This window comes from Trichomycterus rosablanca, chromosome 26 (genome assembly GCF_030014385.1).
Source record: "Trichomycterus rosablanca isolate fTriRos1 chromosome 26, fTriRos1.hap1, whole genome shotgun sequence".
Lineage (NCBI taxonomy): Eukaryota > Metazoa > Chordata > Actinopteri > Siluriformes > Trichomycteridae > Trichomycterus > Trichomycterus rosablanca.
The window spans coordinates 16819805-16963983 of NC_086013.1; the positions used below are offsets into that span (position 1 = coordinate 16819805).

The 144179-nt window shown below is 41.3% G+C and overlaps 4 protein-coding genes across 7 annotated transcripts; 1 reads left to right on the forward strand and 3 right to left on the reverse strand.

The window, feature by feature from the left end:
• Positions 1-829: 829 nt before the first annotated feature.
• Positions 830-51839, reverse strand: eng (endoglin). 2 transcript variants are annotated; one of them, XR_010007652.1, is made up of 15 exons: positions 51793-51839; positions 49123-49385; positions 33230-33378; positions 20849-20965; positions 18001-18163; positions 17243-17399; positions 17044-17143; positions 16285-16471; positions 15876-16009; positions 14438-14671; positions 12854-12920; positions 6403-6510; positions 6228-6311; positions 6013-6060; positions 4567-4609 (listed from the first exon to the last, which is right to left on the reverse strand). XR_010007652.1 is itself a non-coding variant. In XM_062988898.1 (14 exons), exons 2-14 carry the CDS (start codon positions 49181-49183, stop codon positions 4488-4490), a joined length of 1647 nt encoding a protein of 548 aa, XP_062844968.1. In that variant the 5' UTR covers positions 49184-49385; positions 51793-51839; the 3' UTR covers positions 830-4487. The 2 variants fall into 2 exon arrangements, 1 of the variants encoding a protein (XP_062844968.1); XM_062988898.1 differs by lacking the exon at positions 6228-6311 and having other exon boundaries at positions 830-4609.
• A 5893-nt stretch (positions 51840-57732) lies between these two features.
• On the reverse strand, positions 57733-69000 carry ak1 (adenylate kinase 1). Of its 2 annotated transcripts, XM_062988208.1 has the most exons (7): positions 68908-69000; positions 60870-60902; positions 59478-59513; positions 58723-58886; positions 58510-58626; positions 57929-58120; positions 57733-57818 (listed from the first exon to the last, which is right to left on the reverse strand). In XM_062988208.1, exons 2-7 carry the CDS (start codon positions 60874-60876, stop codon positions 57750-57752), a joined length of 585 nt encoding a protein of 194 aa, XP_062844278.1. In that variant the 5' UTR covers positions 60877-60902; positions 68908-69000; the 3' UTR covers positions 57733-57749. The 2 variants fall into 2 exon arrangements, with proteins under 2 accessions (XP_062844278.1, XP_062844277.1); XM_062988207.1 differs by lacking the exons at positions 60870-60902; positions 68908-69000 and adding an exon at positions 59675-59744.
• A 1112-nt stretch (positions 69001-70112) lies between these two features.
• Positions 70113-97266, reverse strand: gpsm1b (G protein signaling modulator 1b). Of its 2 annotated transcripts, none has more exons than XM_062988206.1 (14): positions 97057-97266; positions 88514-88735; positions 87822-87957; positions 87559-87701; positions 86980-87103; positions 86761-86876; positions 85586-85741; positions 85023-85131; positions 84112-84226; positions 82027-82097; positions 81397-81555; positions 72782-72944; positions 72160-72365; positions 70113-72053 (listed from the first exon to the last, which is right to left on the reverse strand). In XM_062988206.1, the coding sequence occupies exons 1-14, from the start codon at positions 97092-97094 to the stop codon at positions 71868-71870; spliced, it is 1944 nt and encodes a 647-aa protein (XP_062844276.1). In that variant the 5' UTR covers positions 97095-97266; the 3' UTR covers positions 70113-71867. The 2 variants fall into 2 exon arrangements, with proteins under 2 accessions (XP_062844276.1, XP_062844275.1); XM_062988205.1 differs by lacking the exon at positions 97057-97266 and adding an exon at positions 89498-90070.
• Positions 97267-115673: 18407 nt separating this feature from the next.
• Positions 115674-131886, forward strand: lhx3 (LIM homeobox 3). The gene is made up of 6 exons (XM_062988766.1): positions 115674-115743; positions 123468-123639; positions 125558-125760; positions 127705-127856; positions 130157-130328; positions 130728-131886. Exons 1-6 carry the CDS (start codon positions 115674-115676, stop codon positions 131126-131128), a joined length of 1170 nt encoding a protein of 389 aa, XP_062844836.1. The 3' UTR covers positions 131129-131886.
• The last annotated feature ends 12293 nt before the right edge of the window (positions 131887-144179 follow it).

The window sequence follows — 144179 nt, forward strand, 5'->3', positions numbered from 1 at the left end:
TCCTTCCCTTTTTATTATCTATCTAGTGATTAGTGGACGTAAGAGTGGCGGCCCGGTCGTGTTTTCTGTTGAGATTTGGGGTGCGACCCCACACCCCTCCAGATATCTTTGCGTGTGAACGGAGCGAGGCGTCCTTTCAGTTCGGGTTCGGATCTCTGCTTTCTGTCCGACTGTCTCTGGAGGAAACGCTAATCTGGAGCTAACGCAGGTTCACATCAGTAATACCAGATTAACGGACGGACGCTTAACTTTAGGTTCTTGATGATTCGCTTGTTTAGCTAACGCCCTCCTGTAGCGCTTGATTAGCACGTCCAGGGTCCAAGTTCACACTCCTGAAATAACAACAACAGATCAATTCACTGTGAACCCCAAATATTAAACGATGATCAAATAAACTGACCTCTGCGTGATCCGCTGTTTTGAGGTGTGGGAATTTGTGCCAGTTTGGTCAAAATAGCATTTGTACTGCTGTGTGTGCACTGATATTGGCCAAGAAAGCCTCAGTTGGGGTTCCAATTCATTCTAAAGCTGTTCAGTAGGGCTGAGGTCAGGGCTCTATACAGGCACTGGAGGAGGGGTGCAGTCATGCTGGGACACGAAGGGCCTTCCCTAAACTGCTGATGCAGAGTTGGGTGTTTAGAAGCATATCATTCGCCTTTATATAAGTGATTTATTACACCTGCTAGCATTTGCTGTAGTTCAGTAATTCAGTAATGAAGTATGAGTGTCCCAACACTTTAGTGTATGATATGTACTCCAAGTTTCGCTGAACTGTATGAGGGTTTTAACATTTAATAAATATTAAATAAATATTAAAAAGACACCAGACCAGTTTTTTGGCTTTTTTATTCGTAATCAGAAGCTCTAAGAGTAGAATCCAAAATCACTGGAGAGATACAGAGTAATTACAGATGTGCATTAACATTCCAAGCATTTGATCACCTACGGCAGAAAATAATTGGACACTTATGATTTGATTTGGCTCTATAGAGGCGAGAATATTCAATATAAAATCGATATTTTATACAAAACAAATAACAAAGACACTTTCAGATAAATGTATATATTCCTTCAGTATTGCACCAAGGCTCAGGTGGCATTTTTCCTTCCTTCACTGTTTAATGGTTGAGCAATAAATCAAATGTTAAACCAAACGTACATCATTCTTCTTTCATCCAAAAAAAAAATCCGTCAGCTTGCGTCCAGTGTTTTCTTGCTTCGATCTGGAGCTACGAGGCTAAACCTGCACAGGGCTCACTGTTTTCCACCCATTGTTTTTTGCACTGTCCCAATTTGGACATACCCAATTTCCCCACACACTCTGGGTGAGGAGGGCCACAGATTACATTTACATTTTACATTTACAATGTTGTCATTTAGCAGACGCTTTTATCCAAAGCGACTTACAGTACTGTGACAGTATACAGTCTAAGCAATTGAGTGTTAAGGGCCTTGCTCAAGGGCCCAACAGTGGCAACCTGGCAGTGGTGGGGCTTGATCCAGCAACCTTTGGAGTACTAGTCCAGTACCTTAACCACTAGGCCACAACTGTGCCCCTGGCGTGTATGGAGGACCATGCTTCTGCGTATTCTTCTGATGTTCGTGTCGACACCTCGACCAGCAAACCGACTCCTACATTCTAAAACCTCAGACACGACTTAAAAGGTGTCTGTTGAGCACTGTGCCAGGATGGTAGCACCTTATGAGCTAAAACTCAAGAACTAAACCCGGCTCCTTAAGATTCTTGAGCTCTGCAGCACCCAGACAGTGTTATTGAGTTTTATATTTCTACAAACTACATAGTTCATTTGTTAACAGCGTTAGCTTTGTAGCTCCAGAGTCAGACGCTGCATTTGGATTAAAATCCTCACATAAATTAGATTTTTTTGCCCAACCATTTTTTAAAGTCTCAATAAGGATGATCATTTTCTTAATCCGACCTCTTTGGGGTGGTTTTCTGAACGTGGATTAAGCCTAGTCCTGGACCAGATCAAATGATTAGTGCTCAGTTTAGTACAGGATTAGAACTAGTCCTGGTTTGAGAAACCTGCAGTCTAAGCTCCATACACAAACACAAACACAAACAAGACAAAATGTTCTTCAACCACAAACCCCAATTCAAAAAAAATATATTAATAATAATAATAATAATAATAATGAACTGGGACTTTAGATAACATGATGATGCCAAGCCGAATACCGCAAGGCTGTGTAATCAGAGAGGGGTATCAAGTGCTAGACTGGCCTGCCTGCAGTGCTGCAACATAGCCTACAGTATACATGCCTTTCTGAAATGTATTGCAGACCTGAATATAAGTTTTTTTTATTTATAAACGTTTCTGGAATTGAGGTTCATACTTGAGCAAGTTCACATAAAAAACACGATTCATTTAAAAGGCTACACAGAATGAGGATACATGGTTCGAGTTATTAGGTTTCATCGACACATTTGATTCACAAAAGAATCGATTCGAGCAAGATGATTCAGTATAAAGAGTCGCTCAGATGTCCAGAACATGAATTTGAACACTTTCAGGCACCGATATAAAAGAAGTATTACTGTTATATTTTGAAAAAGGCACGATGTGGAATTATAAATTCTACACATAAATATAAAAAGTTAAAGGGACTGATGCGGTCTGACCACTGACACACACGTTTCCGTCTCACTGAGACACGACCGGGCCGACAGCATCGCTGGGGATCCAAACCTGGATCCCAGCAGTAGTGGGCTGGCGTAACTGGCTGCTGTGCCGCTTGAGCGCCCCCTTTTCTAATTACATTATTAATGATATAGTGCTATTATATACACATATAAAATAAAGCTTGAAACTTGAAACATACAGAAGGTTTTTTGTTATTCACACTTGTTCACACAGACACAGTCCATCCAAACCCTGACTCTTTAAATTCATGTATAATGTGCAGGAAATCTTTAGAAATGAGAGATTAAAGTAAAGAAATATATATTATCAGATGCTTTTATCCAAAGCGACTTACTTACAGTACTGTGTATTATATTGTCTATGAGGTTGAGATTTAAGGGCCTTGCTCAAGGGACCAACGGTGGCAACCTGGCAGTGGTGGGGCTTAACCCAGCGACCTTTTAACTACTAGTTCAGGTCCTTAACCGCTAGGCTTTAAGCAGACGCCTTTATTCAAAGCGACTTTCAGTTTTAGTCAATTACAGTGCAAGTAATCAAGGGTTAAGGACTTATCGGCGATGTGGCTTGAACCAGCAACCTTTCGATTACTAGTTCAGTACTTTATTGGCTGAACTACCACTGCTTTTGTTTTCTGTCATTCAAGCAGAGTAGTAACATAAAATTTAGTCATTTTATTATTTATATTTGTGTTTAATTCATTACATTTAATAACGAACAAACCGACCATGTTTCTGAAACATCGCTGGATCCACATCACGCTGCCGTGTTCTTAATTATTTCTTTCTAACCCTTTCTAACACTGTTGGCTATTAAATTTTACTAACCGATCAAGCTAATGATTGAAAATGCGAATTAATATTAATTAAAGGAACAATTATATCATTTAATTATATCCTAATAAATATTAAGGTTCTTTTTCGTCTTCTCCTGTATTAAAAGCTCACAGTGGATTACTCTCTCCAGATATCTGATCTGGCACAGTTGAATTAACCAGTGAACCTCCTAGTGGCTGGGCCTAATATGCCTGTCTGTGTGGGCTTCCGGCTGGCTGATAGGTTGTGGGCTGGGGTATTTTACTGCTGCACCACCAGGGCGCCCTGATAATAAATATTAACGATTGATCATGTCAAATTAATCAAAATTTGCATCTCTTTTTATCTCTTTTAGAGAAATGATTTAATAGCGACTTTATTTCTCTTTGGTATAAAAAAAAATCTGATTTTATTTACAATAATTGACGTTTCGGATAAATGGCAGCATGGTAACAGAATTCTGATAACACAGGTATAAAATCATACAGATTACAGTCAAAGAAAAGAACGATCGATAGATGCTACTGTATTTAGTTCTGTACTCTATATATTTGAGAGGTAGCCTTTTCCCAAAAGAGTCCAAAGAGGCAGGAGAGGCGGCCTTGGTTTCAGTCCTGCGATGTTTCGTGATGCAGTGGAATAACGTAGGTGGCGCTGTGCCTGCGCTGATGTTATTTTTTACGTTTATCAGACGTGATTGAGGTCAGACGGGTTTTGATCTGTGTTTTTCTCCTCGGATCTCATTGTGCCTCGGTGGAAGAGGCGCGATCTGTCGAGAGGAATGCGACGAATTTCCTGTTAGTTCTTGGGAGATTATGCTGTGTTTTTCCTGTCTCGGACCGAAGCAAGGTTTTTCCGTTTTGCTTTTTTGTCCCGCGGACTTCCTGTCTCTGGGTGGCTGGAGGGGTGGGGTTAAAGGTTCCTGGCTCAGACGGACCGAGCCCTGCCCTGTTCGTCTGTGTGTGTGTGTGCGTTTGTGTGTGTGTGTGTGTCACCCTCTCGGATGGGATCATGCCATGCTGCTGGTGGGTGTGCTCTGGGTGCTGCCCATGCTGCCATTTGCACTGCTGTTCTCGGAGGGAGACGGGTTGGTGGGCACCGGGTGGCGCTTGATCAGAGTGCATGGACATCCTGATGGGAAAAAAGTTTTTTTTAGGGGGTTAGTGTGCAAACAACAAATAACAGCATCAGTAAACACATCTAACATGATTTAATCTCTTAACATTGTCATTTCATGAGTGTAGAGTTGAGCAAACTACACCACTAGTGACCGATACGAAGTCTTATGCTACACTATTCAACAACAAACACACAAACTCACCAATCCAGGCTGTTTTCTCAAATAAAATGTCAGAATATTGCAGGGTGGGAAAATTTATGCAAAGCTGGATCAGAAATGTGCTTGGTGGTACCAGCTAACTGTTAAACACAGGGCATGATGAGGGCTGCAACATCAAGACATTACACTAATGACCTAACCCAATTTTTTTTTGTGTCAGACAAAAATAATACTAATTAAATAAATGAATTTTTATAAATTGTATTTATTTTTTAGCATATAAAAAACTTGTACATGAATGCCGTTACGTTACACCTTGTAAACCACAGTGGGACCAGATTGCCACGTTTTTATTGATTAAGTACAGCGGTACCTTGTAACTCGACGTCTCCTAAACTCAAAATCTTTCAAACTCGACGCCCTTCGTCGAGAAATTTGTATCGTTAAACTCAACGTTTCCTTTAAACTCGATGTGTGTGCTGCTCACTGTTTCACTTTTAAACTTGTGTTACAGATCGAGGTTCTGAGAAATTGTGAGAATCAGAATCAGCTTCTCCCAGAGTCTAAAACGCTTCTGGTTCAAAAAATGTAACTTAATGTATTAAAAGAACGACATATGAACACTAAACTTCTCTTAATTATTACTGCTTATTTGTTCTCTTCACCAATTAAGAAACATAAGAAAACAATAAAGAAGTAAAGCTAAAGTGCAGCTTTTATTGTATTTCAGTGTGTTTATATTATATTTGTGTTATTTTCAGTGTATAAGTATCAAAAACAACCTCATTATTTTACATGAGACTAAAATATCTGCAGCTCCACGGGACCATGGACGCATTAACAGGTTTCCCAAACATCCTTATATGGAAAAATACCTCGAAACTCAACGTCTTTAAAACTCCACTCCACTCCCAGAACCGACTGACGTCCAGTTTCAAGGTACAGCTGAATTTTTTGTATATTTAGTAAACATTTCATGTTTTGATAAAGTTCAAAATTCTGTGATTTTTGAAAATCGAGGTCCGTGAAATTAAGTAGATTTTCCAGTGAATTTAGTAGAGCACTAGTTATAACTAATTAATAAGAATTTTAAACATACTGGAAAACACTGGACACTGTGCATGATGACCATCATTTATGGACAAAATATCAAAAACTCCTTTCCAAAACAAGTCGGCGAATGAGAGAGAACCAAAACAGTTGTATAGTGCTCACTAGGTATCACACTGATGTGTGTAAATGTGTTGGTGTTTACCTGAGAAAAAAGTCCTGGTGGAGCCAAAACCCAGAGCGACGGGGTAACCTGAAACAAACCAAAGAGGAAACGTGATGCACGGCATTTGTGTAGGTCCGGTGTTACTGCAAACGGAATGAGCGCTTCACACACAGCCGCTCAGACAGAGCAAGAAAAACTGCTCAGCACTAAACACATTAGAATCTTTCTCAACAAAGGTGTTGCTTTTACTTAACTGTTTCATCTTATTTCTAGCTGCAAATCATCCCGAGGCTTGTTAAGGTCGCCCTCGCCGCCCTTTAGGCTTCGTCCCTCATAAGCTAAAGGAGCAGAGATGGTGCCTGCTCAGACACTCTGCCAATACTCAGCTCTCATCACATTTCCTTTACTGTTAGTGTACCGTACGCGTACCTGTGCGGATTTTGATGAACCACAGGGCGCCGATGAGCAGGACGCCGATGAGGAAACCTCCGAAAGCGATGCCCAGCACGGACGGAAGGCAGAACTCGAAACACGTACCTGGAACACAAAACGAGGGCAATAAGTGCACGAGCTCAGAGGTTACATCACAGACCTAGTAATCTGAAGGCTGCTGGTTCAAGCTCCACCGCCACCAAGTTATCACTGTTGGGCTCCTGAGCAATTTCCAGTTTTTGGATGTTATTTATTTATTATTTAATTTCATTGCATTGCTGTTTCCAGATGATACACTATATGGACGAAAGTATCTGGGACACCCCTTATAATAATGCTAATCAATCATATAAGGAAATTTATATGCTTCCAACTTTGTAGCAACAGTTAAGGGAAGGCCCTGTCCTGTTACAGCATGACTGTACCCCTATAAAGACATGAAGAAAGGCTTGGTGTAAAGAAACTCCAGTGTCCTGCACAGAGCCCTGACCTCAGCCCCACTCAACCGCTCTGGGATGAACCGGAACATCAACTGAGTCTTTCTCAGTTTGTCAATGCTCTTTAGACTAAATGGGCACAAATTCCCACAGACATACAGACTTTCAAAGTCCTGTTAGAATAGCTGCTGTTCTAACGGATAAGATCACACACAGGTCGCTCTATTTTTATAGCACTTGTTGATTGATAATCAGGTGTCCAAATAGATTTGGCCACAAACAAGTATAAACAGTAAAACCCATGATGAGTGATATGAAATGCACCTCAGTTCCAGTGTGTGCAGCAGACAAAAGTAAATGTGGAAGGAATGAACGTCAGGGTTTGTGGTACTGATTTGCCGAGCTGTCAGAAACCATCTGCCGGCTTCAGTTCGGCGCCTGATGCAACCGAGCTGAGCGGCAGAAAATCGCCGAGCTGAATGTGGTTTGTTGGAACCTGGCACGTAATAAACTTCTCAACCTGACCCACGATTTCAGCTGAGAAATAAATAAATCTGTGGCTGCGGGCCGGAGTTTGCTGAGAGTGTGTGTTTAACACCTGCGGTGAGGGGACGGTCAGCACGTTGTGTTCCCGGAGGACCCGCACTGACTGATTACTCTTCCTTTCTCCTGCACAGGAGAGAGTACACAGGAGAGTCAAATCACAGAGTACGCCCGTGTACTTCCTTAAAACACATCCGTTTGAGTGCTGATGTTTCGGAGTAGGACGCGGCGTGCTGGTCGATATTTATAGGTGTGAAAATATCAGCAGAACATGAAATGGCTTTTCAAATCATTCTGAGTGCTCTGTCTGTCTGTCTGTCTGAGAAATGTAAAAAATGTTGTTGTTTTTCTCACCACGGATGTTAAAGCGTAATTATTTGAGTTACTGTCGCCTTCCTGGCTTCACAAACCAGCCTGACTGTTCTCCCCTGAGCTCTCTTTTTATAACAAACCTTTTCAGTTCGAACTGCCGCTCACTGGACGGTTTTCCCAGCATAACTTTCTGTTATAAGGGCTGTGGTGCTTTCGAATGCCAGGAGTTCAGCAGTTTCTGATATAGTCAAACCAGCCCATGACAACCATGCTTCAATTACATGCTAGATACCTTTGCTTAGTGTCCAGTGTCATGGGGTTAACAAAGCGTCACAGGGCTCTGAATTCTACCTACCGCACCTTTAACAAGATGGAATATTTTGTATGTGGGCGATACCAACCTAAAATTCCCATCAGAATGCACCAGCTGACTTCCAGAGCGGAAACTCGTAGAGACATCTCTAATATATTCATGCAAGGGCTGATTCAGAGTAGGGCCAGCTAGTGACTCAAGAACAACTTGTTATACTTGGAATTCTCTCTAACAGTCCTGAGCAGTCGGTGGTGGACACATAATGGAATGGTCTTCACTGTAGACTCATGGAAAGTTGCTGGATTCCATCCTGCTTTTCAGCAAAAAGTATGAGGGGAATTGATATTCCATAATATGGAAACGTCACTGTCACCATAGGGTGCACGTGGTTCTGTAAACCTGCCTCTATATTCTATGTCTAAATATATTTGAGCATTATTGATCCACACAGCAAACATACTAAGGGTTGGAAATAAACTTTGGCTTTCTCAATAATATAGAAATAATAATATAGAAATCGGTCCTGATGTCATTAATATAATAATTATGCAATGATATACAGTATATTACAACATATAATAATAATATGTTAATTTATAGATTACTATGTCTTTGTTTGTGTGCATTTCTAAATAAAGACAGTACACTCAGGAATCGCTGGGTATGAGGCATAAAAAAACCAAGGACAGGGTGTCCGGCTAGCTGATAGCACCACTTAGATTTAAACTAGGGTATTAGTGGAGTATGGGCTAGCTTAACCCTTTGATGCACAAGCTAAGCAAACCCCTTCTAATGCACAACATGGGTGGAAAATGACCCATATTCATACATTCAAGAATATTTTCATATGCACATTATTCAGTTATTCATGTATTTACTGTCTTAGCTAATAAAAGCTATCTATACTAGAATATGTAAACAGCTTGCAAGCAAATAGTATTGGACATATTCAAGATTCAAGAGCCTAATCTTTGGTTGTCTTTCAAAAGATCAGTAAATATGTTTTTGACTACAAAGACTTACAAATGTCAGTAGTTCCTGTCAAATTCCATAGTAAATACATAAGGGTCATTTTTGACCCATGTTGTGCATTAGAAGGGTAGTGATACAAAAATGATTTTTATTAAAAAAGTAAAAAATATAAAACTGAAATAAGGATTTGTGATGATCAAAAACAAGTTGATTGAGGAATTCATGGAAGCTTGAATGACAAAATTAATTTATTGCAAAGATATAGAAAATAAAAACTCAGTTGGGTCACTTTTGACCCAGGTTGTGCATCAAAGGGTTAATAGGCTGCTGAGCCACCTGAGCTCCGCTGTGGAACAGTAAACATGTTCATTTTAACAAGGGTTTCCGTGGTCATGTCCTGAAAGTGTTTATTTACTAAAGCCTTGAGTGGAACACAGGTCGTACTGTTTATTACAAAAATCCAAAAATGAAAGAGGAATGTAGACGACTGGTGTGCTTTAGATCGGGTCTGTTTTACAAATCCAGCTCCCAGAAAAGCCTCTTTTATTTCTTGTTTTTCTGCTCTGAAGCGCCAGAACGGTCTTTGCGAATCAGCAGTGTTGTTTGAAACTTTAAAGCTGAGCAAACACGAACAGGAAGAGCTGAAGCAGGTGGTCGGGGCAGGTTCGACCGCGAATCCCTGCAGCCCATCCAAACAGGAAGGACGGCCTGGAAGACTCACGTCCTGTCTGACACCCCTTAAATGGACATATCATAATAAATAGAGGTGGTCGTCTGGTGTTTGTAAATTAGTGCTGGCATACGGTTGGGGAATTTGTTGGTATTTGTAGCGTACGCCAAACAGAGACAGATTGCGCAATCAAAACCGGGACCCGAGGAACCGTGTTTTGAATGTCGATGCGGAGAACTGCTGAAGCCACGTCGTACCGAACCGAGAACGCGGCGGGAGAAAATAGCCGGCGCGAGTCGTGCTGTTTTCTAGCACACGAAGCGAAAAACACTGACCTGTGTCAGCGCCCCTTCCCTTGTTCTAAGGTGCAAAGTGAAATATAATAGGCTTTCCTTCTGGCTGGAGGTGAGGAATGCACGGCTCGCTCCTGACTCATCTGCCTGGAGGCTTTCTTCCCCTTTGAAGAGCAACACCTTCCAGCCTTTGTGCATTTTTAGACAATGGCGAGTGTTTGGACAGCCACGCGCGCCAGGCCCGGGACACAATAAATCCCCCACTGACTCGTTATTTTCTGGTAACAGGCACAAGGTCAGCAAACAGGCCTTCCTATGAACCCGGCCACTTCCTGACCCCAGCTCCATGACGACTGTTTACGTCAGTGGCTCAAATGTTTTATTTTAGAAGAGCCGGCAGATTAATGCTTCGGCTCTGTTCTTCTAAAAACAACCCGTTTGTGTCCCAAGTTTGTTTGTTTTTTTAACTTTCTTACTAAAATGTAAGGGTTAATGTAGCTAACAGATAAAAATGTCCTCGAATGCACCTTATTTACCTGAAATAATCTTCATATCACTATTTCTTTACTTGAAGTTTGTCAGTGTACTAAACACTTTGTCTGATGCTGTACTGTCTATGTCACTGTTGTATTGTTTATTCTATGTTTATATAGTGTTCCTCTTTCTACTATTTAATTAGATGTATATATCTAATTGTACCAGCATTGTACTGTAACACTTACTTAATATTTCTAACATAACTTGAGCCTTACTTAATTCATAATTTTTTACTTACTTAATTTTTTTTTCTCATGTACCTTGAGCCTTAACTAGTTTTTCTGATGTACCTTGAGCTGTTGTAATACTTGACTTTCCCTTTGGGATTAATAAAGTGATCTACGTATCTATCTATCTGTCTGTCTGTCTGTCTATCTACCTATCTGTCTGTCTGTCTGTCTGTCTGTCTGTCTATCTACCTATCTGTCTGTCTGTCTGTCTATCTATCTATCCATCCATCCATCTATCCATCCATCCATCCGTTTGTCCATCCGTTTGTCCATCCATCCATCCATCTAAATGTTGACACCGGCACCAAGAGAAATTCTTGCACATCTGGTACCTGGCGAATAATAAAGATTCTGATTCTAATACTGAGAGGAAATGTATCTGGATGAGCTGCTGTGTCATAAAAAACATGAATTGCTTGTCCATGGTCAAGTGAGTTTAATATAACAATGCTCTTTGTCTTTTTTTCATGTGATTAATAAAAACTTGGGTCGAGATTTAGAGTTTTTATTTGGAGCAGAGGCTCTATTCTTTCTTGCATGACAGCCTCTAAGCCCGGGGCAATTCACAGCAGCAGATCTGTTTTTGGGACAAACTCTGACGCATTTCTGTTTAGCATAAGGAGACAGTTTAGTTTTTTTTTTCTTATTTTAACAAAAGACCACTGTTCCATGTAAGCAGTGCATAAAAAACAGGTCTAGTTGTATAGACACCGGCTATGGTGAACCATAATCATGAATGCAGCCACGTAGCACCTAACTGTCATAACAGGGAACATAACAGCCAAATAAATCAATGAAGCATTTTTGTTAACTAACTATACAATCCAACCAAAGGCAAAACAAATAGTTTTGCTCAGTAAAAATGTTTTGTTCAGCTATTAATAAATAACTCTGTTTGATAAAGCAATTGCTGCACTGTATGGCATCCATAAGTGCCACCATCTTGAGAAGGATAAACAATGCAGTTGAAGAGAGTCTGGGTAATGTAGTCAGTACCACAAACAGTCATGTCTTTTTTTATATATATTTTAGTAAATGCATAATTCGCTACTTGTCCTTAAAAGTTAAATCACAACATGGACAGGAAAGCAATGTATTGCTCACATAAGGAACAGTGGTGTCCTAGTGGGTAGAGCTTTGAGCTATCAATCTGAACTGAAGGTTGAGAATTCGAATCCTGGCTCTACCATGCTGCCACTGTTGGGCCCTTGAGCAAGGCCCTTAACCCTGTCTGCTTCAGGGGCGCTGTACAATGGCTGACCCAGGGCTCTGACCCCAGCTTCCAAACATGCTGAGACATGCAGAGAAAGAATTTTATTGTACTGTACACGAGTATCTGTATATATGACTAATACAGGCATTCTATACTATAACTCACTCACTTACACTCAGGGTCAATTAAGAACAGACAATGCACCTTTTGTGTATTTTGGGAGGTAGGAGGAACCCAGAGTACCTAGACGAAACCCATCAGACACTGGGAGAACTGCTGGATTAACTCCATTTTCCCAGTATGCACCCACTCCTTTCTGCCAAAGCAGTGTGTGTATCATACACAGCTTTATTTCTGTAAGAGGGGGCGGCACGGTTGTTCGGTGAGTAGCACTGTCGCCTCACGGCAAGTACGTTCTGGGTTTCATTCCCAGATTGAGCGGGCTGGGTCCTATCTGTGTGGAGTTTGCATGTTCTCCCTGTGTCTGCACGGGTTTCCTCACACAGCCCAAAAACATGCAAGACACAAAATGACTGTTTGACATTAAAAACTACGTGTCCTGTCATATGTGTAACCAAAGTGTGTAAAACATGACGAGTAAATCCTAATAAATAAATACACACATTTCTGTATTTCTGTAAGATGTGAGGAAGTATTCTCAGGCTTTATAAAAAGCACTGCTCAGTACATTTGGCTTTCAAGGAAAAATCAAGACCCTATTCTTGTTTTTTCTTATAAAAACAACAACAGCACAGAAATAGATTTTGTCCCCACAAATGGAACGACTGTGATGGAATGCAAACTTGGCTTGATGGTTATCAGGGCAAATGGTACCAAGAAAATCACATCTAATCAAGGCCTAATGAAGCCTGAACAGCACTGTGGAGATGTGAAGTGCAGTTAAATAAGTTTAGATCTGATTACTCACTCGGTGGTGGAACATATGCTGGGACCACCAGCACGTTCTCCCTCGCCAGCTCTGGTTTTGAACAAATCTGAAAGAAAGAAATAAAAACATGAATAAATGAAGGTCGTTTGTTGAGAAAGATGCACGTTGTGAATGAGGACAAATGAATGTTTTCTAATTCAGCTTCATCAGGCTGAACGGTGAAGACAATTAGTCTTAATGTCTCATAATTTCGCCAGCGCAATAACAAATGATGGATTCTGATTGGTCAGTGGGTGGCCGTAATTTTTTCTATAATGGCTGGTGATTACAGACTGCAGGCTGGGTAATGATGTGTGCATTAGTGAATTCACCAGGGGTTCCGTTCTGAAATTCACAGCGCTGTTTGGAATAGTTTTTGCTCGGATTGCTCTCGTTGTGATAGACTTTTTGGAAGCCGCAGTGGCCAAAGCAAAGAATGACTTTCCTAAATGATTCAGGCCAAAAATAAATGGTCACCATGCAAACAAAAGAACAGAAAACTGGGAGCACTTTACTTCTGTTTGGGTCCTTTTTAACACAAAAAAACCCTATTTACTTCAGCTGTTTGTAAGTTGAGAATATTACAAAGATTTCTGATTTTAAAAACGTGTATAATGCAATAGGCAAACTTAAAAGGTTAAAATTATAGTTAAACCTTGGATATATATGAGAATATATGAGATTTTTTTGGTTGGATGAATAGGTAGGTCAGCACACAGTATGAACAAATCATGCATTCTATTTGTTCCCAACCCTAGAACTTTATATATTCTTATATATCTACATTTTTAATAAATACAAAGTCTACTTTTTCCTATTCCAGTTGCTCACATATTTGTTTATCGGTTGAATACTTGTTTTCTCTGGATGTAGTTTAATCATATATTCAATTTTTATAACCCTATAGTACCTTATAGTACACGTATAGCATTCAATTACGTGTTTGCATGACCGAAAATGAGTAATGAACCCATTTGCTAGGTGACTACTGTGAAGCATGTTAACCTGAGAGACTGTAAACTAATGCTTTACTTATAGAATCTTATCAGCTATCAGTCTGATTTTTACATCTGCTTATAAGGTACTACACTACCGACAATTCCAAACTGACAGGTGAGCTTAATCTGTAGCATATAAATGTGTGCACACAAACTACATTCAATATACATTACAGGAAAACGACAATATCATGTGTGTGATAAGTGCACAGCCTCGTACCGTTGGTATTTTCACAACGTTTCCAGCTTTGGTAAATCAAATTAAAATGGTTCGCTTGCTCTTGTGCAATTTTACAGGCCACGAAGGAAAACACTCTTTTTGTATTTGCTTTTTTACTGGCGTCTTTATCAGGAACACATACCCTGTTGGAGACTGGAGCTATTTTCTATTTTTATGCACAGTGTGTGTTAATCTTCCTCTAGTCTTTTACAAGTGGACACGTCCTGACCGCAGGAAGCTGGGGGCTTCGTATTTTTAAAGGGCTAAAGTTAAGCTTCATCATTCTTCTACAGGTTCCTTTACCCTCTTTAGTGGACTCCCACCCTCTGCACTGGTTCTAAACTCTAGAGCATTAAAGGAACTCACATTGAGTTTATAGCACAGGCTGACGTAACACTCCAGCTCCCAGCTGTTGGATGGCTGATCCTGCAGCACGTCCAGGGAGAAGCTAAATCTGGCGTTATTGTTGCAGGGAGTAGATGAACACGGCTCCGGTTTAAAGCTGATCCTCCTCTCCACCGGCTGCAGACCTTTGGAGCGTATTGAACATGACATGACTTTGAAAATAACTGTCAGACTTCCATGGAATTCACTTGAAACCTGCAGGATGGAGAAGCAAAAAAAACAGACGCTGTTATTGCAGGTGGATGAAATTAAAGACTTATTAATATTTTAAACTGATTGCACGGTGGCACAGTGGGTAGCAATGTCGCCTCTCAGCAAAAAAGTTCAAATTCGAATCTCTGGTGGTCCGGGTCCTTTCTGTCTGGACTTTGCATGTTCTCCCTGTGTCTGTGAAGGTTTCCTTCGGGCGCTCCAGCTTCCTCCCACAAGTCAAGGACTACTACTATTACTATTTATTTTCCCTTTATTTTAAATTGATTGTTGTTTGTTATTTTTATTTAATTAAGTGAATTAATTTCCATGCTGTTTTAGGCCTGTAGTTGTACAGTGTCCCTGAGTTTCCTGAAAGGTGCCTATAAAACATGCTAATTATTATTAGAACGAACCTCTGTCCCAACTTTTTTTGGAGTGTGTTGCAGGTACACAATTCTGAATTTGTTTATGTGTACAAAATACAATGACGTTGATCAGTGAAAACATTGGAAAATTTTTATTTGTAGATTTATCAGTGAAATAAGGATTCAGGTAAATGAACAAATCACAGATTTTACTTTTTATTGCGTTAAAAAAAGTCCCAACTTTTTTATAAATAGGGTTTTTTAATCGGACTTGTTTTGCTTCATAATTATAACCTGCTGACTTTAGAATAAAGGACGGTTCGATGGCTCAGTAAGTAAGCAAGAAGGTCCTGGGTTCGATCCCCAGGTGGGGCGGTCCGGGTCCTTTCTGTGTGGAGTTTGCATGTTCTCCCCGTGTCTGTGTGGGTTTCCTCCGGGAGCTCCGGTTTCCTCCCGCAGTCCAATAACATGCAAGTGAGGTGAATTGGAGACAAAATTGTCCATGACTGTGTTCGATAATAAAACTTGTGAACTGATGAATCTTGTGTAACGAGTAACGACCGTTTCTGTCATGAATGTAACCAAAGTGTAAAACATGACGTTACAATCCTAATAAATAAATAAACTTCAGAATAACAGCCAGTTTAAATACAGTGGTGGAACGGTGGCATTATGAGCTTCCATAATGAGCATGCAGAAGGTGGAGTGAGTGAATGATTGCGTGTATTCCTGCCTTGTGTGTTTCAGAGTGCTAAAAGACCTGATGTGACCCTGATGAGAAATATTACAGTTATATTGGTATAAACCAGATCCAGGTAAGTAAATGTTTAGGTTTTTGTTACCTCGGCGTAGATCCTCTTGTTGGTCTGGATTTTGGTGCTGGGGTCGAGTGGTACTCTGTAATTAGAGGAAGTGAAGAGCTGCATGTGGATGGATGAAGGAGACGCTGTGCTCTTCACCTCGGCTCTCTCTGTAACTACGGGCGCAGACGAGAACAAATGAGCGTCTGGTAGGAACGATACTGATGCATCTGCCTCCAGAATAAACCACGGCGAGTAAGTCGTCTCTTATATCAGTAATTGCTTTCAAAACGCCACATTATTGCACAGACTTCAGCTGAGGAATCCGAATTTAAATACAACACAATCCTTCCACCCGTTTATTTTGATCAGTGGCTGGATGGTGTTGCATCCTTCAAGCTCTCAGCATCATTCTGGTGCGCCTGGAAGAAAATGGAATCAATGAGGGTACCTGTGATGTGCTTTCTTTCCCCGATCTTCACTTTGATTGTCGGGATGTTGAGATGAATCTCGGTGTAGCTGCTGATGGATTTACCGGTGTAAAACGTCCTCACCAGGTTATGCAGCGTGGCGTCGTCGTCCGAGATGTTCATGATCGGATTCAGGGTGAAATCGTTTAATTGGACGGCGTTGTTGGACTGGAAGGAAAAAGAAGAACTATGCTTGACTTTGAAGTGACTTCATTATATTTACAAACGGTGCAAAGTTTTTAATAGCATGTATGAGCCATTAAAGAGCTCTGACATTAAACAGGCCAAACCTGTTCCTGACAACAAATCATCAAGGTCATCTTCTTGTTTGCAAAGAGAAATTCAGTCTAGTGTACTTAAATGATCTATAGGAAAGATCTAATTGTCTGTGTTTCATCTTATATCAATTTCCTATTTGTCATCCTTATAAAAGATGTTCTTGCATGAGAAATGAGTCCAAATTTACCTACAATGCTGCAGAAATGTCATTATTTCAAACTGCAGATGTCTGAAATCTGTAACTGCCAACAGCTGCTTTGCTGAGTACATTATTTATATGCTTATGTAAATGAAAATAGAAAACGAGGACGCTAAAAATATCTAAACAATAAAATGACACAAAATAATGAAGTAATTTAGTCACTACATTCCTTCTGCTCACAAATGCAAACATGTTGGTCTGTCTTGGTAAACATTTAGCATTTTAAGATACTGTTGTAGCACAGACACAGACCACTCACCAGAAAACTGACATTTTCAGCTTTGACTTTCCATAAAGTTCCAACAGGACCCCTTAACACCAGCCTTAAACTCGACAGAGCCGCTTCCACCGTGACGTTCCTGCAGTACATGAAATTAAATATTTATTTTGATATACTGTAGTTAACCTACAGTGAGTGAAGATGAAATCTTTATTTTTTTTACGTTTGAACGACTCACTTGACGCCGAAGTCATCGGGAATGTTGATGACGTGCAGCTCGTCTTTAGAATCAGTGGAGCAGGATTTCACCGCCGTCTTATCTGACTGGACCAGTAATAAACCCTTCTGCAGTGAGTTTTCCATCTTTAACTGGCAGACTGGGGGCAATAAAGTGCCTGTGGAAGGACGGGGTGTTCTTTAGAAAATCAATAGTAACTGTGCACTCAATTTGACAGAAAATGCACCTTATTTTTACTTAAAAAAAATCAACAAGACACGTCATATGACCAGGGGTGTCAAAACTTTTGCATAAGACTATATTTAAACCTTTTTGTTCTATTTACTACTTAGCCTTAGTGTCCCACTGTCCCAGATCATATCTGTACAATTTATAACAACTGTGACAATTTCCAATATTAGTATTTATCTCTAGCAACCACTTAATCCTGATCAGGGTCACAGTTGATCCAGAGCTACCTGGAAACAGTGGCACCAGTGCATCCTGGGCAGGGTGCAAATCCATTACAGTGCACCACACATCCGACCTCTCTGGGTCTCTCATAGTCTCTTAAAACAATTTATAGAGCTCAATCTATCTACTGCATGATTACGGGAAGTGGAAGGAAACCTACATATACATGAGGAAAACATACCAAAGCCCAGGGATTAAAACCCAGGTTACCAGCAACTGCTGTGCCACTATGTCTCCTAATTCCCAATATATACTGGGACTGGGACTAAAATAGATCAAATTATGATCAGAATTTCTTGCAGTACCGTCTATTCTGCTGAAGGTGATGTTGCGTGGATCCCGAACTGTGGTGTAGGACGTGACCCCTCCGAACTGTTTTGTCGCCCATGATATTAACTCGTTGCCCTCCACAGCTGGAGCTTCATGAACTTTACACGTTTGGCAGCTCATGGAGGTCCCATTGGTCACCTGCAGACGAGAGCAAAGAATACGATTGTATTGTACAGGTCTGCTGTGGAATTAAAATGGTAATGTGTTGTTTTCTGACGTCCAACTACCCTGACAAGTAAATCAGAAAACATGAACTGTCCGTAGATGCTGTTAATGTACGATTGAAATGTCTAGAAGCAACAACAGCTCAGCAACAAATCCTCACAAGCACACAGAACAGAAAAAAAACGTATAATATTGTCTGTCCTATCTGGTTCCTCTCACAACTAAATTCCAACATACAACATCCACACACAAATTGTTCATCAAGACATTTATAGATCAGGACTTTATGGTCCAGCAGCTGCATTTGAGCTTTAGATTGTCCTGTTCAATGGCCAGCATCAGTAATCGTTGAGTAAAGCACTATGATCGGGCTCTGGAGGAGTAAAAATGTACAAATCTGTAAAAAGAGCCTGAATAAACCAGCCTGCATGCATCTATGAAAATAATACACAAAAAATAATAGATAAATAAAATTTGGCAAATCAAGTGCCCTGACCACAACTTCTGGACACCTTTGAGATGACTGTCCTCAGTGAGGGTCAGGCCATATCTCCAACATTACTGGCTAAATTGAATGCACTTGTGCCTAGTGCCCAGGGTATCTGGGTGGCACTGGACCTAAAACAACCCTAACTAGCATAAAATGGTAGCAGAAATCCTTTCTAAAAAAAAATAGTGGCTGTTAGAGCAGTAAAAAAGGACCAATTTCTCGTCATAGACTATAAATTAGGATGTGATGTTCTACAAGTTTGAATCCACATGCTTCAAAATGGATTAAAAAGGACTAAATATCTTTAAAATGACAAATCTCTGAGAGTCATGTGACTCACCAGTTTAGAAAATGACTATAAAAGAAGAAGTGATTCAGATCAGTAAATTCATGATTCGATTCATTCAGGAATTAAGGTTCAGACAAATGAGTAAACTTCCTGTACGCCTCTTGTTTTTTACAAAACTTATAATTCCTGAACTCTGTTAATGATTCACCTCGTATACTTGCTCTTGTTTTTGCTCGGTCCTAAAAATACAGCGTTAATATTGCCTAGCGTCCATGTTCTGAGTTGCACAACCCCTCTGGTACCGTGTTCCTTCCATTATTTCCTGGCTACGGAAAGGAAATGAGACTGTGTGTCAGTCCAGCCGTCTGGACTCTGACGGTATGGGGATAAATATGGACACACTCACGGTGACATGAGCTTGTGTCGACAGACTTTTTTAATGGCTTTTTTCCTCTATTTCACCCGATCTCATTATTGCTAATTCCCCTGTTGGAATTGGTTTTGAGCTTATAACACCTCCGCATTGGCCCAGGACGGCTGAGGCATCTCATTTTTCCACTCCGACACTCATACAGTCGCCAGCCGCCCAGTGGCAGAGCCTCAAAAAGGACCGTACATACAGACAGCCATGCTACGATCTTACACAAATACCCCAGCACTAGTGCAGGTGCCTCGACCAGACAGCAGAGGTCATAATTGCACGTTGGCGATGAAAACAAGCCACAACCGTTTGTGGCACCGCCTGGGATTCAAACTTACGAGCACAAAGCAGTGATGGGCTGGCACATTAGACCCCTAAAATACTTGTTCAGGTCTTTCAGTCCATGCAGGGTCTGGCCCCACATATCTGTCCTGTCAATCATGTCTGTATGCAGACAATCAACCTGGCAACAGCACCGCTGGGGATTCAAATCCTGGGTCCCAATGGATGTTGGCTAGTGCAATTTACCGCTGCCGAACTCTCTACCCTAATAATGATAAAAATAATAATAATAATTATGAAATCACGAGTCAGTTCAGACTTGAGGGCTGCAATCAGCAAAATGCTGGACACACTTAAAGAGGAAAATTTACTTTAAATGAGAAATGGGTGGAAGAAAAATGTACTAAAGCACATTCCCCTAGAGACTTAAATACAGTCCATGCTATTAAGGTTTAAGGGCCTTATTCAGGGGCCTAACAGTGGAAACTTGGCAGTGTTGTGGCTCAAACCAGTGACTTTATCATCACTGGTCCAGAACTTTAACCATTAACCCACCACAGCCCTAAAAAAGAGAAGGACACTCAGATCCACATTTATAAAGATAACTGGAAACACAATGGCTCCATCCCAAATTTTCCCAGATAAGACGTCCTTCCTGCTGAATGATTCACTGTGACCCCGACCAAGACTCCGCATCCTAACTGTTGCCCAGTTTTTGTCAAAAAATGCCTTAGACGATGAAACCAAGACATTATCATCGTCCCACAATGGGAGGAGAAGTAAAATGTGACTAAGTGAAGGGTCGAGAATGGGAATGTCCTGCACTTTGGCGTGAGTTCTGTGATTGTGGTTTCCTGGGACGAATCCTACACAGTCCAGAGTCTGATATGAAGAGTTCGGAAAAATAAACAGCGGGGCTGATTGTTAGCAACAACTAGCTGCTATTAATGTGCTATCGTTTCAGCCCTTCAGCCCTGTGTCATCCTTATAATGATTTATCTGTAGATCAAGTGTCACTAAACAGCAGGGCAAGTCTAATGCCTGTCTAATAAAGCCAAAATCAGCCAATCAGCAACTGCTCACACATGCATCATTAGCTCTCAATAAACTGTTCATCTATTTACAGCAGGAACACGTGTGTGATAATAGACAGGAATTATTTAAAATGGTACTTACATAGAGCTGTATGTTGTTGTTTTTGATGAAAACGTAGAAAGTTTTGTGCTTCATCATGCTGGTGAGAATCACGATGGACGGAGCTGCTTCAGTCAGTGACATGATCAAAAAATCCGTCTAAAAAAAAATATACAGTATGATATGAAGGTAAGTGTATAGTAGAGTGGATTGGTACCATAAGCACTGACCCCCAAACAAACACAAACAAAACAGTACACAAACAAGAAAGGAAAAAAACAATTCTAAAATATATGTAAAGTGCAAATTTCCACTTTTATTTTTAATATCTTGGTGACTGTAATTATTCTTTAGTCATAAAAATATTAAAAAGAAAAAATGATGCTTTGTTGGCGCAGCAGTCTAATGCATCAGGGTTAAGGCTCAGCTATGCTACTGCCTGGCTGGGTGTCCACACAGACACAGACGGCTGAGACTGAGGGGCAGTGGAAACCAGCACTCGAAAATACTTGCAGAATGACTAGAAAGCAGCAAGAACGGCTGTTACACTGTGACCGATGAGCAAAGAAGGCAAAACGTCTCTAAAATAAGATGCTTAAAAACGGAAAGCATCATGATATGGGGCTGCTCCTGTGTGGTAGCATTACACGTGTATACAGCAAAGTTACTGGTGCATTTAATTCTTTTAACAAGACAACTTGACCAAACAAAGCTAAAATAATTCTTAAGGTGCTTGCTTCATTAATGAGTTTAATGAGAGTTTGAGCCACACCCAAAGCTTTAGCATGTTTTAGCATGAATGTGTACCAGTTGTATCATTAATCTTATACACTCAGCACTGAGTGTGACAAAAGAAAAAAACTCTAAACTGAATAATTATGTGTCCACATCTGTTGGCCACATAGCATCAATTAAAACAATTAAGTCTAATGATTTGCTTCTGCAGAGTCTGTTACCCACAGAGCTGCTGATTGGTCCTGAGTTACCAGGAGGCTAATCATCATAAGTGCACGGCGTTAACACAGATGCGACACCGTGCTCATCTCGCGGTAAACAAGCGGCTCGGGACACACAGAAGATCTAACGCAGCATGTCCGCGATCCAATCTAACCACTCAATTTCTGTAAGGAAGCACCGGCAAGCCAGAGAAAACCAGACTGTGATTCACTCTCCTGCAGAGAAGCTACTGACCAGAGCTGAGAGCAATATATTCTGCTCCAGAACAGGGGATGAGCTCGACGGGAGAGCTGGAGCTATGGATCATTCATGGACTGATAAGCACAGCATCAGTTCCCAGAGTGCACAGCACCGCCACAGAATAATCAGATAAAAAAAGAGCGCTGGACTGAAATAGTGTCGTTCTGCCGATATGGAATCTGTAGAGTGTTCATCTTCTAAACCAGAGCTTTACAGCTGTTGGTTTGTGGGCCACATTATGGACATTTTGGCCACTGTGTGTGTGTGTGTGTGTGTGTGTAAGTGTGGATTCAGTAAGTATTCAGGCCTCTTGTCTAGCAGGGTGCTAAAAAGATGCTAAAGAGTCACCAGATGGAGCCTCGAACCTGCGTGATATCGAGGATGAACCCGATTGCAGGATGGTTAACCACGGCAGAATCAAAAAATAAAAATAAAAAATGGCCAAAGTAATAAAATTATCATAGAAATACAGATAAAAAATCTGCATCCAGAAGCACATGAGATGATAAAAGGGAAAAAAAAAAGGAAAAGAGGAGAAAGGTATTTAAATCCATTCACCATTAAATCCCCAACAGGCTGAAGTGTGCAAAGTCAAGGGGTCTGAATACTTTCTGAATCTATAGTACATTAACCAAAAACAGCAATACCCTGGACCTTTACTTCCTGGGGAATAATGCTCCAATAAACAAACCTCATTAAAGAGTATAGAGGCAAACGCTAACACTTTCCAGTTTTTATAATAACCCTATGATATGCTATTGAAAATAAAAACCTGTGTACGAAGATTCTAGTATTTTAATACAACCCCCATAATTTGCTTTATATGTCTTAAACCAATTAAAAGATGTTCCTATTCATATAGTTATTAAAAACTACAGACCTACAGATGCTTAACAGCTTTTGAACTGTTGTCTACTTAAACTAGAGTAAGGTAATGTTTACTATGGAAGCTCTTCTGTAAGTCGCTCTGGATAAGAGCGTCTGTAAAACCAGCTGTGTTTGACTGACACTGTATAGGGGGCGCTGCTGAACTCTTCACCCTGCTTCTATCATTAAGACATGAGCTAGTGTCGGTGTGTAAACGTGAACCGGATCCTGTCGAGGCCTCGTGTTCTCGTCTGCCAGCTCTGGAGAAGAAGCAGAGCCTGGAACTTCATCCTGCCAAATCCTGTCCTAATCTTCACTAACCAAAGTGTAAACACTCCCGTCTGGAGGCTCCTGTAATCTTTCGGAGCCGGAGCGGGGCAGGATTTGAGCGGATCTTTACCCAATGTTTGCGCGCCGCAGGTGGGGAACAAATCGCTATCATGGGGGGGATTAATAATGGATGAAATATGCATTAGGTGTAATATAATGATGTGACATGTAGAGTGTGAATCGGAATGCCTCAGGTGTGACAGCTGCCGCTTCCTGATAGTGAAGGATTTTTGCTGATTCAGAATATGTGCATGTAGCATCTGAATCATGAATATGTAAACAGATCACACACAAATGGAGTAAATAATGAAAAAGATCTGCATCTTCTTATGTGATTAATTAAATGAGTTTTTTTATGACGACCTGCCGCTCTTTTTTATTGAGCTTTAAACATTAATAGAGGAATTGGACTGATTTAAGGCTCTAATTAAAGCCTGAAACCGTCGTAGTAAGGGAACTTTCCAGCATGAAATCCCTGAGTCTGCTCTCGGCTTTCTTGCTTCGGTGCTGATCTGAAATGAAAGCGTTAGAGCAGGAATATCATCTTCCTCTGAGCTTTTTATTAAACTGATGCATGTTCAGACCTACAGGTGCTTAACAGCTAAATACTCAGTGCCAGATTTTCACATTAAAATTAGCTGCCCATCTTTATACCACAGTCTACCATAATCACAGGACATTATTTTCACATGTGTACTTTCTGTACCAGTATTTTAACACGCTTTTTAATCAAAACTATGAAGAAATGAATGAAATATATGAAGGTATAAGATAAGCTGTCTGAGACGAAAGCTGAAAATGTAACCTCAGGTCACAGCAAAAGATTTTAATATAATTAAGCTGATACTGTTACTGTTACTGACATCTAATGACGGCGTGTTCTTTTCTGTATCCACGTGTGTCACTTTTAAACAGCTATAATGTTCATGCACAGGTAGATTTCCATCATATTTTAATTAGCTGGTGGTGTTTAGCTTTCTAATACTTGTTACATGTCAGCTTTGTTTGTTCAAGTGTGGTTTATAACTAAACATTCAGACAACTGAAAACTGCAGCAGAGTACAGGTGTACAGGTGTGTGTGGCTGCTGAGTACAGGTGTACAGGTGTGTGTGGCTGCTGAGTACAGGTGTACAGGTGTGTGTATGGCTGCAGAATACAGGTGTACAGGTGTGTGTATGGCTGCAGAATACAGGTGTACAGGTGTGTGTATGGCTGCAGAGTACAGGTGTGTGTGTGTGTGTGTGTGTGTGTGTATGGCTGCAGAGTACAGGTGTACAGGTGTGTGTATGGCTGCAGAGTACAGGTGTACAGGTGTGTGTATGGCTGCAGAGTACAGGTGTACAGGTGTGTGTATGGCTGCAGAGTACAGGTGTACAGGTGTGTGTGTGTGTGTGTATGGCTGCAGAGTACAGGTGTACAGGTGTGTGTGTATGGCTGCAGAGTACAGGTGTACAGGTGTGTGTATGGCTGCAGAGTACAGGTGTACAGGTGTGTGTATGGCTGCAGAGTACAGGTGTACAGGTGTGTGTATGGCTGCAGAGTACAGGTGTACAGGTGTGTGTGTGTGTGTGTATGGCTGCAGAGTACAGGTGTACAGGTGTGTGTGTATGGCTGCAGAGTACAGGTGTACAGGTGTGTGTATGGCTGCAGAGTACAGGTGTACAGGTGTGTGTATGGCTGCAGAGTACAGGTGTACAGGTGTGTGTATGGCTGCAGAATACAGATGTACAGATGTGTGTGTATGGCTGCAGAATACAGGTGTACAGGTGTGTGTGTATGGCTGCAGAATACAGGTGTACAGGTGTGTGTATGGCTGCAGAGTACAGGTGTACAAATGTGTGTGTGTGGCTGCAGAATACAGATGTGTGTGTATGGCTGCAAAATACAGATGTACAGGTGTGTGTGTATGGCTGCAGAATACAGGTGTACAGGTGTGTGTGTATGGCTGCAGAATACAGGTGTACAGGTGTGTGTGTATGGCTGCAGAATACAGGTGTACAGGTGTGTGTGTATGGCAGAAAAATACAGATGTACAGGTGTGGTACAGCTCATGGTCAGGTGTCCAAATACTTTTGGCCATATGACTGTTTAATTTAGAGATAAATTCTATTGTGACAAACCTCTAAAGCCCTATTGTTTAGTTAGCAAGTTTATATAAAAGATCTTAATCCACCACTTCATCCTGACCAGGGTCATAGTGGGTCCAAACCCTAACTATACTCCCTGAACGGAGCACAAATCTTAACAAGTATGTGCTGCCCTCATTTCTACAGACTGTTGTAGATAAATCTATATTAATTGAGATTTATGAGTGACGTTGCTGAACAGTATTTAGTGAATATTAAACAGTAATAGAAAGATCTGTAAGGCTCAAACCCGACCCCGTGAGTTCGTCTGTACATCGCAGTCGCTCGCTTCTGCTATCTGGTCAAGTGATCCCACAGGTCCTTCATTTTTGATAGCCTGCATTTTAATTTCTCGTTGGAGCGCCCGGTGTTATCTCCACGCCGGAAGGCTGGCGTACGTTTAATTAGTCTCGCAGGACTCGAGTTGTCAAACATGTCCACGAGTACAAAGCTCGGAATAAAGAAACGTGAATAAAGAGAAATCCTCAGAAGCAATTTCACTGTTTGATCAGGATTTTTTTTTTGAAATATTAATGTTTAGTTATTCAGTGAACTGCAGCTCAAGGTCGATTAGCTTCAACTGAAATTCTTTATTCTTACACGCACAGAATTTAAAAAGCTCATGTTGGACATGCTGTAAATTACAACTGGTGCAATTTACATAATGCAAAAGTATCGATTTAAAAGTCTTATTAACAGGAACGTTGATGTAACACACTGGTGAACATCAAATTCTACATTTCATTTTTTTATGCATTTTCTCCCTATTTTTCTCCAAATATAGTCATATTCAATTCCTCGATTATATTTCACCTCCACTCCTGATTGATGAGGGTCGTAACTAACACACGCCCTCAGTAGCCGACCGCTTCTTTTCACCTGCACCAGATGGGTTCATAGAATCACGCACCGATCTCCATTATCCCCCGTCTCTGTGCTGCACCATCGATCAGCCAGCAGAGGTCGTAAGTGCAGCAGTTATAAGGAATCCCCTCCGGCCCTGACTCAAGCCAAAAGTTGAGATTCAAACTCATGAGCTTGAAATGTCAGTACTGGTGTGCTGGTGTTTTACTGCTGCACCACCCAAAATCTGCATTTGTTTATATTTAAACATTTAAATATTTATACAGTTAAGATGGTACGTAAAAACTGCAGTTTTTTACGTATAGCTAAAAGCTAGATTAAAAAAAAGTTAAATAAAAGAGAAGAAACAAATCACAGATTTTTATTTCTATTGCATTTTAAATGTCTCATTTTCCAGAAATGGAGTTTGTAATATTAAATACATAATTTATGAAATCATTAAGAGAACTTTAATCAAGAACCATTAGAAAAGATTCTTAATCCTAGGCTCAATCGTATTAGTCCATTTATTAGACTTCACACATTCTATGAACCCCTCTGTCGATTCAGTTTTAAATACCTTTAGATTCTATTCCCGAAACCTCCGTTCATCACTTGGCTGGGTGTAATAGTCCATTTTCAAGCTCTTTATGTAAATGTCTAGCTTTGACCAAATGATTATAGGTTCTCAAGGATGAGATGGGTTAACCAAAGTCTTCAGCCAGAGGTGTACAAATGTCACTTGTTGTCCTTCCATGGTATGTGGCCCTCAGGGCTTCTTAAAAGACCAACTCTTCTACTCCTATGTATTTGGGATTGCATCAAATACCATCAAGAGTGGCATTAAGATATACAAAAATCTGAAGTAGAAACCGAGTGATTAGTAAATATCGTGTTAAAGCACTCGAGCTTTCATTTGTACAACGTTAAGAAAAATGCTGGTTTCTGAAAAATTGTCAATTAACACTAATTAATTAAACATTCTGAGGGTTGAGGTTATTTTTACTTTATTTTAATTTGAACTTAAATGCATTTAAGGGCGATTTACTTAATCAGTATTTAATCAGACTGCCGAGACCCTCTGTGTCTATGTTTATACTCTGTGTTTTTAGTAAGAATCAGACAAGACAATTTACCTGCCCCACTTTCACTGCTTTCCTTTACTGAGTTTGATTTTAACAATGTGGCTTCTAGTACCCAAACAGTCGCCCTTGCTATTTTTGTTCCTGTGCTTTCAAGATATGATTGTTTTTCTTTTTTTTTTTCTCGAATGCAATTTTTTTTTCCAAGGTTTAGTTGATGCATAACTGTTTCCCGTTATTCTTTGGTTCTCCCCCTAAGCCGCGTCGGCTCCACCACTCCAGTCTCGGCTTCGGGCCAGACTGTGACATCAATGAGGGGTGAACGCGCCACCCTCCAGTACAAACTCTCTCTTAGCTCGATACCTAAAACAATGTATTTTTTTCTGCCATGTGCTCCGAACACACTTCACCAGTTTAAATCAAGCTTAAGATAAAAACCACTGCAATTGAGTAAAAACTGATATAACACTAGTTCATTTAAAATGTTTAAGATTAAAGAATTTATATAAAGTTTTGACTGCTGTAGTATACAACATCCTGGCACCTTGGCATTTGTATTTTTTCTGCTCATTATATTCCTTTATTATCTGTATTTTATATAACAGTAGATAATGAAAACAGCTTCACTTCCATTTTTTTTTTGCAGAATAACATGTTTTAAAACTAACACATGCTCAAGGATGCTTAATCCTTACCCTAACCCTATTTACTTTAAAAAATATATATTTTAAAAAGCCACAAAACTCCAAACATGTTTAAAATACCTGTATTTAATAAGGCCAGGCTGTTCTATAAATAAGTGGCTTGTTGCTGTGCAACAAACTAAAGTACAATCCATGCAAACTATTACTTATAAATGTGGACAGTGTGTAATGGGATTGCAAATCTGGTGGTTTGAATTAAAATACGAAACATAATTTTTTAAAAATAATAGTTTACAACTTTTATCCACACAAACTGTCATCTACAAATCAAAACTATCCTCGCTGATAGTCTATCCTCACATAATTTATATTTAAGCATTTAGTGCTGCAACAGCGACGTCTGCTGTCTGGTCACGGCACTGATATGAGCAGTGGAGGAATACATGGAGCACACCATGGTTCTCCGTGAGTGTTACAGGTCAATATACAGCTCCACTGCTGGTTAATAAAAAGAAGAGATCGATAGCTGATCAGTGCTTGTCAGGTTGCCAACGTTTCAGGATTTTTCCCTAATAATGGCACACTGTTGGCGCTTTTCCACCAAAAGAACCCTGTTTCTTGAACCGGTTCTGTTCAGGTTTCTTCGAACCTTGGTGTTTTGTAGAGAACCGAGCCGCATTTCCACCAGTTTTTGGGATCCAAGCGTGCGTCATCAACGGTGGGCGTTACACAATGAAAGTAAAGAGTCGTAACATGATGGCGGAGCGTGTAGACTGGTGCCAGATTAGAACGCTAGTTCGCTGTCTGGAACCTTTTTTCTTCGGTGGAAACACGCAGAACCGGTTCAAAATCAAGTTCGTGAACCGGAACGGAGCCGGATCTGCGTCGGTGGAAAAGCAGACACTGCATGATGAATAGGTTATATATTTTAAAAACTGTGCTGCTTTCAGATATTACAGCAGGTTCAAATGTTTTCAACCAATCAGGTTGTGTGGTTAGAACCGAGATGCCTTAAATATTGCATAACCCTTAAACTGAAATAATAGGTTTTCCTCAGCGGTTCCTGTGTTTATAATAGGTAAACATGGCAGTAATGCCAGCGGTGCTTACCCACCATGGTACCCTTGCGTGACTCCCTTGCTATCTCTCTTACTTGTTCTTTTTTACTCTAAACAATGCAGTCATTTCCTTAGAGCTGCTCTAAACAAATTCTTTCAGCTTTTGCTTTCGAAATCTGATCAGCTGTTAGAACAGAGCTGAAGGTTCGGGGTTTACTACCCTCACCACCCTCAGACTGTTATACACTTTATCTCCTCTGTGCTAGAGTTGTGTCCTTTATTCTGAGTGCACACATGACCCATCTTGATATGGGACCCATGAGGGCTATGCTTTCCAAAAAACGTTTATACTTATTTTTTTACAGTGACGTGATACAGATGATACAGTTGTACAATGAAAATGCTTAATAATGAAGCTTAATCTGCTTTCTAAAAACATCACTAGGAAAGCCAGTTCTCTAGTGTGTATGCTTTTTAATAAGGTGCAGGCACTTCTTTGTGATTTTTAAGTAGAAAATGTGGGACTTGTACCTCTCACTAGAGACAGTGCAATGTCTCAGATACTTTCGTAATGAAATGTTCAGTTTTCTTTTTCCTTTTTTTTCTTTCCGGCTGAATTAATCTTTATAAAAAGAAATTCAGCTCTCAAAGTAGCTTAGCAGGCGCTTAGGTGGTGTAGCGGTAAAATACACTAGCCCACGCTGAATCCCAAGCGGTGCTATCAATCCATCAAACACCTACATACAGACATCAGACATGATCAGCGATGGATTTGAGTCCTTTCCGGGGTGTGTTACTGCACTGCACCCAGTGATTCTGGGACGGCCGGACCCTCTACGGCCCTGATCCTGCCCGGGGTGTGTTACTGTACTACACCCAGTGATTCTGGAAAGGCCGGATTCTCTTCGACCCTGATCCTGTCCGGGGTGTGTTACTGCACTACTCCCAGTGATTTTGGGACAGCCGGACCCTCTACGGCCCTGATCCTGCCCGGGGTGTGTTACTGCACTACACCCAGTGATTTTGGGACGGCCGGACCCTCTACGGCCCTGATCCTGTCCGGGGTGTGTTACTGCACTACGCCCAATGATTCAAGGAAGGTCAGACCCTCTACGGCCCTGATCCTGCCCGGGGTGTGTTACTGCACTACTCCCAGTGATTTTGGGACGGCCGGACCCTCTACGACCCTGACCAGGATGAAATGGTGGTAAAACATGAAAATATTATAATAAAAAGTAGCTTAGCAACACTAAAGATACATCCATGATTGGCTTCACATTTGCTTATTTAATAATGCTCACGGCTTGGAACAGCAATACACAACGTCATTAATGGATACACAAATAATGCACGGTTACGTCTAACATCTCACCCACCACCCTGCACCCACCATAAGAGCCCATAGCCATGAATGCTTTCCTTTAACACACTGTTATGTTTTAAATGTTGGTATGTTGTCATCAGGTGGTTCATCACTTGTCAGTGCACTGTTAGTGAAGAGGGTCACATCAGGAAGGGCATCCGAATTAATAGTATAATTTTAACCATCCTGGTCACTGGTTTGTTTAATCTGATATTAAGAATAAACACCTCTGACATATATGAGGTGGTATAATCTATAATTCAGGCCTGTTATTACTGTTCTCTAATGGCTGGCTAATGCATGTGTATGATTTCAGATCGGCTTCTGGTCCTTGTTGATGCCGATTTAATCAAAAGAAAAAAAAACAGGAATAGCTCATATTTACTGAACAAAGCTTTTGTTTTCTCTTAAATTGATGGAATCGAGTTTTTGGTGGGAGGCTCAGACTCCCTCATCTTGTTTTTATTATCAGTAAGCATGGCAGTGTGCACAAAGACTCCACTGTTGCTGACCCGGTTCATCATTCCCACGTTGGGGAGCCGCACATTCGCTCCCTGTAGAGACGAACCGTTGCTTTCCCACCCACCCATCCTAACCAGAATCACCTCGGGGAGCCGTTTCTCACTCGCTACTCCGTCTGGCATGTGTTGGGGAGGTTTTTTTTCTCGAGATGAGATGTCCTGACCACTTTCCCCTGGTTCCCCGTGGGAGACGCAACGCTGCTGGTCATCTGGCATCAATCTAACTCCATCATGCGTTGAGAAAACAAAGTCTGCCCCTCAGGAACGCCGAAGTATAAGCAAAGGCTGGGATTGGAGTTTGTTTAGAAACTCGGACGGCGGGTATTAGGTTTGGGACTCCGCGGTGTGCCGTGATGAAAGGTTTCGGGGATTTGGAATGAGGTTCCCCCCTTTTAAAAAAAAATCTCTGCTGTGGATTCTGATTTATAGTTCAGTGTTTGATAAAGTGGTGAATGCCAACAGGCTGCATCCTCGGAGGAGGATTAGTAATATCTCACATTATATTTTCAACATTCCCACAATTTCCAACAAATTGACCAATAAATATTCCTCGGCTTTTTCTATGGTGCATTGTCCTGTTTTGTCAGCTCTTATGAATCAAATTTGGGGTGCAAAGGCGAGCCGAAAGTCTGCTGGAGTGGTGGCTGGCCTGGTACAAAGATAAGCCTGAATTAAATGATTTTATCTCATCTCATCGTGTAGGAGACTGTTAGTGTGTAATGCTCCTCATATTTACACTCAATACAGGACAGGATCTGGAGGTCTGGTATCAGTATTTATGTACATGATACTATCTTCTGAAGTACAGAGACACTGTGATGGTTTTAGTCTCTGACACTCAGCACTGCAAGCTACACGTGTGCATGTCTCTTTTGCTTTGCTTTTAAACCCCCCCCCCCCCCCTTCTTTATTTCCAAATGAGTTCCTCTGTTCATTGTCCTCGCCTGTTGTGTGTTGTATTTCTGATTAGTTTGTGCTAACAGACCTGTTGTTTCTTTACTTCAGGGCTCAGTCTTGTGTAATTGTAGATGCATTTCTGAGCCTGTATCTCTTTCTGCTTCATTTTCTGGTTCTTGTGTTTATTTCCTTTGTTTTTAACTCTTAGTGTGTGTTTGTGAGTTTTTTTTAGATATTCTGAGTATAACGGTGCCAGCCTGTTACGACCAGTGCTTCTGACATACACTTTATGTTTATGAAAGTTTATGAAGCTCTCCTAATAAACATCGTGCCATGATTACACACTTGAAAGCACTACCGAATGGTCCCTACAAACCAAACCAAAATAATTAAGTTAAATAATTAATAATGGCATGGTGGGTAGCACTGTCGCCTCACAGCAAGAAGGGCCTGGGTTCGATCCCCAGGGCGGGGAGGTCCGGGTCCTTTCTGTGTGGAGTTTGCATGTTCTCCCCGTGTCTGCGTGGGTTTCCTCCGGGTGCTCCGGTTTCCTCCCACAGTCCAAAAACATGCAGTCAGGTTCACTGGAGACTGAATTGCCCTATAGGTGAATGTGTGTGTGTGTGTGTGTGTGTGTCTGCCCTTCGATTGACTGGCACCCCGTCCGGGGTGTTACTGTGTGCCTTGCGCCCATTGAAAAGCTGGGATAAGCTCCAGCACCCCCCGCGACCCTAACCTATTAAGTAGGTTACAACTATGTTATGCACCATATTATGAAGTGTAATAAGCAGTCTAGTTTCCTCCTTGAACATCATGTTCCTTTTCCCCGGCATGCTACCCTATGATACGGTACCTTTTAATCTGTTGGCCAACATTTAGTGGTTCTTTACGTTGCCATGTGACCCGTACTGTATCTAAGTACCCGTGCTTAATTTGGTTACCTCGTGACCAGTGAACAAGTGGACTTACGAGGATAATAAGGTTAACTGGTCAAACTAAAAATCATCCTCTTGTTGCTGATGTTAGTATTTACAGTTACTGTGGAGTATTTATCTCAGCATCGGGTGAATTATACCATCTCAGCCGCACCTTCAGTGAACTCCTATTTTCACAAGTACCCTTCAGAAAACAGCATAGTGGGTACAGTACGGATGGTTCTGGATTTGGATGTGGACCGTATTACTGTAGGCTTACTGTACAGATACGGAGAACATCCTGTGTCTATGCGTTGCGGTATTTCGACTCACTGTGGTGCTTTTTACACACCCCGGGGGCCTCAGTTTACTCAGCGTGAGATTGAAGACTCTTTCCTCTAGTATTAAGTCCTATACTGCACAAAACCTCTAACGCAGCAGTTTTAAGATGAGGTCTTCATTTTATTGGTAGCCTAGCTAGCAGTCAGTGAACCAAAAAGTCATGAGTTTAAATCCCAGGAACTCAAACAGATGCTGGAGTGAAAGTAAATGAAAATAAGTAAACAAGAGAAAGACTTACTCTGGGTGTAAAAAGCAGGTTGATGATGTGCACCTCTTTCTTGTCCGCTGTGAGGAAGCTGGTCCAGCACCCATCGGTCATTTCATCTACAGTGACCACTTCATCTTTGCTTCCATAAATATCCTTAAGTTCACAGAATGAAGAGGAATCTGTGGAGATCAAATATTTGGATCCTGTTTTAGCAATTAAACGTGCTGTTTACCACAATGGATGCCCATTTAACATGACACTCTTCTGTTATATAAAATAAATCACAAACTTCCACATTTGTGGCAACAGTATGAGAAAGGTCCCTTCCAGTTCCAGCATAAATTTGTGCCTTTACACACAGTGAGGTCCGTAAAGACATGGGTTGATTAGTTAGGTGTGGAGGAACTCCAGCGGCCTGCATAAAGCGCTGCCTTTAATCCTACTAAACACCTTTGAGATGAACTGGAACGTCAACTCTGAGCCAGATCCTCTTGTCCAAAATCAGTGGCAAGCCCACAGACAGGGACATGTTGTGAAATCTGGTAGAAAGGCTTCTTTTAATGAAAAGAAGGAGCTACATGGATGGGGTGTGGGTGGTGGACTCCATGAGCCATATTACTGCCCATGGGATTGCCTAAATAAGTCATGACAAGCTCCAGGTCAGGTACTTTTGGACATTTTATGTGAGTCCCATCAAGCTTTGTGATAAATCAGTTCTTAGCAATGCAATAATATTATGAAAAATTGACCTGCGCTCAGTGATCCTTATGATCCTTCTAAAAGATGAAGGGAAAATATATAAAATAACATTTAATATATTTTGGTTCCTTTCATTCTTTGTGTTCATTAGAGAAAATGAGCAAAGCGTAGAACAGGAGAATTACATTTTCAGCATTATTTTTAAATAGCTCATTTTGACCTGAACCGAACACACAAGGTTCAGGATGTGCCGTGTAAGATGATGAAAAGCTCCTCAAGATAAGCAGGTCATCAGGCACCCGGTCAGAGAGACACAAGGTCTCCTGATATATTAAAACCCCAACCCTGATCTTTAATTAATTCACGTTTTATGTTGGCATGTGTGAGTCTCACATTGTTTCACAGAGACATCCCAGTGATTTATCTGTCTCTTTATTTGGTGCCTCTGTGAATGAATTTTTTCCAAAAGTAAAAGCATTCCTTCCTCAGGAAGTGACAGGTCAGGTGTCACTTCCTAGCCAATCAGCAGCAGGCTGGGTTCCTGTCGAAACAAAAGATCGAGGGTGTGATTGGCTGGTTGTGTGTTGCCCGTGGCACCAGCCTACACCAGCATCATTGTTTAAGGACCTGAACCAGACCATGTGGCTCCATCAGCATTTTTATTTATTATAGCTATAAACAGTCCAGATTTTCTTCTTCATGATGAAGAGAACCTCGCCAAAGATAAAAAATAAACTAATATACATTTGACATTCTTGATTAATGAATTAAAAGAAACCAAATTATTAAAAGCATCACTGACTGTTAATTTGGCTACGTTTACAAAAATATACTCCTAAACAATAAACTGAAGTGGGTGGTCAGGTGGCGCAGCTGTAAAATACACCAGCCCACTATTGCTGAGATCCAGGGTTTGAATCACATTGTTGCTATCAGCCAGTCAGGCATCTACACATACACGATTGGCTGTGTCTAAGGGGGGCTGAACAGTCTAACTATTAGGAGATGAACTTGTCAGTGAGCCGAACCCAAGCCTGGATAAAATAAGAAGGGTTAAGTGATGTAAAAACTGCCAAATCAGTTAAGTGGACCAGAATGAGCAGCTGTGCTGACTAGATAAGGACGTGAGCACTTGGACATTTGGACTGTACCTGCACATTTATTCACTAGAAGCAATCAAAACAGCCAATTATCTCCAAGTATCTCCAACTTTTAGGTGAATTTTAAAGTATCAGACCAAACAAACCACAAAGTCACTTCATAATAATGATTTTAAACCAAAACGTTTCACAGCTGGTGTAGTGGGAGGTTGTACAGCACCAGAGTCCTGGGGACCTGGGTTTGAACTTAATCTAAAGTTACTGTCTGTGAGGAGTTCAGTCATTCCACACAAAACTATTCTTTAAAAAGCATCGATCACATAAACTGGATCACAGATCAACATTATCACAATCGTCCATGTAGTAAAAAAGTATTTTTTGCCAAGCGTTCACTCTCCTCAGCTTTTAAAAGAAAAAAAACGAGCAGAAACGGGAAGCATGTGAGTTTCTGAGGAGGACAGGAAATGCTATGTTTAGGAGACTTCTGATCTTCTGATGGCACGGGTTTTTATCATGATACATCTACACACTCTGCATGTGGTCTGTTTACACACGTCTCTCAATAAAATCAGCATGAGTTTTATAGCTGCTTAATAGCTCTCAAAACCCGAGATTAAACCTCACAGTCGACGGTCCGTGACTCCATCAGATTTGTCTCACTGTCCCACTGCTGTGGGATTTCCCAAAAATCACTCTGTCACGTCTATCAGTCATTAAAATCGACGTCCGATGAACCTGACCCGGAAATACCGATGTCACTAAACGCTCACGCTAAACGTTTCTGTGCTTAATGAGCTAGAAGCCCTGCTAGCATCGCTCTATCTGCTTTATCAGCGGCTTGAATAATTCGTTCCCATGCAAAGTCGTTCTGAGGCTGAGACCGTTTCCATTCGCTCTGGAATCCAGCGGGGACTCGTGGAGGCGCTTTTCATTTTTCAGTGTCAGTGGACAGATAAAAAGATAGCTGTCGCCATATATTATACACACTATGAGGGGTTTGCTGTGTGTGAATGTGCGTGTTCGTGGCTCATTTCCCTGTTCAACTCAGAGACCTTGGTTTGAACCAAAACGCATATTCGTGAGGGACTCCTGTTCGCTGGCGAGTGAGTCGTGAAAGGATTGCTAAATTCTTAACAGTTACACATGCTACAAACACACACAAACAAAAACACACCCCAGGGGTACAGGGTGGTAAAATGTTCCACAGTGCCCCGCTGTGTTTTGTAATAATTTCTCCATTGCCTAGATCAGCGATCCACAAACGATTTTGCACCACAGACCGGTTTCATATAAGATATAATTTCACGGACCAGTGGGGGGAATTAAAATAGAATAACAATACTACTCACAAATGATGGAAAATCAGTGGGAACCCTGAGTATTTTGCTGCAATGAGACTCTCCCACCTAGGGGTGATAGGAGACAATAACACCCGAAGTGTGTTGGAAATGGAAGCCGTGTTTGTAGTGATCTCTAATTATTTATTCTTTCTGCGCGGCCCGGTAATAAATGACACACAGACCGGTACCGGTATGTTTGATTCTTCGCATCGTTCTAGTCTCTCTTTGTATCCTAGTCAAACAGCTAAATATACCAGAGCTCTGAAGCATAGACAGGGAATTTCCACTTGAAGCTTTGAATCAATGCTTATGTTTCTATCTTGATATGACTTGGCGTCTAGGCGTTGCCTTCGATTATAATTCAAGAAGTGTACAAAACAAGAAGTGATTATAATTCATTGTAAAATCTGTAAATGTAATAAGTATAAATATTTGATCTTGTCTGGTGGAGCATCATTGCCTCTGTGTGGGTTTCCTCTGCACACACCAGTTGTTTTCCACCCCTCAAAAACAAGCCTGTGAATGATGGATTGGCTTCCTGCTCAGGTTTTATTCCCTCCTTGCGTTCGTTGTCAAAACAGAGATGCATGAACTTTAAACCTAGAAGCGATTTCTTTGCTTAACAAGGTTTAAAGGGTTTGGAGTGATTATTGTCTGCACGGCAGAAGAAAAGGAAGAAAAGGGAGCGTAAGTGAACCTCAAAGAACTCGTCCTGAGCTGGCAGTGAACAGCTACATCCTGGAAACTGTAGTTTCCTTTATTGAGTCTCATCAGAATTTGGGCGACAGCGGGCCGCTCCTCGCGAGTTGCTCGGCTATTGTTTCCTATTAGTGAATAATGCTGATAAAACTGTCACACTAATGTGAAGCGTTCCTCTAAACCTATTTTATTATTAAATTATTATTAAAAATATGTTGAGCACAGTTCACAAAAAAACTGCTGACACACACACACACACACACACTTTGTATTGTACTGTACTGATTTTCGAAAGCATCCGACCTTTCGTTCTGGTGATGAATCTCCTCAGTTGTTACCACTGATGCATACTAACACCTACGCCTAATTATGTGTGGAGTGCATAAACCAATCTGCATAGTGTGTGTACACAAGTACTGCGTCTAATGTCCTGGTTTATTTATGATGAGCACCATTAGTTAGAAAGCGTCGAGCCAAAGAGACAGAGATCATTCTTCATATTAAAATGCAACGAGGAAAATTAATCTGCTGCTTTATGACTGATGAAGCAAGTAACTTAAGTTTATTAAAAGAACGGACAGATCCGAAACTGACTGCTGATAATCACGCCAATGCTGGTGTGGAATGCTGGACTGGTATTAGAGACGCAACGTTTATATGAACGTAAACAGATTTTAAATGGCAGCTGGTAGCAAGCAGTTCATTACAAGCGCTAAATAAACAAACTAATCATAATTAATTGAGATGCAGTCAGTATATTAAAGCGTTTCCTGACAACATCAGTGTAGTTATTATTAGATAATGAGATGAGTTCTACTTTATACTGAAGCATAATTCAAAATATCCACATAATTTCTGTTAAAAAATAAAATACTAATAAGCAAGTTTATAGATTAAATAATACAAATGCAATCAAAAAGACCGGCGGCGCTTTGCTATGAGTTCAAATTAAGCGTCCGATGTTGGTAATAAATTTAAATGACCTTTTTAAATTGAAAGCGTGATTCTAGGTTGGTTAACAGTTAACCAATTAATCATTACCATCGATTACTGGTATCCAATTTAATTCATTTACATTTTTGGCATTTTTATCCAAAGCGACGTACAGTTATGACTGAACACGATTTTGAGCAAATGAGTGGGTTAATGGGTTAAGGGCCTTGCTCAGGGGCCCAACAGTGGCAAATTGGTGGTGGTGGGGCTTGAACCGGCAACCTTCTGATTACTAGTCCAGTACCCTAACCACTGAGCTATCACTGTGAGCAACCACGGTGGCTGGGTGGGTAGCACTGTCGCCTCACAGCAAGAAGGTCCTGGGTCCTTTCTGTGTGGAGTTCTCCCCGTGTCTGTGTGGGGTTCCTACGGGTGCTCCGGTTTCCTCCCACAGTCCAAAGACGTGCAAGTGAGGTGAACTAGAGATACAAAATTGTCCATGACTGTGTGTTTGACCTTGAACTTGAACTGATGAATCTTGTGTAAGCAGTAACTACCTGTCCTGCCATGAATGTAACCAAAGAAATGATAAAATTTTATCCTGGTCAGGTTTGCAGTGGGTCCGGGTTCCCAGGAATGCAGTAACACCCCGGACAGGATGGTGATCCATCGCAGGATTAGTAAATAGTAGCAACACTACATGATTAAAAGTTCACTTCTCAGAAGAGTGCGACTGTGTGATCCAGCTAACAGAAACCTGGTGCAACCGAGCCTGAACACGTCTGGAAGGGTGAGTTGGTGGAAAAGCTGATCAAAGTGTTCATGTACAGGCTAAAGGAGCATGGAGGGGGGGGGTCAGAAAGGGAGCGAGGAGGGCGGCGGCAGGGGGGGGGCCGCCTCTGTTCTACACACCTATTGTCCCGGCGCTTCCGCGGCTGCCGACCCCGGCCTAACCATCCACAGGAAGAAAAACAAACTCTTATCAGAGGCGCACAGAGACCTGCACTGTCCCGTCACCTTTTACCCCTGTAGCAGGAACGACTACTGACCCACCTCGATCAAATAATCAGAACGACTGGATCCATGATGCCAGAAGTATCTGGACACCTGATAATCAGCTTGTTGGGCATTCCATGTTAAATCCACGTTACTGTTTACTTTTTGTATTATTACTGTCACTGTAAATATTTTTTATTATTTTTATTATTACATTGTTGTCACTACTTGCACTATTTTTTATATGTATATCTGTAACTTTTCTAATATATTGTATATTTTCTTTTTATTAGTATGTAACTACGCTTTGGTGATACGAATGTCCATATTTTGGACATAAAGCTGTTCGTGACTATAACAGACCTCAGTTTTTTGAAAAGCCTTTCCTCAAGATTTTGGAGTGTCTAGGAGAGAGAGAGCATTTGTAAGATCAGACAATGAGGCCTGGGTCACGATTGACGCTGCAGACCGCTGGAGTTCCTCCAAACCTCATCAGACTCATCAAACCACGTCTTTATGGACCTCACTTTGTGCTCCTCACTCACACAGCCGAGAGCGAATAATAGACTTTATACTCCTTTAATAATTGAGTGTGGGTATAAGAAGGGGTTCACATAGATTTGACCGTGGAGTGGAGCTAAAACTGTGGGAAGCCACCAATTTTTGGTCAGTGTGTGGCTCTCTTGACATTCCATTATCCACACACACACACACACACACACACACACACACACACACCACTCAGCCTGGTAGTTTATAGCATTTGTACAAAATAAAACCATCAGTCGGTCAGTGTGACTTGAACATGACGTAAGAGTTAAAGCGGCCCACAGCAGGCCGCCGGGCATGTCATCAAATCTGAATTTGATGGACCGAAGCGCGCGCGCACACGCGTACGCGCTCACTGTGCAGATGTTTTTGTGGTTCTTATCTCTCATGTTGCTGTGTTGAGGCCTGCACTGCATCATAAATGCATCATAAAGTCCGTCACACTTATGAAATTGTAGCTTATGAATCATTAATCCATGCGCTCGGGTGGAGCAGCGGTAAATTACGCTGACTTACTACTGCTGGGATGGAGGGTTCGAATCCCCAGCAGTGCTATCAGTCGGTCGGGTGTGTGCATACAGACATGAGTGTCTGAGGGGGATCCCTGTGGTAACGGGTTAGCACATTAGATCGCTCTGTCACATAAGAATCTACCTAGATGGTTAAATGGTTAAAATGCTGGATGAGATGGTGTATATAATGTAAACATCTTCTTCATTACAGTTTTGTATTGTTAGTGCTGCTCAGACAGACAAAGTCTCAATATTTAAAAGTTAGTGTAAATTTTTCCCTTGTTTCCCCTGCATCTGTTTTAATTTCACAGTGTGAATAATTGTGTTTAACAATCATGAAAACGTGCGTCCCGACAGCTTTTCTCCCTCGTGTGTGTTTCTAAACGTCTCCGGGACATACGCCGCGCTTTTTAAAGCGGTGACAGATAAGCGAGAGGAACAGCGTGAACAGAACGCCGAGTATTTACGAATGAGTTAGCGGATGAAGATGAGGCGGTGACGCCATGCCGCGCCGAGAGCTCATCCGTCTCCGCTGCATTAATTAGTGCCACGGCTTGTGGAGGAAGGATTGGTTTAGCCGAGGCTGTTAGCCTGTTCCGCCGAGCAGATGGAAACGCTGGGCGCTCCCAATCATTCAAGTTTGATGTAGCTTCACATCAGCATATGTTTTGCATGGAATCGGGACGCGGCGCGGGTCCGCTCCTCCGGCGGCCGACGCTGATGATGCTGACCTAAAGGAAGATTTATGGGGTGTCATTATTTTAGCTGCAAATGGCGTGACGATTCGTGGCACTTTTGAAAAATGCTTGGTTTGACCTGGGTACATCTGAGATAGCTTCTCACAAACCACAAAATGAGGCGAACGTGAGTACGGACGTCATGCTAAAACTGTGAACGTTGGTCTGAAGACCGTAAATGGCCGGTCTGTGGTTGGTCTATGTGCACATACAAACATATAACGTAATATCAGCAAGTAAGGTCACTTCAATGATCTGTCTGCTGAATGTAAGATCAACTTTAACGTCATTTATAACCTGTTATGGCCTCTACTCTCCTTTAAATAAAATAAAGGGCATAGTGTCCAATGTTTAGAGTGCAGTAAGGTTTAAGTATGTATTTACAACAGTACTAACAGTGTATACAGAAGACAACTATCTACAGCTCTTTTAATACGTCAATATATTTACGCGTCAGGGTGAGCACAGACCAAAACAATAAACAAAACCTCCAACTAACTACAAAGAAAATTCAGCTAAACTAAGAATTAAACGAAAACACACTCATAAGCCCTCCTAGCTATCAAAAACAGGAGGAAAGAGTAATCAAACAAAAACAGCAGCTCACCCCTACCAACAACCAAAACAAATCATGAAGCAAAAGCACAGGACAAAAAACAAAACCACAACCGCAATGCAAAGGAGCAACCTGGTTCTTTAGGAAGAACTGGAACGTCACTTGTCTTCCATTATTAAAAATAGCCAGCTGTGACCGTCGTCCTTTAGATCGGTATCTACTGTTAGTGAGAGAGGACCGCGGAGGTTCTGGAAGTGAGGCGATACACTGTACGCCGATCCTTATCGGTCCAGGCGGCCGCCACTCTGGTGCTAACAGCGTCTCACTGATTTATCTCGGCCTGCCTCTAATGAGCCGTTCAGCTCTCCAGGATCTGGGGGGGGGCTGAGATTAGGTTAGGTTCACTATATGGACAAAAGTATTGGGACAGCAACATGTGTTTCAGCAACAGCAATTGCTAACAGGAAATATATAAGCAATATAAAGGAAATTATAGGCTTCCAATAGCGCAGCAGGAGTTTAGGGAAGGTCCTTTCCTGTTCCAGCATTGCTGTGTCTCTGTGTGCCTCACTAAACAGCTTTGGAATGAACGGGAACATCGACTTTCTTGAACAACATCAGTGTCCAAAAAAGAACAGAACAAACAGAACAAACTGTTGTTTAAGAAATTCATGAAAACAGTTGATTCTTTTCACATTACTGACACTTAGCAGATGTCTTTATCCACAGCGACTTACAGTACTGTGACAGTAAACAGTCTAAGCAATTGAGGGTTAAGGGCCTTGCTCGAGGGCCCAATAGCAGAAACCTGGCAGTGGTGGGGCTTGAACCCCCTAGTCCAGTACCTTAACCGCTAGGCTACAACTTCCCTACAACAAAGATTTAAGAAGAATTAGAAATTAGGTAACACCCATCATTCAGAACAATCACTTTCGGTGGCCATGGAATAAAGAGCTTTAGGAAGCTTTAGGAAAATGACATTTCATTACAGCAGGTAAAACATCTCTGTTAGCAAACGTAATAATCGTAGTCATGCTAAAGAGTCAAGTACAACTGATTAAAATAAGTCGGCGCTTCTGAGTTAAGTGTGTTCTTGCCAGCGCTCCTTTCATCTGCCTCCCACTTAAAACGAGCATCTTGTTAGCATGTTACATCAGGGGAAATTGGACTCGAGTGGAAAATTCCACTGAGCACCATGCGAACAAAGTGGTGTGATTTACTCTGGCTTTTTCATTCTCGGAACGTTGCGTTCTCTAATCAGATGCCTGCATGTAACACCTAACAATTCCAGCCCACACTGAGTTTTCAGACTGAAAAAAAAAAAAAAACAGACGCATGCGTCACACGCAGGAAGTGGGATAAAAAATCTATAAACAGAATCAGCTGAAGTGCTCAAACAGCCAGAAACAGAGAGGAACAAAGAATGGCCGGTCGAGTGGAGACGGGAGGGAAATGAGGAATTGTTAATTGCAATTTCCAGATAAAAATCGGACTGCGGGAGCGACAGGCGGTCGCGTCACTGGGTCTCCCCGCCACCCTGTCAGCCGAGGCCACTTGGGCACAAAGAAGTACACAGCCAGATGCTTGCTAAAAATAGCTTCTGATTCTGATTTCTATTAGTAAAAAAAACTCTTCTAACATTCTAACAGACCAAGTCATAATTATTTGGGCATTTAGGACAGGGACTTTTAGGGAAGGGAGTTGATAGAGGATTGGGCATGGTAAGGGGTTAAGCAAATACATTTTGGCCAGAAAGTGGCACGACTGGGCACAGAGACAAAAGAATTAGGTAGAGTCAGTGTTGCCACTTTATCTAGTGAAGCGCAGGGCACAGAAGCACAAACGGCATCCAGGCCAGGGTCATCCAGGGCGTTCAGGTTGAAGGCACTGAGTTTTAATCATGAGGACATTTTAGGCTTAGGGCATTTTGGGGGCAGAAATATTAGCTGGGTGCATAAAGGTCATAGAGTCACAGACATTGAGTCATGTCCAGTCTCCCCTCAGAGACAGGAAGTACATATTTGTCCTGACCACTCCACGTTTAACAGAGGGAATTTGTCTCTCCCACAATGTCTGTCTTTTTTTTTTTTTTCTTCAAAGATCTGTCAAGGCATCCGTCATCTGGTCGTCTCTCTCTCTCCCTCTGTTCGACCGGCAGCCTGTTTTTTCCGTCTCTCTCTCCGTCGTTCTTTCTTGGCTGGGTTAGTGTAGATTGTAGACGCCGCTGGGCCGCTGGGTACAGTCTTTATACTCATTACGTAATGGTAATGGCGCCCTCATCACTCCTTTCTTCCTCAGGATTTCGCCCCCTGTGGCTCCGCTGCTGATTTGGTGTCTGTATGATTCTAACTCATTCTCATGCACACAAGCTCTCTCTCTCTCTCTCTCTCTCTCTCTCTCTCTAATATTGGTGCAGTCGCATCATCAGCAAAGAAAAAAAATCTACACATTTTGGTGCACAATTACTGTTTGTTTACTCAATTATTTTTAGATCATGTGGCATTTGCAATTAACGTTGTGCAAATAAATAGAGGAAAAAAATCTTAGCTTTTTATAGAGAATGAGTTAACTCGTTTTCACATAACATAACAAGTTCTTTCCCAGGCAGGCAACAGCGCAACAACGTCCCAATCTGGCTCATGATCAAGAATCCAACCTAAACCCACCGTGATGCACACCCACTGTTGAAAGAATGGAGAGTTCTTTCTGCCAGCAGAGGTATTAATAACAACAACCGTTTCCTCATATTGAACTGAATTTCCTTACCGTATATTTGTGTGGCCTTCGTGTCAAACATTCGCACACAAAAGTCATTAAGCATACCTCAAATCCTCAGCTATGAACATTATTCATCAATGATGTGACTATTTTTGTACTGGCTTTTAAATCTGCTTCTGGATTTTCCAAAATCGTTGGTGATTATTAGAACGGTGGTGGCTCAGTGTTTAGGGCGCAAAGCTGTCAATTCATTCCGTTAATTAAACAGCTAATCCAACTTTGTCATTACACCTGGCCTTCAGCTAAATGTACTCGTACTTTTGAACACAGTGAAGACTAACATAAGACACACTAGGTTCCAGTAAAGTGTGCGTCTTTTAAAAATATAGTGGTGATGCAAAGCACACCACAGCTGGACTGCTGCTCATGGGTTTTGGAGCATGTCAGTCGAACCTGGGAGCAGGCCTACGTACACAAACATGACTTTTAGAACATGACCTAAACTAAGCAGCCTTATAACTTATTTAAAAAAATAAAAATAAAAAGATTTAAAGTCCTCAAATGGCCAGAAGGGAGAAAAGAATGGCCAGTCGAGTGGATTTGGGAGGGAAATGAGGAATTGTTAAGTGCAATTTCCAGATAAAAATGGGACTGTAGGAGGTCTGCCTTTAAATATTATATATGTTCTCTGTGTTTGTGTGCTTTTCTGGTTCTGTTTTGTGCCTTCTCTTGGGTCCAGGATAAGTTTGCTGGTGAATTGAGCACATCCTCACTAGCCCCTGTTACACTATCAAGTGTATACAATTATTCTGAATAATATCTGCTTCCAACGTTGTGGCAGCAGTTTGATAAAGGCCTTTACCTTTCCCTGCATAATTATGCCCCTGTGCACGACGTGAGGGGCAGAGAAATTTGGTGCAGAGAAACTTCAGTGACCTACACAGAGATCTAAACTCAACCCCATTCATCACCTTTTGAGATTTATCATTAATCACAAGCCAAGGATTCTTGTTCCAGCGTCAGTGCCTGATCTCATTAATGCTCTTTTGACTAAATGGGTACAAACTCACAGATACACTACGAAACGTTGTGGTCATCCCATAAGAGGAAGATGTAGGATGTTGGAATACCCAACAAGCTTACATACTGGTGTCCAGACATATAGCTTATATACAGGGGTTGGACAAAATAACTGAAACACCTGTCATTTTAGTGTGGGAGGTTTCATGGCTAAATTGGACCAGTCTGGTGGCCAATCTTCATTAATTGCACATTGCACCAGTAAGAGCAGAGTGTGAAGGTTCAATTAGCAGGGTAAGAGCACAGTTTTGCTCAAAATATTGCAATGCACACAACATTATGGGTGACATACCAGAGTTCAAAAGAGGACAAATTGTTGGTGCACGTCTTGCTGGCGCATCTGTGACCAAGACAGCAAGTCTTTGTGATGTATCAAGAGCCACGGTATCCAGGGTAATGTCAGCATACCACCAAGAAGGACAAACCACATCCAACAGGATTAACTGTGGACGCAAGAGGAAGCTGTCTGAAAGGGATGTTCGGGTGCTAACCCGGATTGTATCCAAAAAACATAAAACCACGGCTGCCCAAATCACGGCAGAATTAAATGTGCACCTCAACTCTCCTGTTTCCACCAGAACTGTCCGTCGGGAGCTCCACAGGGTCGATATACACGGCCGGGCTGCTATAGCCAAACCTTCGGTCACTCGTGCCGATGCCAAACGTCGGTTTCAATGGTGCAAGGAGCGCAAATCTTGGGCTGTGGACAATGTGAAACATGTATTGTTCTCTGATGAGTCCACCTTTACTGTTTTCCCCACATCCGGGAGAGTTACGGTGTGGAGAAGCCCCAAAGAAGCGTACCACCCAGACTGTTGCATGCCCAGAGTGAAGCATGGGGGTGGATCAGTGATGGTTTGGGCTGCCATATCATGGCATTCCCTTGGCCCGATACTTGTGCTAGATGGGCGCGTCACTGCCAAGGACTACCGAACCATTCTGGAGGACCATGTGCATCCAATGGCGGTGCCGTGTATCAGGATGACAATGCACCAATACACACAGCAAGACTGGTGAAAGATTGGTTTGATGAACATGAAAGTGAAGTTGAACATCTCCCATGGCCTGCACAGTCACCAGATCTAAATATTATTGAGCCACTTTGGGGTGTTTTGGAGAAGCGAGTCAGGAAACGTTTTCCTCCACCAGCATCACGTAGTGACCTGGCCACTATCCTGCAAGAAGAATGGCTTAAAATCCCTCTGACCACTGTGCAGGACTTGTATATGTCATTTCCAAGACGAATTGACGCTGTATTGGCCGCAAAAGGAGGCCCTACACCATACTAATAAATTATTGTGGTCTAAAACCAGGTGTTTCAGTTATTTTGTCCAACCCCTGTACATCAATCACATGCTTTAAATGTACAAATTGTTTCAATCAGTCATTCAGATCTGAAGCTAATATGTGATTAAGCATTTTGCACAAAATAAATTGGTTTGCTTAAACAAATCCCCGGACCCAGATTAGTTAATTCACTGATTATCCAATCATGAGGCTCATCAGGCTCAAGTGGGACCAAAAAATGTGCAGTACAGAAAAACTAAAGAAGCAAGATAAACTCTAATACTTTCATAATAGACTGTTAAATGCTGTGGTAATGAGTAACCGAGGGTGCGAAAATGTTCAGAGCAGAGGGAATTAGGCAGCAGAATTGGGAGAGAGACTGAATTAGTGCCAGAAAGAATTCATGAGCTTTCATTCGATTATACAAGAGCTTATTACACACTGATATTCTAACCAACACTAGAGCTGACACTTCCTACATCAAAAAGACAAGCAACTCTTCAGGAAATGTCAATTTAATTTTCAGAAGGCTGCTTTTAAGGACAAATGACAGTGTCACTGAAGTGCAGCAGAATATTCAAACAGACTGTAGTATGTGGGCCAAGTTTTTTTTAATTAAATAAAGGTGGTCTATAGTGAAAATGAATACGGTTAGCCAAGAAGCCCTCATGACAGAGTAAAGTTCATGTGTAAATGCTTTAAAAAAATGAATTTTTGCCCTTTGCATAATGTTAAATTGACCTACAAGATCTGCACAAAATCCAGTTTGCACTGTGCATGTTTGTTACAGTCCAGATTGTTGTCTGACCTTAGTTACATTTGCACTAAAACACAAATGATCCAGTGGTTTACAAATTGTGTGACTGTGTACAACTTGATGTGTAAACAGGATGAGGAACAAAGACCCTGGTGCATGTAATCAAAAATATTTTGCCAAGGCAAAAAACATTTATTGGTCATGATATGATTACATTGGTCCTATAAATTCAATGCTAAAGGGCAACTGGAGCACTGTGTACACTGATCTACATTTAGAAAACTGCTGGAAATGTGTTATTATTATTTTACCCCTTAAAAAGAAAGAACCTACAATAAATGCAAGGTACATTTCTGGACCTATAAAGTGAAGGAAGTGCCGTTGGCCAAGATGCAGTACTAAGTAAATGTAAAGTGAGGAAAAGAATATACAGCATACTTTAATATATAACAACAGTGTTTGGTTTGTTGCAGGAGACAGATTTGACTTTAGCAATAAGATCTAAGTTAGTTTGAAAAATGCAGCATATGTAATAAGAATCCACCGCTGGCAGGTGAAGAGAAGCAGCCAGCATGCATGCAAGTCTGTGGCTCTCCTTGGCCAGCATGAGTGTGGTGCAAGCAGCAGAGACAGTGCAAGAGCAAAGCGGTCTGTTACACTAGCTCACCACTGCTGAGATTTGTTCGAATCGTAGCCGTACTACCGGCATGACTTGGCAGACATGACTACATCTGAGCCTCGCTATAAATTGACACCCTGTCCAGGTAATTCCTGCCTTGCACTCAGTTTTTCCTGATGAAACCAGACCGTCCGAGGTCCGGACTATTATTCAAGAAAATGAAAAATGGTTTATATCCTACACCATCAGAAAAGTGTTCTGCACTGGTGCGTCTTTAAATTTGAAAACATTTTGTGCACTGGGGGTCAAATTTCTGGGCTCACTAGTGAAAATGCTTCTATTTTGCTACAGTAATGAATTTCGGAATTATTTAAACAAGCTGCTGATGAGCAGATCAAATCCTCCTGCTGAAAGTCATGACCATGTGCTGCAATAGAAGGAGGGATCAGACTCTTGAGTATTTGTAGGCAGGCATTAACACGGTCACTTTCACAAGTGTTTTCTTGCTCTACAGTAGCACCAAATGCTAAAAAATCTGCTGATTAGATGATGTGTATTTAATGAAAGTGTGAAATAAAAATGTTTAAAAGTGTATAATTCAAGAAAAATGCAAATTAGAAGCAGTTTTACTCAGGCTCATCAACTGTGATGCAGATTATAATCAGAATTGGGCTTTATTGACCAAGTTTGCTCACACATACAAGGAATTTGACTTTCACACACACACACATTCATACCTGTAGACATTTGCAATATAGAAAATATATGAATAGGAAATGAACAGCAGGTATGAGAAGACCAGCGTATGGAATGTCGTGTGTCATTATATAAAAGAAATAAGTAATTATGTGACTCTAAAGTTATACTATGACTGGTACTCTAAGTTAAACCACTAGACTTATCCTCCCTTAGACTCTGTCCTGTCTGTGGCCTTGGACTTGATGATTTAACAATGCTGGTCTTGACTACAGCTCTTCAACTCGATTTGTGAATCGTTTTCTGTTTGTTGCTTTTCTTTCTTGTTAAATACTTGCAGTTGTAAAACCAAAACTTTTATACAGCTTAATAAAAATATGGCTGTAGAAACACTAGATGCTGGATGGTAAATAAACCTCAAGGTTACCCTGTGTCTGAGTACGTTTCCTGTAGGTATCTGGTTTCCCACCCTCTCCCAAGAAATGTCAAATTTGATTTAACACGGGTTTGTTTATTACAACCCAAGGTTAGGTTTTATTATTATTATTATAATATAATTTCCCAGTGCAAACCGTTATGCTGCATCAGCAAAAGTTGTTTACTGTGTGAATTCTGCTTCTCGGAATGAAATTATGAAACTTTTACCTGAGTCTGCAGAAATGCCGAGGACCAACAACAAAGCCAAAAACCAGGCGAAGTTCTCCATCTCTGCTGTATCCACTCGGAGTGTGTGGCTCTGAAGCGTGTTCTGAAGCGTGTGCTCGGGTCTGAAGCGTATAGTTTCCTGCCTTGTAGCCTTCACCTGAGGACAGCACAGGTTCCAGCTCAGTAGCAGGACAGCAATGTGCGTGTGTAAAAGTGTGGCTGTATTTCAGGCGCTAATCACACCCGTCCGGCCTTGACGCTTCCTGGCAGGACAGAAAAGGAGGCGGCGTTAGGGGGGCAAATCCCGAGGGGCTCATTTTAACCAGTGACCATGGAAGATGCCTCTGTTTTCCAGTTTAGATTCCTCAGGCAACGGTCCAGTGAATCACAACATGCTACGAAAGTCTGACGAGGTTCAAATGACCAAGCATATAAGTATACTTATATAGTATAGTTTATTTAGATATAATAGTGTGTCACCACATGTTATACTACAGGTAACATACTTTTATACCCCCCCCCCCCCCCCCACACACACACACACACAGTCAGACAGTGAACAGCACAACTGTTGTTGAACAGTTGTGATGTTTGATTTATCCAGTGGAATGAAGTTGGAATTGATTTGGTTAATTTAATAAACAGATAATTCATGTACCTAAATGTGGAACAACATTCATCACTGGGTTGAACATGTCCTGCTGTGGTTTCTATATTTGATAAAGTTCTAAAGATGATGATTAGCATTTTTTGACAGAAATCATATATAAAAAATAATCTTGATCTCGTCGACCTGATCTCGATTTAGTCTTAACCCCCTTTAGACTCAGTCTTGGTTGTTTGTGGTCTTGACTACAACTCTACTCACAACTCAACGTATTTGTGAATCTTTCTATCTGTCACTTGTTGAATACAAACTGTAAAACCATTACTTTCTTTTTCACAGCTTTTTTGGAGTGTTGCAGGCATTAAATTCTAAATGTGTTTATAAAATACAATGATCAGATCAGTGAAAACACTGGAAATCTTTTTCTTCTATTATGGTCAGTTAAATAAAGATTTAAGAGAATTAACAAATCACAGACTATGTTTATTACATCTTACACAATGTCCCAACTTTTCTGGTGATGTGATTTGTGAATAAGTAAGTAAATGTTCTGTACTGTAGTGTCTGGGGCCCTGGATGTATTCCTGCTAGAACCTGAAGTCCTGACGAGGATGAAGCGGTTAGTGGGAATACATTTTTGAATATAGTTTTGAATATTTGAATATTATTACTATATTTTTTCTTAATTGTGCTATTTTTTGTTATTTAATAGCTTAATAAAATGTGTATTTTAAATCTCATGTTACATTTATACAGATTATGACCTGTATAATATTCTATCCCTGATTACTACTCTACTCTTACAAACACACATTCAAAATGATGTTGAAGCCTAAACATTAGAAAGAAAAATAAATCTATATGAAGTTGTGCTTACAAATAAACAACATACAATTATTCATTAGTGGTTTACAAATATGTACTAGGGTACTTTACTACATTAGTGAATAGTACTGTAAAATAGCACATCACTGCATGTTATCCTAATAACTGTTCATACTAATTCTGATATAACTGTGTAACTAACAGATCATGAAGCAGATTTAGACAGTGGTAGATCAGTGCTTAAGGTACTGGACTAGTGGCCACAGTTTGGCCCCTGATTAAGGCCCCTAACTCTCAATTGCTTCAGTCACAACTGTATGTCACTTTGAATAAAGGTATCTACTGAATGCCACTAATGTAAATGCTAACAGTAATAAACTATCATATATTTGCATACAATAGTAGGCAAGGTAAGTTTGTTTAAAGTGCTTTACATGAGGAAAAAAATAAAAGCATTTAAACATTTCTGAGATCTAGAACCTCAGAATGGCTTTTTGCAAACATTTAGTTACAATTAAATGACATTAAAACAAGAGAGATAAAGTGCTTTAAAAAATAAAGAACATAGTACCTTACTAAATAGTTTTATAAAATCATATACAACTGAATGTCACACTATTAGGCATATAATATCGAATAATATATAATATATAATCGAATAATATATAAAATAATGTTGAAAATATAATTACTACTTTCATTTATGTTAATTTATCTTTTATTGTAACAGCGAACACTTTTAATACAGTTTAAAATAAATAACGAAACACTGATAACTGTACAACTATAAAAATAAATAGAAAACTATAATAAAAAATAGTAAACATGTTTACAGATGCGAGAATTTTAAATTGTAATGCTGAATATGAATTAACACATTTAATATTTACAAATAAATTTATATTGTACCCAAACACTAAACAACATAACTAATGCGTACTACTTTTCTAAATAGTATGATAGAGCAGTATATCATCCAACACTATAAAAGTAGAGTACTATTTTAACATACTATCTAGTACGTTAGTATGCAGACCCTCGTAACCATGGCGACCGACAGCCGTTAAAAACGACCGTTAAAAAAACGTTATTTACCAACCCAGAGAAAACAGCCCAAAATGTGAATAAAGTTGTGTTTATGAAAAGCGAACAGGATAATATAAAACCTGTATATTTGTTACGGGTTAGTTAAGCTTGATTTAATCCAGAAACAGCTGAATTAAACTCATTAAACTCACCTTTATTACGAACTGAAGCCGCTCTGAGGAAAATCTGAGAGTTTGAGCTTCAGTCAGAAGAGTTGAAGCTCACGAGCCGCCGGTGTGAGGAAAGCCACGCCCACTTCATCTGAACTAAACGTGTGGTGATACAGAGCAGAACCACTAGAGGGAGCAAATGAGTAACAGCGTTCATTATGAATCAAAACCGTATTTAATTAGGGTGCACAAAACATGTTCTTACACCCTTATTTACATTTACTCGAGCTTTTGGCTTGTTTCCTAATTATTATTAGTTATAACTGACTCTATTTACCTATGTATGTTTTCAAAAAAGACGACACTGAGGGGAAGGGAAGTTTAGTAGCACAAGAACTGTAGCCTTGAAGGAGTTCAAGTGACTGGTGGCGTCAGACAGTTTGTATGTATGTGGTTTAACATCATGTTTTACACTTTGATTACATTCATGACAGAAACGGTAGTTACTGGTTACACAGGACTGAGAATAGTCCACCAACCAAAAATATCCAGCCAACAGCGCCCCGTGGGCAGCGTCCTGTGACCACTGATGAAGGTCTAGAAGATGACCAACTCAAACAGCAGCAATAGATGAGCGATCGTCTCTGACTTTACATCTACAAGGTGGACCGACTAGGTAGGAGTGTCTAACAGAGTGGACAGTGAGTGGACACGGTATTTAAAAACTCCAGCAGCACTGCTGTGTCTGATCCACTCATACCAGCACAACACACACTAACACACCACCACCATGTCAGTGTCACTGCAGTGCTGAGAATGATCCACCACCTAAATAATACCTGCTCTGTGGTGGTCCTGACCATTAAAGAACAGCATGAAAGGGGGTAACAAAGCACGCAGAGAAACAGCTGGACTACAGTCAGTAATTGTAGAACTACAAAGTGCTTCTATATGATAAAATGGACAGTGAGTGTAGAAACAAGGAGGTGGTTTTAATGTTATGGCTGATCGGTGTATAGTTATATTTCCTGATATTTATATTTATAGCTGCTGTATTGAGTTCCTCGAGATGAAAGTCAGGGTCAGAATAAACAGCAGGGTTGCAAAAATCTTGCTGTGACAGGCTGTGGTGAAGCAACAAGGCCGACATTTATAGAAGGTATAAAATTCCTAGTGGCGCCTCTGATGTGGCTCTTTGCATCACATCACTGAGGATCACACACTGCACACGGACCCTCACGCCTGTCTGGTAGCCTCTTGACCACTGCTAATGGCGGACAGCGTTGAAAGGCGCCGCAGACTCGCTTCCTGATTGAGACAGAGGAGAAAAAATAGGCCACAAAGGAGTGCTCATTTCCTTTCTCCTTTCTGTGACCTATAAATAATTCTACTTAGATGTACAGCATGTGTATGTTGACGTAGATGTAGGTCTTTAAGCAGGATTTAAATGCAAAAGTAAAGGGTTTTGGTTTGGATTTTATTGGGGTGTGTAGGGGGGTCAATGATGTTTTTTGATACTAATCTATAATAGAATTGTGAAATAATGATAATCATTTAAAATACTGGGAATAATAAGGAGCGAATGCAGACTGGCTGTGTCTTCTCCATCGCTATTGATCTGAAACACTGATGCGATGAAGCAAACCTCTCAGGCATTTCCTGTAGGTGCTCATGTTGTAGGTAGGTGGATAAACAACCCAGTGTGACTGAAGCGAGTCAGTCTGCACGTAGACGTCCCTCAGTGCGCAGTCAAACCTGCGGGGTTCAATAGCAGGAAACGAGCTGCTGTCGTGTGAGGACGCGCTTTCCATTGCTAACGCAAAAGCTGAAGTGCCGCCGTTTCCTCACGACCCTCGGCGGAGCCTCTGAAGGCCGCGAGCTGAAGAGACGTGTTCACGTGTTCAGGTGCTATTGAGTTCAGACATGCTGCCGTGGTCCTGGACGTGGTGCCGGAGCCTATAATTGGTGATCGTGTTCCTGTAAGGGCCCTGGGGACCAGCATCTTTGGAGACCACGACGTGTGGATGCACACGACCGCTATAAAAAAAAAACTCATGGTGTAGGGTCACAGTTGGATAATAATAGTTCCTTTTATTTATGAAAAGCCTTTGCTAGCAACAGTAGCAACGCCAGAATTAATGAGCATTTCGGGTCTATTCAGTGAGTCAAATCAACTGATTCAGCTCCCAAACGACTCCTTAGTGGCATTGCCAGGCTTTGTTTTTGTTCTTGCTGTTTGGATTTTCTTATTGAGCCAGGGTTAATGATATTTAGACAGTGGAACTTATCGGAAAAAAACACTATATACCCGAAAGTATTTGGACACTTGACCTTGAGCTTGTTGGTACTGGTATTAAAATAGAATGACCTCTATGTTATTTTTTCAGCTATAACAGCAGCTCTTCAAAAAAGTCTTCTTACAAGACTTTGAAATATGGAAATTTGTGCCCATTTAGTCAAAGGGTGAACGCATTTGTACGGCTAGGCGCTGATGTTGATGTTCCAGTTCATTTCAGAGCTGTTGAGTGGGGCTGAGGTCAAGGTTCTTCCCTTTTTTCCTTTATATAACTGAATTGCATGGTTGTATCTGAAGTGTAAACATGTATTTAGTAAATAGAATGGTTGTCCCAATACTTTTGTCTATTTAATGTATTACAGCTGTAACGGGCGCCTCGACCGGTCCACAGACAAGGAACCCTGTTTCAGACGTTGTCCTGCTCCATACAGACACACAGCCAATCGTGTGTCTGTGTAGGTGCCCGTCCGGCGGATAGCAGAGCTGAGATTCGACCTCCAGAGCTTGAGATCTCAGATCTAGCGTGTTTAACCTTGTGCCACCTGAGCGCCCGTTAGTTTATTCTTATATTTAATCACAATTACAATTGCGTCCATATCAAAACCAACAAGCAAAATTAAAAGACTAATGTTAAGACACCCCCACAGACCCACAGACAGCTCTGTCATACAACCCTGATTAAATCTAATAAACACTCTTACTGCTGTATTTACAAGCCCCACTCTCTTCTAAATAATGTTTATCAGTTAAAAAACACTGATGTTGTCACCACACTGCACTGATTTCCATCATCAGATGTCTGAGGCGCACATCCTGATCCTCTCCTGATCGCGACTTCTCCTTCCCTTTCCTCGTCGGGTCAGTACTTCTGGGAGGATGACCCGGATACCTGCTGCGAGGTGTTTTTCAGCCCTGCAGGAAGTCCCGGTGAGACTAACAAGCACGAGGAGCAGGAAGCCTGCAAACCTGTGATCATTTTTAACTGTTTCTGAACACCGGAGTGTCGCGCCGCCGTCCACACAGACATGTTTTAGTGTTTTAGCACTCGGTAGTAAACAGTCGCATCCTGAAGTCTTCCAGCTTTCTGTTATTTACAGCGTGTTCGAGTGAGTGATGGATGGACCGTCTGGCCTGACTGATGTTTACATGTGTTTTGTTTATTTAGGTTCTTTTGCATCATTCAGGTTCGGAGAGAGAACATTTTAGACAGGAAGTCACTGTTTTGTTTAGTCTTGTAAACCTGGAATGTCGCAGATTTTTCTGGTTTATGAGGTGATAAATGGTGCTGATGTTCCCATCAGGCTTCCTGTTTAGACCCCTTTGTCCACTAGATGCCAGTAAACAGTCATAAACTTTTATTCACATATTTATCTTTATAGGATGATCCTGGTATAGGAGAGGGTTTTTCAAACCCTGGAGCCAGAAAATGGCTTAAGAAATAAAAATAATAAGAAATAAAATAATTTCAACAGGTACATCTTTTTTTCTTTTTTTCTTTGAATTTGAACGTCATGTTTTACACTTTGGTTTAATGTCAAACAGTCATGGACAATTTAGTATCTCCAATTCAGATCACTTGCACGTCTTTGTACCCATGCAGACACGGGGAGAACATGCAAACTGCACACAGAAAAAACTCGGACCGCACCACCTGAAGATCGAACCCAAGACCTTCTACTTTACTTTACTTTACTTTTATTTAATTGTCACGTCATATTAACACAGGTGTTAAAGGTGAATGAAAATCTTGGGTGCATAGTCCCTCACAGTTTTAACACACACTTGCTTGGAGTCCACAGTGCTACCCACCGTGCCGCCCCAACAGGTACTTAAAAACGAATTAAACTTGTACACGAACGCCCCCTTGTGGAGGCTTTACGTTACGTCTTGACTGACTGATTGATTAATTGATTAAAAATAGTTTTTTTGTTTTGATTGATTGTAAACCAGTATGTTTTGTTTTGGGTTTCACTTTGATTCATTGTTTGTGCTACAAGAGTCGCAGTAAAAATCATGGACAAAACATGGGTCGCTTAAAAAACCCTTGGTCTGGGTGACATGTGGTCCTTAACAGAATCGACTCCTTTTACACAGTTTATCAACTTACTAAAATTGATTCATTTTATTGAACACTTCATTCAATCATGGATTCATTCTGACATTTACAGTTTTATTGCCAAACTCACAGATTCATTAGCACTTTTTTGAATTCATTCCAACATTCATGGATTCATTCAATCTACTGCGAACATCTGAACCTCACTGGATGTACTGAACTCTCCTTTCCAATAGATGGCGGCAAAGATTAATGCCAAACCCAGGTGTGAATACACGGTTTACCATGACAACTACATTTATGGTCCATGTGCTTTTAAGTTCAATGTACGTATTTTTGTTATCTTTAATTCAAGAGGTGTTGGTGTTGCGCAGATCCAAGGTCACAAGGACCAGGGTTCAATTCCTGCCTGAACTTACAGTCTGTGTGAAGTATCTCTGTGTCTGTGTTATTCATTTGTGAAACAGGTTTCCTGCGATCATTAAAAAACATGCCAGTAGTTGGTTTGGCTACTATTATCTGTAGGTGCGAGTGAGTAAACATGTCCAGTGTTACCACTAAAGGCTTCGGACACACTGTGGCACTGATCAGAATGAAGCAATTACAAGTGGATGAATTTCCCCTGTTACTCCTTCAGATTTTAGTAGTAGTAGATTTTAGGCAGTTTAAGTGTGATGTAGCATCTCTTAGTGACCTGGGTTCCATCTTCACCTCTGATAAGCATCTGGAAGGAGTTTGGCATGTTCTTTTAGCATCTAGATACTCAATTTTTCGTCGGAAACCTGGCTCCCATAAATTGCCTCTTCAATTCGACTAAGTAAAGTGAGAGTGTGTTGCATTAAATAGACTGACGTCCACCTTGTTCCCACCATTTCCAGGTAGAACCGGACCCACCACAACCCTGATCACAATGCACTGTTCATTAAAAATGAATGAATCCGCCTGTGTGATATTACTGAAGAACTGGGCGTAGTTTTGGGTGCACAGCAGGTCCGGGTGTCACACAAAAACAACCTGGTTGAGATCCTGGCTTTGTCTGTAAGGAGTTTTGCATGTTCTTCTCATGTCAGCCATGATTGATATGCAGCTGTTTACCTCGCAGCACTTGAAAACATGCCTGATGTTTGGCTGGCTGCTCTAAACTGGTCCTAGTTGGCGGATGAGATGCCCTGTAGTGCATCAGTGATTATGGTTTTAACATTGTGTTCTGAGTCTGAGTGAGACTTTCATTATTTGTTACACTGTATGGCCAAAAGTATTTGGACACTTGAGCATGACCTTGTTGGACACCCCATGTCTGTAGGAATTTGTGCCTATGTCAGAATATGACAGCAATTGTGCGGCTGATGTTGGTCAACGAAGGCTCAGCTGATGTTCTGGTTCATTCCAAAGCTTTTCAGGGTGGCTGAGGTCAGGACTCACAGACACACAGTCATGTTGGAATGGGACAGGACCTTCCTTAAACTGTCGCTACAAAGTTAGAAGCATAATTTCCTTTATATAACTGATTTATTACACCTGTTGTGGCTGAAACACATGAATTTAATAATCAGAACATACATGGACATACTTTGTGTATGTCCATCGTTTCATTTCCTTTGAAACAGAAAATAAAGACTCAAGACAAACGTTTGTTTCAGGATCTTTTTACTTGAGGTTATCGATGGCCTGGCAAACTTGTTTGAAAACTTCATCAACCTGAAGCTCGGAGTCGATCTAAAAGAAAGAGAAAACAAACCCCAGGTCAGTTAGCGTCCGGTTTCAGACCTCAGAGGGTCCAGTATTATATTATGTTTATACTTTTCGATGGCTTGCGTATCGCTCACCTTCCTGACGATGCCGCGGCTCTCGTAGAAGGCGATGACGGGCTCTGTTGCTTTGTAATAAAGGTCCAGACGTTTCTTGATGGTCTCCTCGTTATCGTCGGTACGGCCGCTGGTCTCTCCGCGCTTCAGCAGCCTCTTCACCATCGTCTCGGACTTGGCGTCAACGTAGAGGAGCAGAGCAGGAGCACCAATCTACAAATTCACACAGGTGTAATTGTAAATATGGTCAAAAGTGTGTGGACACCCTAATGATTTTGGTGATTCAGCTATACCCATCGCTAGGAGGAAAATAAAATACATATAACAAATTTTATGCATGGTGCTTGGGGGGTGTAGCTGTATATTACGCTAGCCCACCACTATCAGCAGGCCTGGCACCTACACAGACATGATTGGGTATATCTGTACAGGATGTATTCCTGCATTGCACCCAGGGTTTCCGGAAAAAACTGGACCTACTGCAACCCTGACCAGGATAAAGCAGTGGTAAAGACAAACAGAAAATAAAATGAAACACATTTTATGCTACTTTTAAAACTGTTAAAATAAGCACAAAGCATTTTCCTGGTTCCCCAACTCACCTTCTTCTCAAACTCCTCCCCCTGCTTGACCTCGCGAGGGTAGCCGTCGATCAGGTAGCCCTTGGACACGTCGGCCTTGGCGATCATGGCGTCTTTAATCATATCCAGCACTGTGTCCTACGGTGAAGAGACAAACTGCTTGTGAGCTAAGGTTCAGTACACTGTAAGTCTATTACAGGTTTAAAAGCAGGTTGAACGGTGGGTGCGTCTCACCAGAGGTACCAGCTCGCCCCTCTGCATGGTGGCCTGCAGCTCCTTCCCCCTCGCGGATCCGGACGCCACCTCGGCACGCAGCAGGTCTCCAGAGGACAGGTGAGTGTAGCCGTACTTGGCCACCACTTTCTCACACTGGGTGCCTTTGCCAGAGCCGGGGCCACCTGAAGGGCACAGAAGGGGTTCAGACAGAGGTGTTGGGAGGGGTGGGGAACCAATCTGAACTGAATAATACATTCATCCTGAGGGGGCAACTAAATCTATTATATATTTTCACACTATATTCACACTATATTAACACACTGAAGTGTGTTGCAACTTTCACCTGAAGTGTGTTGTCACTTCTTTATAGAATTAACAATGAAAGGCACCATAGCGTGATGTTTATATAGAAATTAAAAAGGTAAAAATAAATTATAACCACAAAAAAGCATTTTGTATATTAAACCAGACTGCTAAGAAATTACTGTCAGTAAAATTACCTTTTAAACTTTACTTTATTTACTTATTTGCTTTTATTTTGCCATTTAAAATTAATCACCATTGGCAGATAAATTCAAGTAATAGATATAACATCTTATTGAGTTTCATCCAACACAATTGTAACTGAATACAATGCAAGCAATCAAGAGTTGCAGATCTTGCTCAGGGGTCCAACAGTGGCAACTTGGCAGTAATGGTCACTATTCCAGTCCTTTAATCACTAAGCTATGGCTGTCAACATAATCACAGCTACAATATTAAAACACACTCACCCACAACAAAGATGATCTTGGCATCCTTAATTTTATCTGTAAAATAAAATTGTTAAGTCAGCAATCAACTTTAAAGTCTAAACATACCACGTCAACACACTACATTTCATTAGTCAGTAATTAATTAGTTTTGCATAGATGTATTATTACATATATTGTTTATAGACTTGATTTATAGACTTGATTTAGTAATTTACCATCAAGGTTTGCTGGATTGATCCGTTTTGAACAGCAGCCTCCCATGTTTCAGGTTTATAATCTGAACTAAATCTGAACTCAAAACAACTTTCATATCAAACTTCTACACGTCTCATAGCAACCGTTACTAACTACAGCTGTTCACTCATGTATTTAGGAATCGACTCCGATTCTGATTCCGAGAAGTATATCACTGTGCCTATAATTCAACTGAAATACGTAATACACTGTTATACCTTAAATTACTTATATGTATTTTCTCATATAAACTATGAAGTGTCCTGTGTGCTAAGAAGAATCAACAACACACAGAAGCAACCGATTCTGAAGCTTTGGAGTTGATTCTTAATTATTAATCCCTGACATCTAAGAATCGATTCTTTTATAATCGACTCCCAAATTGACAAGTTACATCAGAAGGAATCGAACATGTCAGTAAAGTACTAGTCTTTAAGTTTCTACATTTCCATTTCGACTCAGAAAACATATTATCCTGTATTCTGTAAAATCAAATAAGTTAAAATTAAATTAATTGTTTTGCTATGTAATGAACATTTAAATTCGACGGGTTGGAAGTTTTTTGTAGTCCAGTTTGATTAACTACATATACCAGAAGGACAGAGAGGGTCGCTTGGACAAATCAGATAAGGAGTTCTCATCCGGGAATTCGCCAAGTTTGTTACTCAACAAACTACTTAAAGAGGTAAATACGACGTTTTTAATTAAATTTATAATAAATTACTGTAACCCTAAAGCGTCTTATTTTAATCCAGTTACATAACGAAACGTCTACAAATGGCACCGTGCTAACTGTAAGGGCATTAACTGAATATTTAAACAATAATTTTTACGCGCTAACAGTAGCTGGACTGGAGAGCTCAGTGCTATTGGGATTTGTAGTTTTTTAAAACAATGCTTGTAGTTCTAAGTCATTTCTTTTAGATTAGAAATGTCCATAAAACAAAAGGTTCATAATGATTTATAAACACAAAATATAACTTAAAAGTCGATGTCAAACCCCTTGTTAATGGCTTTAATACACACAACTGCACGTTAACATTTGCAGTAATAGTAAATATGTAGCTGGTGAGATTATTTACTTTCTATTACTTAATATAAAGGTCTAGTGTTAAACAATCTTTTCTGACATAAATAATATTTAGATATTTTGTAATGTTAAAAGAGGTATATTACCTGCCATGGTGTTCTGTTATGTTATGAATATTCCTGTAGAAAAGGAAAAACAACAATAATTAGCCCATAAATGTTAAGTGGAAATACATTTTGGAACCCTGTAATTTACTTTGTATATTTAAAACTTTATATGTTCATTACTAAACACCCCCAAAAGTATCACACTAACAACATTCCACCGCTAATGAAGCCAGTCCCTTTATGACCTAGTCTGTACAAAAAACATGATGAGCTTCACAATGCTGACATTCATGGGATTTGAACTATCTTTGTATAAAAAGCTGATAATTAAAGATGTATACCTGGACCCAAACATAAAGCCAACGTATGTTTCTAGCCCACAACTGTAATACTAATAGCGCCATCTGTTGGACAATAATGTCCAGTGATTTCTGAGCATGGATGTGTAACTACTGTACAAAATTATACAACTGGCATTTTCACAGCACCGGTGTCTTCATGCCTGCTACCTAATTATTCAGCAGTGGTTTGATAAACCTTGAGTCAGGAGCCTTCCAAGCTCCTTTGAAACACTAGCTCTAAATATCATTAAAGCTTTCTGGGAAGTACTGGAATGCCGACTGTGCAGCCACCTCCATAACTGGAGCTCCATAACAATTCAGGATTAGTATGAGAGTTGTTTTGTCCATCTTTCTCTGCACATTGTACATTAGCCTTGTCGCTTCATTGCAAACCGAAAGCAACAAACTTTAGAGACTAAACATGTTGGTTGTTCAAATACATTTCACACTCAAACCCACAATGCAAACTAAGCACAGAAGAGGAACTTCACACAGACTGAATGTGTTTTTTATGTGGTGATGGTTTGCATAAGTGATTCAGTTAGATGGTGAAGAGATGCTCTTAATAAACTGAGGCCCATGTCCTTTATAGAGCTTGCTTTGTACACAGGGGCACAGTCATGCTGGAACCGGAAAGGACCTTTCCTAAACTGTTGCACCCAAGTTGGATGCATGTAATTTCTTAATACAGTGTAAGTGATTTATTCCACCTGGTAAGGATTGTTGTGGTTGAAATACATGAATTGGGGAGTCAGTACAACATAGAAACCAAAGAAAAAACATAATAAATTACATCGTGGCTTTAATACTTTTCTTATTACTGATAACAATGATGCATTTAAGTGCAGCTTTTTGGTTTATATGCTCATAACTATAAGCCGACTCCCTACAATCAAGTTGCAGATTGATATATGTATAATCAAGACCAGATCTAGTTGATTTGAATCTTATGTCAGAAGTCGCAAGTGGGAGCATTTTTTTTTAAAACAAACTTAATCATTTCTATTTTTTAAACCTAGTTTAGTTTGTAACGTAAGCTAAATAAACCCAGGCGAAATTTGCCTTTTCTTTCCTTTCGGCAGGTGTTGCTCATTAACCCATTCATTCATCTCCCACCTATTGCCTCATATTAGCTTGACACCAAACCACAATGTGACTGATCCCGTGACTGATCAGTTTTGAACAGTATCTCACCCAAAAACACGCGTTTGCACCTGAAATGTAAATCGTGTTCTTGCATTAGGACCCGATGGCTGTTATCTGTTCTGTTTATGGGATGGTTTTGGTGATGGTATTTGGGACTGGGTGTGTCGGGACAGCGGGTGTAATTAGATCCCTCAGCTCTCGTGTCTCCAGGCGTCGATCACGTGATCCGCACAAGACCGCGAGACGCGTGATCAGACGAGGGTAGTCGGACCAGTCTCGAACAACAAGAGTTAAACCGGTCCTCGAAACAGTCAACATTAGCTGATTGATGCTTAAGTTCCCGGATCTGTCATCGTTTAATCCACCTGTCATCGTTTAATCCACCAGAAGATTTCTGGGAATCTGTGACGGTTACAGATTTTGTTTCCTGATTAATGGAATTTAAAGCCACTCAATTTATTGATTTAAATCTGAGAAAGAATTAAAATACACTAAAGATTTTGGCAAGTCTAATCGTCCTCCTCACTGTGTGTACGGTCACTTCTGCAGCAGTTGTTTAGGAAAGCCGTGAGAATGAGTGTGTCCCAAATGCCACTCGCAAGTCACTGAGTCATGTAGTGTGAAGTTTTTCCATTGTAATTAATATCTACCAGACTTAAGTCAGCTCAGGAGGGCGTGTGAAGCTTTTTTTTTCACTCTTCACCTCGTACTGTTTGCAATAACAAGGTCGATTCCTTTAACTCTCAGTATTTGCTCGGTCAGGGTGGAGTGAAAGTCACCCCAGAAGCGACCTGATTTAGATCATTTACTCTGTAACGTGTGTAGATACTAGATACTTTAAAAATGTAATATAACGGTAAAATACTGTAGCACACCAGAGCTGACATCTCGAACTCGTGAAATCGAATCTCAGCTCCGCTACTGGCAGGCGCCTATATGGACAATGTTCAGCTTGTCTGTCTCTGCTGGAGGGAATTCCTCATAACTGCTGCAATTACGCCCTCTACTGACTGATTGAAGGCGTCTGCACAGAGACGAGGAATAATGGAAACTGGTGTTCTGCATGACTCTCCGTGCGAGAGACTGAGCCTCATATGAACCCTCCTCGTGCAGGTGAAGAGAAGCGGTCTGTACTGCACACGTGTCTGAGGGGGCATGTGTAAGTCACGGCTCTCCTCAGTCAGGAGTGGAGGTCTGCAGCAGTAGAGAGGAAGTGAAATAGAATCAGGTCATTGGATACGACTAGATTGGGAGGAAGACTGGGAAAATGCATAAAAGGAATATAATATAAACTCAACATATTAAAGAATATTGACCCAAGTTGGCAGTGCCAGTGCTAAAAAATGGTCACTAGATACAGGTAAGTTGTATCCATGGAAATGCCAGGTGGTCTTCCAGTATAGTTTATTTACCTGTTGGCAATTACATGTGTCCAGCTCACACCTCCGAAGTTGTCAGTGTTTTCCTAAATATAGCACATCTAATTCCAAGAGTCTGACTCCAATAAAAACATACTGTTATAAACGAGGTATCTGCTTATTACTACTAATTTATTTAAATCAAGATCTACTTCATTCATTCATGTATGTTTCCTCACACACACACACACACACACACACACACACACACACACTGCAGAGCTTCTGGAGCCGATTCAGAAAAGATCACATGTGATTTTGGTGATTTACGTGCTGTCCGGTGAGCACCGGCTCTTTTATAAATGTCACCCGGGCTCCTGAAACAGCACGAGCCCCAAGGGATCCCTGTCTGGCCAAGTATGGTGCCTGCTGTCAGCCGTTTTAGCATGGGCGGGTCACAGTGCACCATGAAACGTGTACGATGAGTGAGAACTTGCGCAACCATAAACATGTAACGCAGATGGCATGACTGGACATGTGCAGTTGATCCAGAAAGCATTCAGACCTCAGTTTGCCTGCTGTTCTGTTGTTAATTTGATTTTGCATTTACTTAATTTTAAAAACTGCAATCTCTTACTGTCAAAAGTATTCAGACGCTTTGCTATGATGCTCCAGATTGTGCTCCAGTGCATCCTGTTTGCTTTAATCATAACTGAGATGTGTCTAGGACAAAACTGGAAGCAGCCTGTGGTCATTTGATTTGATTGGGCGTAGTTTATAAAAGCTGACACCAGGGTCTATAATGGCCCATGATTTATACCGCATTGTCAGGATGAAAACCTTCTAAGCAACTGTCTGTGGATCCTCTGGATCAAATTACGATGAGACGGAGCTCAGCACAAGGATGGAAAAACGATATCCAAGGCTTTTAGCTTTCCCAGGACCACAGTGGCCTGGGCACAACCTTAAACCTATCTAAAGTGGGCATCCGGGCAAGAACAGAACGCCTTTCTTTGTCATATATACATATACATGTACACAATACAACACTTCTTTTTTTGCATATGCCAGCTTGTTTGGAAGGTGGGGTTAGAGCGCAGGGTCAGCCATCGTACGACGACCCTGGAGCCAAGAGGGTAAAGGGCTTTGCTCAAGGGTCCAACAGTGGCTGCATGGCAGAGCTTGGATTCAAACTCTCAAGAAGCGCCTTGGTGAAGGATGTAATAAATTAGAGATCTGTGGAGAGACCTAAAGAAGTGAATTTACAGACACTCACCATATGATCAGACAGAGTTTAAGTGGATGTGTTATGAAGTGTGGGATAAACCGCCTAAATCCAGGTATCCACAGCTTGTATAGAGCTTGTATCCAAAAAGACGTGCAGCTGTAATTGCTGTTTATAAAATACTGAATAAAGGGTCTGAATATTTTTGTTAATACAATATGAAGTTCATTTGTCTTAAAAAAAAAAAAAAAGCTGGATTTACTTCATTTACAGATGATTTGTTTGGGTTAAGGGGTAAAAATGCCAATTATATCCATTCAAAATCAAATCCACAACACACAAAGTGCGCAGAAGGTCTGAATACTTTCTTAATTCTGATTAATTCTAAAAAACTTATATACACTGTGTTCCAAATTATTATGCAAAAAGTGTTTAGGAGTGATAAGGTAAGAATTGTTTTGTTTGTCAGTTAAACTCATTGATGGTGATGTGTGTCAGGGCTCTTTATATCACTGAAAGCAATTGCAGACACCTGTGCTAATTAGTTTGGCAGGTGTGTCCAATTAAAGGCAAGACTACTTAAGAAGGCTGTCCCACATTATTAAGCAGCCTACATTTTCAGCCAAAATGGGAAAGAAAAAGGATGTGTCGGCTGCTGAGAAGCAACAAATTGTGGAGTGTTTAGGTCAAGGCATGACTACAATCAACATTGCCAAGACACTTCATCGTGATCATCGCACAATCAAGAAGTATGTAGCTGATTCAGAGCACACACGTGTGCGTGCTGATAAGGGAAAATTGAGGACTCTTTCCAACAGGCAATTACGTCAGGTTAAAGAGCAGCTGCAAAAATGCCTTGTCATAGCAGCAGACAAGTTTTTGAAACTACTGGTGCCTCCAACGTCCCCCGAACAACAAGATGCAGGGTCCTTCAGAGGCTTGCAGCTGTGCGTAAGCCATCCTGTCGACCTCCTCTATCCACTGCACACAAGCAGAAACGGCTCCAGTGGGCCAAACAATACATGAAGACTGACTTCAAAACTGTTTTGTTCACCGATGAGTGCCGTGCAACGCTCGATGGTCCAGATGGATGGAGTGGAGGATGGCTGGTTGATGGACACCCCATGCAAACAAGGCTACGGCGCCAACAAGGAGGAGGTGGAGTAATGTTTTGGGCTGGAATCATGGGGAGAGAGATTGTCGGCCCCTTTAGGATCCCTGAAGGGGTAAAGATGACCTCCATAATGTATGTGGAGTTTCTCAAACAGCACTTCCTGCCATGGTTCAAGAAGAAGAACCGTGCATTCCGCAGCAAGATCATTTTCATGCATGATAATGCACCGTCTCATGCTGCAAAGAACACATCTGCATCTCTGGCTGCTATGGGCATAAAAGGGGACAAACTTATGGTGTGGCCCCCATGCTCCCCTGACCTCAACCCCATTGAGAACCTCTGGAGCATCATCAAAAGGAGTGTCTATGATGGCGGGAGGCAGTTCACATCTAAGCAACAGCTCTGGGAGGGTATTCTGTCCTCATGCAAAACAATTGAAGCAGATACCATCCAAAACCTGACAAATTCAATGGACGAGAGAGTTCAGAAGCTCCTTTCGAACAAGGGGTCCTATGTGCAAATGTAACATCACCTAGAATAAAGTTTTGACTTGAAAACTGTTTGATTTCAGTTTGTAATAACCTGCTAATGCTTATAATTTCACAAATGACCATTTTTTTGTTCTTTATAAAAATGAAAAGGTTGAAAACTCTGCTGTGCATAATAATTTGGAACATGCATTTTGAGTGCATTTTGAGTGTTTTATTTTTTTTTAAATATACTGTTATCATTGGCAGTTTGTTCAAAAACCTTTCAATTGTACTCTAATAGTTGATGACTGGAAAATTACAATGACTGCAATTCATATAGGTAATTTTGGAAAATCTGAGAAAATATTATTTGCATAATAATTTGGAGTCTGGATGAAGTGGGGATGAGTTTTAATCATGTAGTCACAGAGAAAGGAGTTGTTCGCCTCTCTGAGAACACTTCACGTCGGACCGTAAGCCCTCCTCTCGTTCGGTTTCTCCTGCTTTAGACGTGAAGTACCGGGGTAACTCGAGCGCGGTGTCGGCATGGCTTGTACTGTCTTCTATTTAAAGCGGAGGTCAGCTCTGTCAGCAGTTTGGGGCTGGGGGGGCGTGAGAGGGTGTCCCGTCTCCGTCTCCTGCCGTTACTCTTAAGTCTCCCATGGTGAATGCGGTTCTCGTTCAGTATTTGTAGAACGACGGGCGGTAATGTTGTTTTAATATTACATCCTAAAGCACCGTGGTGTTTTGAACACGCTAAGTAGACTTTTTTGCTTTCAGTGATTGATTCGGTGTAGTGAAGTTTCATAATGGCATTTAGTTTTATAGCATGACCTCCGAAATCCCTGTTAGTGATTGATTGACTCCAACTGGTGACTTTTCAGTGACCATATAAATAGCACCAGTTTTAAGATGTAATCTAAGAACCAGTCCAAAAAAATTCTCGTCCTCAGTCAAGTGAGCGTTGCCAAGAGCCACCACCTTCCTAATTTTGTGTTGGTCCCAGCCCTGACCTGTCGAGGCATGGACTCCACTAGACCCCTGAAGGTGTGCTGTGGTATCTGGCACCAAGATGTCAGCAGCAGATCCTTTAACTCCTCTAAGTTGTGAGGTGGCGCCTCCATGGAACGGACTTGTTTGTCCAGCACGTCCCACAGACGCTCGATCGGATTGAGATCTGGGGAATTTGGAGGCCAAGTCAACACCTCAAACTGGTCGTTGTGCTCCTCAAACTGTTCCTGAAGCATTTTAGTTTTGTGGCAGGGCCCAAAGCATCACACTGCCTCCGCCGGCTTGCCTTCTGTGCTCCCTGGACTCAAATCATTAGGTTGTCATGCATTACTATTTGTGGTGATACTGGCATTTATGGAAGCACGTCATAGCTCTGATCAAACAGCGCTTGCAAAACAAAAGTCATATTTGAGGATCTATATTGTTTTGGTGCTGCTTTGTATTCAAATGTCCTGAGGTTTACGAGGACACATGGATTCATGGATGAAGTACCAGGAGATTGTAAACAGAATGAAACCATAATGAACAGCTGAAGAAGAAGCTGAAGAGAAGCTTAGAGACCAAGAGTATCTGGAAACTTGGACCTGGACCTGGATTCTTCAATCTTAAGCATTATAAGAGAAGTTTTGTTGCAGAGGGAAGTTGTACACAGTACTAAAACAATGCAGAGGTGCAGATAGCAATAACTGACTTTTGCTGATCGAGTGCTCTGTCAGTTATTGAAACAAGACCCTAATAGGACCTCAGTGAGTCTAAAGGACACTAATCTGTGGCTGAAATGCACTTTTACTTTTGTCCCTGAAGCGTATGCGGAGCCGAACACTTTTTACGACCTTTCCCAAGTTACTCGTCACTCATGCTGGTCGACTATAAAAAGCTTCCCTTCCGTCGCAGCTGTGCCTTCACGGCTACCCTCTACCCGACCCAGGTGCCCATTTGGCACGGCTCGGTGGTTTAATCTGTTACCGTGGCAACCGTGTACCAACCAGGCTGCTTCGAAAGCTTAACATCAGCGGCGAGAAGAAGGTTTGTTTACAGCTAGGAGTGACGAACGTGTTTGCATTCGACTCGAGTCGTCTCTGGGACAGAACGTACCGGTGTGAAAGGGGGTGGGAAGCGCCAGGCATTGTGCATAGTGTGTGACAGGAATCCTAATGCAAGCTGAGCCGGCGGTGCAGCACACACGAGTCTAAACTCCTGCGCTAACGCTTGTGCGTATCGCAAGTCTTCACTTGTCAAAACGGTTGCATGACTGATGCATGAGTTTCTCACGCATGCACGACCCTGCAGAAAACTGAGGTGACCTGACAGCATCCACACCGCACCGGCTCTACAGAAACAGCAAATAAACCTACAAGCCTCGTCCATCTTATCAAAATAAAGTCAGATCCTGCAGTGTCCTCCGTACTGACCTCTCTCTCAGAAGCTGGACGGTCGTCGGGTTCTGTCCTGGCCGCTCTCAGTGCGAGTGACGCTGCTGTAGACGCTGCTGCACACCGCCCCTCCCGGATCCTCTCACGGCTTAATATAGAAGAGCTCAGCCTCTCGCACGGCTTGCTGGGAACAAACAGGAGGTGGGTGGGGTGAGCTGCGCTCCCGCTGAAGGAAAGCGATATGTTTATCGGGGATGGAGGGAAGGGCAGGGTGTCGGCGCGGGTCGTGCAAATAAAAGCCGCGATTGTACCGTAGTGTATGCAAATGTGACGAGGGACGAGGAAGTGAGCGCTGAAAGAGCGAGAGACTCTGTATGTAAACAAGGAAGGCGAGGAGGGAGTGTTTTCTGTACGGAAGAACCCGAGGGAGGAGTGACGTTAAAGAATGAGCCTATGGGGGTTTGTGTCAGTCAGTTGTCAGGAAACCGTTGCTGCTAAAATAATCTATTTCAATCGCTGTCCAGTCGTGGTCAGTTGAATCTCTCTCTTATTGCTTATTGCCCTTGTATTCTTTTCACCTGCGCTGCCCCCCGTTCAGGCGACTCGACCGCTCACATGAGGAACCCCGTTTTAGCTGTCGTCCCTCCCCCTACAGACACACAGACTGGATTCCCCAGTAAGTAAGGTCATCGTTTTGGAATGTGTCTGTAGGAATTTTTGGCCATTCAGTCACATGAGCATTTTTGAGGTCTACTTCACACCAAACTCGTCAAACCACATCTTTATTTACTCTGCTTTGCGCTCCAGCTGAAAACAGAAGAGAGCCTAATTCCATCTGTGCTATCGGCCTGTCTAGCGTCTCGATTGATGATTGGTTACGTCTGGGGGGTGGTCAAAGCCTTGTGATGGATTGGTGCCCTGTCCTGGGTGTTCCTACCTCGTGTCCAGTGACCCACCACAACCCTGACCAGAAGAAAGATTCTCGAGAGTGCGTGCCTGCATCAGGAGTCGTATCAGTGTTCCTGCCGTCTTCATTCATTCATCATTCATTTATCCTTTGGTGGGGTAGTGGAAAAATCAGGTGCCACTCAGTGCACCTCAGGACAGAGCCAATCTACCTTCTGCATGTTTTGGTATGCTGGAGAAACCTATGATGACATGATAAACCCATCACAGATGGTGATTTAAAGTCGCTGGAGCTGTGCACCACTCATACGCCATCATAAAACACAGTAGCAAGGAAATAACATTTTTTTCCACGTTTTATTAAAAGCAAGTGGACGAGCGGGTCCACCAACACAGAATAAATACAAAATAAAATTACTGTTATATAATTCACAACATGCTAAGAAATGAACATATATAATTACAGGACGTGACGTTAATAAAATCTATCCATCATGTTAATCAGGTGTGATTTTGGTTATAAATTATAGCCATGAAATTTAATACATCCAGTTTCTTGGTCATTTTCTGTTCATTTTTAGTACCATGAGGGTGAAGATGTGGTATATTCCTACACTAGACACGAACATCTATTATAAATCATAATATATTTTTTAATTAATAACATTTTTAATTAATAAAAAACAAACTAAATCAAACAAAGTGCTGCTCAGTTCTCCACGTTTGAGGGTCCTTTTTTCTTTTTTTTTTTTGACACTTTTAACCACCAGGTGGCGTTAAACTGCGATATACAGTATATGGTCAAAAGTATTTGGACGCCTGATAATGAGCTTGTCGGGAATCCCATGTCTTCTGAGAAATGGAGGCTTCCCACAAGACTGTGGGAATTTGTGCCCGTTCAGTCAAAAGATGGCAGCATTTGTATGGCCGAGTGCTGATGTTTTTCAGTCATTCCAGAGCTGGTGAGTGTGAGTTCCCTAACCTGTTGCTGCAAAGTTGGGAGCATGTGATTTCTTTTTTATAGCTGATTTATTACACCTGTTAGCGATCGCTGTGGCTGAAACACATGAATTTAATGATTAGAAGGGGCGTCCCAATACTTTTGTCCATACAGTGTAAGTGTGTGTGCAGGTATACTAAACTATATGAGCTGCAAAAATTCATTCATTCATTCATTAAATTACAAAGGAGCTGCAGAAATTAATAAAATCCCCAAACTGCCTTGACACAGACGTCTCTTGAAGGTGTTTAATTCTACTGTACAGTATATATTAATGTATACGTCCGCCCGGAAGCCCTGCTTTATACCTTTCAATAAATTACTGTCTGTATAACCTGGTACGCCCAATCCACCGATTTAGTTTTGGCTCAATTTACAGTAGAATTTCATTCAAAACATCATCCTAGTACCGGACCAGCATCATGAACCTGTAATATATGCCTCTGTGTTCACAGACCGGCCCATTTGCACAGACCGGACGTTTCCCAGTATAGAAGTGTTCTGTTCTGAGCTTATTTACCATTTTATATCAACTGATTAGCCTTAAAACTGTAAATTTACATTAAAATGTTCATTATTTTTCACAGTCGATGTTCACCATGTCAGTCAGTTTTCCACCGTTGTGATAAATACATCACAATATAATAATAATAATAAAAATTAGCTTTAAAGAACGTATTCTGAATGTTTTTTACAATGTGGTCACAGAAATAATATCCAATATTTTCAATACAATAAAAGGTTGAAATGTGGTTGGTTTTATCTGACGTGGTACAGATAGCAGCTACCAAACACTGTGTGAAAGCGCCCCGGCGTATGAATGAAAACACTGCTGCACTCTGTGTGGCGTTAATGAGTCCCGAAATGTTAAAGCCCTTTAATCTGGAATTATGGGACCGGTCTCGGTTCATCGATAGCTCTCCCCCACTACGACACCGGCGCAGAAGTGGTGCACGTCTGACCGAGCCATATAAGGGACCCTGAACCCAGTTCTGAACCGAATCTTTAAAGGTCTGTTTGGACATGAATGCACCTCGCTGGAGGCGCGCGCTCGTGTTTTAGGTTTATTTCTCATTCCCGTGCCGCGTCCCGGTTAGCTGGAGTCTCCGGCGCCGTCCTCGTTGTCGGATTGGTTTTCCGAGGGAAGCTGGACCCGCTGCTCGTCCATCCGCTTGGCCTGAACCCTCTGGATCAGGCTGAAGAAATCCTCGTCCGGTACGGTGGGGGCGTGCGGACCTTCCTCGGGGGGAGAGCACCGCTGATCGTCTATCCTGGAGGACTGAAAACACATCGAACACGAAATTACATTTGGGACATTATTAGGAATTATTATTATTATTATTAAAAAGGAAAAGTTGGTTATTGTGTGTCACGGGTTTCCTGACCTGGCACTTGATGAGCATGTTGAAGAAGTCGTCGCTGGGCTCCTGAGGCTCGGCGTCGCTGCACAGGTGCCCCATGTTATTGTGGGTGATCCGGAGTCCCGGCAGGTTGCCCGCGCTCACCCGCTGATCGTCCAGCCTCCGACTCTGAGTGCTGGCGATCAGATCGAACAGTTCCTCCGTCTGAGGGGAGGCCAGGAGGCCGGCGTCTGGGGATTTAACCCAAAAATAAGTGGCGTGGATCATACAGACGTTCAAGCAACTGAGGATCTCGGACAATTTAAACTTTAATATGTGAGATGTGGGAAGCAATATGAGGCAACTAACAGAGATCTCCTAACAAGATAAGAGCACACTGTACACCATTATTCAGAAATCACTGGGGGCGATGTAGTAACACCTCGGACAGGACGCCAATCCATCGCTTGGAAACAGCCAATCGTGTCTGTATGGAGACTCCTGACTGGCCGATAGCTCAGCTGAGGATTCAGACCCTGGACCCCCTGTGCCACCTGATATATACGGACACCGTTTGGAAGTGATTTTACTGGCTGCGTCTCATTGGAGGAAAACACCGGCCCGGCGAGACGGGTGAAGTAGCGTTCACAGTGTAGACCGAACTCACCGATCATGTCGTTTACAGCGTCGTCTGCAGCGTCGTCGCTGTGCGTGTCCTCCCCGTTCGCACCCTCATCGAGATGGCAGCGCTGATCGTCCATGCGGCTGCTCTGAAACTTACTAAGCAGGTCGAAGAAGCAGTCCTCATCAGAGGGGTCGCGACCCAGCTTCTGCACACACGACAAAAATACGATTAAATGATGTATAAAAGGCTACTGGTCGCCATGTTTGCACTGTTGCTCAAGGGCACATTATGTGTGGGGCTTGAACCAGCAACCCTTTGATTACCTTAACCACACACACACACACACATACACAGGACCACCACAGGACCACCACAGAGCAGGTATTATTTAGGTGGTGGATGATTCTCAGCACTGCAGTGGCACTGACATGGTGGTGGTGTGTTAGTGTGTGTTGTGCTGGTATGAGTGGATCAGACACAGCAGCGCTGCTGGAGTTTTTAAACACCTCACTGTCACTGCTGGACTGAGAATATCCAGCCAACAGCGCCCCGTGGGCAGCGTCCAGTGACCACTGATGAAGGTCTAGAAGATGACCGACTCAAACAGCAGCAATAGATGAGCGATCGTCTCTGACTTTACATCTACAAGGAGCCCGACTAGGTGGGTGACTCGGGTGACAACTAGTAAGTGGACACGGTATTTAAAAACTCCAGCAGCGCTGCTGTGTCTGATCCACTCATACCAGCACAACACACACTAACACACCACCACCCCATCCTGTGGGGGTCCTGACCATTGAAGAACAGCATGAAAGGGGGCTAACAAAGCATGCAGAGAAACAGATGGACTACAGTCAGTAATTGTAGAACTACAAAGTGCTTCTATATGGTAAGTGGAGCTGATAACATGGACAGTGAGTGTAGAAACAAGGAGGTGGTTTTAATGTTATGGCTGATCGGTTTACACGCCCGGTCACACAAGCAGCACAAACTGTTCGATCACTGTAGTGATAACAGACGATACCAAACTCAATAAGTCATCAAAGTGGAAATGAAACTTAAAACTACAAAGACGGAGATCAATAAACACACACTCCACATCAATACACACCGATAATCAATCATCCAGCCCATCCTGATATTTAACCTGCAGACCGGTGTTATTAACATTTCAAATGATCGTCAATATCATGTCAGGTTCAGGCTCCGGTGGTCCTGAGATGCTCGGTGGGTCTGCACGGTCAGGACGGGCGTAAGTGGTGGAGGAATTATAATCAGGGAACTGGAAATGACCAGATTAAGAGGAAGAAACCACATGGTTCACTAATTCTAATTCTGGAATCCATCAGATTCACACGACTGCAGGATTAAAACAGCAGCACTGATTCTGATTCTTCTCTCTGAGATCATCGTTCAACTCAAAGATTCTATTAAACTTAAGAAAACTGCACTGACTGAACTCAGACTTTTATTCTCGGTGAGTTTTTACATTAACAGTCTCATCTCAGTTCTTTACTCTGTAGAGGAAAATGTGCTGAAGTGATCGTTCATGGTGTCGCTCTGAAGCTACAGAAACAGGGACGGATGTTCCTTCAACTTCAAATCAGCATGTCATCAATATATAAATAAATTTAAATAAATAAATAAAAGGCATACTTATAATAAGACTTAAAAAAATAACTAGAATAATAACCACAACAATAATGAAAATAATAATCATAAAAAATAATTAGAATAATCAAAAAAGACCCCAAAAAATTGCAAAAATAATCATAATAATAATTATAATAATCATAAAAATTATAAGAATAATAATCATAAACATGATTATAATAAGATTTATAATAAAAATTTGAATAATAATCATGTTAATAATTATAATAATTATAAAAATAATTAGAATAATTAAAAATGATCCCTAAAATTCCAATAATAATCATAATAATTAGAATATTCATAAAAAAATTTTAATAAATAAAAGCATACTTATAATAATCCTAAAAATGGTTAGAATAATAATCCTAAAAATGTAAGAATAATAATCGTAAAAAATAATTAGAATAATCAAAAATGATCCCTACAATTGCAATAATAATCATAATAATAATTAGAATAATCATAGAAATTATGAGAATAATAATCATAGGGATAAATGTAAGATACTATACTATATAATAATATACTAATAATATACTATACTTATAATAAGAATCATAATAAAAATTGGAATATTAATCATAAAATACTTAGAACAATCGTAAGAATAATTGAAATAATAATCACAAGCATTATATTATATTATTATATTATGATGGTAATAATAATAATAATTTGAATATTGACCATAAGAATAATCTTAATAAAAAGCAATACTTAGTCTGTTCGTGTTGACGGATGATCACACCAAACGCGACTGACCAAAAAACCCCCTTCACCTCTCGCCTCTCTCATTCTGCCTCTCTGATTCTCTCTCTCTCTCTCTCTCTCTCTCTCTCTCTCTGTGGCACTGTGGGAAAACATCTCATTATGGAAATCGGGGCGTCTCTGATTCTGATCAAGGTCACATTGTGAGCGGCGAGAGAGGAAACGACGGCGAGGAGGAGGAGGAGGAAATGAAGAAGAAGGTGAATTAAGGATTCCGGTTCTGAACTAATCAGAGTCCGGCGGATTCAACTTCCGTCAGGGAAGTGTGACGATGAGGCGAAAACCGTCCAAACGGGAAAATGATTTGAAGTGACGGGTTGCAGGACAGACCGAGAGCTGATGGTTTGAGATTTAGGGGCTCATTCGAGAAGTACATCTGTTGGTTTGTGGAGGGACAAAGCAAGTGCAGATCTACTTCAAGTCTACACATCAGGACCGTCTATAAAAAGCCTTCATGGCCTCCCAGTGTTTATCAAGTCTCTTAATAACTGAATGTTTATTGGATCTGATGATTTTTACTAGATGCTGTTCATACCAATATAGATCCTCAACTGAACTCAACAGTTCAGCAGATGTAAACATCTGGTTGACCACTAGGCTACAACTGGCCTCCGATCTGATGATTTTGAATGTTTTACAGCATGAAGCGCTTTATTAGAAACAAATCTGGCATGAACATGTGGGTATACAATTACTAACTGTTAAAAGGGACCACAATTGAACCCCTAAAGCCCAGATGAAGTTCGGGTGGCGGGTCCTTCTCAGCCCTGCAGTGACTCTAACACGATGATGACATGGTATTGTGTTGTTCTGTGTTTGTTTGAGTGTAGCAGGTGCAGCAGTGTTGTTGGGATTTTAAAATACTGTCCGAAAGTATTGCCATCTTTATGAGGAACGCATACCCTGTAAGCGCTGGTAGTCGGTGGATATACAGTCTATGGATGGTTTATTTTATATAGGGCAGTTGTAGCCTAGCGGTTAAGGTACTGGACTAGTAATCAAAAGGTCGCTGGTTCAAGCCCCACCCCTGCCAGGTTGCCGCAGTTGGGCCCTTGAGCAAGGCCCTTAACCCTCAATTGCTCAGACAGTATATTGTCACAGTACTGTAAGTCGCTTCAGATAAAAGCGTCCACTTAATGCTGAAAATGGAACTGGACAGGCAGAGATACGACGAGTGTTCATCTTTACTCTGACTGCGGGACTGGATGCTTTGTATTTTTGTTCGGAGCATTTGCGGTGTTTAAAAAACCCAACAATGCTGCACCTGCTACACATACAATTGCAACACACACTCGCTGTGTCTCGCTGTATCTCCTCATCTGTCTTTTGTTCTCATTTTTCGTCTCTTTTGCTCTAATGATCTCACCTGTCTCTCTCTCCCTGTCTCGCCCTCGCCCTCTCTCACATCAGTGACTCGAGTCCGACGCTTTTGGTTTAATTATTTGATTACATGGTGGGGAGAGAAAGGAACGGGCCATGTATAAATGACATCAAAGTTGCCATAGATACCTCGACCCCGAACCTGCCACACACTCATTACAGAGGAGCCCACGATCGATATGTGTGTGTATGTTGATGGAAGGGACAGGCAGAGTGTGTGTGTGTGTGTGTGTATGGTAGAGCGAGATAGTGTGAGAGAGAGAATATCTATAGGTGTGTATGTCAGGAGGGGTCAGGGGACATAAATTAGGAAGGGACCTGCGCGGCTCGGTTCTCATGGCCGTGTTCCAAAAATACCACTCCATCAGACTGTAATAGCCACACACACACACACCTTTACGACCACAAATGAGGCCAGTGCAGCTTCCGTAGAGACTCAGGAACTAACGTTCACTCAGTGAGGACAGAGGAACCCAGATTTACACCCTCCGCCAAGGTTACAAGCATCTACAAAGATGAAGAGAAGCTGGACGCTTCTGGTCCACTTTACATCCGAGGTCACGGTAGCAAAATCGTAATAAAGTGTTTAATTAAATAAGACGTCCTGATGGTACGGCTGGTGGAGTGAGTGCCACACTTTTTTACACTTATAGCGCTTTTCCACCAAAAGAACCCTGGTTCTTGAACCGGTTCTGTTTGAGCTTCTTTGAACCTTGGTGTTTTTTAGAGAACCGGCCCACGTTTCCACCAGTTTTGAGAACATTACTAAAGTGTTCCACGACACAAACATCTATTTGTGTGAAATCCATCAAACCCACTCTAAAAGCGTCCACATATATCTATGTTTAGCTGGATTTACTTCACTGTGTGGGGTTCTGAGAAACAGCTTCTCGGGAGAGTCAAAAAAGCTTAACGTAAAAAAGCGTAATGTACTGAATGTACTAAATGTCGACATAGGAACGCTACATTTCTCTCCGTTATTACTGGTTATAAGCGCTCTGTACTGCCCAGATTTATCGCTCAGTGTTTTATTACAACCCGCCACGTTAAGCTTTATTTTTCACATTAAGCGTTGTTCGTATTGTCTGGTTGCTTTTACCACGTCAAAACAAACAGTTCATCTCATTTAAGGCGCTTTGAAAAAAATATCAGTGGCAAACTGGTTCAGAATTCAATCAGGTGAACTTTAAAAGATGGAAGTGCAGCGTCAAGCTCCACAGGAAACAACGGCACAGCGGTTTTGCAGCTTCTCATGTAAATGCACCCAATCCTCTACAACTTGACATGCCGGTTTGCTGTTTGGAACCTCTTTTTTTCAGTGGAAACCCGTTGAACCGGTTCAAAATCACGGAGTCCGTTCTGCTTTGGTGGAAAAGGGGTATTACACTACTCACCTAGCTGCACTTGTCGCTTTGGACAACAGTTAGACACAGTTGTAGATGCAGTTGCCTTAGTTTATTTCTTAATTTAATATTTTTGTATTCTGTTAGTTTTTACTCAGGTTTTATATTTATATATTGACATATATATCCACATGACAATAAAACTTTTGAATCTTGAATCTTGAACAAGCGCTTGCACTGCGTAGCCAAAAGAATGTGGACATGAGCTTGTTTGGACATCCCATTCCGAAACCATGGGTAATAACACCAAGCACCTCACTTCTGTGAAGTTATTCTATTAGAATCTGGAGTGTGTGTGTGGGAATTTGTACGGTCGGGCACTGATGTTAGACAAAAGGTCCATCTCGGATGTGTTTAGTGGGGTTGAGGTCAGGATTCGGTGCACCAAACCTCTAAAACTAAAGTGCACTCTGTGCACTAAATGTCTAAATGTCAATTCCTGAACTTGATTATAAAGCGATTCCACATACTTTTGACCAGGTACTGTGTGTAGTGGCTCATTACAGAAAAAGAAGGATGTAATTATGATGAGTGTTGGTAGGACGTGATGATTTCGTGTAATGATTTAATCCCACGCCCTTTCTGATGCACCTCTGTGTATTAAGCTTCCAAATTTAGCAACGTTACACAACAACACTGCAATTTCCTAAATTAGGATCTGACCACCTCTAAAACCAGTGGCTTTTATATGAACTGGAACGTTGATTAAGGTTTTCTTGACCAGCATCAGTGCCCAGCCTTACAAATGTTGAACAGGCACAAATTCCCACAGTCTCGTGAGGAGCCTCAGAAGAGGATTGAAAATTGATCGTATGTGCAGGCCGTAACCGAACACACTCCCCACAGTGATGTTTATATCAGCACGTCGCTGTTTTACTGAAGCCATGAATTCAATTAAGAGACACAAGGCTTTCAGCTTCTATTACCTACGTCAGCACAAACGGTCTGTTTAATGCCCTCTGTAGCCATTAGCTCTGTGTCTGTGTGTGTGTGTGTGTGTGTGTGTGTGCATGAATGTACTACATAATCATATATAAAATGATGTATGATTATGCAGTTTATTATGCAGCGTAAACCTTCACATGTGCAGTTTCCTCTGAGTGTTCCAGTTTATTCCACATACTAAAAAAATGCCAGTCGGTGGATTGGCTACAGCACAGTTATTTCATGCATGAAAAGCTGCATGATTTAACCAGTTCTGCAAAACATAGAGAAGCTAAAAATCCTCCACAGTGACGTACGATATAATTATCACATTAAGGAAAGTGCATTAATGTAGGCACTGTGTTTGTTAATTGAACTGGGGGGCACAAACTTTTGCAGATTATACAAAATAAAACGTTTAAGCAGAATGATCCAGCATGTTTTTAGTGATTACTGTACGGTGTATAGTGGTAAAGCTGATACACACACACACACACACACACACATTTTGGCGGGCCACTTTCCTTATATGGTCATTGCTTCCTGTTCTTGTTTAACTTGCAAGTTAATTAGTCAGCTGTTGCTTGTTAGCACCTAAACTTTAGTCTGTTTAAATGCTGAATGTTTTCATTGCTGTTTTTGCAGCGTTGATGCAGAACTGCTGCAGTTATAAGGCTTAGTTTGTGGTTTTAAGTCGTATTTTTATCAGGGAAGCGTTGTTATTTTGTTACGTTTGTACGTGTAGTTTATTGTACACGTTGCTCAGTTGTACAGAAATTGATGAGAAAGATTAACAGAATTACAGTGTAGAATTAGCTGGATAAAAGATGGTTTATACAAATGGAAAGAAGAGTTTGTGGTATTGAATCAGAATTTTAAATAGTGCCCAATTGTGTTGTTTCTAAATGGCCATAAAATGATCTATGACAGCATTACTGAAAATCTGATTCCTAATAATTTACCAGTTCACATCATCGTTTAATGGGGAATAAACTTTATAAGCATCTCGGACATGTTTTCACATCCCTGGTCCTTCCCTGTAGTGGTGTGCGATACTGCAAAATTTGGTATCGATCCGATACCAAGTAAATACACATGCCGGTATCCGGGCCGATATCGATCTGATACCGATACTTTTTAATAATTGAGGTAGATGCATCATCAGATTGCTAAATCTGACTGAATTTTCATGAGATTTAAGTGTATTATTGTAATTAATACATTTTTGTAAGTAGCTGCTCTCAGTAGGGTTGTAAATAAATTCAGTTGTTTAAAGCAGTTTCTTGTTTCTGGTGCTTTACTTTCTCACAACGTTACCATCGCGGCGTATCGCCACCAAGCGGCTAACTCATACCACATAGTCGTGTTTGCAGGGTGAATACATTTGTAGATTTTTAATAGTGACCGAATACATGTGTCCTCGTTAATTAAAAATAAAAATCTATGCTATTCTGTTTACATTTATAAGCACAAGGTCAAAAGAAAAGAGCTCTCATTTAATAAAATACGGAATAACAGCCTCACTACGCATGCTCCGATTCATTTGCGTAGGGTGCGCAAAGTGTGTAAGGTGCGTCCGTACTTTACGTATGTATAGTTTACACTATTATGTTCATAAATCACCCCTATTTCTGTATCTGCAAAGCAAAGTATTCAAAAACTTACAATCTTTTAAATGACTACCAATGTACTGATGTCTGTTAGGATTTTAGCAACATAACGTGACGGTACCACAACAAAACACAGCACAGCAGGAGGGGAGTCTGTACACACGTGATCTTTACTTTAACCAACGTTGGTATCGATGATATCGATATTTGAATCGATCTGCCCACCACTACTTCCCGGTCCACAAGCAACTAATGCTCTCAGACTCTTAATAATTTACCAGTTCATGTTATTGGTCAGCCATTTTGTCATCACACCTGAAGCCTCATCACAGAGAGGTCAGGGAGTCTGTAGGACCAGAGTCTTTAAGATTAAATACATGTAATGTAGAAACATGTTTTACCAGGTTCTATTCATTTTCATAAATGTCCTTTTTGGGAATGCCAGCACTCAGTTATCCTTTAATACCAGGCTGGCTGAGTATCTGCTGTTAACCATGTGAGTTTACAAGCAGATGTGGGTTGGATCCCGTTATCAGAGACGTTATTTTGTGTAGTAACGTCCTCAGTTATTAATTTAAAAGAATTATATGTACGCAGTATTTATTAGTATATTTGTTTAGTGCACTACTAGAAGTTCTGGTTTTACACACTGTTTTGTACACTGCGCAAATTGGGAAGGGGCCAGAATACAGACTTGATTCCCATCTTCTAAATTCTCATTAGGTAGCTGGTAAAAACAAATGGGATTTAAGCCTTAACGTAGCTTAACTTACCCCTGTGCTATTGTGTTATTGGCTGATAATCTAATCTTGCACTGGTCATGGTAATTAGAGGTAAGGTTCAATCCCAGGGTCCTAGTGTTGCATGCTGTGCTACCATAGCTTTTTGACGAGGAGGATAAGATGAGGTCTCTTACCTGTGGTGTTACCTGTACGGTGATATCATCTGTATCTACAGGTGAATCCATCCACTGTCTGTCTTCCGATGACTGACTCTCCGCGTACTTCTTCCTCCGGCTCGACTGAGAGAGTCTAGATCTCCGGGACACGCTGTCCGAGTCCTGTCCATCTTCATTCTGCATGACAGTTATAAAACATTCTGCTTTAATAATAGTGTAGTTTTATGTGTACAAAATTAATGAGAATAAAAACTACTAACTAGGGACAATCAGGTGGCACAGAGATCTAGAGCACTAGCCAACCACTACATGGACCCTGGAGTCTCATTATAGATGGAAATGATATTAAACCTTTCTGGCCACCACGGCTTAACTCGTACTATGTGGTCAAAAGTATGTGGAAACCTGTTCATGAGCTTGTTTAGGGTCACTTAGCAAAACTGTGGGCGTTTTATGGAGCCTCTTTCACAGCTCCAGTAGCCTCCACTGTTCTAAAAAGGCGTCGGGCGCTCCCTCGTTATTCAGTCAGATTATCACTCAGAATTAAGGCACCTCGGCAGGAGCATTTTAATGAATGTAAGAATTTAGACACGCCCTCTTCTCAGGAGTGTACACTGACGTAAATTTGTAATTTTTTGTTCATGATACCTTTTCAGAATTGTACTTCCAGAGGTCCACGCTGTCCATGCTGTTCCTCTTCGTGAACTTTGGCCTCGCTCCTACAAACAAGTAAAAAACACATAATTTACAAGGGATCTTCAAAAAGTTGCCTCACTTTTATATTTTGGTTGGAAACATCATGTGCACGACTCTAAGCGTAGTAGGAATCATCAAATTTTTTTTGTAATTCAACATATTTTGGCCTGAAAGTGTCAATAAATCCACACAGAAGCACCATAAATTTATTTTTAATGGGGAATAAACATGATAAGCATTTCAGACATGTTCTCACTCACATCCACCAGCAACTAATACACTTAAACGGATCGCCGTACCCAGCCGAGGGCGGGGCGCTAATGGACTGTGGTCTGCAAAATCTTCCACTCTGTCATGGAACAGTTTCATAAACGACTTAGGCCGACATGGCTAAACATGCACTAAAGGGTCAGAAGTATGTGGACACTGTTCATGAGCTTGTTGAAGGTCCATTTAGAAATCTCTGGGTGTTTTATGGAGCCGGCAGCAAGGCTTTCCACAAGATTTTGGAGTGTGTCTGTAGGAATTTGATCCCTTGTTAAGAAAAATGAGGTCAATGCTGGATGTAGGTCTGATCACAAACAGCACTGCAGGTCATTCCAATAGTTATTAGTGCAGTTCAGAACAAAGAAGTTCAGCCAAATCTTAAAATGTTAGTGAAATATTATTTATGGTATTTTATTTTGTACATTAAATCAGGCACTCAGGTGGTGCAGCGCTAGAAATACACAAGCCCACTACAGCTGAGGTCCTGGGTTTAAAACTTGGGTTGGACATCTACACAGACTATGATTGGCTATGTCTGGATGGCGTGGTGGGCATAGCCGGACAGCCTAGCCATCGGGACGGGCAGTTTTCAGTGCGCTCTCAATGCCAGTCCCAGTTTCCTCGGCTGCTCCCGTCAGGGGTCGCCGGCGGATCGTGATCTGCATTATTGATTTGGCATTTTTTACGCCAGATGCCCTTCCTGACACGATCCTCCCTATTAATCCGGGCTTGGGACCGGCACTACGATACACTAAATTCAGGGCCTCCAGTTAGCCTGGCTGCATGTTTTTGCACTGTAGGAGGAAACCGGAGCACCTGGAGGAAACCCACACAGACACAGGGAGAACATGCAAACTCCGCAGAGAAAGGACCCGGACCGCCCCGCCCTAAACACATTTCTAAACACCAGCAGCACCGCAGTGGTTTAAAAATAAATCTATAATTTATCCCGATTCACCCTATTAGTACACGTGTATAAAATAATCAGACTGTAGATCAATCAAAATAGAAATAAAATACAGAACAATGACGCATCGAACTTACGTCCGTCCATTAACGTTAATAACGAGTGCGTGCGAGTGAGTTTACCTCGATTAGAGCGACTGGACCCGCCGTCCTCAAACACTCGAGCGATGAGTGAGTGACTCGTCCCTCGGGTACCGATAATTACAGGCGTGTGAGAAGTGTGTGTGTGTGTGTGTGTGTGTGTGTGCTGTTTTATGCAACAGACCTGTTTTGTTTCAGTGATGGCTGGTGTGTGTGTGTGTGTGTGTGTGTGTGTGTGTGTCCAGCAGTGGTGAGCGGTGATTCTTTTCCAGGCCGGGTGTGAATGTGGGTGTAACTGTGAACATGAGACAGTGGGAGCCGGCTATGCTGCATTCACACGGACGTTCTGGGCTTTCATGTGGACGGAGTTTATTCTTCTCTACATTCACTACATCCTAACGGATTAAAAACAGTAACGACGCTTAAGGTCGTGTTCTAAATTGACATGTGTTCAGTACAGTGTGATGTGGATTGGGACACAGCCATAGATGCTTATAGAGTCTCTTTATTTTCCTCACTGACCTGAATGACTGCGTATGTCTGAATCCTAGCTCTGTCTCTACACAGACCCATCATCCTACACTCTCGAGAAGAGGGCGTGTCTAAATTCTTAGATCCCTTTAAATGCTTAAGGCGCCTTCATTCTGCAGTGGTGTAATCAGCGTATCCCCGTGAGCTCGGTTTTTAGCATGTGCAGTGCATGTGTGGTGGGTTCTTCCTCACCCTGCATCTCAAACTCCGATCCACATGGAGACAGATCTCCGTCCTTTACATCCAGGGTCTCCATCAGCTGCTCCACGTTCATCCTCGCCGTCAGCTCCCCGTTCCTGTCGCCGATCTGAGACACAAAAGCCATTTTCGCCTTCTGATATTTGAATCCATGTGTTTCAGCCACAACAGTTGCTAACAGGTGTAATAAATCAGTTTTATAAGTGTCATTATATGCTTCCAACAAACTCAACAGTTTAGGGAAGGTCCTGTCCTCTCCCAGCGTGACTGTGCCCCCATAAACCCCCAGAAACTCCAGCTCTGGAATGAACCGGAACATCAACCAACATCGGCATCTAGCCATACAAACGCTGTCATCTTTTAACTGAGTGGGCACAAATTCCCACAGTCTTACATTTACATCTTCAGCATTTTGCAGACGCCGTTATCCAAAGCGAATAACAGTATACAGTAAAGCAATTGGGGGTTAAGGGCCTTGCTCAAGGGCCCAACAGTGGCAACCTGGCAGTGGTGGGGTTTGAACCAGCAACTGATTCTGATTACTAGTCCAGTACCTTAACTGCTAGGCTACAACTACAACTTCTAGCTGATATGATCACACGGAGGTCTCTCTATTTTAATGCCATTTGTTTTATGAAATAAAGCATCTGACAAGCTCTCGGTCGAGTGTCCAAATACTTTTGGCCATATAGTGAATGACTTCCTAATGTCTTTTACCATCTACTGTACATGATGCTGTGGAAAGATTCAGGAAATCTGGAGAAATCTGGACAAAGTGTGTGTCTAAAACAACCCTCATACTGTGAATCATCTGGCCGAACGGGTTTAAAAGTACTTTGGAAAACCGTTGTTACTTAACAGAGTCCGCCGCGGCATCCGTTTAAACAAAAAAAGTCCACACTGACCTCTCGGGAGATGTCGAGGTGTTTGCGTACGTAGTGCAGAGCCTGCCGATGGTTTCCTAAAGAGACGTAGGCGTTTCCCAGACTCCAGCATGCCCGTCCTTCACCCACCCTGTACCATCACACACCACAAAACATCACACTTCAATCAAAGGACTTAATGAAACCGCTAATATTAATTCGTTTAGTTCAGTACTATATGAGAAATAGAAGGCAGAAAATATGTGAACGCCCAAGCAAGCGCTTGTTTTGCGTCACTGTACGAGTGTGTCTGTCGGAATTGGTGCCCATTCAGCGTAAAAAGTGCTAACAAAATAAGGTACTTGTATTGGATGAGAATGTCTGGCTTGCAGTTGGAAGGTTACTCAGTAGTTCCTCCTAACCACAAGCATGAAGCAGAAACCTAAACTACAGCTAAGTTAAAAGCATCGTTTATATAAAATAACAGATTTTATACACCTGTTAATACCTAAACCCAATAATTAGGAGGGTGTTCGCATACTTTTGGCCATGTTGTGTATAAGAGATTCGATATAAATGAATGAATGCAGTCGATGCTCCTGTACCTGTCGTTGAGCTCCTGGGCGATGAGAAGGTGTTTGAGGTGATAGTCGATGGCGCGCTCGTACTGCTGCAGCAGCGTGAACGTGTTTCCCAAACTGTAACAGGCCTGAGCCTCCATCACCTGGTCCTTCAGCTGCCGGGAGAGCTGCAGTGTCTTCCTGACACACACACACACACACACACACCATGCATTTGATGTTACAGCATCAAATGTGGACAAGCAAACAAAGTGTCCTCAAAAAGACAGAAATTTCCACCTTAAATCTTTAGTCCAACCCTAAAGGCAACTAAATCCATCTCAGTATGAAGCCTGCTTGACTGTGAACAGTGTCACCTGCATTGTTTCAGCATATGTTAATGTAAGTGTGGCTTTTCTTTTATACTTGGCAGAGAGACCACTGTTACATGCACTCATTTCTATCAGCAAAGATAACTCTTATATGTAATGTAATATTAGTTATATGGCACAGGCGCGTCGATCAATGGCTGGAAATAGCTAAACAACCCAATACACATGGATTAAGTTTAGCTGTATGTGGTCAGCTGAAAATTATGTTTCGCCCAATGAAACAGGCCCACTGCGACCTGACCAGAGTAAAAACAGACAATTAATTAATAAATAAAAAACTATGAACACAAACGTTTAAATTGAAAGAAACCGAAGGTGTTGAAGTGGTTGTGTTGTTCCTCTATCCTCCGCTAGATGTCAGTGTGGCGCTGCATTCACATAGACTGCATCGGTCAAAAACACATCAGACACCAAAAAGGAGGGACATCAGACACTGAAAGGAAATAAATTAAACCCCAAAAAGGAGGGAATCAGACCCCAAAAAGGGGGACAACAGCCCCCCTAAAGGAAATAAATCAAACGCCAAGAAGGACGGAATCAGACCCTAAAAAGAAGGACATCAGACACCAAAAAGGAGAACATTACATTATTATGATCATTACAAGCTTCAGGTTCTCTTCCAAAGTAGGACTAATACGTGTCCGTCCAGGCACCATGCCAGACTGCACACAAGCAGACCATCTGTCCTAAAACCGGACCTAAATACGCCCTAAATGTTGGTGTTTGTTATAAGAGCCTTGTTTCTGCGAGATGGGTCAAAATAATCCTTCACGTGTTTTCTGAAGGATGCCAGGATGCCAATCTCAGTGCAGCACGACGCCGGCGTACCTGTAGTACTCGGCTGCAGGGTTGAACTGGCCGAGGAAGATGAGAGCGTTACCCAGGTTGCTGTACGCTCGCCGCTCCGCTGCTTTATCTCCAAACTCTTTAGCGATGGAGAGTCTCTGATGGGAGGGAAACACACATGGCATTACTTACAATTCTGAGCTCATCTACTGTAAATAACGTCCTCCAGAAATAAAGTCACGTTAACGTTCAGTTTTTTACCTCCCGGTGAAATTTGATGGCTTCGACGAAGTTACCCAGCAGGTAATGCGTGTTGCCAAGGTTGCCGAATGCCCGGCCCTGGGCAGCTCGGTCCCCCAGTTCCTTCACCAATGACAGGTTCATTCTGCAAAACATCAAGACAGATAAAGTCATGGGATGACACGTTTTGTGTGGAGGAACATCAGTGGCCTTATCTCAACCACATTAAACACTTTTGGGATAATTTGGGGCATCAGTTCTGAGCTCTTTTGATAAAACAGGCACAAATTCCCTCACGCTCCAAAATCTTGTGGAAGAGTAGAAGCTGGAACAGCAGGTTAAAAGTTCTGAGTCAGGATTAAATCCTGTAGTTTTGGATCTGAAGTTCTTTAGTGTCTCTCTGACGTTTGTTTAAACAGTCCGTGGTTTCTTCTCCTCTCTGTTTTCACACCAAACACCACGGTGGAAAATCTGCCTCTGCTTTGTGTTTATTTCATTCTACCGTGCATCCTGGTACCATCGTTTATCCAGTAAACAACACACACTTTTGATAATACTACCTGTAGTAATCCCACAGGTTGATACAGGTCGTTTACTCACTCGTAGAAAGCCGTAGCTCTCTGTAAGGTGTCTCTAACGTCGGCCGGCAGGTCTCCAGGTTCCTGTGAACATCCCCACAACTGCTGCTTCCCTTTAGCATGAAACACGTTCCCAATGTTGTACAGAGCTCGAGCCTCGCCCACCTGAACCCACCGGACAGAGAGAAGAAGACACGCTGGTACACACTGGTATAATAATATAATCATATTATTACACTGCAGATGACCAGTCATGCAGAGACCACCGTTGTGTGTTCCTCCCACCTTGTCTCCTTGCTCTTGTGAGATGTCGAGGTGTCTTTGGCAGCACACGACCGCCTCATCGTAACGTCCGAGCACCTTCAGGGTGTTTCCCAGGTTCCCGCTGGCTTTAGCCTCTCCGATTCGGTCTCCGATCGTCCTGCACAGAAACAGACCGGTCAGATTAAGTCGCATCTCCATCATGAGAAAAACACACTGATACTGAGCTGGACGTGTCACATTTATTAGTGTCCACTTATTTGGAAAACACACTTACACACTAAATGGCCGAAAATATTCACACACCCGACCATGAGCTTGTTGGACGCCCCATTTTAAAAACAAACAGTACTCTTCTGAGAGGGCTTCTCACAAGACTTTGAATGTCTGTATGTCTGTGGGAATTTGTGCCCATTCAGTGGTACAAAGGAAGATTTGATTTGCTGGGCACTGATGTTGGTTAAGAAAGCCTCAGTTAATGTTCCAGTTCATTCCAAAGAGATCCGAACAATCAGAGCACGATTGTTTATTTAATATTTAATTGTTTATTGTATAATATTTTTAAAGCGAGTCTGCAGATAAAGGTGGAACTTTATGTTCCTCAAATCTCTTCCCATATCTCAATATAGCGTCTTTGAAAGTTGGGGTTTGAGTGTATGAAAGGTAAAGGCCAAGATTTGAACCCCAAACCACTGTCCGCGATGTTCCTGCCTTACCTGGCCAGCGTGAGATCATGCCGGTGGTACTCCAGAGCTTTTCCGTACTCCTTGAGGTAGAAGTAGGCGTTTCCCAGCTGGCTATAAATGGCACTGAGGGTCTTCAGGTCTTCGGTTCCGACCTGAACTGCAGCCTCGAAGAACGTTGTTCCACCTTTAAAATCTCCGGCTTTACACAGCCGCTCGCCTTCCAGCGCCAGCTCCAGACATGACGCCTCCATCCTGAGGAGAGAAGAAATATTTCATTATATAAATGTGGATCTTAAAAAGAAAGGAGGATTATTTTTTTGAGTTTTTATAAGCATTTTCTTATAGTTGGACTTGCAAACCCACTCTCGGAACAGAACCGGTTCATATCTAGACAAATTACTGTGTATTTGAGCAGCAGAAGTAAAAAATAAATAAATCTAACAGCTGAGTAATGAGACAAAAAGCTTCAGTTCGACTCGGTTTGTTTTTAAAGCTTCGCTTGATTTGATTTTAATGGCTTTCCTGCAGGACGAGTTTGAAGCTCTTTGCTCGGTATTGATTTTTAATTCTTACTGGAGGAACATTTTGGTTTGGAGGACGTGAACACTATCATTTACATCCTTCACCACAAGCGCCGAGAAACCAGCGTGAGCTCCATGCTGGTTAAACACGGACCCTGATGCCAGCGGCTCGGGTTTCTGTTGTCTGAAAGCAGAGAGTTTAACATCGCGGGTTTCAGCATTAAAGCCAAAGAATTCTGCCATTAGGGGAAGAAACCAGTCTGAGTGCTGTTAGAGAGGAAAACAGTCCTGTCTGTTATAATAAAGAGAGAAACAGATGACACGAGTCTTATACGGTGTGTAAATCTAACATGAACGGTACTGTTACATGCAAAACTCCAGGCCTCAGGAACCATGTGTGGCATCTAATCTACCCGCCATGCTATAAAATCATCTGGTGCTGATCAGAAAAAAAGCAGTTACTGAGAATTTATTAGATAATTGTTATTAGTACCTTTGTTTTTGTTTGGCCCGGATCTTTTCCACATACAGCTGCAGCTCAGTCCTCAGGGGTCTCAGAGTGACCTGAGGTCTCGCACCACAATGCACGAGTCTACACAGAGCGATCTGAGCCCCGCTGAGGGGGCACGTTTCAACAGACATGGTACCAACCCAACAGGATCCAAGGGTCACACTGAGACGTCAGGCGGTGTGACGGCTACAGAACCTGAAGATGCTTGATACAGATTTGTGGAGGCAGAGGTGCGTTAGGTGGATTTGGATCCTTAAAATTTTGGCAAAGCTCTGGTACAGCAATCACAGAGGGAAAAATCGTACAACTAGGGTTTCATTCCAGAAGAAACTTTGGTTCCCGCAAATCCTGAAGGCAAATCTCACAACGTCCTGATGTGTAACAATAGATCGAGCCTTGCAGAACCTATCCAAACCACGTTCAGGTTTCAGCAGATGTCAGATCGTCCAGCTTTGATGTTATTAATCACAATAGTGAAGCTACAGACGTTCCATCACATGTAGAACTGGCTGAAGTACCAAAACTAAGTGAGAAGAAGCCATCTCAAAATCAATGTAGATGTTTAGGCTTCAGCAGCCATCGTTATCAACAAGTCGTATTGGTTAAGGTCTCTGGTTCAAGCCTCAACACTGCCAGGTTGCTGCTGTTGGGCCCTTGAGCAAGGCCCTTAACTTTCAATTGCTTAGATAATATACTGTCACAGTACTGTAAGTCGTTTTGAATAAAAGGCGTCTGCTAAATGCTGGAGGAGCTCGTGTTAAAAAGCTCAGTAATCACATGATTGGATTGGATTTTTAGAAACATGTTTGTGAATTCAATTATTTAACTATTTAAGTCTAAAATCTAAATCTAGATGTGTAGACAGAGTTCAGTCTTCAGCAGATTTGGTTTTAGCCAGGTATTAACGTTTAGTCCGAGGACGTGCTGATCACAAAATGAAAGACTGAAGATAAATAAAAGGATACACGTTTTACTCAAGCTGTTCAAATCTTCAGGTTGCAGTGCTTAAACCCCCCCGTGAGCTACGACTCCATCACAGTCCAGTCTTGTCCTCGAGATTAACGTGGAGTATCCTGAGAGGCTTGCGGTTCTCCATCAGACTCGAAATGCTTCCGTCTGCCTCCAAATACCAAACCTGAGTGTCCTCGGTGAAATCATCGAGATCGTACGCTCCTATAGTGTATATAATGAAGTCCGTCCTGACTGTAAGAGCTGGGAGTGACGAGAGTCCGACAGCAGCGTTTGTTCGGCAGGTCATCGGGTCTGTAAAACCTGGAGCTGACCTAATTCCCTGATGTGCCATCCAGAGCTTCTTCTGAGACTCGGCTAATCCGGCCCCTGCTGATCCTGACAGATGTTCGATCAGGACTCCCGGGAGAAGGGCGTGACCGTGCAAACCCACGGGGGCTGACTGAAAGGCATGATGACGTTCTTATTCAGGATCACAGTGGCCTTATTTAAGGGGCAGAAAGGGTCACTAAATAGTTTGATGGGGTTAAAATGGTGAAAATCGTAGTGCCATGGACTTTAGTCAACAGATCTGAACCAAGTCGACCATCTACAGAAGAATTAGGAGTGACGCGTTCGCACTTTTCATCATTAACAAGCTATACAGACTGTGAAGAAGCTGTTGGTGACCCATGATGCCCAAAATCCAATGAAGACATCATGCTGAGGTGCCCAGGTGGTGCAGCCGGATGTTCCGATAGGCACGATTGGCAGTGCAGACAGTGCAGAAGACAAAATCGGTCGCTAGTCCGCTGGGTGGAAAAAGACTGGACTAAATAGAAAACAGGGCGTTCAACGCTGTGTAAGGACCCTGGTTAGTAGCCCGTGCGCCTGTACAGAAGTTGAGGAATGTGGAGATCAGCGTGTGACTCTCCATGAGCGAGACCGACCTCAAGCACCGATCCACCAAAGTACAGGTGAATAACAAGGGGTCGTGGACATACCCTCCTCGGACGCCATCGGGCACCAGAGCCCCGTTGTTACGTCCTCACTGTGTTGCGTCATTACTGGGCTGAACTGGAGCCTGCAAAATCACATTAGCAGATCACTCATCCTAACCGCTAACATGCTCGACTCCCTAAACCCGATGCCTCCCTCCTCCTGGGCGTATCACAGACCGGCGCGCTGCTTGATGTTCAGCGTTTGATCCGAGCTTTAACCCAGATCCACTTTAATAGGTGGTGGAGATGATGAGCTGCACCACAGTGGGGTTCAAACCTACAGTGTAGGAGCACAATTTAGCACCCAAAAATTGGGACGCTCTTTATTATGAAGCTTCAGATGGGAAGTTCTCATGCAGTCATTTAGAACGTGATGGTCAGGAATCTCCAGCAGGATAAATTCACCTCGTACGAGACCAGATCAAAGCCGAAAATCTAAACGTTCGCGCTCGCAGACCCGCCAAGTACAATAAATCTGATTTAAGGTGGAAACCCGACTGAGACCGGAGGAGAAACCTGGACGGGAACCAGGTCTGACTTTCAGGTCCAACGACAAAAACAATAAGTCAAATCTGGTCTCCACATTTTTATCGTATTTCAACTCCGCCGCTGCTGCCGCGTCTCATCCGAACGCCAACGTTTTATAACCACAGCGAAAGTGGAAAGAAGAGAAAAGATCTGAGGGAACAGGAAGTGGTTCTGAACTTCAGATGAACTCAGAACAGAAGCTAAACAGTAGCTTGTGTTCCTACCAAAAGCAAGAGGGACAAATCTGCTTCATGTATTAATTTGTTGTCTGTTCTACTACCATTTTGTCCTGGTCAGGGTCGCGGTGGGTACGATTAATTGGGCAAAAGGCAGGAAACGCTCCAGACAGTCCATCACAGAGCACACACACACACACACACACACACTTAGTACGATTGTGTATCTCCAATCAACCTGACTGCACGTCTTTGGACTGTCAGAGGAAACCCACACAGACACGGGGAGAACATGTAAGCTCCACACAGAAAGGACCCGGACCGCTCCACCTGGGAATTGAACCCAGTACCTTCCTGCTCTGAGACAACACCCTTCAAGCTAATATAATATTCCTTTTGTCTATTATTTTGGCACAGAGACCCTGACCTCAGCCCTACTGAACAGCTCTGGGAGGAACCTGGAACATCGACCGGGGCCATACGAATGCTCCTTTGATGGAACAGGCACAAATTCCCACAGACATACAGACATTCGAGGTCTAGGGAAGTAAGCAGAACGGGGGCAGGAGAACGTTGAGCCGTGTGAAATGTTAACATATTTAAAAAACTGAGGCAAGACGTGTTTGCACAAGATGGACGCCACTGACCGATGGCCGTGATTTTGGAATAAAACGTCCCACAACCGACCCACATGCACCCGGAGCTTTTGTTGCTTGCTAGCGTGGGCAAACCTCCGAATTCTGACCCCTCGGCTGGCCTCCCTGGCGACAGTAGTGGCCTGTTTGTGGTCGGCCTGCCTCCCAGAGCGCCGGGCTCACGGCTAATTAGCATGGACACAGAAAATAAGCCTGTAATAACACAGCTGAGGTCGGGCAGATCTGAAAAATGTAGCTCTGATGACAGTTCGGTCGGGAGGAGCTTCGCTTTGGGGGTTTGTGGATTTCTAGAAGTATGTGGACGTGCCAGCGTACAATTACGGTGATTATGGAGACGTCCAGTGTTATGTGAGACAAACAGAAAGTTAACAGCTACCAAGAATCTGCCAAAACAGACGCGTTTGGTCTGAAACAAGAGTGTCCAAACAATGTTCCGAGGGCCATTTGTGGTCCATTACCATTCTGAAACGGCTCGAGAGGTATTTTAGAAATAGAATTAAAATCGTGCCGCTATTAAGCAGGTTGTTAAAAAACAGCTTGAACTGTTTGACCTCTGGATGGCGCTCTCACATAAAACAAATCTGAAACTCTCCTCGTCTTCCTTCCCCCCGACTCAAGTTCTCGAGTTCAGAGGGAAGTGGGTATGTTTAATTTAAAGAAGCATAATAATCTTCCTGTTCCAACTGCACCCCAATAAAAACATGATGAAAAGCTCAGTTTAAACACCATAAAGCTCCAGTTTCCTGCAGAGACCCTGACCTCAGCCCTACTCAACAGCTCTGGGATGAACCGGAACATCGACTGAGGCTTTGCAGCCATACAGATCCTCCTTTGATGGAACAGGCACAAATTCCCACAGATATACAGACATTCAAATGTCAAAGGGAAGTGGTAGCTCAGTGGTTAAGGTACTGGACTAGTAATAAAAAAGGCTGCTGGTTTAAGCCCCACCGCCATCAAGTTGCCCATGTTTGGCCCCTGAGTGAGGCCCTTAACCCTCAATTGCTTAAATTGTGTGTTCAGGCATAATTTGGTAAATGCAGTAAATGTCGTGAGAAATCCTCTCAGAACGTTATAGATGAAAAGATCACACCGACAAGCTCAGGTGTCCAAATACTTTTGGCGGTATATTGTCACTGTCACCAACACAAATGAAGTAAATATGTAATAAATAAATGATCCTAGATGGTTATTTCCTCAGTATTCTTGTTCCTGCTTGGTGCTGGATGTGGATTGAGGTTTGGCTGCAGCCTCGCTGAAAGAATCACGTCCAGTTGTCAAGGAAACTGAAACGAAACTCCAGAAAATGTTTTTCTTTTCTTTCCCCCCGTCAGCAACCGCAGAAAAGCTCACAATCCACCCAGCGTGGTTTTCTTTCAGCTTTAACTGATTTGTTCTGGGTTACGGATCTTAATCTCATGATTTTCTGTTACTGTAGAGAATGAATTCGATAGAGGATGGACGTCCTTTTACCTTTCTATTCGATCCTCCCACATAGTAATAATCTTACTATACATTCTCATTTCCTTTTATATGTGTGTGTGTGTGTGTGTGTGTGTGTGTGGTGTCGATGATCGAATAGAATTTCACCCTTTCATACAGGTAGAACGACATGCAGCGTGTACGACGTGATCCTTTATCTGTTAACACTAAAAGGTCGGTGAGTAAAGGAAAACCTCAGCAGCCTTTAATATATTTTATTATACAGCAAGAAGGTCCTGGGGGAAGGGGGGGGGATAAAGTAAAGGGGATAAAACGCATTAAAAGATGATCAAATATATATATAGTGTAGATTAAGATTCCTTTATTGATCCCCATGGGGAAAATTCGAGTAATGGACAATAGACTAAGACTAAAATGATTAATATTTGATGCAAACATTTTCACTCTTGTTTTTATAAAACTGTACTTTGTTAAATAGCACCGTCATCCAAAACGCCACAGAATCTTCAAATTCACACTGACGTCAACCATCAACATGAGGTCACAGCCCTCTAACGACAGCGGTAAAGTAAACCCACGCGTCCATCAACAACTTACCAAATCTTCAAATCTAACTGTCTCTCTCTGGGAAAAAGTGACGGCTTGTGTTTTTAAATAAAAATGTTTCTTGGCTGCTGAAGGTGTGAAGACTCAGGAACCAAATGATGGAACGTAAATGTGAACGTTTCAGGTCTGATGAACAACACAAACACACGAGTCGAGACAAAAGCCTGTTCATGTGGACGACTCGACGTCACACACGGAAAAAACCCCAAACCACAGTCCAGAGTGCTGGGTCATCACTGCTACATCTACTGAGGAGAAGAACCGACCCCGAAAACACCAAACACACACATTCGCATTTCAGCATTCCTCCACCAACTGTGCAGGCACCTCGACCAGACATTAGAAGGTCATACCAGGTTATAACCAGGTTGTACCAGGTCAGTGGCACCACTGAAAAAGTTCACAGTTTATTCACATCAGTGAAGACGAAGGTAAAAGCTCACATTGTTATCCGCTTTCATCCAAATGTGCACTGCCCAACACTAATAACTCACAAACTCAATAATTAGGAGGTGTGTTGCAGTACTTTTGTTCATGTGGTATATTTGTTTAAAGTTATATAAAGGAAATGATGTGCTTCCAACCTGGCAGCAACAGTTTAGGAAGATCTTTCCTGTTCCTGCACAGAGCCCTGACCCCAGTCTCACTCGACAGCACTGGGATGAACCGGAACACCAACCAACATCAGTGCCCAGCCATACAAATGTTGTTTTGTCTGAATGGGCACAAATTCCCACAGTCTTGTGAGAAGCTTTTTAGAAGAGTGGCTGTTGTTCTATCTGAACAGATCACACAGAGGTTGCTCTATATAAGACCATGTACAGGTGTCCAAATACTTTTGGCCATATAGTGAATATATGTTTTTTATCTTAAGGATCAATATAAAAGTAAAATAGGAGTAAAAAAAAAATAGTAGAGTAAAAGGATTGGTTTAAGTTTATATCACAGTTGTGCCAACGGCCTGGCCGAGCACTTCACATATTCAAGTGGCTGTGTCTGAGGGATTGAAGGGTGGATGTGGATTCACCTCCTTGCCTCAGTGACAACTATTCCCGGTGGAATACAGAGAGAATAGCGTGTTACTCCGATTAGCGTGTTACACACAGAGGCTCTCTGTATAAATCCGCCGCTGACTGGTATAAAGAAGCAACCTTTCTATAGTATTGGACTATTGAACAGAAGGTTAAATAGTCAAGTTGCGTTTGTCTTTGGCCCCTGAGTGTGGCCCCCAAGCCTTAATTGCTTGTACTGTATTCACAAACAACTCTAGATTGCTTTGGATAAAATGTCATTTTAATTCATTTCCATCGACCGCTTTATCCTGGTCAGGGTGGAGGCGGGTCCAGTTCCAACAGGAAACAGTAGATGAAAGGCAGAAATACCCTGGAGAGGAAGCCAATCCATCGCAGGACTTCGGTCACCCCCGTTCCTTCAGACACGGCAGATCGTGTCTGTTTGGGCGCCCGGCCTGCAGATAGCACAGCTGAGATTCTAGTGCCTAGCACCATCCAAGCACTGATTTATCATTTAGAAAGAAATCGTTCAGTCAGAGAAGAAGAACGGTTGCAGACTCTCATGTCCCTTCTGAGGGTGTGTAAACTTCTGACCTCAGCTTTAAGTTTAGAATGAGTCGATGCCAATTCGTGACAGTATGTGACACGTTATGACAGGGTTATGACATAATTATGACATAATTATGTCAGTCTAAGGTCGAAGGGTTACAGTCAGGTTATTAAACTAGAAGCAGCTTCGGTTTAGTTACACATGAGACCTAAAGAGACGCTTGACTCGCCTTTAGAGTTTTTTCTACAATATCACACGTAGACGTCCACGTTCATACGGAACAACAATGCCAAAGTATTTTTACACACGCAAACAATAAGGATGCAAAGATGGAGAAGGAAACGGCTATGATTAAGCCTCAGGCAGAAACGCAGAGCTAAACCACAGGACACGTATGCAAAACCCGGACACAGAAGTGCATCCACAGAGCCGCTGCTTATCCAAATTCCGGAGGCGTAAACCAGACCGAGGTGGGAGTCAGATGTTCTGCTCGATTCTGCCGGGAGAGTCAGCGTGAAGGAACCCAGAGACCCCTCCCCACCCGCAGACCCTGATCTCCACAGCCCTCACATGCTTCTCCACCCTTGTTTACCCTCCCATCCCCCGGCGTCGGTTCCTACCTCGAGTGGAGCCTCTTGCTCGGCAGATCCGGCTCCATGTCGGTGAGCTTGCGTGATCAGCCCCTCACGCTGATCCCCGGTCGCTCAGCCCAGACGTTTGGAATGTGTGTGTGAGTGTGTGTGTGTGTGTGTGTGTGTGCGTGTGTGTGTTTAGGTGAACGCTCTCTTCCTCACACACACTCATACACCCATGCCGTCCGGTTCCCTCTGCAATGGCAGCTTCTGAGGAAGTGAGCCGCCCAGCAAATAAAGCATAAAAAGCGAGCAAGCCCCGCCCGGCTCGGTGACATCACTGAACAGGAAGTGCACTGCAGCACATGCTCACGCTCTGTACGACTCTTCTGCGAGCTTCGATTCTCAACGACGCAATCATTTATGTCACAACAGGCTTGAAATGGGAGTGATTTCTGCAATAGTTCTTTTTCTGTGAATGAAGAAGTGAAGCACATAGTTTTGGTTCAAAGAAGGGTCATGCCAGCCGGGCAATCTGATGAGCTAAGATTCGAGCTGTGCTGTTATAGCAGATAAATGCTCAATTATTTCACCATACCTGTATCACTCTGCTGAGTCCTGGTGGCTTAATAATGCATTACTATTATTATTGTTATTATTATTGTTGTTGTTGTTGTTGTTTTGTTGTTGTTGTTAATATTTTTATTAATAAATTGTAATAAATAATTTATTATTAGTAGTAGTAGTAATAAAGATAGTATTAATATTATTGTTTAGTTTTTTATTATTTATTTATTTATTAGGATTTTAACGTCATGTTTTACACACTTTGTTTACTGCTTACACAAGACTCTTCAGTTCAAGTTTTTAATGTCACGGACAATTTTGTATCTCCTGTTCACCTCACTGGACGTCTTTGTACTGTGGGAGGAAACCGGAGCTCCTGGAGGAAACCCACACAGACACGGGGAGAACATGCAAACTCCACACAGAAAGGACTCAGACCACTACACCTCGGAATCGAACCCTGATCTTCTTGCTGTGAAGCGACAGTGCTACCCACCGAGCCACCGTGTCGCCCTAGTTTTTATTATAATAATTATTATTATCATTATTTTTAATTCTATTAAGTTTAAGCAAAAGGTTTGAAACAGCCTGGACAGATTGCCAGTCCATCACAGGGCAAACACACACACCGAGGGGGACTTTAGTATCTCCAGTTAACCTGACTGCATGTCTTTGGACTGTGGGAGGGAATCGGAGGTATATATTGGGAAATGTTCCCAGCTAACAAAATTACGTTTTGAGAACGTCAGTATAAGAGATGAAGTTATTAATATGCTGAATACTTTAAAAGCTATTGAAGTTATGAATAAAAATCTGTTTTTTATTATGTAATAAAGGGTAAAAGTGTCAGTATATGAGTTGTAGTATGTATCACAAGAATTTATCAAATAATAAATAAAAATATTTATCAAATAATAAATAAAACTCACAAGAATGTATCACCACTCTCACTTGTGCCATATTGCTTAAACATTCTAAGGTGAGGAACTATAAACTTACCTGTTATGGCTCTGATTGTGAGTCAGCAGCTGGTTTGACTGGTCAGATTAAATCTTTCACTTGGAAAGAGCACTTTTCTTACCATATCTTGGCTGCAATATGGTATTGAAGTCTATAAATGTTTTTTTAATAGTAGCAGCAACTTAAAAATATCTTTAAAAAGAAAAGAAATACTTTTATGGTCACAACATTGATTGAGCCTAAGCAGGAGTTAAAGGGACAGAGTATTGTTATTTTCAAAGATAATGTTATTTTTAAAGATAATCTGTTGTTTGGGTGGTCAGTATATTGCAAGAGATATATCAACTTTTGTGATCTCAGCATTTATTTTTATGGTGCACAAAATATTTATTGCTGAAAAACATGACTTACCTGCACTAATGCACTGCCTCAGACAGATGTTCTCTCTCTTTAACTTCTTTATTTTATGCTGCAGTACATCTATTTTGCAAAGTAGCTCAGGTGAACACACCCAACAACATGTGATAACAGTCAGGGCTTTAAGCATACAGAGGTGGGCGAGTGGGCACACAGGTGGATGAATGAATAGATATTGTCAGCACCAGAACTGAAAAAAGCTGTTCCACAATTTATTTTTACACAAATATATTTTCAACACAATATATTTTAATAAAAAAGTCAACTAGCACTTACATCAATTGATTTAGGATTGCTGTTTGAAATGCTAAGCTAAAAATGCTACAAATCGCTTGATGCTAGTTCTAATTTCTACCACCAGGTGGCGGTGTGTACCTTCAAATATTCCTCAGCTTGTGTTTGTATGTGTTGTATTCCAGCACATGCATCAATAAACGACACCAAGGGTTAATCAACATTTTACACATCAGACCTTGTCATGAGCATCAATATTAATGTTTTGTTCTTCCCCTGCGACCTCAGTCGGAGTTCTGATCCCAGGGTTGAAAACCAAATGACGTTCCTACCAGGCTTGTGGTACTTGAGCTCTGTCCTGAGACCACTGTTCCCTGAACTTGTCTCGTTTTGTTTTGGTCTTGACTAAGTCTTGGGGTTTCAGAATCACAGACACGTTTCATTAAATCGTTTTACATGGATTTATAATTCTTGCTTTTTTATTTTGGTGCATGCAGCTTATTTGTAATACCAGCTGGGGGCGCTTTTGATTTATAACTCCAGTTTCTTAAAAACTGAATTTATTGATTAATCGATTGATTAATTCCATTTTTACTTCTTCTCTTTTAAGTTAGTCATTTACAACTCCCTCTACTGCTTGTACATTTAAATTTTCAGCATTTATTAGACGCTTTTGTCCAAAACGACTTACAGTACTGAGACAGTTTATATCGTCTAAGCAACTGAGGGTTAAGGGCCCAACAGTGACAACCTGGCAGTGGTGGGGCTTGAACCAGTGATCTTTCGATTACTAGTCCAGTACCTTAACCACTAGGCTACAACTGCCCATTTAGCAGATGCTTTTATCCAAAGCGACTTACAGTACGGTGACAGTGTACAATATATTGCCTAAGCAGTTGAAGGTTAGGGGCCTTGCTCAAGGGCCCAACAGTGACAACCTGGCAGTGGTGGGGCTTGAACCAGTGATCTTTCGATTACTAGCCCACTACCTAAACCATTAGGCTACAACTGACCTACCTTGTACCATACATTGCTCGAGAAGAGCTGCAGACTAATGAAGTCTATAAAGTGTAAAGTGGTCGTCCACTTCTTTACACCAGCAAGCGGTGGATTCTCACACTTTGTATGCGAACCGTTCGTGGCCATTAGTGTCTGTCGAGTGCCTAACCAGGCCGGTAGCACCACTAAGACGGGTCTTGGCATCTATTATGTTTAATTATTAGGAAAATTGTGCAGATTAGATTTTTGGATGGCACATTTCATGAATAGGCGCTTTGCTCCACAAAAGCATGTTTTCTTCCTGACGTGCAGGTTGCTTCGACCAAAGGAATTAAATTAAATGAAGAAAATATAACGCAGGATAAAAATGTCGTTCTGTTTAATCCTCTGACCATCGTGGGAAGCTTATTATTGAGAGAGAGAGAGAATAAAATCTGAGATGGAATGAGATTTCACTAAGCTGCTTGGAGATTTACCACAAATGGACAACAGAAATTTTGCATTTCATTTATTAAACGTGAATCTTTATATTAAAAAAACAACCACCATCTGCACACGGTTCTGTACTGGGCTTTAAAACCATGGGCTTTAATACGGAGCCGCCCTCTCTTTGCAACTTCCACTTTTCCAGTGCAATATTTTGGAGTGTGTCTGTGGGAATTTGTATCTAATTATTTAAAGTAGTGTTAGTGAGGTCAGGCACTGATATTGTACACGCTTGGAACTGCAACTGAAAACTAATAGGTTGAGAGTTCGAATCCCAGCTCTGCCATGCAGCCATACGATACAGTAGGAAACATCTGAAGGATTCACCTTCTCAAAACGAACAACATTAAGCTGCAAATCCAGCGTGATTGTTGTCCGTCCTCCGCCCCGTTTCTCCAGCGATACGTCCGGAAGGTTCTCTGGTTTGTTTTTGTTCCTCCAAAAGCTCTTAAAACTTCTGCTCAAACTCGCAACCCCAACATAATCCACCTGAATACATTTCTTTTACCGCGGTATAATGCCTGCCGTGTTTTTCCTGTGTTTTTCTTTGGCCAATCCGGTAAGCCGGCTGAGCAGTTTCCAGATTAGCGTTTGGATTGAGGAGATTCGACGGACTGGGGTGGACATGAGGATGAAAAATAAAAATATCATTGCAATCAATCAGGATTCTCATTGTGTGTTTGTCCTTACATGTTGTTTACAGTCTGACTTTTGTTTTTTCGGGAAGCAGAAGAAGATAAAACTGAACACAACAACAATGTTGATCTTCATGATGCAACTTTAATAATAATTGCTGGTCCTAATGTTTTGGCTCATCCGTGCATTATGTCTCATGTTTTCACTATGACCGCCTGTTTCGGTCAGTTTAAATGCTCGTTACGGATGTTTGTGTTGTTCTGCGTGTCCGGTCGGTCTTGTGTTGCTTCTGGGTGAGGGTTGGGGGGTTGGAGTGGTCAGTGAGCAGATGCCAGCGAGAGATCCCCTGGATAAGGTTACCACCGTTACCTGGGTGTCTCTCCACAGTTTCCACACACTCAGGTTTCAGCAGATGGAGTCCTGACATGGCTGCCCGTGTCGACCCCGTACCTGTCCATCCGAACCTTAGCACGGCTTGCTTATATGCTCTACAGTCAGTCCCTAACATCACATGGAGTAGCTTTGTGGAGTTTGCATGTTCTCCTCGTGTCTGTGTGGGTTTCCTCTGGGTGCTCCGGTTTCTTGCCACAGTCCGAAAACGTGCAGTCAGGTTAATTGGAGATATAAAATTGCACCTAGGTGTGTGTGTGTGTGTGTGTGTGTGTGTGTGTGTGTGTGTGTGAGTCTCAGTGGTGCTACCAGCCAGCCGGGCGTCCACACAACACATGATCGGCACCCTGCAAGGGATTAGAACCATGTCCAGGGTGTTCCTGCCCTGTGCCCAGTGTTTCCCAGTGAAACCAGACTCGTTGCAACCCTAACAGGGCGGCACGGTGGCTCGGTGGGTAGCACTGTCGCCTCACAGCAAGAAGGTCCTGGGTTTGATTACTAGGTGGCGCAATCCAAGTCCTTTTTGTGTAGAGTTTGCATGTTCTTACCATGTCTGTGTGGGCCCTAGCTGTGTGTGTGTGTGTGTGTGTGTGTGTGTGTGTGTGTGTGTGTGTGTGTGTTTGCCCTGTAATGGACTGGCGAGCCATCCGGGGTGTTTCCTGCCCTTTGCCAAGGAAATCATACCCACTGTGACCCTGAATAGAATAAAGCGGTGTTAAAACAGACACTGAATGAATGAATGAATGAATGAACAAACAATCACACACAAGAATCAAAGCTCTGATCTATTAGATGATGAAGTGAGAGAATCAGGGGCTCAGGTGGAAGCTCCACCAATCATCTGGTTCTTGGCCTACTTTATTCAAGTGGAGGTGAATTTGGGACAGTCCTGAGTCTGTGGGTTTGGGATTTAACCCCCCTCAATTCCACTATACCAGACACTTAAAGTCTGACTGGGATTAAGATAAATAGTGAAGCACGAGAGCGGACAGGGTGCCTCGAAACAAAAGAACATGGACGGTGGGGTGGGTGAGGGTTGCAGAGGAACATGAACTAATGCTCTTAAGGAAGCTGAAGATTATAAACATGATGGTCTTTTATCCTTCTGAATGAAATCATGCATAATTAATACCAGCTTTAAATAAAGAAGTCTGCCAACCCTTCACCATCACCCTCCATCATCATCCTCCACCATCACCCTCCACCATCACCCTTCACTATCACCCTAAATAATCATCCTCCACCATCACCATCCACCATCACCCTCCAATATAACCTTTTACTATAACCCTACACCATCACCCTACACCATCACCCTTCATATGAATATGGATAATGGAGATAAATATTAGCCAGTAAACCTAACAACACTGTACCTACTGAGGTTGATTTTTGAACAGTTAGGGGCAAGACAGTGAACCCAAACTAATCTTGGAGTAGCTAAAACAGGCTAAAATTAAGGATTAATTTTTTTGGGGGACCTGGTTTGTCTTGTCTTCTTTTGTTTAGCACCCCATCACCTCCTTTACCCCCTTATGTACACCCACTTTTACCCCCAAACTCTCTCACTTACCCCCCAACTCACCCCCCTAATCCCAAGTCCACTATCCGCTTTCTTTCGGAGGATACACCACCACTCCTCCAAGAAAGTGGGTCATGAGTCTGAGACCGGTGGATTAAGGGCTGGAGGTCCTGCACCGTCTCTCATCCACCATTTCTAAATCCTGATGCCCCCGGAAGGAAGAAACTAAGAGAAGAAAAAAACTTCCATTTAAATCCCGTCCACCCGCCCCTCCTTAGTCCCGTCCGCAGCCCACGCGCTCACACAGCGGGGTTCATTTGTCTTCCACCATCCTGACTAACTCAGTGACGATCTTCCTGAGCCGTCGTGAGGATAATGGCTACCCGCACTAATGAAAACAATCCCAGCAGACGATGCACGCGGGGCAGAATGAATGAGGAACGTCGTCCCACCGCGCTCTACACCTGTATGATCTGCAGAAATCTGGATGAATTGTTTCCTAATCAAGAGCAGCTCAGCAGTAATGACATGTAATAATGACATGAAGATAAATGCTAGCTTTTAAACACCTGACCCTCTTGCTCCTCGTGACAGCCCATTTGTCCGAGCCGCCCTGACACCAGCCGTGATTAATACTGGAATAAATTACAAATAATAAATACATTAATTTTGCAGCCGAGTCATTACATCCATCATTAGAGGCGCTGCGAGAGTCAGCGGTGCCTCATATAGAGGGGCTGGAAAAGAAGAGAAATAAGAAGCTAGAAACTGTTAGCATGGTTTTGTGCAGCTCTTCTACTCTTCTAAATTATGTTACACTAACGTATAAAACATCAATTCAGACTGGTATTGCTTTTCAAACATTATAGTAGTCGTAGCTAGACGAACCTTTGCTAACTTAGACACATCAGAAATAATAATAATAAATAATTTAATGCCAGGCAACTTTGTCCTTTTAAACAGAACTACATGATAACAGCACGTTAATAAAAAGCCATTATTATTTTTACTTCTCTTACCTCACCAGCGCAGCTTTCTTTAATACCCATGAGCTACTTTTGTTAGCTAGTTTTGCTAGTATGCTGCAGTGACATCCCAGAATGCAAGTGTGTCAAGAAAAACGTGGAGAGATAAAAAATAAAACTTCAACATCAACAGAAATGTTTTCCTTTAAAGTGTCACCAGAACCTGAAACTGAATTCCTGATATACAGAAAATAAAGGTTTGAAATTTGATGCATTTACTGCAATTGAGGTTCAGGTAAAAAAAAATCAGGTTTAGGTGAGAAAAATAGGTAAGATTTTGGTTTAGGTAAAATAAATAAAAATTTGGTTCAAATAAAAGAAATAAAAATGAGGTTTAATAAAAGAAATAAAAATTAAATTCAGGTGAAATAAATAAAAATTAGGTTCAAATAAAAGAAATAAAAATTAGGTTCAATAAAATAAATAAAAATTACATTCAGGTGAAATAAATAAAAAGTAGGTTCAAATAAAATAAATAAAAATTTGATTCAGGTAAAATAAATAAAAATTAAGTTCAAATAAAATAAATAAAAATTAGGTTCAAATAAAATAAATAAAAAATAAGTTCAAATAAAATAAATAAAAATTGGTTTAGGTAAAATAAATAAAAATTAGGTTCAAATAAAATAAATAAAAATTAGGTTCAAATAAAAAAAATTAGGTTCAGGTAAAAAGCATTCAGGTTCAGAAATTACTGATTTAAAATAAATGAAATAAAATAAAAATAAAAAACTACAAACTGTAAATACAGAAATATAAAATATAAAAAAATCGATAAATATATTTTAGAAAATCTCTTTAAAATGACTTTGAAAACTCAATTAAATTTTAAATAAACACTGAAAAATATAAAAAGCAAAAATATAAGAACTCTATAAATGTGTGCAGTATTTTTAAATAATAAGTAATAAAATACTTAATAAAATATTCTCTTTATTTCCCACTTTTTAAACAGTCGCACCATTTCTAAGAATGAAAGTTGTACCAAACACAGACCACCTAGTAGCCAGAGGCGTCTCGGCCGTCTCAGCATCCCCGAACTCGTCCTCACTCGGGAGTTATCTCCTCCTAAGTGGTTTGACCTGTGACCCCCCTGTTTATGTCTGACTTGTTTTTGTGTTTAAGACCCAACGTGCCACTTCGGAAACAAAGTCTAACAAAACACTGGACTGAAGCTCCGGCCCTTGAGGTCGCTCAGACCCCGGTGAAATACGGGGCCCCTGACAAACAAACAAAACAAAGACCAACAGGCTGGATGGGTGCGTGGATTCCACCGGGGAATCTTCATTGTGAGCGTGAAATAAGCGACACATGTCGCCTCGTAAAAGTGTCAGTGTGGAGGATAAGGAGCTTTGTGCTGGAGGCCGCTGGATGCGCTGCGGCTTTTGTTGGCTGAGTTGCGCATCATTAGCATGTCAATATTCGGTGGTTGATGCTGGCGTGGCCCTTTGAACCGAAGCTCACTCACTCTGCGCGGTTCGGATCCACCGGGACCTGCTGTTCCACCAAATGCTCCACCAGCAAAAGTGTGAACATTTACGCAGCGAACCACGGACGCATTGTTCCATGTTATAGGAGGATCGACGATCTTCAATTGTTAGTGTTAATTTGCTTATTCTAAAACATTACGAAAAAGATGATTTACTCATTTTACTTCCCAATTGCACCAAAGTCTCATTTTAACTTGCTTTAGTTTCTACACTGTACATTCAGATAGTTTTTCAGATAAAAATCAACTAAAATTTTAAGTACAAGCATTTCTAGAAAAGTTGACGCTTTGTAAAACGCAGTAAAATGAAGATGTGATGTGTTGATTTTTCTCTTTTATCTTTATTTAACTGATAAAAGTAGAAAAAGGATTCCCAATTCATTGTGTTCAGAATTTGATGCCAGCAGCACGCTCCAAAAAGTCAGGACAGACATTAAAAACGCAGATAATTAAATCAATAGAAAAACACTGAACCCAGATCTTGTTCTTGATGTGTTGAGTCCTATAGCGCAAAATGCTCTAAAATGTTCCAAGTCGTTTTTCCAAGGATGTTTCGACTCTGCAAGTTTGGAACCTTAGAACCCTGATGTGGCTTCTATTAGGCTTAATCTTGACATATATCTTTATCACAGCAAAAATAAAAGTAAAAATGTATAGATTATTCCGATGATTCCGTTTTGAAACTTTCCACAATAATCAGGTGAATTTTCTCTTTATTTGCGACTTATTTAGGAAACGAGGTTCGTACTGCGTAAAAGTGGTAGAATTTCTACAGATCACATCTTCATCACACATCGTTCTGTCGTGGTGGGTTTTGGATTACAGATTTGGATTGAAACAAGACCCATGTGACATGTTAGAAAATTCATTGGCGTAATGGAGCTTTCTTCACTCCAAAATTCATCATATATTTGTTGTCAGTTTGTTTTAATAAACGTTTTTGGATTTTTACGCAAAGAAAGGATTTGTCCCGATCGTTCAGTAACAGGGGAACCATTGCAGAAATCATGAAATACTTTTACAAGTGTGTGTGTGTGTGTGTGTGTGTGTGTGTGTGTGTGTGTGTGTGTGTGTGTGTGTGTGTGTGTGCAGACTCCATTATATTGTCTGTCTGACAGCTTCTGAAACAATAGCAGTTAGTGGCTATTTTATTTACCTTTTTGTGTTTGTTTCATTGTTTGTGTTTTGTTTTGTTCTGCCTTTTTTTAACGCATGTTTTATTTTGATTCTTTATTTTATGTTATGCTTTGTTTCTCTCTTTTATTTTTAATATTTATGATAAATAAATAATAGAATATAAATCTGAATGTGGGATGAATTGTAATAAACAGCTCACTTGATGGTAAAACAACTGACATCTGACTAACCCAAAGTCAAAAATGTAAATGATGACCCTATAATTTGCTGCTTTATTTCTGATGTTTTACGTATTGAGCCATAATTAGTGTATATTTTTATTTATTTGCCATGTCTAACCAGACCTTCAGGCAGGTCATGGCCTTTCTTATCAAACAAAAGGCTGAATGGTGTCACCGGTCCTGCTGACCCCCTGAACGGATGGCAAACTCTGTGAAGGCCGTTAAACGCTGAGGGAATGGGCTACGCCGAGTAGTTGGACAGTTTCACCAGCTGCCCATGAAGCCGTCCCACTCTGGCCAGTACAAGCTGCCAGATGGAGCCGGAATAATGAGAGGTGGAGGCCTGGAACACCGAGAAAGCATAACAATCAGTTACTCCTCACCACAACACGTTTTCCTCTGGAAGAAAGAGGAGATAGATAAAAAACAAACAAAAATCATTTTTATCAAGTTCATGTTCAAGATTTAATCTGTAGGACAAAACGTTGGGTGCACAATGTCCTATTTACTGTAAACAAATGATTCTAGTAAATAAAATCCAACACATAAAGTAAATAATTCAGGAGTAAGAACTTTGACACCTACTGTATGTTGTTATTGCAAGCAGCCAATCAAAGCAATGTAATAAATATTAACAACATAATTAAGTCTTATAGAAGTCACATCAAGGTTCTAAGGTTCCTATATCCTAAGCTTGCAGAGTCTAAACATCCTTGGAATAAAGACTTGGAACATTTTAGAGTATTTTGCACTTTTCATTAAGACTCAGCACATCAAGAACAAGATCTGGGTTCAGTGTTTTTCTATTGATTTTATTTAACACCATACTGCAGCTTCTTCTGATATAAATTCCTTGTTTAAATCGAGTAAAAGTTATTTTGCTTGGCATGCAGTAGATGAAGTGGTGAGCAACAGGCGGACTGACCTTGTCATGCTGTTGCACAGAGTAACCAAGCCTGTTTAATGAGGCGTGTGATTGGTGCCCTCCTTCCTGACACAAGGCCGCCCATTCAAGCCCGTGATTGATTGTGACAGTCATACTAAGAGGACCCTGCCTGTGTGTGTGTGTGTGTGTGTGTGCGCGGGTGTGTGTGTGTGTGTGTGTGTTGGGGGGGGGGGGGGTATTTATGTCCGAGCATCTTCACATTGCATAAACAGTTATAGGATTTTGGCATTGTGGCCTTTAGTTGTGATTATATGAGGGTTAAGGGCCTGACTCAAGGGCCCAACCAGTGGGAAACTGGTAGATATAGGGTGATCTACTAATTACTGATGGAGATTTACATTTGCAGTGCTTAGCAGACGCCTTTATTCAAAGCGACTTATCATTATGAGCATTTGAGACTTGGGGCCTTGCAGGGGCCCAACAGTGGCAACTTGACGAGGCTGGGGACTGAACCAGTAATATTCTGATTAGTAGTCCATACCTTAACCGATAGGCTACTATTGTACTGCAGTTGCCTCGCTGCAAAAAAACAGTTTGATTCCATGGCCAGGCGGTCTGAGTCCATTAGAATAGAATAGAATAGAATAGAATAGAATAGAATAGAATAGAATAGAATAGAATAGAATAGAATAGAATAGAATAGAATAGAATAGAATAGAATAGAATAGAATAGAATAGAATAGAATAGAATGCTTTATTGTCATTGCACAGTGCACAACGAAATTTTTGAGCATCTCCTTGACGGTACATGTATGTACACACAGACATATAGTATATATACACATGTATTTACAAAATAAACATATACACATCTAGATACAAAAATAAACGTGTGGTTTTAAGAACTTTACAGAAAAAAAGAAGAAGAAGGTTATTGCACAGTCCCTATAAATTGCACATTATTTCCTAGGATGTAAAGTTTGATAGTTTCATTAGTTTCATTATGTTTCATTATGTTTCATTATATAGTTTCATTATGTCTGAAAACTTTTGTCTGGTCCTTTGTGTCGGCGTGGGTTTTCTCCGGGTGCTCCGGTTTCCTCCCACAAGTACAAAGACGTGCAGTAAGATTAATTGGAGCTACTAAAATTGCCCTTAGGTGTGAATGTGTGTTTTTGCCATGTGATGGACTGGCGACCTGTCCGGGGTGTGTCCTGTCTTTCACCCAATGAATCAGACCCACCACGACCTTGACCAGGATAAAGTGGTGGTAGAACAGACAGTAAATGTATGAATACATTGAGAACCAAAGTGTAGATCCAGATGCCGTCTGAAGCAGCATGCTTTTGCCAAATGAGCATGCCCAGGTTACAGGAACCCATGCCAGGCGTGTGTGTGTGATACACTTAGATTTTACTGTCCACCCTAGTAAAGGGCGAAAGGCTCGAGCGTGTTGATAAATCTAATGAAGCTTCTCATTTAAATTTAAAGCATTTAATGTTGTATAAACACGCTGATATGAGCCAGGATTTTTTATGTGGCCCCGCTGAGAAGCAAAACTGCTGATCTGGTTCTTATAAAGGCTGAACGAGTGCCGGGCCGAGTCGGAGACTGATGGAGCTGTTCGCACGGCTCCAGTATGTGACCTCTTCCGACTCTACAATCATACTAGCAAGGAAAATGGAGGAGAGGACCATTTATTTCTCTGCGTAGAAGTGTGACATGAACCTGTTTTTCAATCAACAGCTGCATGTCACACCGGGACAGAGTGACGTACGATGTTAAATCGAGATTTTATACATTTTATGCAGATTATGCGCAGTGCATTAAGTGACAGTGACCGACGTCTGGCACGGGTGTCTGACATCAGGCCCTCAGAGTTCCAGTCTCTGGCTGGAATCGTATTTGATTCCCTACTTGTATCATTTCCACTGCCGCACGCACCCTCTGACACGTGTGCAGTCGCCAAACACTTCTTTTCACACAAAGATCAGTATTTCGTACGGAAATTCAGTGCGCACTGCTCTCCATTATTCATCGTCTCTGTGCAGTGCCTCGATTGGCCAGCAGAGGCCACAAGTGAAGCAGCGATGAGGAAAATCCTCTCAGCCGTTAGACCCAGCAGATGTTAGCCAATCGTGTCCGAGTGTACAGGTGCCCGACTGGCTGATAGCAGAGCGCTGGTGGGGTAGATGCAAGCAATACTGTACAAGAGCTGCTCATCAAGAGATTCATGGATTGGCCTTACAAGCCTAAAATCAGCATGTGCAATATCAGTTGTCTGCTGGAGTGGTATACAGCACACTGCTAGCGGACTCTGGAGGACATAAAACAGATTCTCTGGAATAATAATGATAGTGCTATTGGCCGGTCAGATGTCTCCATGGACATGACTGGCTAATATCCTGAGGGACGGGGGGATGGCCAAAACAGCCCAGCCACTGGTGGGCGCATTTGTCAGTGCGCTCTCAGTGCAGGTCTCAAGCCCAGATCGAAATAGGAGGGTTGCATCAGGAAGGGTATCCAGGGTAAAAACTGTACCAGGTCTGGTATGAGGACCAGTGATTTTTTACAGCATTAGATTTTTTAGATTATTAATAAATTTTTTAAAGTGTTCGTTTTAAGAGATCTTCTTGCTGTCCTGTTTGTTAAATGTCCCTGAAACTCTTCTGCAAGCTTTATGCAAATCCCTCCATTTTTTAATGTTTATGATTCCCATAAACACACTCGGGCTGGAAGATGCAGAAGCATAAAACTGTGGTGGCGCGTCCTGGAAGAGCGGAAAATAAAAACGTCAGGGCGCTTTCTGAAACAGACAAATGACCCTTCACTTCCAGACACGGCTGCATCGACTCCCCAGCCCTTCTTCAGTCGTACGGAGAAAAACACGCCGGGACATTAATATTCATAGCTCTAAATGCACAATCATTCTAAAAAGGTGGAAGTCCTACTTGAGCGTAATGCTGTGGTTTGATCTGCCGGCCCCTCCAGACAAAAGCAGGGTGCATGAAGTGTCTCCGCTGTGTGTGGTGAGGTCTAGATGCCACTGGCCTTTGTGGAAGAGCATTAGGGTCTGATTGAGATGTTCCGGTGGAGTGGGACCCAGGTGCATTAACACTTCTGCAATCTGATGAAATGGGGTGACAGAATGGAGAGAGTCGAGGGGTCTGAGAGGCACCGAGAGGATTTTAATTTGATGGGTGGAAGGATGAGCCAGTAATCCAGTCCCTGTTGCAACTTTTGCTTCTGTAGACAAAGTGTATGATCTTTAATTTATTCATTCATTGACAGCTCCTTTATCATGACCAGGATCACAGTGGCTCCAGAGCCTCTCTAGAACACTTGGTGCAGGACAGGAATTCAACCCGGACCACCATTTTATCACTGATCTACAACTAGGGCCAATTTAAACTCCAGAAGGAAAGGTTTGAACTCTGGCCCCCAAAACCCTGGTACTATGCACCCTAGTAAATAGATACAGGGCCTAGGCACATGTAGACACCCTTCCTAATTATTAAGTTCAGGTGTTTCAGTCACACCCACTGCTGACAGGTGTATAAAATCCATTACTAAAAATAAATGATCCACAAAGGTGCCACCATGGTGTTGGAATGGGATGTCCAACAAGCTAATGGTCAAGCTAATGCCTTGTGTAAGTGTATTAAAGAGTATAATGATAGGTTGTGTCTAGGAGTTGGTGATATACAGTGTATCACAAAAGTAAGTACACCCCTCACATTTCTGCAGATATTTAAGTATATCTTTTCATGGGACAACACTGACAAAATGACACTTTGACACAATGAAAAGTAGTCTGTGTGCAGCTTATATAACAGTGTAAATTTATTCTTCCCTCAAAATAACTCAATATACAGCCATTAATGTCTAAACCACCGGCAACAAAAGTGAGTACACCCCTTAGTGAAAGTTCCTGAAGTGTCAATATTTTGTGTGGCCACCATTATTTCCCAGAACTGCCTTAACTCTCCTGGGCATGGAGTTTACCAGAGCTTCACAGGTTGCCACTGGAATGCTTTTCCACTCCTCCATGACGACATCACGGAGCTGGCGGATATTCGAGACTTTGCGCTCCTCCACCTTCCGCTTGAGGATGCCCCAAAGATGTTCTATTGGGTTTAGGTCTGGAGACATGCTTGGCCAGTCCATCACCTTTACCCTCAGCCTCTTCAATAAAGCAGTGGTCGTCTTAGAGGTGTGTTTGGGGTCATTATCATGCTGGAACACTGCCCTGCGACCCAGTTTCCGGAGGGAGGGGATCATGCTCTGCTTCAGTATTTCACAGTACATATTGGAGTTCATGTGTCCCTCAATGAAATGTAACTCCCCAACACCTGCTGCACTCATGCAGCCCCAGACCATGGCATTCCCACCACCATGCTTGACTGTAGGCATGACACACTTATCTTTGTACTTCTCACCTGATTGCCGCCACACATGCTTGAGACCATCTGAACCAAACAAATTAATCTTGGTCTCATCAGACCATAGGACATGGTTCCAGTAATCCATGTCCTTTGTTGACATGTCTTCAGCAAACTGTTTGCGGGCTTTCTTGTGTAGAGACTTCAGAAGAGGCTTCCTTCTGGGGTGACAGCCATGCAGACCAATTTGATGTAGTGTGCGGCGTATGGTCTGAGCACTGACAGGCTGACCCCCCACCTTTTCAATCTCTGCAGCAATGCTGACAGCACTCCTGCGCCTATCTTTCAAAGACAGCAGTTGGATGTGACGCTGAGCACGTGCACTCAGCTTCTTTGGACGACCGACTCGAGGTCTGTTCTGAGTGGACCCTGCTCTTTTAAAACGCTGGATGATCTTGGCCACTGTGCTGCAGCTCAGTTTCAGGGTGTTGGCAATCTTCTTGTAGCTTTGGCCATCTTCATGTAGCGCAACAATTCGTCTTTTAGGATCCTCAGAGAGTTCTTTGCCATGAGGTGCCATGTTGGAACTTTCAGTGACCAGTATGAGAGAGTGTGAGAGCTGTACTACTAAATTGAACACACCTGCTCCCTATGCACACCTGAGACCTAGTAACACTAACAAATCACATGACATTTTGGAGGGAAAATGACAAGCAGTGCTCAATTTGGACATTTAGGGGTGTAGTCTCTTAGGGGTGTACTCACTTTTGTTGCCGGTGGTTTAGACATTAATGGCTGTATATTGAGTTATTTTGAGGGAAGAATAAATTTACACTGTTATATAAGCTGCACACAGACTACTTTTCATTGTGTCAAAGTGTCATTTTGTCAGTGTTGTCCCATGAAAAGATATACTTAAATATCTGCAGAAATGTGAGGGGTGTACTCACTTTTGTGATACACTGTATGCAGGAAGGGTAGCAGCAAACAAGGGCGTAGATTAGAAAACGTTTAGGACAGTGTATGTCAGTGTGGAAAAACATATTCTGGTATACAGGTAGCCGTGTTTGTTTATACAGTATAGCAGCAAAAATGTTAAAGAATAGTGTGCAAAAATACACGTGTTAATATAGTACCTGTGTAGTCAAGTGTGCTTTTGGTGTTTTCAGAATGAAGGATGCAATAAAGACTAAATAATCATTATCATTCCAGAGAACCTGTGTTATGTCCTCCTTATTATATAACCCTCCTATTTTGAGTTGGGCCTGGGATCTGCACTGAGAGCGTACTGACAAGTGCACCTTGCAGTGGCTAGGCTGTTTCGGCCATCCCCTCGGACACTGGCCAATCATGTCCATACAGCTGCCGGACTTGCCACACTGTAAGCCCGGATAAGTTCAATCTACTTAAAAAATTTGAGGAAACCGGTTGCCTTAAAAAAGTTAAGTAATGTATAATGAAAACTTGAGTTAGCATAACTTAAAACTTTAAGTTATTACACCTAAAAGGCAAGTTGATTAAACTTTCTTTTTTTTGTTATACCAACTGCTTTTCCCAATAATTCTACTTAATATCTTGAGCTCAATGGAAAAAACTATTGATTTTTTCTTAGTTTTCATGTTAATTACATTTTAAATATGAATTACAAATGTTTATAGAGAAACAGACACAATTATAAAATTATTTTTCTTTATTTCACTTCAGAAGTATTTACTTAAAATACAACATGTCAAGAAAACATCTTTAAAACTGTACAAACTGTATATAAAGTTCTGATGAACACAAACAGCTCCTCACAGTAACCATGAACCTGTAAAACAACAAAAAGAAACAAGAAACAGAAGTATTAAAATCAACATTAATAGCATTAATTAAGGATTAAAATAAAGCAAGTCAGCACTCTTTGCTTCGTATGAAGGCTAGCATGCTAACATGCTAGCATGTAGCCTAAATACGGCAAATAAAGCAGCGCTGTTTGATTATTTATTTAGTGTCAACATTAAGATCATTTATTTTAAACAAAATTGTTAAGTAAAGTTCAACATTTACCAAAATTAGACGGAAGATGAAAAAGCCCCATCAGACTGGTGTACATGCTACTCAAAAATAGCATAATGAGGAAGAAAATGTTTGTCCACTTAGTTTAACAAAGGTTCCACTTCACAAAAGACATTTCAGGAAGACAAGTTTACTTGTGCAAAAAGCCTTAAATGAAAAGTAAAAAGTAATTTGCAACAACAGGTTTCAAAAGTTAAAACAAATGGCTGCCTGATTCACCAACAGCAAGCTGAAAAAAGGCGACTTACATGTAAATGGTGGCGTTTTTCTGTTTTATTACCTTAACTTAACTTTTTTAAGTTAATCTGATAGAAAAGTAATTTTTTTTGTTTAGTAAACTTAAATCTTTTAGCACATTTAAATGTGTACTCAAATTAGTACAATGTACTCTGCATTTTATAGTAGAGCAAAAAAACTTAAATAATTTATTTGTGTTGTACTAAAAATGTTTGATTAAATATAAAGTCCGGGCTTACAGTGCAATAGCTTTATCATTCCAGCGAATCTGTGTTATGTTCTCCAGAGTCCACTGGTAGTGTGCTTAATACCACTCCAGCAAAAAACTGGTATTACACATGCTCATTTTAAGCTTGTATGGTCATTCCATGAAGCTCTTGATGGGCAGCTCTTCTCTGCTATCGGCCAGTCGGGCGCCTGTACACTCGGACAAGTGCATCATGCATGGAGGTAGCCTGAAAATAATATTTTCGGCATTTAGCAGACGCCTTTATTCAAAGCAACTTACATTACAGTTACAATATACTGTCTGAGCAGCCAAGGGATAAGGAGCCAACAGCAGCAACCTGGCAGAGGTGGGGCTTGAACCAGCAACCTTTTGATTACTAGTCCAGTACCTTAACCACTAGGCTACGGCTAAGCTCATACCTTTGGTCTCCACATGCAACATCATCACCACCATCATCATGATCATCATCACCACCCACCGGAGCGCTCGGACCTCCTCCACCACACACACGCACACGCGCGCATGCGTTCTTCTCTTTGTTATGCAGAAGCAGGACCTTGATGGTGAGCGCAGATCAGCTGAGCTGTTTAACAAGCTGCAGCACAAGAGCGGCGCCGCATTTCCAAACTTTAGGAGCACCGGTACGAGCTCCCCTGCATCGCTCCCTCCACCTGGATTTGGATTTTCATTCACTTTAGATCAACAGAGGTTTAGAACAACACTTGTCGCAGGTTTAGATCTAATCCTGGTTTAATTCTGATAAACCATCTGATATTTTTTTGGTGCCACAATGTTACTCGAGCATCCGGGATCAAGTTGTCAAAACCAAGGAAATTTCTCCAGATACAGTTCAGGACAAGGTGAGCAGGCGTGCATCGTTGCATTTGACTTTTGCTTTACTTTCTTTATGCATGTTTTGCTCCTGTTGTGCATTCAATGCAAGGTGGCACTGAGCTGGCACAGAGGAAAATCCAATATGTACTAACACTAACACAAAATATATTAACACTTACTGGCAACCTTTTAAAGTTTTAATTAAGCTATTTAATTGTGTTTATTTATTAATTTATTTTATTGTGACAGGGCAAACAAGAGTTTAAGAGAGGTTTTATTGTCATTTCAGCTCTATACAAGTACATAGTGAAATGAAACAACGTTCCTCCAGGACCAGGACCAGGATCAGGGTGCAACATAGAACAAAAAGTGCAAGACAATACAATAAACACAGTGCAGATAAAACACAATGTAATAAACACAAAAAAGACCTACACTAAATACAAAAAACATTTCTAATCTAAAAAGTAATTAAGGGAGGCTAGACTAGAGACAAATGTAGTGTTTGCAAATGATAAGTGAGGAAAAAAAACCATTTTCTGATGTACTGTTAGCAGCATATGGTGTATATATAGCAGCAAAGATATAAAAAGAATAAGGTGGAAAAATGCAATATTGTGCAAAGATGCAAGTCACTAAGTAGTTATGAATCCAGAGATCATGCAAGACATCCCTGGACTCACAAAATCATATAAAGTTTGTAGCAATTACTAACATTAACTAATCTTGCAAGAGTTTAACAATATTACTGTATATTTTCTAATTATTGTAATAATCGTGCACATCACAGGTTTATTTATTGTCAGTTATTGTGTAGAATACATTGTTGTGTTGAACTGACGTTCACAAATTTTCCCTAAACTGTAATTTACATAAGTAGATATATTTTTGTCATTTAGTTCTTATATGACACGTTTTTCTCTTATTACGTTAAAACCCAGTCTTACCTAAATCACCTGAATTGACGCTGTCACAGATTTCACCAAATCATCTTCATACTGGAATACTGGAATTTGTGACCTTCAGATGATTCCCAGCATGTTGAGTAAAGCTCTCAGGGTGGATGGTGTCGGTGTGTTAGTGCTTATTGTACAGAATAACTGACAGTCTAAATTTCAGCCACATTTACTGATTTCGTTTCTTTTTTGTAAAGCTCGTTAGTTAGTTTTAAAAGTTTTACAGATATAACATCTCAATTTCTGACCGCTATATTCCTTCATCACTATCATGGATTTTACTTTTTTTTCCACCTGTTTATTTCTTTTATTTTCTCTTATTGCATAATTCTTGTATATCCAATATGACAGTTTTATTTTCCTTTGGTTATTAACACTGCGTTGTGTCTTATAATCTTATGCAATATTAAATAAGTTAATGTTATTATTATTTAGATCTCTAGGAAGCAAGTTCAATTTTTATTGTCATTAATTTATATAATATGAACATTGCATTATGGTTGTATAATTGGTAAAAATTGGCTGACATTATTATTATCATTATTATTAGGCATGACACTGTCTATGTTTGGTAAAATTAACTATAAGCAACAATATTATGTAATAATATTAATGATTTACCGTTGTTGATTCTTCATTTTATAGAATATAATATTAATATTAGAAAGTGTAAGAATTCACCCTCTAAATGATGCCTTGCAGTACATTGTTACCCAGTGGTGTCAGAATAAAATGAGGTCGCTTATCATTTACTAACGTATTAAAATCTGTGTTAAAAATCATTTTTAATTTACATTTTTTATTTAAAATTATACATTACAATGTGCGTACTGCAAAAAACACTCGACCCGAGAACTAAGCATATAGACTTTTCCAGAACTAATTATTTAGCACAATTACACAGAAGGTCCAAGCTTGGTACTATCGTACTTTAAAGGCTTCGTTAATATTGCTATCACCTACAAAAATGAACTATGTAATATAATAGAATAACAAATAATAACAATTAAAACAAGAGAAAATCGAACGTTCAAAAAATCTGAAAAAAGCGAGATTATTTGAGGCTCCTCAAAGAACCTTTAAATGCATAAATAATGTAAACACTGGATATTAAGAGAAACGATTTCACTTCATCTGGCACCAATAAAATGTTGAAGAATTTATTCTCACGTAAAAATACCAAACTGTGAAACTCAAAAGAATGAATCAGGTTTATTTAAGGTACATTTACAATTTTTATTTGTAAGAACGCTGATGCTGAATAATAATAAAATAATCTTAATTAGAAATAAATGTTAGTGACAAATGCATGTTTCCATAGTTTATATAGATACAGAATATTCTATATGAAAATTTCATTACCATATTTACATTCTAAATAATATAAATATATTAATCTAATAGAAAATGATCTGTCTGGCGTTTGACGCGAATAAGGAGTAACTATACTTTTACAAGAATGCGCAAGCTGTACATTTCAGGAATGGTCTTTTTCTATTACGAATAAACACAAAAAAATAAGATACTTGGACACAAGGATCACTGTGGTGTATATCTGCGGTACATTACGGTACGTTAATCAGTTATGGTGTAATTTGTACTGATGTTGTTCTAAAAAGTGTCTGCTGAATGTAAACCACCACCAACCCGCCCATATTCATATTTACATTAGAATATATTATATAATAACATTTACGAGCATGGTAAATACTGAAGTAATTACTGGTACCACCGATTGTTCCTCGATTGTGCATGTATATAGAAAGTGTCTCGAACACACAGGAAAGAAGAAAAAACTAAATTATACATTTTGGGGGGGAGGGGTTCTTTCACCCCCAATATAATCTGTGTGCGGTATTAATAGGTAATGAGCGACAGCGGTGCGCGCGCAGAGCACCTGTTAAGCGCGCGCTGTTATTTCACACCGGTCGGACAGGTAGGTAAGACAGGTATCAGGTTCCAGAGAGCCGGTTCTGCACCTGCTGCACCAACCGGGACCAACATTCATAAGACAAGACAGTTTATAAAACTACATTATTTTTTATCCTTTAATGTCAATGTTTTACATGGAATAAAGCTGAGAAATGGACTGATGACATCACAGTATCACTCACCTCCCAGATGTCAAGTCCAGATGCATAAACCAAAGTTATCAGTAAATATGGTCCTTCCCCAGCATGATACAGACGCACTGACCTGGCTGCATCATCTTTCTCAGCTCTCCTCTCATAAAAAAGCTCTACAGCATCACGCTTCCTTTTCGGCTAATAAAAACAGCACTTCTTGATTATTGTGGTTTAACAGACTTACAATCTGTAACTGGTGTCCTTAAGTTCCAGCTGATTCACTAATGTTTAAAACAGAATTTTCAAGAACAGCTACTCATTTTATGAAGTTAAGGTATTAAACTTCTGCATAGTTTATTTATTTATTAGGATTTTAACGTCATGTTTTACACTTTGGTTCTATTCATGACTGAAACGGTAGTTACTCATTACACAAGATTCATCAGTTCACAAGTTTAATATCAAACACAGTCATGGACAATTTTGTATCTCCAATTCACGTCACTTGCACGTCTTAGGACTGTGGGAGGAAACCGGACCATCCGTAGGAAACCCACACAGACACGGGGAGAACATGCAAACTCGGACTGACACACATGGGGATCGAACCCAGGACCTTTGTGATGCGAGAATTACATTTGCGGGAATTGGTTTCTTAGTTGATACCTGCCAGGTTTGTTGATAATACAACTGGTGTATTTATATTTACATATTCAGAAGGTAAAAGCTGTGCAAAATTCTGTATTTTTTTAGTAAATATTTATTTTGTCTGTAAACGTGAATCCACAGTTAAAACAGACACCAAAAGCTGATTTGATATAATGTTGAAGCACATGTATGGCCAGTACGAATAATTGTTTTGTTTTAGGATTAGATGTATAATGTTCGTTTAGAATTTTTATATCTTTTTTTAATTTATTACGAATTAGCTTTTTATTTTGGTATGTTGATATATTAAGGTTTGCTGCAGCAGCCAGACTGCATTGCTATCGACTAAACCCACAAAGTCCAGTTACAAGACAGACTTTGCAGAATGTCCAGCTTGTCTATACTTATATTTAATACACTCGTTTTAAAGATTAATTTTATTATTAATTGCAGGTGAATTAATGTGAAAGTTTTTCTGCATAATATTAACATTTGCATTTATGCATATTTGTGATCTGCAGCCGTAAATGTCGCATTTAGGCTAAAATGTCCCACATTATCAATAAAAAATCTTACAGATAAAACACTATTATTACTTCTCTTTATGTACTTTTATTGTTATTATTATTATTATTGGTTAATGATGATTTTAAAATCTATCAAATTTGCAGTCTTGTCTGTGTTTTTAAATATTATTGTTCGTTTTGCTCTGTATAGTCTTTAGTTTAATAGTCAGCATGTAAAATAACTTAAATCATTACAAAACATTTTTAGTTGTAATATTTTTTGTTGAAATGTGTTAAAACATGCACCGAGTGACCTAAACAAACTGTACTAAACAGCATCAATGTTTGTAAACTAGTTATTCTCACATATATACATGAAATCAGATTAAATCAGTGATTTTACAGTAAATATTATGTAATATAAAATAACAGCTGGAGTAAAGAGTGTGTTTGCTGGTATCACATCATCATTTAGTTTTAAATCTCCCTTTCCAGTGAAGGTCGCTTTTTTCCTTCGAACTTCCCGAGACATTTTATTCATTGTGCCTTCAAAAACTGAACCTAAAGATAATAAAGTAAATAAGGAGACTGAGGGAGGAAAGGCGGAGACCTTGTTGCACCAAAAGTCTCTTTCATAAAGTCTGGAAATGCGAGAAAATGGAGCATTGATTTTAAATTCATCACCGCAATGGCACTAGTGCTGATTTCCCCAGACGCTCTTTAACCCCCTCACATCACTGTCAATACACTCAGCGTGTGTGTGTGTGTGTGTGTGTGTGTGTGTGTGTGTGTGTGTGTGTGTGTGTGACACACTGTACTAAATACTGATATCTGCTTAAAAAATCTCAGTACCTAGAAGAGTTTTGTAAAACAGATTATATTCTAAAAGATTAAATGTGCACAAAACTTTAAGAATGAAAGACGGAAAGACACATCAGGCAAAAATGACTTTAATATTTGTAATCTTTCAGTTTACATAAAAGTTACATAAAGTAAAGGGCTATATGTAAATAAAAAAAGCTTATTAGGTGCAGCAGCAAATTTAAAAAATGTATTTTTTATTAGCAAACTATTACATAATTACTATAATAGATAGATAGATAGATAGATAGATAGATAGATAGATAGATAGATAGATAGATAGATAGATAGATAGATAGATAGATAGATAGCAAGTTGCATATATACTGTATATATATATATATATTTAAGATAGTGCATTAGACAACCCAGTGATTTGTGTTTATTTCTACTAATATTTATGTGTAATAGACACACAATTTACAAAACTAGCATAATAATAAAAATACACATAATAATATCTGGAATTTAAATAAGAACTTGCTGTTTTCAATGAAACACTAAACATTACAAATAGATAAATTCTCCACATGAAACCTGAAGTTTATTCAGTTTATTAAAGTAAATTCTACACTGTTATTCATTGTTTATATTTATGTGCTCCTCTCATTTTCCAAACTAAAATTTTAAGCGGTAAATGGTTGAAAAGCAGGAATCAGCAATCAAGACTATCAATCAAGCTATTTATCTTTAAATCCTAAATTAATCTTTAAATCTTAAATAAATCTTGGTATAAAATAGATGTAGATAATGTAGAAAAGTTTGTAGAAGGTGGCTAGTCAGTTACTAACATTAGCCTACTTAGTAGTCATGAGTTATGCTAGTTAATGCTAAGTTATGCTGTAGTGTTGGAAGCATTTTCAGCTAAAATAAAATAAAAAAAATGACTGTGGCAAATAATATTTAAAATGCATTAAAATTTACCAAACATCTCTAATTAGGCTAAATGCTACATATTCGCTGTGTATTAGTGTTCTAATGTTATTAGCATTAACATCGTCATCAGTTTCAATGGTTCTGTGTGTTTATTTATATATTATTATAATATTTGTATATTTTTCATATTTATAATATTTTAATCCATAAAATGAAGTTTGAAAGACACATTTTAGTGGAGATGATCAAACTTCTCATTGTAGATATTGCTAGTCATGTGCTAGTATTGACTAAGCAAAACTTTATCACTGCAGTGTAACACTTTTTAAAGAAATATTGACGTGTTTTTTGTTTCTAATACACAAGATTATTTGTTTAATTGTGGCTGCATTGACTGAAAGTTTAGAAAACGATATAAAGACGTTAGCAAAATATGCTAATCGGTTAGAATTAGCTCTTTTGCGCGCTGATGCTAAACTGTAACATTGTAATAGCAGCAATAGCGCGCACGAGACTCCTTCAGGTTTCTCAACAAAACAACAACAGAATAATGTTTTATTTACAATTTTAATTAGTTTTTATTAGTATTTTGATAAATAATGAAAAACTGGATCCGAATAAAGAAGTAATAAAGCTGCTGGCACACACTGAGGAATTGCACAGAGGTGGGAACCGAGCGAGATCACTTCTTTATGGTTTCTGCAACATATCACCACTTGTGCATGATTAAAAACAATGAACAAAATGCATAACAATGCTTATGCACAGCAGCGTTTAGCCTGAATATAATTTAAATGTATCTGCATACATGCGAGGTAATAAAACTGCAATTTTTTGAAATGCTGGAGATGAAGCCTCCAATCACAAATGCCTTTGCAGCAGAATGTTTTGGGTTATTAAACTATGTTTGTGTTTAATTTTACGCACTGTTGGAGTTTCAGCTGTATTTTATTTCAGCTGTACATTGTGTGTTTTTAGTTTATGAGTTTGAGTGAGTTTGAGCTTTTCTGAGTATTAACATTAACGTGAGTTTAATGACTCGGAACAAAGTGAAATTGTAGTTTAGTATTTGTTGTCAATCTAAAAAATATTATGCGCATAATTTTGTTTATTATTACATTACTATTTTAATGATATATTTTATCACACTGAAAGGCAGACATTTTTTATATTGGGCATCAACATACAAATACGAATTTAACATTTTATGTTACTTTAATAATTAGTAACATTCAGGCTTATTTAATTATTCAATAACAGTAGATTATTATGACATGATCATAAAGCTGCATTACTGCATGATGGTTGAAAGACTTGTGGATGTTTGTTCCATTATAATGGCATTAGATAAATGTTATTATTATTGTTGTTATTGTGTTTTATGGAATGTGACATGCTTTATTCGATCTGTATAAATATCTGGTAAAATCTGATGATCTGTTTTATTTAAAATCTATATATCGTTTTTATATGTATATAATTCTCAAACATTGCCCATACCCAAACAATTCCTATTTAACCAAGATTATTTGCATCTGATAATATTTGATCATTGTTACCTACTCAAAATATTACTTTAAGTTTGCCTAACTGAAAACATATACACAATTTCTATAATAATAATAATAATAATAATAATAATAATAATAATAATAATAAAATGCTCCACCAGCACGGTTCGGTTCTGCAGTTTTGGTGTAGGTGCCGCGTGTTTAAATACGATGTTCGGAACGAACATGTTCGGTTGATCTTGGAACATTTTCATCCTCATTTCGTTCCTAAATAAATGTGAATGTTTTGTAGTTCCATGACTGACTGGATGTGTTGTGTGTCTCAGACATGCCGGTGTGTGCGGGCTGTAATCAGCACATCGTGGACCGGTTCATCCTGAAGGTTCTGGACCGGCACTGGCACAGCAAGTGTCTGAAGTGCAGCGACTGTCAGTCTCAGCTCACCGAGAAGTGCTTCACCAGGGGAGAGGGGGTCTACTGCAAAGAGGATTTCTTTAAGTGAGTCATATCCACGTCTCACGTTCATTTAGATTTCCTAACAAACCACACCCAGATGCTGCTCCTTTTATAGTTGCTGCACCTTTTATTTTTGCTGCATGATTTTCAGGCGTTAAAACATAATTTCCATTAAAAAAATAAAATGATCTTTAAAAGTGTCTTAATTTACGATTTGAGCTGAAATTAAGATGATTTAACAATAAGACCAAGACCAGGAAATCTGTGGTTGGATTAATGATGCTTCAGCTTGCTGTAGAGCAAGTTCATCAAAGCAAGGCTGAATTTTTTTTATTCTATTCTACTCTATTTTATTCAAATCAATCAGCTGTTAGTGGTTTATTAAATTCAGTTGTTAAGTTGTAACAATTAAGTTGTTTTGGCTTCTTTTGCTAGTTTCTAAAGAAATCCATAACATATACAATCATCCTAAACATAATAGATAAATTGCAGAAGATGTAGCATATAGTAAAGAAGAGTGCCATTAACAGACTACGGTGTTTATCTATTTAGCTGCAAAAGTTTATGATCATAGGAGTGATTTATTTCTGGAAGTGCATCTCTGGGAGGTCCAGGTGAGATTGATGGTTGATGGTTCCAAGGTAAAGAAATAGTGCAGAACAGCAGGAGTGTTTCAAGGTCATGCACCACTATTTAATCAGACATATAAAAATATAGACATTTTAAATCTTATTACATGTTGAGACATAACATGTACAGAGTCCTACACATCCTCAGCAGGAATATCATTACAGTGTATAGTTATGTAATTTATTTATTCAGTGTGTTTGACAGTGTCAGAAACCACAGGAACAGGCGTTTGACCTCTGTTATGTAAGACAGAAGCATGTATGAAGTATGAAGTCAGAATGATTACTGACTCGGAGCGATTTCAGAATTGTGGATGTGACATTTGAACTCATATTGACTTGTAAAGAGCTTCTATAGCTGCACCAAAGTCAATGAGGCCGGATACAGATCGAGTCATGTGACCTTTCTAAGACCCCACCAACATTTAACATCCAGAATCCAGATCTTTGTGAATGAAGGTTCTTTTGCAGACTGCACTTTCGGACCTAATGCTGTGCAATTTGTAAATGCTTGCAGAAAATATTATATATGTAATATTAAAATGGCTTGAATAGACACAAACAAGATTTAAATGTAGACTAACTTTTATCAGGAGCTTGGGTGGTGCAATGGTCTATCACACCAGCCTGATGGAATAAAAATAAAAGCTAGAAATAAAATAACAAACATCTCAATTTAAGGTTTGAGCTGAAATTAAGAAGATTCAACAAAAAGACCAAGACTAGGAAATCTGTGGTGAATTAACGATGCTCAGGCTTGCTGTAGAGCATTTACATCAAAGCAAGGGCCCTAGCACTAGTCCAGCTCTACTGAGATTCGAGCCCGGGTTCAAATTTCAGCCTTGCTATCGGTCGACCCTGGCATCCACACAGACATTATTGGCTGAAGTCTTGAAGTGGTTTGGCGTCCTGTCCACCTGTTTCCCGATCCACCCACAGGACAGGACCCACCGTGACCCTAACCAGGACAAGCATTTTTTAATGGCGCCCTGAAACAGTGGGTACAGAGCATCATACACTCCATGTGTACTTACTCGATCACACTTAGGGGCCAATTCACATTCTGCACGTTTTTGGCTGGATGAAGGAAGAAGTGCCCAAATGAAAACCATGACTGACCTGGGGTGACCAGAGGTGCCAGTGTGAGACATTAAGACATTACAGATGTGATATTTGTGCAGATGTGATGTGATTAAACCTGTATTTAACAGACTATACTGATCAAATAGTAGCACGATGTAAATAATCTGTATAATCTGTATTTCCCTGCATGTTGCTTGTGCGTATTTTGCCAGGTCTGCCGTGGCATTAAACCCTGTCTCTTCCTGCAGGAGGTTTGGGACCAAGTGCACCGCATGCCAGCAGGGCATCCCGCCCAGTCAGGTGGTACGGAGAGCCCAGGATTTCGTTTATCACCTGCACTGTTTCGCCTGCATCGTGTGCAAGAGGCAGCTGGCCACGGGGGACGAGTACTACCTGATGGAGGACAGTCGGCTCGTCTGCAAAGTGGACTACGAGACAGCCAAGCAGAGAGGTGAGGGTTCAAAATCCAAAAGATTAAAGAAAGGACTGCGCTGGAAGAAACTGGCAGGGCTTTCCACATGATGTTGGCGTGTGTCTGTAGGAATGATGCTCATTCAGTTGTACTAGAAGGCCCGGTTCACAGTCAACATTCAAATTCACCCCAAATGTCTTCACTCCAGACCTCTGGAGTTCCACAACATCAAATTCATTAAACCAGGTCTCACATTATGTTCACGTATGTGAACCACTGACCTCAGCTACAGGTCAAATGTGTACAAACGTGTAATCCAAGCTGATATTTATATCGTTAGACTAGGTCTAGGCTAGGTCTTAGGGCGGAGGACCGAAGCCGATGGATTTGCGCTCCTTTTAGAGTGTTCCTGCCTTGTGACCAGTGTTTCCCAGTGAAACTGGACCTGCTGAGACCCTGACCAGGATAAATCAGTCAATGAAAATGAAATTAATGAATAAAAAAGAACAGATTTTAATTTATACTTACATAAAAATATAAATTCTACAACATTATGATGAAATCCAATGAAACCATACAGGGAAAAAATAAAAATGAAATAAAACCTGGAAATAAAGGAAAGATACTGTAGTATAAATACCCTCCACAGGGTAACGGCTTCCAGCTTCCCTGATGACGCCATCCACTCCATTTCACCTGACATCAGCAGCCACGCCCGAAGGTGCTTAGTTGTTGCGTCTTTAATTCCACTGACCTCATATAGATCGGCCTCCGTTAACTGTGATCTTCATCTTCCAGGTCTGTGAGGTCATCCATAAACTAGTGACCCACCGGAGCTAACTGCAAAGCTAATCGATAAACACACACACACACACACACAGTCAACTGGAGTCATTCATTTTGGGAAGTAAACCAGTGACCTTGTGCTGAAGGAGTTTATTTGATTCAGTTTGTTAAGCGATTTCGATCTTTTTTTATTTTTATTATTATTATTATTGTTTGGAATTAATTCGGTGAAGCTCCAGTTGGAGAGTTTATAGGGCGATGGGCGGGTTCGAACCAGCCAATCCAATCTGGAGGCCTGTTGGGAGACAGATGAGCCCTGTACAGCAGGAGGTGAAGGGTGTTTTGTATCGAGCTGACGTCTGTGGGGATGGATTAATCAAGCAGCGTTCAGAGAGAGCGCTGTAAACACCGCCATTCTGTAAAGTGACCATAAACAGCAAGAAATTTAACGTCAGATTTAATAATAATAATAATTTAATTATCTGCTTAAACAATCAGCTTTAATACACAAACAATAACAAGACTTCAGTTCCATATTCAAAATATTATATATTAAGTATTAATAATATTGTGTCATGTATTATTTGTTTAATATATTAAGTTTTGTTATCAACACTACACGGCCAAAAGTATTTGGACGCCTGACCATGAGCTAATTGGACATCTTGTTTTAAAAAACAAACAGTATTAAAATAGAGCGACCTCTATGTGATCTTTTCAGCTAATAAAGATTCTCATAAGACTTTAAATGTCTGTTTGTCTGTGGGAATTTGTGCCCATTCAGTCAAAGGAAATTTGTGTGGCTGGGCACTGAAGTTGTTCATGAAAGCCTCAGTTGATGTTTCAGTTCATTCCAAAGCTGTTTAATGGGGCTAAGGTTTCTTCATGCCTTTATAGGGCTTGCTTTGTGCACGGGGCGCAGACATGCTGAAACAGGAATAGGGCTTTCCCTAAATTGTTGTTGCAACGTTGGAAGCATATCATATGCTTTTACATTCCTTTAGCGGATGCTTTTATCCAGAGTGACTTACAATCATGAATACAGTGCAAGTAACTGAGGGTTGAGAGCCTTGATCTGGGGCTCAAAAGTGGCAATGGAGGGACTTAAACCAATGACCTTCTAGTTACTAGTTCACTATCTAAATCACTGAGGCACCCGTGGCTTAATATGACAGAGTATTATAATTTTATTTACAGAAGCCGACTCCACAGCCAAAAGGCCTCGCACCACCATCACAGCCAAGCAGCTGGAAACGCTGAAAAACGCCTACAACAACTCGCCCAAACCGGCGCGGCACGTCCGCGAGCAGCTCTCCTCAGAAACCGGCCTGGACATGAGAGTGGTCCAGGTTAGTCCACGACTCTAATAATTTATCTTTATATATTTCTGCAGAAAGGTTGTTCTGTAGTCGGACTGAACCACAGAACAAATAAATAAATGAGACAATTTAAAAACAGTGCAAACTGTGAATTCTTTTCTATATTAAGATGTAATGTCTTGTAGATTGAACAGTTAGAACAGAAGCGATGATATAAAGCTGTGATCCGATTTTAGAGGTGTCCCAGTATAGCAAATGACTGCACACAGGCCAGCCAATCAGAAATGAGCATTTTACATGACTATTATATATATACACACATTAATCTACAAATATAGATGAATGTATAGTTAAATGGATCAATGTGGGTGATTACTATTAAATAAATGGAGGGCAGGAGGGAGAAGTAATGCACAGATAGATGGATGGATGAATGGATGGATGGATGAATGGATAATACTGTATCTTTAAATATATAGGGCAATACAGTTGTAAAACTATAGAGAGTATAGTGTGGATATATGAAAGGATGTATGTTTGAAAAATGAATTAATGTATTATTAAATTGATTGATGAAAAGATAAATACAAGGATTAATGGTGAAAGAATGGAAGGATAGTTAGATGAATAGTTGAACAGATGGATGAATGGATGTAAGAATTCATGGATGGGTGTATAAATGTATGGATGTTAAAAAGATGGAAGGATGGGTAGTTGGTGGGTGAATTAATGAATGGATGGATGAAACTGGCTCTACACTGAACAGTCTGAAAGCTTTGGAACAGAAATCCCTGCTAACCCGCCTCCTCCATGACTAAATTATGACCAAACCCTGAGTTTAAAGGGGTGGTGAAGCCACGCAGCTTTAATTTATGGGTAAATGGAGTCGAGTGGAGGAGCGAGCGCTGAATGGACGAGCTCGTTAAACAATACTAAAAGCGAGTCGTGCATATTGTCCGTGAGCAGCCGTATATATTCTTTTATGTATTTGCAAGGACGTTTAGGCCTAAAGTGGAGGAGCTTCTAGTGTCCATTATTCACACTGAGTGGACAGAAAGGTGAAAGGCAGGTCAGCAGAAAACCTCGTCCGAACCAATCAGAAGCAGAGTTTAATGGAATTACATGAAAGCGAGATCTGATTCAGACTTGGTTACATATTTTTAGGAAAAGGATTCATGTTTTAAAGTAACAGTGGATGGTATTTAGTTCTAATCTCACTGCTGGGATTATGATAATAATGTGAATGTTTATGGTTTGTGGGAAGCTGAGGAGTTGATCCTGGCTGCTCTTCAGGTTAAGGATGACTTGTAGCTGGACGTTAATTACGTCCTTGATAAATCTCTCCGGGTCTTACAGCCGTTTGCTTTTACGTTCTCCGCACAGCTTCATCTTAAAACCACTTAGTTAGAAAAAAGAACTCGTACTGACCTTAAAGGATTCATCTCGTCCTGACCAGATTTTATAGTTCCACAATAAATATGGGCTTCATAAGTTCACTAATTCCTTTCATTCAATTAAATTCATTAAGTCAACACTTGTGTTATGATTAAAGGAACATTTTAGCTTCATGTTTATTTAAGCAATGCAGACGAAAATGCACTTCTGATTGTTAAATGGATGGTTGGCTGGATGGATGGATGGATGGATGGATGGATGGATGGATAGATAAACTGTTAAATGGATGGATGGATGGATGGATGGATGGTTGGATGGATGGATGGTTGGATGGATGGATGGATGGTTGAATCGTTAAATGGATGGATGGATGGATGGTTGAATCGTTAAATGGATGGATGGATGGATAGATAAACTGTTAAATGGATGGATGGATGGATGGTTGGATGGTTGGATGGATGGATGGATGGATGGATGGATGGATGGTTGAATCGTTAAATGGATGGATGGATGGATGGTTGAATCGTTAAATGGATGGATGGATGGTTGGATGGATGGATGGATGGATGGATGGATAGATAAACTGTTAAATGGATGGATGGATGGATGGATGGATGGATGGTTGGATGGTTGGATGGATGGATGGATGGATGGTTGGATGGTTGGATGGATGGATGGTTGAATGGATGGATGGATGGATGGTTGGATGGATGGATGGATGGATGGTTGGATGGTTGGATGGTTGGATGGATGGATGGATGGATGGTTGGATGGTTGGATGGATGGATGGATGGATGGTTGGATGGATGGTTGGATGGATGGATGGATGGTTGAATCGTTAAACGGATGGATGGACAAAATCAGCTAAAATACATACCAGTCAAACATTGTGTAATGATTCATGACATGCTCTGTATGTATCCGTATCGGTGCAGGTTTGGTTCCAGAACAGAAGGGCGAAGGAGAAGAGGTTAAAGAAAGATGCCGGCAGACAGAGGTGGGGTCAGTACTTTCGGAACATGAAGAGATCCAGAGGGAACTCCAAATCGGATAAGGACAGCATCCAGGAGGAGGGCATGGACAGTGATGCTGAGGTTTCGTTTACAGGTACGAAACTTACCTGAGCTTTACTTTACCTGTATATATACAGCGGCAATGGTAAATATTCCACCCCCCTCCCCTCAGCTTAAACAGTATTACAGTGATGTGTATGGCATCGGATTAAAATATACACCAAGGATCTCAGTAAACAGCATTTAAGATGAGATAAGATAAGTGGTGCCAGTCAGACAGTCAAGTTTGCCATCTCAAAATGAATACTGACCCCCTCCATGGCTTGCTTTTATAGCTCCAGACGAAGCACTTAACAGCCTGGACAGTAAATTCTGCCCAAATTAAACCCATAATGTTCACTAATTTGGCGTCTAATGCCTATCTGTTAAAAGTTGATGTTTGTTCAAAGATTCCATAATCATTAAAATCCTCCTTATTATCTGTCCCGTACAGACGAACCCCCGATGTCCGACCTGAGCCACTCCAACGGTATTTACAGCAGCCTCAGCGAGAGTTCTCCGGCTCTGGGTCGTCAGGGAGGAACCCACGCCCCCTTCGGCCTGGATCACGGATCCCTCCTGCCCTCACAGGATCAGTACCACGACATCCGTCCCAGCAGCCCCTACAGCCTGGCGCAGTCCCCCGCTTCCCTCCCGCCTCTGCCCCGGCAGCAGCCGCTAGTCTCCGGGCTGATGTACCCCGACTCGGGTTTGCCCATGGGAGGGCACGGCTTGGCAGCGGCCGGACCGAACGGCCCCAGTTCAGACCTGTCGACGGGGAGCAGCGGCGGGTACCCAGAATTCCCAGCCAGTCCCGCGTCCTGGCTCGACGAAGTCGATCACAGCCAGTTCTGATGGCGAGAGACGAGCAGAAACACGGGAACGTTTTACGTCTGAGAAACACAGACGCCGCTTAACAGACACGTCAAACTCGTCTCCTTCATCACCTCCTGCATGGATCGTGGGACGGAGTTTTGGATATTTTAGGAACAGATTTTACCTCTGGGGACTGATGGACTCGGACTGACCCCGTGTAATCCTCGAATCACAACAACGTTCGCTGTAACTGCAAGTCCCCAGATCTGCAGAGCATCAGAAATAAAACGAAACGTTTGAAGAACACCGAGATGCCTGAGACGATTTAGAACTCTGCATATTTTTAAACTGGACGGCATCCGTGTAACGCACTTATCTGGTGCTTTAAAGAAATTATAATATAATATAAATACAGTATATATTGGTATGAAGATGTTGCCCAGTGAATGTGGTCTAAATGTCTGACTGGACTTTGGTACAATCCTCATCCTTCATCCTCTCCTCGATGTCTAAGTGTAAACGTCACCAGTTTTTGGGTCGATGTGTCTCGTCGTTGCCAAATGTCTATATTCGGTGTGTCAGCTCAGCATTGTGGATTATTTATTTTTATACAGCCTGTATGGGCATCACAGAAACGTTTAGTACCTTTCCAAACAGGGATAGACAAGCTGTAGTTGTTCATTCTTGTTACTGGGTAGAAATACTTCTATGCATCCGTGTGTTTTCCGGCATATCTTCTTTTATTCGGTCCACGTGTTCATGTGAAAGATGTTTTATGTCTTATTTATTCTCGATAATTATTATGATGATGATTAAGTGATCTTTAATAAATTTGTCAGTGAAATCCAGAGTTCTTGTTCTGTACTATAGATCTCAGGCTGATATGTTTGGGCGGGGCAGCCCGTTCTAAAAAGACAAAGCTTACAGATGGGACTTTAAAGCAACCGAGAAAAATAATGAACAAATACTGAAGGAGTTCAGTTCTGGTGAACAGAGAGGAAAGGCAGGTCTGCAAAACAGGAACTCAATCCACTACTAAATATCGACATACTCAATATAAAAATAAAGCAAAATATCCAGGAAATATTCACACAGAACACAAAAACACTCCAAACACAATATTTTCTTTTAATCAGAAGATTGTCGGTTCGAATCCAGCCTCTCCTATGCCGTCACTGTTGGACCCTGGAATAAGGCCCTTAACCCTGTATACTTTAGGGGCGCCGTACAATAAAAAATAAATAAATGATTATATTTCTTGTACAAACTGAATATTTAATGACTGAAATTATACTTTAGGGACACATAAAATATATAAAGTGGTCATTTTGATATAACAGCACCCAGCCACCTTCTTACCCAGTAAGTTTATGTAAAGGTCGGTCCACCCTTCATTCCACCCTAATTCCAACCTGACTCCACCTTGATCTTACCCTGGCATACTGCAGCATCTGTGATAGTAGAAGCTTATTTCATATTTTCTGAGATTAATCTCGCAGGTCTAAGATCAGACCACACATAATGGATCTAATGGATCTGGCTGAGTCTGCACCACTCCCCTCGTTCTGGCGAGTCCCTCCGAACCTTCGCTGGGGTGCAGAAATATGACGCAGGAGCTGCGGTGACACACTGATTCTGAGATAAGCACAACATGTTTACACAAAGAAATCTCCAATCCATTTACACAACCGGGATCAGGTAACACACACACACACACACACACACACACACACACGGCCCTCGGTAAATTTCCTCATTTGTTTACTTATTCAAAGTCAGCTTCAATTAAGTAGATTAAACACGCTGTGTGTGTGTGTGTATCTGCAAATGCAATGATGTCATTAAACATTTGAGAGCTTATGATGCACAGTTTACATCATGTTCAGAGCTGATACTCATCATTCATCTTCTACTACTTCAATCTTTTGTTTGGACCTGATCAGAGTCAAAGTGGGCACTGGAAACATTTGGCACAGAACCTCCTAAGCCCTTGCTAGTTATTTCTTTCAGACTGTATGAATAGGGCAAGTGCACATATTGCAGATTACTTTATTTGTGGGTGGCATGGTGGCTCGGTGGGTAGCACTGTAGCCTCACAGCAAGAAGGTCTGGGGTTCGATCCCTAGGTGGAGCCGTCCGAGTCCTTTTTGTGTGGAGTTTGCATGTTCTCCCTGTGTCTGTGTGGGTTTCCTCCAGGAGCTCCGGTTTCCTCCCACAGTACAAAGACGTGCAAATAAGGTGAACTAGAGATACAAAAGTGTCCATGACTGAGTTAAAATTCGAATAAACAAATAAATAAATTACTTTATTTGTCCAAAAGTGTTTGGACACCTGAGCATGAGCTTACAGACATTCCGTTCCCAAAGGCGCGGGTGTTAATGTGCCGTCAGTGCAGCTAACTTCGTAATTATTAACATCCAGAGTTGACTGATTGTTGAACGTTTTAGCCGTATGAGGTTTAGCAGACCACCAGCGGTCAGGAAACGAGGCTGAACGATTGAATTTTGCTTCTTTTGTTTGAGATGTAACTACATACACGCCGTTTCAATTCTCCCTCAGCGATGTAATTGAATTGTTCCACCTGAACAGTCTCTGTCTAAAACAAACTTCCCGTGCAGGTGATGAACTCAGATCTCCAAAGCCTTGAAACAACAGGACCTGACTTAACGTCCAGCAGCGTTCAGGGGGGAAAACGTCTGGCCGCGTCTCATTCAGGTCCTGGGAAAGTCAACAGCTCAACACGGGGAGTGAGTGATGACTGAAAGCGGGTCTGAACTGTGTCTGGTCGGGTTAGGGGTTTGTGTGTGAGTGTGTGTGTGTGTGTGTGTGTGTGTGTGTGTGTGTGAGTGTTGGGTGCTTAATTTAAGTAATGCTTCATTATACTATTCATCCCGTTTTTGGAGAGTGGGTCTTGTACCACCCAGAATGGATGGACAGGATGCAACACACACTTACCTACCGGGAAGGACCTTCCCTAAACTGTTGCTGCAAAGCATATAGCATTCATTTATTGTCTGTCTATAACCGCTTTATCCTGGTCAGGGTCGCGGTGGGTCCTATTAAATAGGAGAAAGGCACGGAACACCCCGGGCAGGTTGCCAGTCCATCACAGCGCAAATACACACGTATATACACACATATATACACACACCATACACATACACACACATACACTCATAATACACACATATATATATATATACAGTATATACACACCCATAATACACACACACACGTAATTTACACACACACACATACATATATATATACACACACACACATACACACACACATATATACACACATATATACACACACAATACACATACACAAACATGCACTCATAATACTGTACACATATATACACACACCCGTAATACACACACACATAATTTACACACACAGACACATAATACACATATACAGACATTCACGCACACACACACACATATACACACAATATACACACACAATACACATACACACACTCATAATACACATATATATGCGCACACACACACACACACACACACACACACACACACATATATACAGTGTATCACAAAAGTGAGTACACCCCTCACATTTCTGCAGATATTTAAGTATATCTTTTCATGGGACAACACTGACAAAATGACACTTTGACACAATGAAAAGTAGTCTGTGTGCAGCTTATATAACAGTGTAAATTTATTCTTCCCTCAAAATAACTCAATATACAGCCATTAATGTCTAAACCACCGGCAACAAAAGTGAGTACACCCCTTAGTGAAAGTTCCTGAAGTGTCAATATTTTGTGTGGCCACCATTATTTCCCAGAACTGCCTTAACTCTCCTGGGCATGGAGTTTACCAGAGCTTCACAGGTTGCCACTGGAATGCTTTTCCACTCCTCCATGACGACATCACGGAGCTGGCGGATATTCGAGACTTTGCGCTCCTCCACCTTCCGCTTGAGGATGCCCCAAAGATGTTCTATTGGGTTTAGGTCTGGAGACATTCTTGGCCAGTCCATCACCTTTACCTTCAGCCTCTTCAATAAAGCAGTGGTCGTCTTAGAGGTGTGTTTGGGGTCATTATCATGCTGGAACACTGCCCTGCGACCCAGTTTCCGGAGGGAGGGGATCATGCTCTGCTTCAGTATTTCACAGTACATATTGGAGTTCATGTGTCCCTCAATGAAATGTAACTCCCCAACACCTGCTGCACTCATGCAGCCCCAGACCATGGCATTCCCACCACCATGCTTGACTGTAGGCATGACACACTTATCTTTGTACTTCTCACCTGATTGCCACCACACATGCTTGAGACCATCTGAACCAAACAAATTATTCTTGGTCTCATCAGACCATAGGACATGGTTCCAATAATCCATGTCCTTTGTTGACATGTCTTCAGCAAACTGTTTGCGGGCTTTCTTGTGTAGAGACTTCAGAAGAGGCTTCCTTCTGGGGTGACAGCCATGCAGACCAATTTGATGTAATGTGCGGCGTATGGTCTGAGCACTGACAGGCTGACCCCCCACCTTTTCAATCTCTGCAGCAATGCTGACAGCACTCCTGCACCTATCTTTCAAAGACAGCAGTTGGATGTGACGCTGAGCACGTGCACTCAGCTTCTTTGGACGACCAACGCGAGGTCTGTTCTGAGTGGACCCTGCTCTTTTAAAACGCTGGATGATCTTGGCCACTGTGCTGCAGCTCAGTTTCAGGGTGTTGGCAATCTTCTTGTAGCCTTGGCCATCTTCATGTAGCGCAACAATTCGTCTTTTAAGATCCTCAGAGAGTTCTTTGCTATGAGGTGCCATGTTGGAACTTTCAGTGACCAGTATGAGAGAGTGTGAGAGCTGTACTACTAAATTGAACACACCTGCTCCCTATGCACACCTGAGACCTAGTAACACTAACAAATCACATGACATTTTGGAGGGAAAATGACAAGCAGTGCTCAATTTGGACATTTAGGGGTGTAGTCTCTTAGGGGTGTACTCACTTTTGTTGCCGGTGGTTTAGACATTAATGGCTGTATATTGAGTTATTTTGAGGGAAGAATAAATTTACACTGTTATATAAGCTGCACACAGACTACTTTTCATTGTGTCAAAGTGTCATTTTGTCAGTGTTGTCCCATGAAAAGATATACTTAAATATCTGCAGAAATGTGAGGGGTGTACTCACTTTTGTGATACACTGTATATATATATATATATATGTGTGTGTGTGTGTGTGTGTGTGTGTGTGTGTGTGTGTGTGTGTGTGTGTGCGCATATATATGTGTATATATATATACACACACATACTATACACACACATATATATATATATATATACACACCCGTAATACACACACACATAATACACATACATGCACACGTACACACACACGATACACATATACACACGTGTGACTCTCTGTAACAAATATAACTAATTGCTCGGTGAGTGTATGTTACATGTAGCGTGTTGCTGGCTTGTAAAAGGAGCGACCCGGGAAATCGTCGGACGCTAAGCCGCGTGATTAGCGGTGAAGGTAACCCAGTACCTGTCGGGGGGATTTTGTGTGTGAAAGTGGCGTCATTGTTTGCACTTACACACCACTGAATCACCGGCCGTTTAGAAAGGATGGAGTTAAGCCTCCACCGGTTGCCTTTGTGTGTGTGTGTGTGTGTGTGTGTGTGTGTGTGGTGGGGTGTCAGATGGCACGACTAAATCAGGCCTGGCGTTAACATGTCCCCAGGGTCCTACACGTCACGGCCACCAGCCCGACCTAATGGAGGCCTGTGGGAGCGTGTGTGTGTGTGTGTGTATGTGTGTGTGTGGGGGGGGGGGGATAAACAATCAATTAACACATGCCGTTAATGAATAACATCCTCTCAAGTGCCATGTGTGTATGTGTGCGTGTGTGTGGGAGGGAGGTGGAGGAGATTTTTAAGCCTGTGTGGTAGAAGTGATTGGCAGGCGGAGTGTGTGTGTGTGTGTGTGTGTATGTGTGTGAGCTCTGATAGCTCGGATGTAAAATTTCAATTAGGCCTGAGTGTAAATAAATATGCAAATGCGGTGCCAGGCGTGACTGTAGCGCCGAGGTGTTACACTTATATTACGAGGTGCTGAACAGCCCCGAGATTGTTGGGTTTGATTTAGTACGAGAGCACCGAGCGCAGCCACTAAAGAAATACTACAGCCCCCAAATAATCTACAAACTTACACCTACGCAAAAAAAAAGATTCCTGAAATACAGGAGTGAGACTGTTAATGCTGCAATTTTTTATTACTTCAGTTAGTTTCCCAAGACTAGTAGTGAACCCTGACTCGAAAAAATCAAACAACGCTTCTTTATGCATGATTGCAGGACATTGAGGGATTTTGCATCTACAGTCCATAATGATATTAAAATATTTACATTTTGCCATCTACAGTCCACAATATTAATAAAATATTTACATTTTGCCATCTACAGTCCATAATATTAAAAAATATTTACAGAATGCAAATAGAGATTTTGCCATCTACAGTCCATACTATTATCAAAATATTTACATTTTGCCATCTACAGTCCATAATACTATCAAAATATTTACATTTTGCCATCTACAGTCCATAATACTATCAAAATATTTACATTTTGCCATCTACAGTCCATAATACTATCAAAATATTGACATTTTGCCATCTACAGTCCATAATACTATCAAAATATTTACATTTTGCCATCTACAGTCCATAATACTATCAAAATATTGACATTTTGCCATCTACAGTCCATAATACTATCAAAATATTGACATTTTGCCATCTACAGTCCATAATACTATCAAAATATTTACATTTTGCCATCTACAGTCCATAATACTATCAAAATATTTACATTTTGCCATCTACAGTCCATAATATTATCAAAATATTTACATTTTGCCATCTACAGTCCATAATATTATCAAAATATTTACAGAAAGAAAATAGAGATTTGTTTGTAATGTAAAAAGGCAAAGCAACTCATCCTGAAAATAATGAAAATAATAAACCTGTTTTATCATTTATCATTTAATGTAAATGTCTATATATCCCAATAGACATGTTCCAAAATCTGGAACACCAGGTCATAAACTTTGTTTATTTTCTCGCAAAAACACCATTCATTTTTAATGATTTAGTAAATCAGTCCCTATGGACATGTTCCAAAAAACAATGTCAGTGTTCCAATTCATCTTAAAGTTTGTTCTAAACAAACATCTAAATACAGGATAACGTTAATGAAGAATCAGATGTTTATGAGACAGAAGACGTCTGACCAAAGTGTGTGATGATAGTTAAACTGGTAACCCTGAGCTTCCATTACCTGTTAGTGCTGAACTACTTTAAGGCATTAAGGGGAACAATGTTGAGGACGCGCTTGCTCCTTTAATCCCTTCCACAGTCTCGCCCGAGTTCCCTGTGTGTATCATTAAGGCTCATCATAACAGCGGGTCATTTTTGGATCTCATTAAGCCTCTCTCGGTGCTGAGGGCTCCCGCGGGGCCCCTGGTGTCTATGAGGTGTTAACAGCTCCCTGAGGGGCCAAATAAAATCAAACACAGCACAGATGCTGTGCAGCCGCAACCCGCAAACACACATTTCAATTACACAGCCGGCCGGCAGCAAGGGCCCACTGCTCATCCATCCACTGTCATCCACTCCTCACCGTGTGTGTGTGTGTGTGTGTGTGTGTGTCAGTAGGTCTTTTTGCTTGCTTGCCTTTATAATATCCCACCACACAGGTTGTTAAATCCGGCTGCGCGCGTGGCCTCTCAGACTGGTCATAAATCACCGGGCGCGTGTGCTACGTTATGCACACGCTCACATCTGTTCACGAGCTGCACACACACACACACACACACACACACACACACACATTTATAACTGTTTAGAAAAAATCCTGCAGTTTCCTGCATGTATTTTACTAAAGATGTTTGTACGTAATCAAGTCTGGCTGTCCAAGTGTGTCTGTGTGTGTGTGTGTGTGTGTGTGTGTGTGTATGTGTGTGTGTCATTGCTGTCTGTAGGTACACTGTATGGTGAAAAGTATTTGGACACTATTACATTAACATTTTCAGCATTTATCAGACGCCTTTATCCAAAGCGACTTACAGTACAGTTACAGTATACAATCTGAGCAATTGAGGGTTAAGGGCCTTGCTCAAGGGTCCAACAGCAGGAACCTGGCAGTGGTGAGGCTTGAACCAGTGACCTTTTGATTACTAGTCCAGTACCCTAACCACTAGACTACAGTTTGCCCCACCCAACCATAAGCTTGTCGGACGTCCCATTTATAAAAACAAATGGTATTAAAATTGACTGACCGATACCTGACCTTTTCAGCTATGACAACAGCCACTCTTGTGAAAGGACTTCTCACAAGACTTTGAAGTATATCTGCAGGAATTTGTGCCTATTTGTCAGAACAGCATGGGTGCGGTTAGTCAAGATGTTCCGGTTCATCCCAGAGCTGTTGTTTGGGGCTCTGTGCAGGACGCTGGAGTTTCGGTTTTTAAATCGAGCTTTTCTTCACGTCTTTATATTTAGCCACTGTTGGGCGCTTGAGCAAGGCCCTTAACCCTTTCTGCTCCAGGGGCGGCATACGATGGCTGACCCTGCGCTCGGACCCCAGCTCCCAAACAAGCTAGGATATGCGAGGAAAGAATGGTTGTACTGCATATCTATCTGTGTATATCTGTATATGTATATCTGTTCTTATAGGGCTTGCTTTGTGCTGGAACAGGAAAGGGTCTTCCCTAAACTGTTGCTGCAAATTAGAAAGCATATAATTTCTCTAGTATAGTTGATTATTTCACCTTGTAGCAACTGCTGTGGCTGAAATGTTGGAATTTGGATTGTAAATGCGTATTTTATTGCGTATAATAAATGTGTACCTGAATATTAACGATTATTTTTCGTTTGATGTCGCCGCCTACAGCATGTTTAGGCACTAATTAATTCTGCCCCTTATTGACCCCTCAATCCATTCGGGTTTGTTGTTTATCCGCTCCTGTATTTCCCCCCCTGCTGACTCTTCGTCTTGTGTGGGTTCAGTAAGCATTTCCTCGGGCCCCCGTCCTGCCGTGGATTAATCGTGACTGTGTTTCGTTTAGCCTGACAACAAATCAATGGGGTGGCGGCTCGCTCGGGGGTCTCGGCCCGCTTCCATCAGAGAGGGTCGGACAGCGGGGCATCATTAACATGCTGCACGAACGACTCGCATCAGCATCCGTCTCACTCACATCCGTCTCGCTCTTTATTCTCAATCAGCTTGTCTTTTACATCGAAGGCCGAGTGTCAAGCTGGCAAATCCACCTCCTGACCCTTGACCTTGTGCTTGAATAAATCGGAATAGGGATTTTTTGGGAAGGCACACTGTTTACATCTTTCAGTAACGTAAACGAGGTATACGGTTAGCAGAGGCGGAGCTGGAAGAGTCTTCAGAATGTACAGTATCTTTGCCAGTGCTGGTGGACACTCTGCAACCCTGACCAGGCTGAATAAGTAATTGTTTTTGATATTCATGAGTAAAAGGAAATTATCATTATTAAAATGTAATTATATTTTTAAACTGGACTAGGGTCCTGGAGAGCAGAGTTCTATCCTGACCTCCAGTCACTATCTGAGGAGTTTTGCATGTTCTCCCTGTGTCTGTGTGAGCATCCTTCAAGTATTTCAGGTTCGTGTGTGTGTGTGTTTTTGGGAGGCACCGGACCCACCGCAACCTTGACCTTGAAGCTGTGAGTAAATAAATAAATATGATGTTTTGTGTTTGTATAGCAAAATGGATCCTGGGGAGCTGGTTCCATCCTCAGCTGTTTTCACACTATGAGGAGTTTTGTATGTTCTCCAGGTGTCCATGTAGATTTACTTTAGGTACGTCTGGTCCTTTTAGACTTCCAGCAGGTGTGGTGATACATGAACGTGTGTCTGTGTGTGTGTGTGTGCGCCCTGTTCAGTGTTCAGTATTCCTGCCTTCTGGTAGGTGCTTCAGTGTGGGGCCAGACCCACAGCAACCCTGACCGGGATGAATCAGATAGTAAAAGTGAATAAATGAAGATTAAATGCTCGTTAGCAGCCGGCGGAGTTTAGAAGCACGAGGTGATTAAAGACAGAAATATTTCATGTCACTTTGTGTAAACATTTTAATTAGAGGAAATATTTTACGCAGCTGTTGGTGAATTTAGTGGAAGTTTAATATTAATGATTTAATCTTTATTATGAGCTGTGAATATGTAATAAAATCATGTAATTATGCTCCCCTCAGGTAATTAACACTTGTAATTAAATTCAGCCGCTGTGGCGTTTATTAAACATCTTTAATTAAATGAAAACGGCTCCGGCGGACACGGTTTCTCATCACCGACGTTAAAAAATACATTAAAATGATTTGATTTCATCGTGGACGTCACTGCGGCTCGAACCTTTGATTTCTAATTATCAACATAATAAAATCAAACGTTATGAAACTGAATTACACAAATATTGAGGATAAATATCTCTATCTGCCAATCAGGGTTCTTACACAGGGTTTGAAGACCCCACCCACAAAGTCCGGTCATTCCGCCCTAGCAGAAACATGTCTGCTGCAGGCACTGCCCCCTAGATGTGTGTTTGGGGGCGTGGCGAAGAGGTGATGGGGTAGGTTATTTGCATCCTGTATGGAAATGAGTCTTGAAGGTTACATCAAGGATGTCGATGATTTTATCACATTTATTCATTTACTCATCATACACCCTAGCAACAATCCATGCCCGCTAGATGGCGCACAGCCGACCAATGGCAATGCCAACTTTCGAACCAGGGAGTTCAGAATCTCGGTGCTGGTGTGCTAGCGGAATATCCCACTGTGTCTTTAAGAAACACTTCTAGCTGCGACGGTCACATCACGCTAATGCGACACACGATACAACGTATGATAAAATGTCGTGTTTTTGACTAAATTATAGTGCCTGGTGTAGGGTAGTAATAGGTGGGCTGGGGTGTATTGGGGGGGTCCTCTGGGCGGGTGGGGGTGAGATTTACCATCCCAGCATAGAAAAACTATACATTGCATATGCAGAGTGGTGAATCCATCTCATTGTCCTAATGGATCCGTACACGGCGTACAGAGGAGGACGGAGCTATTCAGATGAGATGGGAAGGTGTAAAAAACAACAGATAAATCTCAGCAGGGGGTAACAGTTCCAGGTTCAAAGTTCAGTCCCGATCCGAATTATTTACACCCCTAATAAGTGAGTGGATTGAAGAGGTTGGTTGTCTGTGACCTTGATGTTCATCGAAACCTCATCCCCCTATATCAGGGCAGAGTGAGCGACGATGCTGGGGATGCTGCAGAAGTGAGAACCTGCTGAAGTGTGTGTGTGTGTGTGTGTGTGTGTGTGTGTGTGTGTGTGTGTGTGTGTTTGGAGGCGTGGTGGAGAGGTGATGGGGCAGGTTGTTTGCATCCCGTATGGAAATGAGTCTTGAAGGTTACATCAAGGATGTCGATGATTTTATCACATTTATTCATTTATTCATCATACTGTAAGTAACCACACATTCTGATCAAGGTTACGGTGCACCCAGAGCCTACCAAGGGCGCAAGAACGGAGTACACCCTAGCGACAATCCATCAATGAACTCAAATGAATATAATTATCAGTATATGGTGCAGTGGGTAGTAAGAAGGGCTTGGGTTCGATTCTCGGGCCGGGCGGTCAGCTTCCTTTCTGTGTGTTTTGCATGTTCTCCGTGTGTCCATGTGTGTTTCCTCTCACAGTACAAAGACCTGCAGTCTGTTAGTATACTATTTACCATTTTTTAACCTTGGTGTGTTTAGGTTTGGTGTGTTTTTCCAACTCCTTTATTTTGCAGGATAAGTGTGTGTGTGTGTGTGTGTGTGTGTGTGTGTGTGTGTGTTGAATTCATGGTGATAAATGCAGAGCTCGTGGGTGCAGCAGTGTTATTGATCACGGTGGCTGGTGTAGCTTCAGCAGTCCGATCTCTGACCCTTAAATAGCGAGAGAATCTCAATCCAATAGACTCGAGTGTCTGAGCTGCGGCCCTCGGCGTCCCCACCCCACATCACACACACACACACACACACACACACACACACACACACACGCCCACACGCACACACACAGTGCAACCATCGATCGATACGGGTGAGCATGATTTCCACATTATGGATTGGCAGCCTGCTTATTAATAGAATATGTGTGATGTGTGATGTGTGTGTGTGTGTGTGTGTGTGTGTGTGTGTGTGTGTGTGATGTGTGTATGTGATTGGTGTACATGACACAGCAGGTAGTTGGTGCTGCACAGAAACAGGGTTGTGAGGACCTCGGTTTGAATCTGAACCTTATTTTCCCGTAGTCACTGGGCGCAGTGCAGTAGCACACCCCGGACAGGACGCCAATCTGTCGTGGGGCATCAGCCACACCCCCTTTATGACACAGCCAATCATGTCTGCTTGTAGACGATAGCACCTCTGGACGATAACCCTACAGGGCGGCAGTCCAGTCATTAATCCAGTCGCTTTCTACAATGCATCGATTCCACTGGAAGCAAATCAGTCCGAATCATAATGCTACCACCACCAGGCTTTACAGTAGGTACCGAGTTGTTGGGTTTAAATACCACGGTTTGTTTCCTGGCAGCTGTAGCCTAGTGGTGAAGGTACTGGACTGGTAATCAAAAGGTCGCTGGTTCAAGCCCCACTGCCAGGTTGTCACTGTTGGGCCCTTGTCCAAGTACCATAAATGGAAATGATTCCTCGAAACAACAATCTCTACTGGATGGTGGAGGCACCTGCAGTGGGGTGGTGCCCTCACAGGAGGGCATAGCATGCTCTTCCATATGCAGTGCGGCTCTCCGTTAGACTCGCCAGGTAATTAGGAGCAACAATCTGAATCTGGAAGTGACTAGATTGCGAAAAAAGTGGTAAAACTACTTTACCTTTACTTGTTTATTTTTTAGTTTTTTTAGATGATCAGTGTTAGATTGCACCTTGTTTTGGTTGGTCACTTTGTTCACGATAAAAACGGTGACATAAAAAACCCAGAGGAGAAAAACAGCAGCGAACATCATCAG

Bases quoted from the DNA above. Each gene is read 5' to 3' on its own strand.
- eng (XM_062988898.1), bottom strand. From the start codon at position 49,183: ATGGAGAACTTCGCCTGGTTTTTGGCTTTGTTGTTGGTCCTCGGCATT. The intron at 33,379-49,122 runs GTAAAAGTTTCA...TGATCTCCACAG, and splicing joins CGGCATTTCTGCAGACTCAG to ATTCCTCTTCATTCTGTGAA. The intron at 20,966-33,229 runs GTAAGTCTTTCT...ATTTTTTTTTAG, and splicing joins ACCTGCTTTTTACACCCAGA to ACGGATTTTTTGATCATGTC.
- ak1 (XM_062988207.1), bottom strand. From the start codon at position 59,720: ATGGGAGGCTGCTGTTCAAAACGGATCAATCCAGCAAACCTTGATG. The intron at 58,627-58,722 runs GTGAGACGCACC...TCTTCACCGTAG, and splicing joins GGGGCGAGCTGGTACCTCTG to GACACAGTGCTGGATATGAT. The intron at 57,819-57,928 runs GTGAGCGATACG...TCTTTCTTTTAG, and splicing joins GCCGCGGCATCGTCAGGAAG to ATCGACTCCGAGCTTCAGGT.
- gpsm1b (XM_062988205.1), bottom strand. From the start codon at position 89,646: ATGTCTGTTGAAACGTGCCCCCTCAGCGGGGCTCAGATCGCTCTGTGT. The intron at 88,736-89,497 runs GTACTAATAACA...TTCTCTCCTCAG, and splicing joins CGGGCCAAACAAAAACAAAG to GATGGAGGCGTCATGTCTGG. The intron at 85,132-85,585 runs GTACAGGAGCAT...GTGATGGTACAG, and splicing joins GCCCAGGAGCTCAACGACAG to GGTGGGTGAAGGACGGGCAT.
- lhx3 (XM_062988766.1), top strand. From the start codon at position 115,674: ATGTTACTCGAGCATCCGGGATCAAGTTGTCAAAACCAAGGAAATTTC. The intron at 125,761-127,704 runs GTGAGGGTTCAA...TTTTATTTACAG, and splicing joins CGAGACAGCCAAGCAGAGAG to AAGCCGACTCCACAGCCAAA. The intron at 130,329-130,727 runs GTACGAAACTTA...TGTCCCGTACAG, and splicing joins TGCTGAGGTTTCGTTTACAG to ACGAACCCCCGATGTCCGAC.